Source organism: Prinia subflava, chromosome 4 (genome assembly GCF_021018805.1).
Source record: "Prinia subflava isolate CZ2003 ecotype Zambia chromosome 4, Cam_Psub_1.2, whole genome shotgun sequence".
Lineage (NCBI taxonomy): Eukaryota > Metazoa > Chordata > Aves > Passeriformes > Cisticolidae > Prinia > Prinia subflava.
In genome coordinates this window covers 58,602,724-58,724,619 of record NC_086250.1, presented here as the reverse complement: position 1 = coordinate 58,724,619, position 121,896 = coordinate 58,602,724, and the positions used below count along the sequence as shown (strand labels likewise).

The window sequence follows — 121,896 nt, the reverse complement described above, 5'->3', positions numbered from 1 at the left end:
TCACAGCTCCCCAGTGTCCTCTGTGAGGTGTTTGCACCAGGGATGTACTGTGCTGAAACTTTCTCATGATCCAAAAGCTGCACAACAAAAGCAGAAACTTCTTTTTGTCTGATTCCTTAGTGGGAACAGACCAGAGAAGGGGAGGATGATCCAGCACTTACAGGCTTTGGCAAAAGAAGATACAAGCTATATCTGTCTTTACAGATGAAGGAGAGGGCAGAACACATGATGTTGAGGAGGAGGACAAGGAGGAGAAGAGCTGCTGGGGAGTAGGAGCCATTTTTGGGACAGCCTGGGAGGCAGAGGAGAGTGCTCAAGGTCCTTGACAGCTGAGGAGAGAGGTGAAGCAGTGGGAGCCTGTGAGGCTGGTCCTGGCTTCCAGGGAATTTGAGCAATGACACTTGTGAGGGGTGGGGTCCTGGGGGAAAGATGGTAGAATAACAGCAGTGTACACGAAAGGCAGCCTGGAGGAAAGACTTAATTTTTTTTTTTCAGGTTTTCTGAAACGTTGAAATCTTAGCTAAGTGATTAAAAGGATTGATTGTACATGTAAAATCCTTTACATGCTTTACATATAAATCACTGACCAATTTTGGGACTAAGTCTGGATCCAGCCATCTCTAAACTCCCCTTGACATGGGAGTTTAGAAAGCAAGAGGATCCTTTCTGAACCTCAGGATTCAATGGGAGAGTCTCGCTGACAGTTTTGTCTCACTCTGTCCTCTATGCAGCAAATAACCAAGTGTTTCTTGCCACCAAATTTGTTAAATCACTGTTGCATTTACTATCAAACTTTTTAAATTGATGTTTTATATCAATAGGGATATTGCTATCAAGAAAACTGCATCACTCCTTTTGCAACAAGGTGTGCCCGAGTTCTTCACTGTACTTAAAAATAAAGGGCATGTTCTCACCTTACAAGCCAGTGTTGCCTGCCTGTCCAAAAATCAGCATGGTTTTTATTTCTGTGCCCACTTTGCTCTAAGAGCAGGTGGTGTTGAAGCTGTCAGAGAGATGGAGGAGGAAAGCTGAAAGGAGTTGGGCTCTCCTCCCTTGGTACACACATTAAAGAGAACAAATATTTGTCATTAACTTGTGACTCTTCCAGCCTGAGTATGAGGAAGATTTATACTACTCAAAGAACTGTGTCATTAAGTGCTTCTAATCCCCCAAACTTCCACTGTAGTAGGATCATGTTAGTTTTAGGGAGAGATGCGTCATGTCAGAACAGAATCATTCTGTTCCCACAGGTACCTCATGAAGTAAATTGCAAAGCATTTGATTTGACTTGCAAGAATCGAAGGAACTCAGATATCTGAGCAAACACAGCTTGCTGTGCTGCATGAGGAAAGCACTGTGCTCTGCTAGCTAGATCCTGGCTCCTTCAGCATCAGAAGAATGGACACAGGCTTCAAAAATCTGTCCCTAATCCCCCTGCTGCCTCCGTGTGGGTGTATAGGTTTGTCTGCCTCAGGGCATCTCCAAACAGGATAGAGGAGGGAACCTGCAGTCCCACCTTCAAAATTAGGGCATGGGTGAAGCTAACACCCACTTCATGGAATCAAAATCCTGCTGCAGAATATGGCCATGGGAGATATGAGCACCATGGATTTGACTGTGATCTGCTGTTAGGCAGAAGAAACACTGGAGGGAGAGCAGGGATGGCTGCATACAATGCTTGGTCAGTCTGTGACAGTATTTAATCAGCTCTCCATAAACTTCCCGAATCTGTGCTCTCCTTACTCCTCTTCTTATGGGAGGCAGGGTAAGAGGAAGGATAATTTTCCTGTTTTGTTTCTAACTAGAAGATGAAGGGATATATGTAGGCCATGTAATGACCACTGGCAGTAGATCTGAGCTGAGTCCCTGAGAAGCTGCTGGTTGAATTTGCCCAGCTTTGTGCTGCTCATGAGACTCAGGGCAGGGGAATCCCAGCCAGGTGGCTCCTTATGGTGACAGCCCTGTGCAGTAAGCAGGTACAGCTGAAGCTCCTGAAGTGCAAGGCTGTTCCCAAGCTGCTGCCTGTGCCCACAATCTCCAAACAGCAGAGAGACAACTTCTTTCAGAACAGACATGGGAGTGGCAAAAAACTTCTGGCAGCAGCTGCAGGCAGTACAGAAATGTGCAACTGACGTCAGGTGTCTGCAAAAGCTGTCTGCAAAACTTGCACACTGTATTTCTTCTCTTTTTTTTCCCCCTGCAGATGGATTTATCTTGCATTCTGTGGGATTCAGAAAGCAGTACTGAGTTTTCTCTTTCAGTGGAAAGGTTTCCAGTGGGGAAACCAGCTGTGCCAGCTGAGCAGGTGAGTGAGAACAGGATAATCTTCTCAAGGGGCTCTCCACTTTTCCAAGGGGGCATGACCCAAGTCCCTGACATCCTGCTTTCAGATAAACCCTGCTGAGAGGTGACTCAGGCAGAGTTTCTGCCTTAAAATACACAAAGATGGTAAATGGAAGCCTGGAAGGGCTTTTGGCTGTCCCTGAGTGTCAGGTCTGTGGAGAGAACATGTCTATGCCAGCCTGAGCTGAATGATCTTCCTAGTGAGCTGAATCAGATGCTGTTCAGCATCTCTCAGCCCAGCAGCTTACAAACAGTTAATATCTCACACACAACTGCTGCTGGGAAGGTCAGGAATGTGACATCCTGGGGGATACACGGCCACCAGACACTGCTGGATGGACTCTTCGTGGATCTGTGTTCCCCCTCAGCCATGTCTTACCTATTATAGCCTTGCCTAATTCCAGATATTGTTCTTCAAGGAAAAATAAGGTTTTTAGGTTCCTTCCACTGTAAAATGAGAGAAGTGTGCACTCCCAGGGCGTAGGTCACCTCCTCCTAGTGCATGTCAGTCGGCTCACAGAGTGGGAATTGCTCTTAACTCCAGTGGTGAGAGATACCAGCACATCAGATACCTGTCATCCAGGCAAAGAGGAGCAAAGCAAAATGATGTTCCTTCATCCATGGCGGCTTTGGCAGCTGACAGCATGGGTGGGGACTAAACTGCTCCCTCAACAGTGCTGTACAAACTTACCTCCTCCATCTGTGGCATGGTGGGCAATCCTTTGAGGCCTTTTCACCTGTAGATGGTGGTTAGGGGCCTTTGAAATGGATAACCCCTTCATTTCTTCAAGTTCAGTCTTCTTCTGGAGACAGGAGCTGGGAGGGAGAGGAGCTGGTACCTCCTTGCCTGCTAGGGAAGAGCTAGCCAGAGCCACGAGCAGCAAGGAGCAGAAGAAAGAGGGGGACACTTGAGCCAAGTGCTGGAGAGGGGAGGGCAGCAGAGGCCCCTGCCTGCAGCACCCTGGCACCTGGCAGCAGCCCTTGGCTCTCCTCCTTGCTGTGTCTTGCCATCCTGCCATCCTGTCCTGTGCCTGAGCAGTCTCTCTTGAAGAGAAACTGTCTTATTCAATGTTGAGACATGCCCTCCTTTTAATTATTTTAGCATTGCTAAAATAAAAATAAAATATTTGTGAAGAAACCTTTCAGGTTTATTTCAGCCTTGACACAAGTTGGCTGAGTTTCAGTTAACTGATTTATACCAAATACTGCTCTGCCATACCCACAGCTTACATTTATCTATGAGGATGAACATAACTGTCAGCAGCAGGTTTAAGCCAGCTTATACAGGACTGCTGGAAGGAGCTGTGTGTGTGTTGCCTTTCAGGCTCAAGGCTGTGGACTGGATTGCTGGAGAGTTGCTTGCTGTGGCCAAGGCCTCTTCCCCTCTGGCTTTCAGTGACTCAGTTGTCAGTATGTCACAGGTGCTGCTTCAGTTCAGGGCTCACAACCCAGATGGTATCACACTCACTCCTGCAAGAACAAGGTGGTACCATCTTCAGCTGTGTGACTCAGCACCCTGGTGGAGCTATCTTGGCTGGCTGACTTGAAGGAGAGAACTAAATCTTAGATGATGAAGAAGGACTTTTCCCACCTCACTAAAAATAATTCTTAATGAAATCTCAATTATAGCCTGAGAATCCTACTAGGATCTTTCACTGGAGCTAACTGAGCACAGCAACTGAGCCTCTAGCAAGACACACAGGATATAACACATGATATGGTTTAGATTGTGCATGTCCACAGCTGAAATCTCGACTGTGAGGGCTCACTGACAAAGCCAGGGAGATATCAGCACAGGAGAAGAGCAGCACCACACAGTGAAATGCAACCTGACGTGCTGTGCCATGAAATCCCACAAGTGACCAGAGATGTCAGCTTAACCACATGTCTTCCAATGAATTTTTTATAGCACCCAGTCAAACCTTATCCCTGCCTGGCTGCAGGGGACAGAGAAGACTGTCTGATATGGCTGCTACCTCTTCTGGGTCACCCTCTGACAAGTGCAGGAATGTGACATAACCACGAAATGGAGAGGACACCATTTTCAGTGCTGGAAACTCTTTCACTGTCAAACTGCCCTCAAGGATGACAAAAGACCTTTTATGAAGGTAGATAACAGCCAAACAAATGCTAATACTAATACTAGCACTTGGATCATCAGACCCAACTAGCATACCTGTTTTGAAACTAGGATGAGAGGCAGAGGTTGGATTTTCATCCATTGCAGGCACTTAGCTGTGGTAAAGAGATATATGAGAGATTTAAATAACAGCACTACCGTGTCTAATTTCCAAGGAGTTCTCACCCTTGGCTGTGTCCTTCACTGATCTCTTGTCCAAAGCTATTAGAAAGCAAAAGTGCACTTAATGGGGAGCCTGGAAGAGATGGCATCCACGGGGGAATAGATTTCTGCTCCAAGTCACACAACTTCTTTACTGATCATTCATATTAAAGAAACAGTTTCTAGGGTACTGATCTGTTATCCTTTGCTTCACAAATGCTTGCTTCTTCCTACACGTATTTTACTTGATTCCTTTTTTCCAAATAGCTGCCCAGCCCTCGGCAGTAGAGTAGAAAGGCGTGTCCCAGGCTAGGAATAGGAGTCATAGCAGGGCTAGAGATTGTGTTGGGAAGCAGTTGGGAAAAGCAGCAGGAAGAAAACATGAATAATTTTACTGAAATGGTAAATCATAAACAAAACAAACAAGCAAACCCAAAAGCAACAGCAAAGAAACAGAAAAACCAAAACCGAAACAAAACAAAACAAAAAAAAAAGGAAAATTTTTTAAAATTTGAGTATGTTTTTCTGAACAGTCTGAACTGACCATTCACATGAATGGGGCAGCTACAGTATGACTCTCTGTTCTACCTTTACCTAGGGAAGGCTCCTTTCCTGGACCAGCAGGCATGGGCTGGTTCTGAGGATGCTGCAAGCACCACAGCAGCAGGCAGGGTGGGATAAGACTTCCTCCTGCAGTTTCTTTCTATCAAGTGTAACTTTCCCATAAAGCAGAAAGCTACTTTTGCTTGCAAACTTGCATCTACTTAGCCTTTTGTTATGAAAATCCTTCTTGCCATCTCTGCACTTCTAATCCCTTTAAGGTATGGCTGAGCGTTTGGTTGCTGCGATACCCTGCCTTTGGCATGGCTCACCTCCTGCTCACCCCTCGTGGCACGGAGCTCTCTGCTGACCTCAGGGGTGTTCAGTGTCCGGCCCTGCAGCCCTAAGGTATCACAAGAGGTGATGCATCAGCCAGGCTGGGGAGGACGCTGGCTCTGGAAGGGAGATGGTGCCCGCAACCCTGAGCTCTATCTCTTCCATTTAAAGACACTTAAATGCCAGAAAGAGCTTTTCAGGCGTCTGTTGAGGGAATTGACAGAATCAAGGGTTTGTAAGAACTTTTGTCCCCTCGTATTTAAAACCTGAGAAGAGGCGTGATGCGAAGAGGCTCGGGATGCCTGCTGCTGGGCTACAAAGGCTTCTTTGTGCTGAATCATCGGGCTAAAAAGAGCCCGGGCTCTCCCCTGCTAAGTGCCCAGTGACTGCTGGCGGACCCCACTGAGCCGCTTTTGTTAGCCAAGATCAGCTGCAGCGTGAGGTGTCTCGGTCCTTTCACTACAAAACAAGCTGCAAAAGGCCCTGGGCGATGAATCCCGATTCTCTTCTTTTGCTCTACCCGTGGAGTTTTCCACTTAAAGCTGTGTGGCTCTGACCCAGGGCCAGAGTGCAAGTCAGTATGGGAGCAGCCTGGACTTAGTGTGAGTAAACGTGGATGATCTGTGGGGTGTTTGTGGAAGAGATGGGAGGATCCTGCATCTCTGAAGTCAATACTCAGATGTGACTTTTTATTACCTTGATGACAGGAGAAATCAGCTGCGAGATACGTGTTCGTCTCAAAAAGGTCACCTCCCAACAAAGCAACCACTTTCCTCTCAGCATTCTCAGGCAGCCCTTACTGTCCTAGGCTTCCCCCTTGGCTAGAACTGGTGCCTCACACAGCTTTGTGCAAGGGACACGGGGCGCTCGTATCAGCTGCACTCGTAGCTCTCCTGTGCAGACGGAGTTTTGCAGAGGCAGGCATTGCATTCATCAGAGTGTGTTGATCCATGGGGCAGATTAGGTCAGAAACATCTCCTGATTATTTGAAAAGTTGTGCTGGACATTTTTGTGAGTCTTGGCAAATACGGATGTACTTTGTATAAAGAATGCTCTTCACACCTGATTAGGAGGAGGTTTAATGGCCCAGAAATGGAAGCAGTGCCCAGAAGATGAGATAGTTTTTCTGCCCCTAGGCTGGATGTACCCAAATGATTGATGAGCAGCCACAGTGTAGCAAACTGAACGCAAATCCCTGTAGGAGAGTGACTTTGTCTCTTTATTGGCAGATGAAGGTATTTTAAAGCAGCACCCTCATGAGGTGGCTGTATCCAAGCTGCCTGACCAGCATGCAGGATATGTGTGTCCAAATCTGCAATTACTCTGAGCATGAGGTATGCCCTCAGGTCTGCATCACATTTCCTGTGTTGCTCTTGAGTTGGTGACATGTGCTGGCTCTGGATGTGCCTTTTGTACTTTTTCTGGTAGCAACTACACTGTCCATCCTGCTCCACCCCTGGGAGTAACCAGGATTCACTCCCTGCCCTTCGTTTCCTGTCTCCGAAACAGCAGCACACTGTGTGAGCTGGAGTCTTGGTGAGCTCCTCAGCGAGTTCACCAGCATCTGTCACTCCTGCAGCATTCACTCACAGTCTCCTGCCTTTGGCCCCTCCTGCTGCCTCACACCCACCCATTGCCATTCCTCTCTCATTCCTACCAATCTTCCCATTTCTATTACTATTAGAATATTCTTCTTTTATTAGAAGACAGTTAAATCTGTAAGGATTTTTTTTTTCTGAATGAATTTCTGAAAGAGATTTTTTTTTTCTTTTTGCCAGGGGATAGAATTAGCATTATGGACATGAAAAGGTAGGAAATGGTGTATTTTTTTTTTAACCAACTGCTTCAAGGGAGAAAATGAGAAACGTTTTTGAGAACAGCTTTCCATTATTTGAGAAAGCAGAAGCTCCATTCCTCATTCTCACACCATCTGTGTTTATTAACCCTGTTTTAGAAACAAAACATCTTTCATGTAAGCCAGGGTAGCAGAATCCAAATAACCATCAAAACAAGTCCAGGATGTGGGAAATCACGGCACAGAAAATTCTTGGGACCTCATGCATGCAGGCCCAAATGCAGCAGAGAATACAGGGTTGGACCCAAGACCTTGGAAAAGGCTTCCGAATTTAGAGACCATAAGTAAGAATGTGAGTTTGTAGTTTAAACAGAGACACATTAAGCTAAGTAGTGGAAAGGTTTAAAGTTTAAGATGTAGAAGTAGTTATAAAGGTAATAAGAAGTTTTAAGGTGTAGGAAGTAGTTTGTGTGTCACTATATGATTATTGGATAGAAATAGTCTACATTGCAGCAGGACATGTGATACAGTTTAATTAGCCATTGGTGTGAAAGTTAAAACAATATGTGTGGGCAGCTAATAAACCTTTAAAACCCCCTTTATCCTGTGGTCTTGTGACCACTGATGACCACTGACCACAAACTCCTGGCATATGCAGTGAAGACGTTCTCACTCCTTGAGGCTGAGGCAATAAATCCTGTTGTAAGATGTCTTCCACTGATCCTATCTCTCTTAAAATTCCAACAGCAGGAGCCACATAGAAAAGTGAACTAAAAAACTTTTATGGTTAGTTCTAAGCTCCATAGGCCTAAGAAAACTGCCTGAAACTCTTTACAGTTCATGTGTGTATGGAGACAACCTGGATCAGCTCTTTGGTGCATCCAACCCAAAATCTTTCCAGCTGTGGCTGTGACAGAATAGGCAAACAAGACTGTAGGGATAGTACAGACACATACAGTTGCTTCCCTTCTGTACTCTCTCAGCCTGTAATATTTTTTAGCATAGTTTGTAAGTGTTTAGCAAGACTTAAAGAATTTTTTTCCCAGTAGTTTGTCCTCGAGCATGAATTCTAGCATTTTCAACAGCCAATGGCAAAGGCCCTATAGGTGGACTACTCATTGCATGAAGGGCTGCTCCTCTTAATTCAAACATCATCCTCTCAAAATTTCTTTTGATGTTCCTGAGTTCTTTACTTGGTTCTGCTGACAGCCATATTCATCTGGCACCTGAGTCCAATTAATTGTCTTTAAATAACCAGTCAGTAATTATTAGATAATAACTGGATAATTAAAAGTTATCTCCCAGCATCCTGGAGAAGCATGACCATAGGGTTATGCTCTACCTTTTATAACTTGGTTTGGGTCTTCCTGATACCTTGGTGTCAGCCCTGTTTTGAAAGTGTACTGTGGGTGTGTAGTTAAAAGTTGGGATTTTTTTAATCTAAATACTGATTTTCCCAATTATGTTAATCTTGTATTTCTTTCGAGACACTAGATACATTTTTAGCTCTGATTTCTGTTATATGCCATAGCTGAAGTCTTAACTTGTTTCTGCAGCAGTGTCCAGCATGCCTTTCCCACTCCAGTGAATGCATTATGATGCCGATGTCCAGCAGATAAGTGCTTTACTGGAGTGTATTTACCAATCATTCTTTAAAGGGAAGATCTTTTTCTTTCTGGGATTTTCAGATGTTGTATCTCATTCCATGTTTGTTGCCTATAAACTCAGAGTCTAAGAAAAGATGTTTCTAGCATTAGCAATTCAGATCAACAGAAATTCTGAATGTGCATAAAACACTTCCTCAGCCACAGAATCTCACATTGTTCAGTCCAAACTGCTCCTGTTTGGGGGTAAATGATGGGTGCCAGGCAGAGCACACCCCAAGCTGGAATGGCAAGGACAGGTTGCAGGCTCAGCTCTGCCTGAGACAAGATCATTGGAAGGGCTTGAGAAAAACAGATGTTTATGTTGCACGCATGTTTGGGCTGAGTGGCTTCCCATGAGGACTCACAGAGCCAGCCTGTGATATCCCTTCAGTGTGAGGCTCCTCTGGTTTTTGACTGACCCTCTGTCAGGATCAGCTGTGCTCCATCTCTGCTGGAAGGGTGGCTGGTGTCTCCCCAGGTCTGGAGGAAGCATCATGGAGAAGGAGAAATGCAGGTCTTAGGGAACACTAGTGATAAAGCAGAAGCAAAGACACCCCGACAGCTGGGTACCATTGACTTCCAACAGGCTGGAAGTTACATTTTATTTAGACATTTAACAGAAAGCAGGTAATTAGCACTAAGGTCATAACCCAGCAGAAATACAACATGGATCATACTTGATGTAACACTTATTGTCAGAAAAACTCTTTGTACATAAGCCCACAAGATATCATGCATGGAGTAAGCATGAAAGATTGCTCCCCAGGTGGTGGTCCCAGGAAACTCGCCAAATTCTGTCAGTACGTGATTTTTACTATTCAGTTCCCATTCTTCCTTTCCCTGTAAACAACTTGATCTGGATGTAAACCGTCAGGAAATGCTACAATGGAACAAATGCTCAGGGCTGTGCAGAGGCCACACAACTCCACTGGGCAGGACTCTTTAGTGTCCCTTTGAGGGACCCACAGTTGTGTCTGTCCAGGACAGGCACTTGTCCTCCAGTTTGTTTCTGCTCGTTTTCCCCATGCTTGACTAAAAACCTGTCTGTCCTGAGCAGGAGCAAGCCTCCCTGCAGGTGGCCACTCAGTTCTTCCATAGGCTGAACTCTGTTGTGAGAGGCAGATGGACTTTAGGCCCTTCCAGGGAAGTAGGGTGGAAAATCAGAAGATCTAGAATAGCTTGTTTTCTCTTTTAATTTGTACATGAAAATAAATAACTCAGTGCAGTGATATCCTTGGGGTTAATAAGAGGTTAATATCAAGGCTGTATTACCTTTTTCATCTTTCTTTCCAACTTTCAATCTGTAGTTAATTTTTTTAAATTTGCCTGGCAAAACACAGGCATGGACCACAGATGCTTCTGGGACTGCAGCAGGAATGAGGTAGGGACAGTGGGGCTTGGTATATTATTTTCAGTTTCAAAACATTTTCTCTATTCCAGAGCTGGAAATATGTATTCTTTAAAAGCACAGATCCTGCAGTGCAGAATCTTCTGCAGCAAGCCTCCTTACCAGGAAACTGTGAAGTATGTCACACCTCAGATTACTTAGTGGACACTCAATCCTTAAACTTTTAGACCACCTTCTATTGCTTCCAATATTAAGGCTTAGCCCAAGCTCAACATTCAAACTAATTCCCATTTAACTGCTGTGGACGGTGTCCTGTATATTAACTTCTCAAATGCTTTCTGTGTCAGTCCTAGTTCATTACCAGCCTTATCTTTCCTGGATCATCCCTTCCCTTTGCTGGCACAAATGTCTGTACAACAGTGACAAAACAGAGGAGCCACCAGAACAGGATTAAAACAAAGCTTGAAAGAAAGGAAAAAAAAAAAAAAGGTTTGTTTTAATATGGATCAGTTCCTCAATCCTGTGCTTCATATCATCAGGAGGAAGTGAAAAAAACCAAAAAACAAATGGACAGTGAGGAGCAAATAGTGCATAAAAGGACAGCCTAAACTATAAATGCATGGACAAGATCAGTCTCAGTCACTTGGCTTTAGACAATATAAAAATCTTCTTTAAGATTTCAAGTATATTTTTAGCTTTAAATCAGTGGTTCTCCTCTTTCTGAAACAATCTCCAAAAATGGAGAATGACAACAATGGAAGAAAAAATGGGATCAATACTCTGAGTATGAGTATGGAGTGAGCAGCTCTTGTCTAAGTGTCCAGCCTCGTTCTTGGCTCCCTGAGCTCCCCAGGAGACCCTGGAGGGTCAATACTTAATTTTATTTTCTTGATTTCTTGCAGTCTTGGAGACTAAAGTGGGACTCTGCTCTGTGCAAAAGAGGGAGAGTTTAGAGGCTGTGCCAGGTAATCCTGGGAGATGTGTCCTGGCTCAAACACACTGCTTGGACTGGAGTGGGTTCATTCCAATCTGAATTTCTGCCTTCAAGAGGACTCCCCGAGGGGATGAATTCTGACCTGCAGCTCACAGAGACAGAAGAAGAAAGCTCCAGCACTGCCATTCAGCCCTTCATTCCCAACAGTCCCCCAGTGTGCATCATCCACCGCCTCCATTCCTTGTGGCAGAGGCATCAAGGATGGTGGCTCTAGGCCCTCTGCAGGTACAGGTTAATCTTTGGTGTCTGATTTTGATTATTTGATTGGAAACAAAAGGAAATACTAAGCTGTCATGGCAAAGTGTCCTGGCCAAGAGGCCCAGGTTACCCATGCTACTGATACTGAATACATGTGCTGCTGCTGGGAGCTGCTTCTTGTGGGTGCTGGGGTTTGTTCTTTCTGAGAGCTTTGAGCAGAGATTCCTGCTGGCATTAGGCTATGAAACACAGCTCTGTGGTACTGCTGTGCAGAGCGTGGGAGGAAAGCCCCTTTTCAAGTGTGTGGTGATCACGCCCAAAGCAGGGCTGTGGGAGCAGCCCATAAACAAATTGACCTTCACTCTTGCACAGAGACCACAGGAGACCCCAGGCTGCTCTCAGGTTTCTGAGCAGGGCTATGCAGTCCTTCCCTCAGACCAACTGGAAAAATGATTGCAATGCGAATCTTCTGGAACTGCAGAGTCCTACAGCTCCAAAAGCAACATAAATTTGTCAAAGGTCCCAATCACTCTAAAAGTGTGAAGAAACAGGACAGAGGTAAACACAGGGGAAAGATAGAAATGTACTGCATGGCTGCTATTTTGGGATATGAGTTTACCTTTTAATTAAAAACAAGGTCTTGAAGCTTAGGGAGAATCTCCACTTAGGTCTGGATCCTATTTCTTTGCTGCTCCTTTTATTTACAGAGTAAGTTGCAGAAAGCTGTTGTTATTTTAGACATGAATATTTTTATTTGAGTGTTACTGCCTACCAGAGACTTTGATTTTTTTTAAATGTTGGATAATTTTGTGTTTTGAGTAGGAAGCTTCAACTTCACAGCAGTTCTACACAGGCCCTTCTGCTATCCACCAGTCTGGGCAAGATAAACCTGTAACCAAGACATTCCTCCCTTAACCTCTATGGCTTTATCATGATTTTATTATTGCTCACCTTACTGTGGACTCTGAAAAGATATGGGGAGTATCTGAAGTAGTTTAAAACTATTTAATCTTTCAAATACCTGGAATGCAGGCAAGTATCCCTATATATCCACCCAGCCTCCAATTTTGTCTTTGCTTTCTAACTGCTGAATGATTTAGGGGTGGCAGGGCCAGGTGAGCTGCTAGCACCGATCTCTGCGGGGAGCCAGCTTCCTCCCACCCCTCAAAATGCACTAACCACCTCTGCTCCCACATCAGATGCCTTCCCAAATCCTCAGTCCATGCCCAAAACGTCTGTGCTGTTTGTCCTGCACCACCCTATTGCTCACAGGAGAGGGGACCCCCATGGGCACCACCCCAGTGTGCCCACACTTACAGTGGAAGGGAGCAGCCAGGCAGCATCAAGGCAAGAAAAGTCTCTGAAAAGCAGCAGAATTAGCAATGTCTTGCATGCCAAAGCAAGTCCTAAGGCAGGCAAAGCAGCAGCCAGGAAAGATAGAGACCCATTCCCAACATCCCACTTTGTCCATCCCTCCACCTCAGCACAAGGTGGGAGGCAGTGGGCAGCTCCAGTGCCGGCACCCTCATCCTGCTCCATGGCTCATCCATCAGGAGAAAGGAGGAGGATTAGTGCTTGCCATCAACGTGGGCAACTGCCTGCCTGCCAGGCTTGCTCTTTAAAACAGGCTGTCAAGCACAGATAGCTGTTGAATCAATATGTGCCTGGTAGCTGTTGATGCCACTTCTGCCAGCACAGGGTGGGCTGAGCCACTGCACACCAGGAGGGACTGAGGCTCTGAGAGACAGGATGCAGCGCTGACTCCTCAGTACCCATATCAGATGACTGTGAGAAAGCAGTCAAACAGGAAGACTTCAGTGATGGTGTCTCTGTGCTGCTGCTGCCAGCGCCCCCTCCCCGTGCCCACCATGAATGTTTGCCAAGCACAGAGGAGACTGGATATACTATGGTTGGTCAGTTCTTTGAATGAGATGTGAAAGCAGGGGCCTCCACTACCAGCCTCGACAAATCCTTTCCACATCCTGAACAGATCATGCAAATCAGCTGACATCCAGCCTGCTGTCTCCTCTTCCTTTGGGCAGCTTCTCACGCCCATCCCCAGGCTGCGGATTGCTGTGGGTAATAGTTGTGACCGTTCATCCAGACCATGGCTGCCTACCTGTGCTTGTGTGGAGGCCCCGCTGCTCGATGGTCCCATGGCAGAGGGGCTGTCTGGCTACTTGGAGCTGGTGTACTTGGTGACAGCCTTGGTGCCCTCGGAGACGGCGTGCTTGGCCAGCTCCCCCGGGAGCAGCAGGCGCACGGCCGTCTGGATCTCCCGGGACGTGATGGTGGAGCGCTTGTTGTAGTGCGCCAGGCGGGAGGCCTCTCCAGCAATGCGCTCAAAGATGTCATTGACGAAGGAGTTCATGATGCCCATGGCCTTGGAGGAGATGCCCGTGTCAGGATGGACCTGCTTCAGCACCTTGTAGACATAGATGGAGTAGCTCTCTTTCCTGCTTTTGTGACGCTTTTTATCACCCTTCTTCTGGGTCTTCGTCACGGCTTTCTTGGAGCCCTTTTTGGGGGCTGAGGTTGATTTTGCTGGTTCTGGCATCCTGAGAGCTCTTTTGCTGCGTCTTGGAGCTGCTCAGAGAGAACATAAAAAAAAAAATCTAATTCTTTTTTGACCTTCTACAGAATAATTGTACTGCAAGATGAGAGAGTCTGAGTTGAAGGCAAGCAACAGCTCAGAATCTGAGACAAATACCCCATGACCCTGGGCAAGCATTTCTGAACTGCCAGCAAGAATTTCTCTGGTTTGTGTATGGCTTTTTGTTGTTTTCTGTTTAAATACCTGCAACACTGGCCTTGTCAATATATCTGAACACAAGCCTAATTGGTGTCTACCTTGTAAATATGAGATGAAGCCTGAACATCTGAGAACACTGCAGTTCCAAAGAAAACACTAACTGCAGCATGGATTAAATCAAATCTTGCTGGAATGGGCCCAAGACTGTTGCAAGGTATCACTGCAGCCACCTTTACATGAGACTGGTCAAAATTATTCTATGTGGTTTAAAATCTCCAATAAACCCTTTTTTATTTGCATGTAGATAGAAGTTTATTTCTGTGGCTATTGTCTGACACCATGTTTTTCCAGTGAAATATAAAAAATAATATCGTTTTAAGCTAGCTAGCTGAGCTACAGGAATATATCAGTATTCACATTTGCTATCAAAAAATACCAGAAAATACAAAAGCTTAGAGGAGGTGGCAGGAATCACCTGGGTGAGAAACAGAAATGTAGATAGGAGTCAAAAAGCAAAGTGCTTTTGGGCTACATGTTGATAGAAAAAAAATGTTTCCTGCTATTTGATGCTTTTTTGCTTTTGAGAGCAAGCCTTTGCTGGACAGTTTATACCAAGATGCCGGATCCTCCCTCTGAGTTTTCCTCATTAGATCACAACATGCAGAGCCGTGACCTGCAGCTGACTGCTTGTTGGGGGTTAGATTTGTTTCTTTTTTACCTATAAAATTTTTTCCCCTAAGTTGCTAAGAAACTAATTACTGGGTTACTGGTACTTAAGCAAAAAACAAAAGAAGTGGCCAGAGGAGAGGAGTGCAGCACCTGGCTACCTCTGGGAGTCTCTCTCAGGGGGAGCTACCGAGAGTTCGGGGGCAGGTAAGGGACGGGGCTGGGGCAGCTGCCCTCTCTCGCTCTCGGCTTCGGAACGAGGACGGCCAAGCTGTTGCTTACTGCCGGTGGAATCCGCTATCATCACAGGAGCCCAGTCCTAGGGATCGACCACCATCTGCTCGTGTGACCAGGAATTCCGAGCTCGCTTCTTCCTGCCCTGCGGGAGCCGCTGTCCCGCCCCGCCGCTGCTCTGGATTTCTGTACGCGGGCCCCGCGGCCCCTGCCCTGCCAGGACATCCCGCAGTGCCAGCTACACCGCGGAGCTCCTGGTACATCCCACCCACCAGCCCGGGATTCCTGCTCATTCCTGCCCCTCCAGCTACACCGCGGAGCTCCTGGTACATCTCATCCACCAGCCCGGGATTCCTGCTCATTCCTGCCCCTCCAGCTACACCGCAGAGCTCCTGGTACATCCCACCCACCAGCCCGGGATTCCTGCTCATTCCTGCCCCTGCAGCTGGGTGCTCCTCAGAGTCCTGCAAGGGAGCACTGGGATCAGACTGCCCCAGGGTTTTGTGAGGCAAAGCCTCTCCTCCATCCCTTCCTGTCCCGGCCAAGAAGGCTGTCACGAGGTTCCTGGCTGTTTTGTTGTTAATGCCATAGTTATTGTTTGCTTTTTATAAATACCAGTCAAGAACTGTTATTCCTATCCCCATACCTTTGCCTGAGAGCCCCTTCATTTTAAAACTATAGTCACTCAGAGGAAGGGGGTTTGCATTCTCTGTTCCAAGGGAGGCTCCGGCTTTCCCTGGCAGACACCTCTCTCTCAAACTAAGACACTGCTCTCATCCAGAAGTGCAGTAACAAAAACCAGTATGTAAACCCATCCAAAAACTGTGTGCCTCCCCTACACTACAAATTTACATGTGCTTTACTTCATGGGCCAAGGGGAATAACTGTGTTGCAACCTGGTAAATGATTTTGTGTTTCAGACAACACTTTGAACACTCCTTTAAAAGACAAGGCTCCTCCAGCTTTTGCTGAAGGATAAGCTTACAGCATCACCCCAGGGCTTGGGTTTTGCTGCTCTGCATCTCCTTTGAAGATGACCTAGGAATTACAGTCTGCTGGCCAAGAGGGACTAGTAGAGAAAAAAGAGCTTCAGGGCTGATGGCACATGGGAAAATGGGTAGAAGTAAACAGAAGAGAGAAAGCTGGAATGTAACATATGGTCTGCACACTCTGAGTATCAGAGAAGGACCTAAACAGTGCCTGTGCCAAGGCAATGGCTGCACGCTCAGCCCTGCCTCTCCTCCTTGGGAATGAGGGAGTGAGATGTCCGATTTCTCCATCCACATCAGAGCCAGATGCAGCAGCACTGCTGCAACCAAGTCTACACAAAGTTCCCGGTTGCTCCCTGTGGGATGTCTCCACATCTTTGATCCTGAGGCTGGATTTACGTGCCCACCCACACCTCAGTGGATACCAGCTCCTGCTTCTGAATCATATGAAAAACCTCCAAGGCTCCAAATCAGGCTACCAGAAACCTCCCTGGCTCCAAATCAGGCCATGAGAAACCTCCCTGGCTCCAAATCAGGCTACCAGAAACCTCCCTGGCTCCAAATCAGGCCATGAGAAACCTCCCTGGCTCCAAATCAGGCTACCAGAAACCTCCATGGCTCCAAATCAGGCCATGAGAAACCTCCATGGCTCCAAACCAGCCCAGCTGCAGGGGCAGGTCAGCATTGCTTGGGATGCTCTGGAGTGGGGAGGAAAGGTCACCACAACACCCTCCTCCAAAACACCCTCCTGTCTAGACGCCAAAGTCAGCACCAGTGTCCTTAGAGCTGGGTTTATGCTTCAGAAAAGCAGTTTCTTCTCCAAAGACATGATTTTCATGGACTAAGTTTTTGACTCTGCCACTTCATGTCCTTTCTTGATTCTTTCTGGCATTCTTCCCAGTGGATGCATTTGGAAGGGCAAGTGCTGGACTGCCTCAGAAGTTCTGGACACCTTTCAAAACTGACACCTGCCCCCTTAAACACTACATTTTTTTTCCTCTGAGGAAATCACAGTTTTTCTTCCTTTTTTTCTCTACTTGGGAAGCAGTACTGGGAAAAGAAATCCCCTACTGCTCTGTTTGTAGACTTGAAAATATGTCTTTTCAATGGAAAATTATTTTTGTACAAGGAGAAATAACTATGCACTTGCTCCCTTTTCTTTGGAGCTCATTTCCTGACTGGAAAACACCACAGCAGAAAAATGCAAATGAATATTTCTTAAGCTTTTTGAAAAGTACATCCTTCTAAAATATGTATTAATTCTTAAGTGCATTTCTGCTGCGGCTTTTTAAACATGAATAGAGCTCAACAGACACCAGAGTGATTTCACAGGGCTCCAGAACGGGTCACATCTACAGGACATCTCTGTCCATTTGATCAGCAAACACCCTTGGGTAGCACAGCCAGGCTCTCACTCCTCTCCCATGCATGGCTGCAAAGGGGGAAGCAGCGATGCTGAAGTTCAGAGATCAGCACAAAAGCTTGTGCTTCTCTCCAGCCACTTTTTTGCAGCTGACTGTTTAACAGGTAAATAACACCTTCTTTGAAAACAGGTTGTGTTCTTTGAGGTTTATTCTGGCAGTGCCTAGCACACAGAGCCTGAGTGCATTTGCCAGGTGCTAAATAAATAATGTTAATAATGGTCAACAGTATCAACAATCCTTCTATCAACAGTGCAGTGCAACCCACAGCAGGTGCTGCTCTGGTATAAAGACAGAAGTAGTGGGATTATTCCCAAAGTGTGGAGAACGTGTTGAGGAAAACGAAAAAGTGAGCTTTAAAAGAATGTGGGGTTTTTTAATAAAAATAGTTGCATATCTTTGTTTCCTCAAGAGAAAAAAAAAAAAAGAGTTGGAGAGAGAATCTGAAGAGGTTAACAATTATTGGTTTTTATTTTTGAAGTGTTGCCATCATGATTGACTTCTCTACTGTGAGGTAGACCATTGGGTACAGGTTGCTCAGAGAGGTTGCAGGATCTCCATACTTGGGGATACTCAAAACCTAACTGGACATGGCTCTGAGAAACCCACAGTGGCTGGTCCTGCTCTGGGCATGGACTAGACTCAATGTTTGCCAGAGGCACCTCCAGCCTCATCCATTTGTGACTTTTGGAGACTGAAACTGGGTAGAACACACTTTACGAGCTGTTCCCTGGACTGACATTTCCCATGGGATGCTGCAGCCCATTAAGATTCCCACATGGACCCCTATGAAGAGATGGTGTTCATCTCCAGGTCCAGCCACTGAGGTTCCTGGGACACAGGGTATGGCCATGCAAGAAAAGGCACTTTCAAGCAGCTCATTTGGAAAGTTTCAGATTTTTGAGCAAAATCTCTGGGAACATTTTATTTCTTTATGGCTTTGTATGCTCTGAGTTAAATCAGTTATCAGTGCTAGCAGTTTTTCCTTCCTCAGAAAACCAACAACAAAACCAACCACAGTAATTTTTCCAGCCAGTTCCAAGCAGCAGCCTGACTGCTGCCAGAAACCAGAGCGCTGTGGAGTGACAGATACATCTTCCTTTGTGTTGACACTCCTTTCCTCAGCATCATTAAAAGGAAAGTGAACGGAAAAACATATTCAAAGATACAAATCACCACAGGCTCTCAGATCTGAAATGGGAGAAGAGCCCTGCTGAGAAATCCCACGTGGAACCTGATGCTGTCTCTTTTCCCCAGGCTTGATATATCAATGGAGAGAAACAGGCAGGGAAGCTCCTGCAAGATTTTTGTTCATTTTTTGCCTTGCTGCTGAATCTGTAGAACCAGTGCCAAGCTGCTGCCATCAGTGTGCATGGGTGGCAGTGGGTGGACTATGAGCTGGCCTTTTGGACCTCTCCTAATGCAGAGCTGAAAACAGCACTTGGATTTTTTTTACTTTCTTTTTTCTTTTGAAAGCTGTCCTTGTTATGATAAGCTCTGGGGAATCCACTGTAAATTCTCATGCCCTTTCTGTAATTTCTTAGTCAACCATAAAAGCTACATTTCTAGAATCAGCGTTTTGTTCTTAGCAGGTTTTGGTGACAAATTAAACATTTGTAGGAAAACCTCAAACTCTCATTTTTTGGACATCTGAAATTCTGATTATTTGTTAATCTTCTGATGTTCTACTTTAATCCTTGCTAGAGCAAATGAGAGCTAATGGGCACCTGCTGATAATTCTGCCCTTTACATAGGAATGTTTTGTCCATTCTGTCCAATTATTGCCTCTTTCCTCATTTTCTCCTACTATATAAAAGAAAGAATGCTTGGCTTTATTCCTGCATGCCAAGAAATACTGAATGAAATTTGCTGGTGCTTTTTGTTTTATTTTCTTTGAAACACAAAGGGCAAGAAATTAGGGAATGTTTCCACCACAAGGAAAAGCCTTTCTAATGGATTCACCTGCTCTGAAGTGCTTGTAGGATCTGGTAAATATAGTTTACAAATTACCAGGTGTCAACAAATGACTGTTATTGGAAAAGAGAATTTCTGCAAACTGCAAATCCCCTTCCTTTTATTATGTATGGCCATCTACTATTATACAAGAATTTGTTCATCTGTCAGGTGTCATTATATAGCAATAGCTGAGAAAACAAACAATATTTGCAATTATTTGGTAGCAAGCTCTGCCTCAGGTATAAAGCAGATCAGAAGCATGATGAGTCATTGTGAGACATTGGTGATGTTGCCTCGTGCAAAAACTGATAGTCATATTTTGGTCTGGAAAGAATTTTTCCCTTGGTATGTTGTCTAGCATGTGATGATGAGGTAATATTTGCTTTGAAGGAGGAGGAGAATTTCCTAGAATAAGGTAAACTAATCTGAAATGCCTGATTTTTTTCCAATGGTGGAGGGGTGCAGAAAACCATTTTGAGATCCTACGTTTCCTCCCAAGTAATCCAGTACCAGCACTAAGACCCCATCCTCAGTTCCACATGCTCTGCTGCACTTAGTATCTCTGCTCCTGTAAGGTTTTCATTCAAATGGCCACCTTTCAAAGTTGGATATACACATGCAGTTTTAGAGTGAACAGAAGACTGACTATAGTCAGTCTATAGGACTGACTGACTTAAAACTGAAGATGAACCTTACTCATTGACAAAGAAAGAAATGCTACAAACTCAGTCCCTGACACAGACACACAATGCTCACATAGATCTTCAGATTTCTTTAGAACAAATACAAGCAGAACAGAGCACTGTGTCCGAGCTCTTTGACTGATACTTATCTTGCTTGTGTTAACCCATTGCTTGGGAGTTCTGTACAGAATACTACAGGAATCTTTTCTGTTCTTTCCTATAATTTCAATTTATGAATTTTAGAAAGCACATTTTTAATCACTGGTAACAGCTGTAATTTCTTGTGCTACTTCTGCCCAAGTTGCAAGTACTTCTCAGGGATGTAGGGGTATCAGTGAGAGATTATCTGTTATTACCTACAAAGTAAGGAGCAGGACGCTACATCAGAGCTCTCTGCAGAGAAGATACATAGAAATTTTAAAGAAAATAAAATCTTATATATGAGTCAAGTAGAGCAACAGAGAGACAATGCTGCAAGAAGAATGACTGTCAGAAGTACTGCAGTCCTTATGCTGATTTAAAAGAGTGTCTGAAGTCAAGGGGGATTTAACACAGGTCTGAAAGCACAAGTACAATGTTTAGAGGTGCTTAGCACCAACAGCTGACATTGCTTTCCACTGGAATCCAAAAGGCTCAGTACTTTACAAAAATCAGACTTCATATTTTATCAAGATTTTGTTACCGTTAATAAACAAGTACTTAAAAAAGCTTTATTACCTGCTCTTTGTAAGAGAACTTATTGTATACTTGCTTAGGGATAGCTCCAGTCTACATGCTTGAGCAAGTACCCAATAAATACAAAAAGGAGAATGATGTTTTCTATGGATCAATACCTGTTAAATGTATGTGTGGTACACCCAGTACCAGCATCTGCTATAATTACACTCCAGTCAGCTTTCTCACATTGCCAGGGTTTCAGAGAAACCTGAAGGAGTTAGATTTGATGACCCTTGTGGGTCCCTTCCAACTTGGAATATTCCATGATTCTGTATTATCACAACCATCCTCAGGAAGCCCAACAGAGTCCAACAGAGAACACAAGCAAGCTCACTTCCTTCCTGCGGTTTTATCAATAACTCAAAACCTCACACATAAAATGCAGCATGAGCTTCCTCTCTAAGTTCTAGAATCATGAGGATTTTCTGCTTCTGCCACGATTCCTTTCCCCAAGCAACAGCCTTCTTTTCCCTTCATATCCCACTCCAACTCAGCTGGACCCACTGGGAGCCAACCTGTCAGCAGCAACCCCATGTCCAATTGCAGGGTTTAGTTCCCAGCCTTAGACTGACCCAGCAACATTGCTCTGGAGGTGGGGAGAGGCCAGAGCCTGCCAACCATGTAAGCACAGTCCAGCTGACCTGGGACAATCCTGCTGGGCAGAAGCAGTAAGACATCACAGCAGCTCCACTGCTCAGAAGTGCCTGCTCACAAGCTCTACACATCTTTTTGGTGGTTTGCAAACTATAGACTATTTGAGATGGGTGTGAGAACCAAAATCATAGATGACTGGGGTCTGTAATACCAATGGAAGAAAGGTGCTTTACTTATTCCATAACACCCTATGCCATTGAAAATAAAAAGTGCAGATTTGAAATAAACTGCTCTGTGCTGTATCAAAAATTAAAATCCCTTGCTCTTTATCCACATAATTTCAATTTCTCTAGAAAAGGAGAAGAGCAAAAACTCATTAAGGCTGATATATCTAAATAACTCCTTCTACGGTGGAGCAATCGTTTCAAAACTAGTAATGACACTAAGCCTAAAGAACAGCTATCACTTTTAAGCAAACTATTTTTATACATTTTATGGAGCAATGGAGAATTATCAAAATTCTAGACTATTTTACCAAGTGCTGGAAAAGGCATCCATTAAAAATGTGCTCATTCAGCCATTCAGCCAAAAATAGGAGAGAAGCTACAGCCCAACACCTGCAGGCCGTAGGGAGAGAGTGGGTGGGAGAGGGAGAGGCAGCCTCCCCAGGAGATGAGAGCTGCTCTGAGTTAAGGTAGGAGTTCTGTGGGAACCAGTGCAGACACATGCAGCACCTCTTCCTCCTACAGACCCCACACCCAGGCTTTAGTAGGTTCCTGTAACCCTTTTCTGGCAGCACAGATAATTTATGTAGCAAAAAGAAGCAAAACCTGAGATTGTACCTCAAAATGTGTGCTTTGGCCAAACCACACTGACAGGGAATAGTAATTTGGACATAAACCCATGCTGAAGTGGAAAGCTATGTGCCCATATTAGGCTGAAGACCAGACCAAGGTCATTAAGGCTTTTATTAGTGATGTGATAGGTACATCACAATGTAGGTGTTACCTCATATTCTCAATGCCATGAAAAAATAAACCCAGCAAAACCTTTTAAAACCTTCAAGGTATGTATATGGGTCCAAGGTATGTATGCCCAACAGACCTGGATGTTACCACCATCATCTCTTCCCCTCCACGAGAAGAAAGTGTCAGGCAAGGGCATGATGTATGCAGCCACAATCAATCATGACCAACATTCCTTCCAAATGAGAGTCTCTCACTTCAACCAACTTCCCAGTCACATTACTCACATTTCAGCAAGCCCTGAAAATGGTTTTAGAAAAAATAGCAGAAAGCATGCAATCAAAAAAGTCAGGGATATGTGAAAGTTGCTTTATCATGGTGGTAAAGCCTGGGTGCCTGGGACCACAGAGTGTAAACATGGGAGGTGGGGGTTCCAGATAGGTATACTCTAAAGGACTGCACTCCATGCCACAAACTAAAGGACAGCAAGTAGCACAGCATCTGATTTCGTTGCTACAGGATACTGAAAATACTGTAATGTGTGTATTAATAATTCATTTGGCATGGTAAAAGCAATTTTACTGTAAAACAGGGATGTGTGACTATTACTGGGGCCTGCAGGGAAACAAAGATAAATGTCCTTCCCCAGATCTCGCATCATTCAATAACCTGATTGGGAACACGATCCAAGACTGCTGATGCTTTTTTCTGCTGCTGCCACCAGAGATCACATTACCACAGGCAGAGAGTCCTCTGAGCATTAAAGGTCATCTTCTGTAGGAAACAGGAAAATGGAGAGTCTGTTAGATGGCAGGAGAGGAGAGAAGCAGGTCTGGGACAGGCAGCTCTGGCCAAGCTCCTCTGAAGAGACAAGCTGGCTTTTCTCCAGAAACAGATAGGGGGAGCACTAAAGACACAAGAGTTACTGAAGGTAAAAGTAAACTCTGAAACAAGAACTGACAATAAACTGTTTTAAAATGTTCATGAATAAATTCACACTGGAGATGAGAGGGAACCTCACTTACATCCTTACTTGGAAGTGGGAAGATAAAGGCAAGGGAGGAGGGGAGAAAGACAAAGAAACCCATTCCTTCCATATTTCAAAGACAAAACTTGCTATTATGAAATTCTAGGAAATAGCTCCAGCATAGCAAGTAACTGTTCTATATTAACCAGGCAACATTTTTCTATGTTGCTGTGCTACTGAAGAATTGTTATCAAAATGCACAGATGTCCTTCACTTTGTACTTCTCCTTCCTTTATTCTTTTATTTATTGTTCCTTCCTTCTTTTTCTCACATCCATTGCAAGTGCCAGGAGGTTCAAAGCCCCAGCAGGTTTGCTGCCGCTTGGTCCTGTCTCACATGTGGTATTTGTACAGAGACTAACACAGCACTTTGAACAGCCACAGTGTTGAAAAACTGGCAGGTCTCCAGAAACTTTAAAGGAAATGGCTGTCAAGTTAGCCCATGCCCAAATTCCACATTGTACAAATTGCTTGTGAATACTGTTTTTATTTACCTCTAATTTGTGATAGCATCATTATTGCATGGATTTAGCGTGCTCATCACTATGCTGATGCAAGCTATAAAACACCATCTCCCTTCCAGAGAAATCAAGGCATAATTGGGGATACATCAATATTTAAATCAGGCAAGGGTGCAAAGAGCAATATGCTGAAGACTTGGTTGCAACCACCAGACCAAGTGAAGAAAATGGGGGCTGCTGGACAGAATGACGGTGGTCCTGGATGGTCAGTAGCAATTAGAACAATTAAATGTAAAGCTTGCTTTTCAAAACTCAGAAGGGTTTTCAAAGACAGCAGGTTTAAAATGCCAGTGGAGTGCCATATTAGCTGTACAATACTGTTATTTTTAACCATCCTTGGCTCCATCCTCCCACACTCACTTTCCTCCTGAGCTTTCCACGCCCTTAGTTTCCCCACCGCTTTAGTCCGACAGTCTCCCAAGCTGTTTCTTCCTTGGATGAAGTGCTCACCCTTTGCTCTTCTCTCTCCCTGCTAGTGCCTCTCCCAGCACACTCCCTCCACAGAGCTCATTAGTGCCTCTGCTTGCAGAAGCACATCTTTGCAGGTGACTGCTAAGTCCTTTTCTTGAGTTGTGTCCCAGTTATCAGGCAGCTGCAGTCGATAAGGAGGATGGCTGGAGCTGGGCTGGGGATGCAGAGTGCAGGAGAGGAGATAATATGGGGTTAATTCTGGCATGTCAGAAAGAGGAGGGTGGTACAGGACAGACAAGATAGCTGCAGCCACTGTATCTTCAGGACAGAGCTGCTGCACCTGCAGTGCATTTTAAGACACACACCTCAAGAATGAAAACAGCCTAAAAATATTTATATTAGGTATCGTCAGACAGCTCCTTCCTGACAAGATGTTCTCTGTCTCCTGTCTCATAGCACCCCATTTGTTATTCAGTCAATTTCCAGGTCCCCCAGAGGACCCAAAGAGGACTTCTGCCTTTCTGTCACTGGAAGCAGCTTCCCTTCCCTATGCTTCCTTCACTGATATTTACCAATGGTTCACTTCAGTCCTTTCCATTTTCCCCTTTCCTTCCTCTTGCTTGATTCTACCTGCCTTTGTGATAGAGAAATGAGAAGACTCAATGCTTGTCAATACCAAATGCTTTCCCTGACCTCCCTTCACACTAGGTTTTATCTTTATGTGCTGAGCTCTAGAATACTTTCTTTTCTGCCCTTCCCCTACATCATTTCAAGAAGTTCTTCAGAAAAATGTCACATTCTTTTCTGCTCCAGCTTTCTAGTGTAACTCATGTCCTCTTTGCAACTCCCAACAACCTGGGGTGGTTCTGTTCTCCCACCCTTTCTTCCATTGCCTCCTGTACACACTACCTATTGCATTGCCACCTCTGTGTTTTGTTTTCATTTCTACTTTGCAGTCTTCTTTCATGCAGTATTTTCTGTTTGACAAATATCAGTCTACTTCATATGATCTCTCTCCCTACAAGAGACACTCACACAGGTTATACAAACAGGTTATAAGGAGAGATCTGATGTGCCCAAAAACATGCATGTCTTTCCTGACTCCATCTAGTGCAGGCACTGCCTCTGACAAACTTTGCCCACTTAGATCCTTGATCATTGTCGCTAAAAGCTCAATTTCCCCCTCAGCACACATCACCTGCAGTGATTACCTAGAGGATGGTCCTCTACCTTCAGCTGATGGATTTCAACTCTCCAGATGACACATATTGTATTAGAGATGTGTTCTTTGCAAATGGAAACTCTCTTTTCCATGGTCCTCAGGTAAAGGCTATTTTTTAAAAAATAACACAGAAAACCCCACTGCATTGGGCCACCCATGTACTTTCACCAAATTCAGGAAAAATCCCTCACCCTATTTTATAATAAGTTTTAAGGCTGATTTGAAAGGTAAAATATTCCTGCTCCAAGAGGGTCGATGAAATAATATGACAAGGTTGGTGATTAAGTCTCACCACAAAGGAAAATGTTGAGTTGATGTAGGTGGCATATAAAACCCCCCACTCTCTTTATGAGTCAGGTAAGCTGCCAGAAACCGGAGGTGGAATCTGTGGGATGGAGCTGTTTTCATTCCAGCCAGTTAGTAGTAAGCTCTTTGAACAACAACAAAAAAATAGTTTAAATAATAAAATATATATTTTTAAGCTAAGACTTTTATCTAAATAGCAAAATCTAACAATTGCCCTTGATCCCCAGTGATGGTGTTTGTAGTCAGTGATAGTCAAGGGAAAAAAATATTAACTCTTCCCCCCACCCTCTGAGGTTAATATAGCATTTTTGGATTATGCATCTATTCTTTCATCTCCCACCCAATGCATATGATCCTGCAGTCACAGCTCTCTCCTCTCCCTCTGGCTCCAGAAAAAAGGGAAGCTGACAAGCTGAAATCCCAGTCTCACCCCACACAGAACCCTTTTCAGAGGAAGAGCTTAGCTCTGCTGAGAGGAAAGCATTTCTCTTCTAATAGCTGCACAAAAGTGGCTTAACAAATGCATGAAACAAAATTGGGGGGAAAAAAGAAAAATGTTTTGTGAGGTCTTATTTTGGGTCAGTCCAGCATCCAAGAGATATTCCAAAGATATGGCAGTGTCCCTAATTTAAAATTAAAGTTTTTCATTTACAAAAAAACCTGAAATTGAGAAATGTAAAAAGAATGTCATTAGGTCTTTGAGTTCAAGGAGCTTCAAGTCCTCTGGTACTGTCAGTGGGAATACAACATCTGCTCTGTTCACAGTGCAGCCTGAGCAAGATGCTTGCTTAACTACACATCTGAATTTAGGAACATTTCCCACATACTTAATTCTTCAGTCTACCCAATACATATGTCTGAGGATGGGCAGCAGCAGTGTATTTCAGGTGCTAAGAAAGGAATGAAATAGGATCAGACCATCAGCAAGAGTAATTTCTTGTTTCCAGCTGGAGAGAGAAAAATGTGGAGTGGAGATATATGTATACATAAATATATTTCATATTTAAGTAAAATATATGTAAATGTAAGGGAGGAAAAGAACAATGACCAAAGAACAGCTTGGAGAAGAAATGTCAAGAGGAAGGTAGAGTTAGGCAATGCAAGTGAGATGTCAGAAAGGAGAGAGCAGGACAGGGTATAAAAAGAATGACACAGAGGGGAAAAAAAAGAGATGTAAGAAGAAGATATATGAAAGGAAAAAAATGAGATAAAATACATGAGTGGACAAAAAACAGAGAGGACGAAGGTAAAGTAATGAGTACAATGTTTGGTAAGGCAGAAATACTGAAGTACAAACATGACAGAGAAAAGAGAGACTCGTAAGAAGGGTCACAAGAAGAAAAAAAAGACCTTATGCAGCAGAGAAGATGTGAAATAAGCAGTGGAAAAAAATCATCTGCTAGTACAGCACTTCTCAGAGTCACGGGTGAGAGATGCTGCTGTCCCAACAAGGGACAGAGGCAAACCCCTAGGAAGTGACAGGCTAAACCCAAGGAGAACAAAGGACGCCGCTGGGAGAAGATAACGATACCCTTGTACTAGGTTGTTGCCTTTTGTCTGAAACAGAAATCACCAAGGTCATTGAAATTGCTGTTTAAATCTTACACGTGATACTTGAAAAAACCCTCTTCCCCAATACAATCATTCCTCCTTCTCTCTCAATGCTGGATTAAACTAATTACTGTACACTCAAGAGTTGTACCTCCCTGCTGGGGAAGAAAACCCCAGACACCATTCTGCTCAAAGTAGACCTTTGTCTCTGGCTCCCTTTGCCTTTAGAGGCTTCTGTGAAATCTTTCAGTAGACAAAGGTAAAATTCCTGCAGCTCCAAAATCATCATGATGGATTTGGCTATCATTAGTAAAATGAGGAAAGAAACAGGAAGGAAAGAGGGCTAAGCACTCGGGGGGGGGGGGGGGGGGGGGAGGGGAGGGAGGGAAGCTTTTTTTTTGTTATTATAATTAGGAAAATTAACCAGTACAAAGGGAAAGAAATTGCTGTCTGTAAATAAACTGCCACCCCTTTGCACATCAAATAATAGGAACAAGAGGGAGTGTGTGGGAAGTACATTCCTATTATCAAATTCTTTGATATTAACGTGTTCAATATAATGAAAACATAATCAGGAAAATAACATATTGTAACACGAATACTATGGAGGCTATAGAGAAAAAACCCCAGGAAGATCAGTGTTCCCAGTGTAGTGCCAATCTGAGAAACCAGAGCTTTATTAGTAGTAACAGGAGCAACATATGGAGATGAATGAAACCATGTTTGTAAATGTGATATGCAATTGCACACTCTCACTTGGCTTTCCTTTTTCACGATCTGACTCAGCCTCCACACTCCCCCATCTTTTGATTCATAAATTCTTGATATCAAAAAATAAAAGAGTTACAAAGCCAGCATGCAAAGGGCACGAGATGACGTGAAATACAAGGATGCTGGTGAGCACAGAACGTGCCATCAATCACCACCCTACAAATGGCCAAATCCGCTGGAGATAAGCAGTGGAGACAGGGCCACCCTCTCCAAGGGGCTCGCTGGAGGACGCCGAGCAGCAAAGCACAGCTCATCTCCATTGCGGTAGAGGCGCATGCTGAGGTCGACAAATCTATCACAAAATTGTATAATATTGCTTACGCTGCACAGCAGCCACTCGGTTGGGCAGCCCCTGCATCACCAAACCCGTGAGACTGGAGGTGAATGAGAAATAAAAGGGTTTCTTATGGCATATACGCCTTGGATTTTTAAAGCTATGGAAAAAAGATCAGGGTTAACCACAAGCAACAAAAACCACAACAGGGCATGAGCAATGGTTTACAGCCCTATACACGTACTAAATAATTAACAACCTCACAGAATGCTGGCACAGTGGGGGTCTGTATACAAGATAATCCCTCCTTTCCCTGAGGGCCCGGGCTGCTCAGCATGTGTGCGGCCGGGCTGCAGAGGGCCAGCCCGGCCCGCTGCAGGCACCGCCGGCCCGCGGCCCCCGGCCCTGCCACGGCCGTGCCCCGGCCCAGGCTTCGCCTTCAGCCCCCGGTTAACCGGAGCTCACTGAGCTCCGGCCATACCATCGCTACGAGCGAAGCAAAGCACTAGCAAGGCTGACACCGTTTGGGCGCATTCGCCAAGCCCGGAGAACGACGAAGCCCCGATTGTGCGGGGCTCAGGGTCCAGCAGCAGGCAGAGCAGAGCAGGGCAGGGCAGGGCAGGGCTGCCCGCACCCCGCATCGCGGTACAGCGGTGCGGCAGCTCGCATGCTCGGGCAGCGCGGGCCCGCTGCGGACACTGCGGCGTGCGGTGCCCGCCGCTGCCGCGCCGCAGGCAGCCAGCGCAGGGGAGGGTCTTGCCTGCTGGGCGTCTGGACTCCTCCGCGGGCGAGCTCCAGGCGCCGGCGTGGCCGCGGGGCAGGTGCGCCCGGCGGGGCCGGGGGACCGCTCGCTGCCGCTCCGCGCGGGTCCGGCGGGCGCCGCGCCGGGTGGGCCGCGGGACCGGGACCCGCCTCCGGTCCCGACCAGGCTGCGACCGGCGGGGCGCCTCGCTGTGCGCCGCCGCCGCTGCGGCCCGGGCCGTGCCGCACCGCCCATAGCCCGCCCGCCGGCTCCGCCCGCCCCCGCCTCTGCGGGCTCCCGCCGCGGGGCCGCCGGGGGCGGGGCGGGCGCGCAGCGCGGCCCCGGCGAGCGGCTCGGGCGCTGCGGCGGCGGCGGCTGCGCGGGGCGCTCGGCACGGCCGCGGCGGCGGACGGGCACCTGCTGCCGCCTCGCCCGCAGCGGCGCCGCGCTTTGTCCGGGCTGAGCGGGCGCGCCCGGCCCTGGCGGCGCCCGGCCCGGCTCAGCACAGCGGCCGGCGGCTCTCGGGGCGTCGCCTGGCTCCGGCGGCCTGGGCACGGCGGGGAGCGTGAATGAGAGTTTGCTCCGATTTCCGAGCAGGGTGAGTGCCGCGCCGCCGTCTCGGGGGAATAACAATAATAACAATCATAACAATAATAATAATAATAACAATTTTTTTTCGGTGTCTGTATCTTTACATACTAGCCCCGCGCCACCTCCCTGGGGCAGGGTTGCGTGCGGGGCGCGGTGTCTCTGGCCACCCTCGGACGGGGACCCTCGGGAGGCGGTGACTGTCTTTTGGTGCCTCCGTTCCCTTTTGTTCGGCTCTCCCGGGGCTGCGGGGAAGGGCGGCCCGGGAGGTTGCGCGGGAGCCAACGGCGCTCTGGGCCGGTGGCCCGGCTGTCCGGGCGGTTGCGGCAGGCGGGACGCTGTCCCCGTGCGCGCAGGGGCTGTCCCGCTGTCCCCTACCCGCTTCCCGGGCCGAGCAGTGGCCCTCTTCTCCTACCCGCGTCCCTCCGGCCCGGAGGAGCCGCCCTGGGCTGCGGGCACAGGCGGTGGCATCGCCGCCACCGGCCAGAAGGCAGCGGCTGTAGTAAACACGGCGCATGGGGCGGCGGTGAACCCGGTAAAGGTCACATCCTTGTGTGCACACGCGGCCCGACCTGCGCTGGCTCCCCAGCTGTTGTCGTGGGGCCGTTGTGGTGGCTGCCGGTGCCTGTCGCTGCCAGAGCCGCGCTCCCGGCCCTTGGCTCCCTCGGCGGTGTTCCCCGGCTGCGTGCGGGGATCTCCCTTGGCCGGGGAGAGCAGCGCCGGCTGCGTCACTGCCTCCTCTGCCTCCGCCCGCCCCCGGCCGGGGCGGCAGCTGGGTGGCATCCGATTAGGCAATGAGAGCTGGGAATGCAGGTTCTGTGTGAGGTTTGATTCCTGAGCGGTGGCTGTGCCTAGCCGAGTCCGGGGCTAGCCACGCGTTCATGTTAAATAGCAGCCAGCAATGTACTGATTTCTCAGAGCATGCAGTGTCTGGATGCATCTTGGTGTGGAGCAATGAGGCACGGGAGTGTTGGAGCAGTAGAAGCAGAGGAATGCTGCTGGAGAGCTTACTCGCAAGGAGACAGAGAGGATGGCATGGTAAATGGCTGTTTTGCAATCCAGGCTGTCAGCCTGGACTCCTTCAGACAGGTCAATAGGTATGCGTAGATTTTTGTGGCCGTCTGCGTGCTCCTGTGGGTCACTGCTGAGCTTGTGTGCACAGATGGGGCAAATGGGAAATGACAGCTTTTTGTCATGTTTTTGTGTCTTGCCTTGTTGATGCAGCTCGGGAACTTTAGATGAGTAGATGTGGTACTGTTAAGCTTGTGTGATTATGGAATGAATGATGGACAAGGTCTTGGTACCACATTTCCAGTGGTAGTTGAGATGTGGGTAGGGAGAGGAACTATTTAATAAAGTAGGGCTCTCAGGTCCCTGTGCTTTGCATTATCTGGCAGTATCCTGCCTTTGCTTTTAACATGTGATAAATAGTTCCATTCCACAGAATTAGAAGTGTTAGCTTAACTACTTTTCTTAATGCCATATTTAGATATCAAATATCACATCTAGTTATTCAGAAAGGGAGAGGCTTTTTTTAGTCCTGGTCTGTCTTCTTTGGAAGCTGACAGTTGAGCTACTAGCTCTGAAACTGGTGAAATAAAAAACTGGTGTTGTTATGGCACTGAATTGTGCAAAATTCCATGAAAGCTTGAGTTATGTTTCAGTATTTTTCATATGGTGGCCACAAGAATGTTTGGCTCATCCCTATGCCCTACTAAAGGTGGTTGTGGGCTGAGATGCCAGACTGAACTGAACTGAGCCATGTCGTGCATCCTGCTCTGCAGGTAAGCTCTTGGAGCTGGTTTCAGACGGTGGTAGGTGGGACTAACCTGAGTTCAAGTATCAGACTGATGGGTTTGGTTCTGGTTTTTTTGCCTTGTTTAACTGTGGCACTATTGAGATGTGATCTGCTCAGCATGTCCTTGGTCAGGGGGTGGCTCTCAAGCAGTCTGGGGTTGGCTGCTGGTGTTTGGATGTATGTGTGCCACTCCTTGGCATGGCAGAGTTTCTGCTCTGGGTGAAGGCATCACCCAGGCTTTGTCCTCCTGCCTGATGCCTTGCCAGCATTGCTGTGTCCTGGTGACCTGACATCAGTACCTGTGTGGGGTGAGGAATTAAGAGCAGCAGCTGGGAGAAGCCTGTCCTGGCTCTGCTCTTTCATGGGACCCGGTTTCAAAGAAATTGGAAGAAGGGAGATCCCAGGAGGCAAAATCAAGGGGCTGACTGGCAGCCCTGCTGTCTTTCCAGTTGGAAACTACTTCCCAGTGATTTACAGCAGAAACTGTTCCCTGCCCCTGCCCCTTCTCTTCCCGTGAGCGATACTGAAAGGTTATAGGAATAGAAGTTCATTATAAGAATGAATAGCTGGAGCAGTATTATGTGCTAAAGAGATTCAGTGTTGTTTGAGACCTGGGGAAAAAAACCCCAACCAGCTGTAATACTTTATTTTGGCGAGGGAACCCTTGCAGTGTCTGAGAAGTGATTAGTGCTGCTGTTAAAGGTCAGGTATGGGTCCTGGGTATGAAACATTGTCTGTGGATACATAGGAAGTGCATATATGTGGTACTACCTGTGTGTGGTGTGTCTTCAGCATCATTCTGGTGCTTGAGTATTCAATGCTTAATACAGAGACTTCAAAGCTAGGGAGAAGCATCAACTGTTTAACTCCCAAAGTGATGACAGATCACTTGGGAGAATAACAAAGATCTCATTTCTCCTTATTTTGTCTGCTGAAAATTCACATTTTATTTTTTGACTGTGTCACCACCAAATCTATAGGGACTCTTGAACACCAGTCTTTGTTTTGCATAACATATGGTCCCATTAACAGTTTTACAGTGAATAATTTTTTATTTAAGGGGTAATAGATCACATTTCCTGATGTTTTGTTTTTTATAAGTCTGGATAATAAATACTGTTCAGGAAGGCTGGAGTCAAGGGCAACACATACCTCACTGATTTTTCGGGGTTACAGTTATGTAGCTATTTAATGGTTTGTTGTGGTCTTTTCCTCCCTCTTGTTATCCCCAGTGTTTATCAGGCCTAGCAGCAATACTCTCTGACTTCAAAGTCCTGAAAACCCCAGCTATAACCAAAATACTCCAGGATTATGTTGAGAGAATTCTGTCATCTTGAATTGGAGGCTCTCTTGTCCAAACCTGCGTCGGGCCCAAATAAAGCACGCAATTTTCTAGCTTTATCCTATAACACTGGTTCTGTTTCTTTCCTACACAGATTTTTGCAGCTAAAGAATATCTGCATGGCAGCATCCATGCTAGGAGGAGAGATCAGTTTCTCTAATGTGTTATTTTTATGACACAGAGTTTGATCAGAGGGAAAGCTTTGGACAGTAAGTGCTTAATCAGGGTTTTTCAAAACAGATTTTCTCTCTGCCCACTGCCCTTAACCCGGCAGGTTAATCCATGAAATAATCTGTGCACAGAAATACAAAAATGTAGTGCTTCAGTTGTTGGATATTTTGGGGGTTTTATGGATTTTGATCTTTGAAGTTTCTGAACATGCAAGTTTTGTCTTTGCACCTTGTATTCATTCATTGCCATTGCTGTAGGACACACACCTACAAACCAAAGAAATTAGGCCTTTTCCTAGAGGGCAGAATTTACCAAAAAAGTTACAGTTTAGTTGTGAACTCCCCTTAAAATTTAATGACTTAGTGCTGCTTTTTGTTATGACATAAGAAAATGAAGTAAAGAGTCTTTGAAGCTACTTCAGGCTTCATAAATATTAACAGGCTCTGCAATCTTCAGAGAGAGTAGGTTCTGGATGTTTTTCTTCACCTTAATAGTACGGTTTCATTTGCACAGTAAATCTTCTTGTCTTGACTAAACTGAAAGAGCAGTTATCAGATGCAAATCAGAAGGACTGTATTTGTGGGTGGGAGCACTCCTGCTGTGTTTCCCTTTCTCTCTTGAACACCCTATCCTTTCTTCTGGTGCATGCTCTGGGAGCTGTAAATTTAATTCCATGGCTTACAAGACCAGATCTTCAGCCCTGAAAATGCAGGGTTTTTTGCTTCTGAGGATAATGGAAGGTAAAGATTCACAACTTGTTCACTTGCATTGAAAAATCCTTTTTATCTGCATCTTGGATCACTATATGTTTTTAATATTTGCATGTGTTAATGAGGAAAAATACCCTGTAAGTAGTGTTCTCTAAACATACCTTGAGAATACTTAAAATTGTCTCTAAGGTTAAAAACTAATTTGCATTTTAATAAAAGCTGAAATTTTGTTTAGTTGCGGCTTCCTGTAAATCCCAGGTTAATGCAGAAAGTTTTCTATGATGGCCCATAAAGAGCACTTCACCTGTAGATACGTTAGATGAAGTTTGATGTGTTCTTTTAGAACTTGTTCTGGGTGTCTCATCAGTAATTGAAGAGAACTCGTCTTTTTATTTCACGTAATCATGAAATGACTGAGGTTAGAAGGGACCTCTGGAGATACCTGATCCAACCCTTTGGTCAGATACAGCAGGTTGTTCAGGGACAAGTCCAGATGGCTTCTGAGTATCTCCAGGGATGGAGCCTACAACCTTCCTGGGCAGCCTGTGCAAATTCTCAGTCACACCCATGGTAAAAAAGTGTTTCCTGACGTTCAGAAAGAGCTTCCTGTGTTTCAGTTTGTGCCCATTACCTCTGCTTCTGTCTCTGGGCACTCCTGAGCAGAGCCCAGCTCTGTGCTCTCTAAACCCTCCCTTCAGCCTTCTATATACACGTATAAAATCCTCCCCTTGAGCCTTCTCTTCTCCAAGCTGAACAGTCCCAGCTCTCCCAGCCTCTCCTCACAGGAGAGATGCTCCAATGCCTTTGCTTGACTATCTCCAGTATGTCCATGGATTTCCTGTGCTGGGGCCCTCAGAACTGGGCACAATGCTACACTTGAGGCCTCTTGTTTCCCAGTGTGCTTTAAAAATAAGAAACTTCTAAAGTAAATTGTGCATATGGTTGGTCTGTTTTTTTTTTTTTTTTTTGATGCAGGTCTAAAGATCACTTTGGTGCTCTAAAACACTGATTCAGCTTCTGAGTACTTTTGCCCTTCCATAGGAGTTAATGTTCCTTGTTTCAAACACTTCAGCATTTTCCTGATCCCATCAGTGCAGGCTTTGACAAATCTTTTGACCTGTGATTAAGGGATTTATGGCTAGGTTTACTGGCTACACATGCCTAATAAGCGTAACACTGGATGCTGAGTCACATGGGGACATGTGTTTTTGGGGTGTGTTGATACAGACTGTCTGAAACAGAGCTCATTGCAGCTTGTAATGAGTGTGTGCTTACATTTGTGAGGGCACATTCCTGCTGTGGGCTGGTTTGGTTTTCAGCAGCCACCCTTGTAAGCTTTGGGGCTGACCTGCCTGCCCCATGGGCACCTTCTGCATAACTGCATTTCCCCAGAGATGAGCCTGGAGGTGAGCAGCTGTCTGAGACTAAACTGAAGGAAGTTTGGATGCCGTGTGCGTATACGGGTAATTCTGTAGTTTATGTTAAATACAGAATTTGTAAACAGGGGCTTTATTTTTAGGTCAACAGGGTTTCTATTTTTAGGTGAACACTTCTAGGTGAAGAATAAAGATGTTGGTGTAATGCTGCTAACACTGGTCATGACAGGAGGCAGAGAGAAGAAAAAGAAAAAGGCATAAAGTACAAAATACCACTTTATGCTCGGGTTTTACATCAGACTCCTTGAGAGGGGATGCTCATTTCTTTAGCATTAAGTGTCCACTCCTGTTAATGTAGGTATGTGTGGTTGATTAAGATAGGATTTTTTGAAGGTTCTTAAAGAATATAGCAAAATCATGTCAAAAAAGCAGTTGGCAGTTGCTTGCCTTCTCTATGTCCAAATACAATAGTTAATAGGCACCTTTCAAATTTTCTCAATATTCCCCCAAAAGTAACTTTACGATACCAGTGGTCTGTACTTACCTTAATTGGAAAGAACAAAACCATACTCTTCATGCTTACCTGATGCATGCAATTAATGACTGAGTGCAATTAGTTTCCAGCTGCTAAAACTCTTACCAGATTTCTTGACAGGAGTATCAGCAGTTTGTATTTGTATCTGGCATTACTAATGCTTGGCATTTTACCATGTTGAAAAAGCCATTTGTTCCTTCAATATTCATGTCAGGTATCAGGGCTACTGACATACAGAACACATCAAATTCACTGGTTTGGAAGCCGACCAATTTTCAGAGATCGAAAATTGGTACCAGGTTTTTCAGTGAAGGATACACAAGCATCTTTAGATGCTCTCAAGGCAAGGTTTAATTCATAAACTAAAATTTATCCTTAGCTTAAATTTTGAAAACTGACTTAAGTAGAAATGTGTATGAAAAAGCTGACAAGATTCTTAAGAGAATTTTAGCTTTAGAGATACCTTCAGAAAAAAGTCCTCCAGCCTCTCACTATGTATTATAGTACCTGAGGCTTCGCATTCCTTCACATTTGGAGAATGGCTTGCATGTTTTTCCTTCTTTCTGTCTGGATCTCTTCTCTGCATTCCCAGGTGTGCACAATAACTGCTTTAAAATACCTTGCTGCACTTCTCAAGGTTAAAAGCATGTTGTAATTCCTGGGGAAGTGTCACAGGGCTACAGAGAGGTGTGCACATTTCTGACTGTCAGCAGTTTTTCAGCAGTGTCATAGCCATAGGGGTGGGAAAACATGAGGTATCTGGAGAAGCCATTTTTTGGACTTCACCTTGAGTAGTCCCTGCTGCTGTGTTACAACCTGGTGAGGATATCTGTTTTTTTCCATGTTGTTTTTTAGAGCCAGATGATGTCTGTAGCTGTGCAGCTTCAGGAACCCACCTAGTTATATTAGGACTGATGAAGGTGTCTAAACCCTGTTATTTGCTCCAGATCAGAATCCAGGGAACTGTATGGTTGTGTGCTTTAGGTAAAGCTGCTCCCCATGACATTTCTGTAGTAGTGGGACCACTACCAGTGTCAGATTTTGTTTCAGGGATTACCCAGAAAATGGATGAGTTTCTGCTTTCTGCATTGTCTGGAGAGAATGGGATGTCCAATTTGAGCCTTACAGATCTTAGCAGTAGAGACTAGTCTGAATATACCTGTAAGCCCATTCTGGTAGTGCAGGGAACAATAGTCTGGGCTCCTGAGCGTTTTGGGAAATGCACAACTATTGCAACGAGATACCAGGTTGGAACAGGAAAAAAAAGCATTTTAAGCACCCAAGATGAAATGCTATGTACCTTCAATGTGATATTCCTTGCAGTTACATGGCCCCTGATGAGCACAACCTTTACCTGATTCAAATCAAGTGCAAAATGATCTGTAATCCACAGTCCTATCTCTGAACTCATTTTTGTGTTAGGGGCTTTCTTCATCTTCTGTTTCCTCATCTCTTCCCTTGTAAGACAGGGAGTAGTGGCAAAGGAGTTGCCTGCTTGTACCTTGCTGTCTTTAGCTGAGATGTTTGATTCCAAGCAGCTGCCATCCTGTTTGTGTGGAGCAAAGACAGCTGTGAAGTGTGGAACTTGGGAACAGCAAAACATCCAAAGCATCCTCATGGGACTTACACTAGGCTGTCTTTGGACTGATAATAGTAAAAACCATCTCTGTTGACTGCTAAGTCTTGTGTCACCCTGCAAGGATCATGTCATTGGAAGGAGCCGGAAAAAAGGGCAATCTGTCTGAATATATTGTTTATGTAGTCTGATTTTTCAAAGCATTAAACCACTTGCAAGTATTATTTGTTACAGTTAGATTGTGTATAATTCTTTGCACTTCTGCAGTGTTTTTATCCTATATCTCACCCCTTTAAAGGCTGATTGACAAAGTAACCCAGAAGATAGCTCCGAGTGTCCGAGATTACTTTTTGTACCAAAATGTAGTGTGAATGCAGTGTGACTCGGTTTTGTGTAAAACCCTGCATGGTCTGAGCAGTGCTGTGGGACCACCTGTGCTTGTGCAGTGGGGAATGCCCTTCCCAAGAAGCTGTGAGCAGTGTGCTTGGACACGCTGGTCCTTGAGGAGAGCTGCCAGCTGCTGCAAGGTGCTGTGCTTGCAAGATTTTCTTCAGATGTAAGAGCTTCCTGGAAACTTGCATTAAATAAAACTAATGTCAAGAGTTTTCAAAACACTGCAGAAATGCAAACTCTGTTCTCTTCCAGATTATCTGGAGCAAGCCCTTTTCTATTTGGAAGAAATGTTCTGAGTACAAAAGCTTTTGATATTTAAGAAGGGTCTGGGCCTATTTCGAAAATCTTTGTCTTCTTCCCTCCCTGACAGTGTTGCTTATGGAACTGATGATTGTACATGCATTCAACAGCTCTTTTTACTTTCAGTCATGGAAATAACCAGCCAAAGTGGGATAGTTACAACTTCCTCAGAAAACTATACTGGGAAATATTTTCACAGCAAATAACACTTTTTGTAAAGCTGTTTCTCCTTCTTTACTGTTTCTTCCAGTAGCAATCTTTCCCCAGTTTGAGGGCTCTGCCAACAAAGATTCTGTTTAATGCTGGATCACTTACCCTCTTGAAAATAAATGAAGCACAAATACTATTTCTTGGTATATTTTACATGAGGAATGTGGAGCTTACTTTGTTTAGCAGTTTGAATTTGCCTAGTGAAGCTCTCTGGCCCTTGCAGTCCTCTGTTAAAGGAGAGCAGGGACAGTATATGCTTTTTGAGCACGAAACAATGGCTGACATTTTCAGTCTGGTTTTCGTGGTGCAGTGCAAGCCTGGCTGTGTTCAGTGTCCACTTTGAGTTTCACTTGAATGCCTACAGCTAACCTGGTTTAAGACACTACAAGGATCTATTCAAAACTCATTTTGTGTTTTGTTGTTGATACTTTGAAATTGCATAATTTTTTTTTCTTTAGCAATAAGCTCGAAGTATTAAGCTGTTGTCTGTGACTCATTAGTCTGTTGTTGGTGAGAGTTAATTCACGGAAAATCCTTCCATGCAGTTTGTATTCCTTATTGTCTGAAGCAAACGACTGCTGTTTGTTTTACCCTGAAGGAGGCTTTCTTCTCATCTGGCTGAAAATTCATAATAACATCCGAGAGCTAATAGGAAAGTACAGCAGACCTCACTTATTGAAAATATTTTGTGTGCATATTTAACTGTTGAACAGTTGTGTTAGATGAGTTTTGAAAACACTACATAGACTGACACAAAAACCAGTGTCTGTTTCCTTGGTTTTTTTACTTCCTCTTCTCATTTCAAAAGCTCCGGAAGAACTAAGTGTTGGTAATTACACAGAATGATGTTTTCTAGAACTTTTTTAGTCAATGGTTAAGTTGCTACGGGTTAGCACTGCAGTCTTGTAAAAGTCAGAAGAGAAGTTGGTTAAAGACACGTACACTTACTGGAAACACCGTGAGGGCTTTGACCTTGAAGATGGCTGAACGACCACAGATTGATTGCTCGTTATCTGCAATGGGACACGGGAAGCTGTGTTTAGGAAACAGATGCATTGCTGATGTTTCTGAACCACGGAGGAAGCACCAGACACGAGCTCTTGAGGTAGATTAGCTACGAGCGTGCAGGTTTTTTGTCTTAAAAGTTGTTAATTAGAACAGTTTTGTATTTTTAAATAAGGACTTACTAGTAGATTCAACTTGTAAAGTAAAAGTTGTTTTGAAAAATGCAGCCATAACTAGCAATGTGATTATAGTCCAGTGTGCACTCTTGTATAAGAATGCCAGTGTGAAGTGGTCTGACCTATTCTGTAGGCTTGTTAACTGTATACCAAATCCAAAGACTTTTTTTTTTTCTGTCCATATGTGAGCTCTTGGTCAAAGTTTTTAGTGCTGGTTATATACAAATCAAATCCCGCTTTCTGATCCCAATGTCAGTTGTGATTCCTGGGCTTTCACAAACCTTCACGCTTACTAGAAAACAGTCTTCTAATTCAGAAAAACTTGCTTTCATGTCTCTGGATTGTGTGCCTGCCTCTTCTGAAGGATGGGTTTTAGTAAGGAGAGGGTTTTTTTGCTTATTGGAATAGGTCTTTTGAAAAGCCTGATGCCCCTGCTATGCTGTGGGGCATCGAAGTTGAGTGCAGCAATTAAAAGCTAGAACAGTCCCAGACTAAATCTGCTGCTTAGTTTCTGAAGCTTTTGTACTGTCCAATAAATGGAATGGTTTGGCAGGGGTATCTGTAGGAGATGAACTATCCTTTCATTGTGTATTTACAGCTTTTCTGTTCACCCTAAAGACAGCCGGTCCCTGTTACTTGTCAATTCTTCTTCCAAGACTAAGGTGTTGTTTAGAGCAGACTCCCATTTCCAGCCATCCAAGTCCCTGCTCAAGATTAGTCCACCTGCCTAGATCCTGCAGCTGGATGGAGGCTCCAGTTGTCTGCAACAACAACAAAAAAAAAAAAAAAAAAAAAAAAAAAAAAAAAAAAAAAAAAAAAAAAAAATCCAGATATCATCTTTGTTTTCCTTTTTCTTTCCCTTCTCCAAATTTGATGTTTTGTAATTTGATTTTGGACATATTTTGCTATGGAGATCTCTAAAATGTTCAAGAGTAACGTGGTGTAACTTTTTCTGTTTTCTTTTTTTTAAAACTTTTATGCCAATCATGTAAGCAAATCATAGGTTAGTGGGAGTTCAGTGCTTGCTGGTGGTTCCATAATATTCTGCGATCTTGAGTATACTTCTGACATTAATGCAAAAAGTCTCAGAATTCCAATTTTCCATGACTTTGAGAGACTGTATCTGTTAAAACATTTGTGTCGTATAAACAAAAGGCTTGGTATCCCTATACTGGAATTTGAGCCTGACTTGTAATTCAACTTTTAGGATCCTTCTTGAAAAGTGAAATCTGTAGTTTAGGTTTTAAAATTCCAAGATTTAAATATGTGACTTATTTAAGTAATTGGGAATGAGTTAGAGCTGGAAGGAATCCCAGTTAAGAAACTGACAGAAGTGCCAAGAATGTTGCTCTTTGCCTTCCTCCATCCTCACATTCTTTAGGGTATTTTCCTGAGGTCTTTGGAGGTCTGTGGGTGGTCTCTGGGCTTCAGCTGGTGGGGTGGCCTCTCCATTTTAACATGAGGCACCACTGGCTTCTCTCTGGCTTTGACTTGGAAAAACACACTGTTTTGTAGGAGTGGTTGCATGAAGAAGGATGGGATCTGCAGAAATCTCCTTTGTGCACTGAGGAAGCTCTGAAATGGGCACAGCTGAAGTGGTTTTATGGTGGCAGGTGGGTGGATGGGTGCAGAGGCTGTGGCTCCCTGCTCCTTGCCTCCCCACCCCGGACGTGGCTGCTTGCAAAGATACACTGTGTGTGCATGGCTCTCTGCCTCAGTACTTGGACCTTTGGACTTTTATCATTGCCAGCTGAAGTGTCAGCATGGCATAAAAAGTCAGATCAAGAAGTGTAATTCTGGCCCTCGTCCCAGCCTTAGAGACAGATGTAAATGCCATCCTCTAGCTGGCTTTTAACTTGTTTGGTCTGATTGAAATGATGACTGATATAATATTATTTCTTTTCCCTTGGTTTCTTCACTGTGTTACTAAACTCTCCCCTGCTATCTTTGTGTTAATTTAAATCTATTTTGAGTCTGAAGCCTGACAGGCTTCGCGTTGTATCTGTGACATTTTGAGACAAGAAAGTACTGGGGTTTTTTTGTAATAGAGCATGGAAAAATATGCTAATTTGGAGTGCTTTTACAGGCTTGGTTACTAAACCAAAAAGGTGATCCATGAAGTGCAGCCACCATTGGATTCATGTGTTACTCTGTGTTTGGGATCAAATGTACCAGTCTGGCAGAGATTTTTTTTTTCCTTTTCCATGTGTTCAGTACATCTCACACTGAAACCTGGTGGAAAACTTGCTAGTACAACTGTTTCAAGAGAGGAGCTGGCTTCTCTTGGGAGAAATGCCACTTAGCAAATGTGTGTACTTTGGTGGTGATGCCAACAGCAGGTTTCCCCTTTGCAGAGAAGTGCAGCTGGGTTTGTTGATATGCCCTGCTTTATTTAAAGACTTGCTCTAAGATAATCTTGTTCCAGTTGTTTCAAGCAGCTTCAGAAATGTAGTTGTTAACTTGTGTGCATAACTTTTTGTCATCTGCAGTTATGAGGCAATAGAATATAAAAAGCACCATAAAAATGTTAATTTTTTACAAATATGACCAAATTAGTACGAGCTGGGTAAGCTTATGGCAATAAAATCAGCTGTTTGGTTTACTGTTAGGAAGGGGCTTTGTGTGTGGGGGTTGTGATTGCTGGCTGAGCTCATTTCCAGCAGTGCTGAGTGACTTGAGTGATGAGTTATTTGGATTTTGTTTGCAAAATGAAATAGGTTTTGTCAACTAATAGGATTTGGGAGAAAATACAAGAATGCATGGGAAACTTGAGTAAAGTAGGGTTGGTTTTTTTTTTCTTCTCTCCCTTCTCTATCATTCTTTCTGAGATTATTCTACTTCCTCATAGGCTTTGGTCCCCATCTGTAACTGTTGGTAGGGTGAGGGGATGGACTTTGCTCAGCCTCACCTTCATAATTCTCCATCAGTTGCCTGTTTAACTCTCACTACTTCTAAACATGTGGCAGCCTTTTCCTGGGCTGGACTGGTGCCCATCTTCAGTCCTCTTCTCAGACCAGTTAGCGGTATCACCCAAACTGGCTTTTTTGACAGCAGTTTGTACTACAGGGAGAGGTTGTTGGGAAAGAGCGTGGAGGAGATACCCAGAGAGCAGCTGCTTCCTGGAAGAATCCAATTTAATAGCAAAGATTTCTACTGAGATTTGCTGTCCAAAGCATGTTAAAATCAACATGTGAAATGAAAGATGCACAGTTATGGCAGAAGACCCAAGCATTTTACTGAACAAAAGAGTTAACTTGCAGGATTGTGGTTCTATTCCTTAGGGATCTAGTTTCTCCCAGGACTATACCCTCTGCTCCCTGGTATGGCTATACTAGCTGGGAGTTTGGTTTGGGTTTTGTTTTTTTAAAAAATTACGATTTCTATTGTAAGCATGGGGACAAAGAGGAGCTATTCTGGCTACTGTGGGAATGATGCAGTTTGAAATGTGAGAGAATAGAGATTTGCTCCTGCAAGGAAGATTAGCTTGAGCAGCAGGGCCTTTCAATCTGGAGCCTGCCATTTTCCTAGATTAGTTATTTAAACATGTAATTGCAGTTCAGATATCAAAACCATATTTTGGGTGCAGTGATTTCTGTCTTTTTACAGCCATTGTAACAGCAGTGCAGTTTGACTTAGATAAAGGGTTGCAGTCAGAAGCAATGCAGGAGGGGTCTGTGGTAACTAGAGACCAAGTTCGGTGCTTTCCTGTGTCACACAACTTCCTCTGCTGTTTCCTAACTCTTCTACGTGGAGTAAAATATCTCTCTCATCTTTTGACAAGCTGTGTGGGTGGAATGAAGGAGGCTCTTTTCCAGAGTGCTGCTTTCCAGCAGAGCTGCTGTCAGTCAGGTGGGAACTTGACCTTGACTTTTTTACTCTCTGGTAAGATTTCAAAGAATGGTTTAGGTGGCTTGTACAAGTGGCTGTGTAGTACAGACAGTGCCAGAAATTAAGCTGATGCCTGAGGCCAGACTTACCGTATAAGAGTTGATCTTTGTGTTACTCCTTCATTTAACTTAGTCTGATAAACCGTGTCTTTGTGTGTTGTGCTTATCCTTTTACACATTATTTATGTAAGTTTTTACACAATAGGTTATGGCCCTTCATTTAGAGGTTGACATGATGAGTAATTATAACACTGCAAACTTGTGTAATCCATGATGTGTTTTAACTTTTTTCCCCCCTTCCCTCTCTTGTGTAGTTGTAGCACCAGCTTCAGAAGCATTTTCAGGTTTTTGTTGGGAGAAGGGGACAAGGAATAGAATGAGCAGCAGCTCTGCTTCTTGCATGGAAATGTCTGTGATTTGGGGATTATACACATTCTTTGTAAGCTCAGGGCCAGGATATAGGACGGAAATAAAAGATTCTGAATTATTGTGGTGGTTGTAATTGGCATGTCTTTGTGATTCTTCATGGAACATGTTGTATTTAACTACAAGGGGAGAAATTAAAAATCTTTAATGCATTAACATTATTTTTATAACTGCATGCCAGTTGGAGAGCTATTGGTGTTTGGTAAAATGCTCAGTTGTTTTCTTCAACCATGTCTGTCTTTTGATTTTTGTAGTCAGCATAACTGAAACACTTGACTTTTTTGCAACATTCACATTTCAGAAGGTTAATAAATTGTCAGATCAGCAGTAGGGTAGTTAAAACTTGGAGGAACAAGTTACGAAGTGTTGTACAAAAAATTACTGCATCTAGAGAATCTTTCACTGTTTGCTTGCATCTGGATGGTTTCATGCTAACTGGATACTCACAAGTTCTAGTGTCAGCTTCTACTGAATTGTCTCTCTAAATTGAGGGAAGACCCTCAGAATAGACCATCTTGCTGTACTCTGGCCTTAGTCTTGTTCTCAGTGAGGTACCCTGATGGGCTTGTGATTTGGGAAGTATGAACCTGGCCCAGTGGTTTCTTAGTGTCAGAAAGGTAGGGGGGTTCATCACTGCATATTTAACACGGCAGTTGTAGGTCTGATCTTTTGCCTGTTAGCTTGAGTAATTCCTTCTGTGTGGCCCTGCCATAAAGGAGATGGTGATGCACAGGAGGCTGGGCACTGTGGCTCAGGGGAGGTGTTGCTCACCTGTGCGAGGTGCAGAGGTGGGTGAGTCAGGGCAGGCTTCTCTCCAGCACTGGGCTGTGCTCTCAGCTGTGCTCCTGGGAGTACCTGCACAGCGGACATTGGGCAGGCTGCGGTCCTTAGCTGTGAGCTGTGTCCTCTTCACGTGGGTACATCTTTGTTTATAGACAAAACAAACAAAAAGGAATGCACAGATGTTCTTCAGAACTAGACAAAGCTGTGGACCTTTGCTCTGTTTTCGTAGGTTGCTGGGTGAGCTATGATCAGACATGCTGAGCTGATGAGGTTCTTGCTTCCAAGAGTCCTCTCAAAGAAACACCTGCTAGGACCAAGCCAATCTGTGTAGACCTTGGAAGGCTGTTCTCAAAGAATCTTTTTAAAAGCTTGAATTGCAGCTCATTTCTAGTGTCTTTTTTTCTTAGCAGTACTTTCATTCTCTGATTTATCTGTAGTTACCCCTCTGAAGATGACGAATATGTAGTTGAGATGATGAAAAACTTGGCATCAAAGAGGTCTCAATAACTTGCCCTTTTTTAACTTGAAGGGATAGAATCAAAATTCTTCAGGGCTGGCAGAGCTCACACTTTTTCTAAACAGTCAGTGATTACCTTCTTAATAAACTTATTAGTCTGCATAAGATGCTCCTGCCAGTATATGTACTTCTGACTTTAAATATTTATTTTCAAGTAGATTGTAAAAGACCAGCATTATTCTGAGTGTTGTGTCAAGTTAGACTTCTCACAGTTTCCATTTGAACAGTGGAAGAGGAGATAAATGCAGTGACAGCTTAATCTTACCCTGTGTTAGTTGTGTCCTGTCCTTCTCCCCCATTTGTCACCCCCATGTCTCTGTTTTTATAGGCAGAAGTTGTGCTTGCTTAGAGCAGCACTTGTTGTGTGCCCCAGCTCCTTACCTGTTGGAAGTCCATCCAGGTCTGAGCTGCCTGAACCTTCTTGTATGCAGAGGCTTTTGCTAAGCTAGATGCTCATCTTCCTGTCTTCACTCTCAGCTCTGGCCTGACTAATAGACAGGATTCAGAGCAAGGAAGCAGAGAAAAGCCTTTTGTCAATGCCAAGCTGTGACAAACTCTCCCGTGTCCTTCAGAGCAGGGACTGAGGCTCTGGCGTCCAATTTCTGAAATGTGCCTTGTGACAGTTTCATAAACACTGTCCTTCAGGGTGAAGCTTTGCAGTTGTTTAACCTCATTTAAGTGCAGGTGGCTGCTGTAAAAGGATGCTTTCTCCCTCTGCCCACCACCACAAACATTTTCTGTGTGGGAGTAGCAAAATCTCCCAATAGTCTGTGCTTCCCTGACTGAGCCTGCATCCCTGTCTGCTCTGATTAGACTGACCTTGCCAGAAAACAAACACAAAAATTAGTTGCTCAGCAATGAGCTGATAAACTGCATGAGTGATGAAATGCCATAAAGGCTGTGGCAGAAATGAACGGGGTTGCTCCCTTTGGTGTCAGTCTGTGATCTAGTGGGTCTCAGGCTTGGCTGGGCTCCTCTGGGATTGGGATGGGAACACAGCAAGGGAGAAAGGAGGACCCAGTGGGTCACCAGGAAGGGAGAAGTTCCTGTCAGCAATAGCCTTTATCACATTGTGCTAATCACACAGATATCACAGGATATCTGCCATGGCTTGGCCTGGTAGCTCCTCCAGTCCATGCATGCTGCTAGAGATCCTCTCTGCAGGCAAAGTCTTCATGCAAGGGTTTTTGTGCAGCTCTGCTGGTGGCATAATCAGTGTCTCACTTTTATTTTCTCCCACATAGGTGTCCTGAGGAAAAATGAGTTTTATCTTCCTGTTCAGGAGTTAAAATTCTCGATTTACAGACAATTTAACAAAGCTTGCTAATTTTAGGTTTCACAATGAGAGACAGAGGTTTCACGATGCCAGACAGAAGTGTGTATGGTGGCTCTATGTTAGCAGAAGAGGTGTTAGGGTAAGTGGAGAGTCAAGGACAAAGTACAACTCCCACAGATACTCAGCGGAAATAATTACTGCCTTTTGTTCCTTGACACAATGGGGTGTGACCTGGATAGGTACATGTGTGTGGTTTGGCATTTTTTTTTTCTTTGTGAACCAGTCCACCCACAATTTTCCAGTGGTGGTCAAGTCAAGAGCCCCGGTTTCAGCTGTCTCGGACACTGAGCAGCAGCTCCCCCTTCTCCATCCTTCTGTGGAGGTCACTGGTGCTGCTGCCTCTGGCTCACTGAAGGGCCAGTCCCCGGGGGCTCGAGGGATTAAGGTCTGCAGCTCTACAGGAACTGAGCAGCTCATTTTGGGAATGTCTGCCTTAACATTTTTGCCAAATATATGTGAAGTACTGTCTGAAGAAGGTACAGAAGACCCAAGCCATGGTGTTCTGTGTCTCCTCTCTTCTCCCAACCCTTTTGTTTGCAGCAGCCAAGCTGAAGGTTTTGAAGGGCAAGTCACTTTTGCTGTGCAGTCCTGATTTGTTTCCCTGGGAGCTTAATGTGAGCTGAATGACACGTTACTCTCTTTTGGGGGAAAAAAGATAGATTTTAGCGTAATGCATATTCATGAAGCTGTATTATGGTTGCTGTGACAACCTCACCAGTGGCAGTCAAGGTCTGTATGTTGAACTTCTGTCTCCACTCCCCATATTGAGCCACAGAACGTGTTACATAGATTTCCACTTTTTTCTTCCTCCCCTCCTCCTCCCAGTCAGTAGACAATTTAAATTGTTTGAGTTGATGCTTAATTAATAGCTGCATCTGTTTGAGTCTGCAACACCAAAGCACAACTTCCTGATGGTTTCCAAACTGTGTTAACTGAGTGTTTCTTCTGCTGGGATTCTGTAACTCAGAGGAAGTGATTCTGGTGGGATTTTTTTGTTCGTCTCCCTTTAAACTTAAATGCAAAATAATCATAAGTTACTAAGCATGATGTTTCGTCAAAGGCAGCCTGATAACTTAATCTATCATGAAAGAACAACTCACCAGAGTCATCCCCCTGGTCTATCCCTGCATAGTCTAGTCTGTTCCTAGGGTTTTAAGGACTCCTGACCCTGGAAGGAGCTTTTAGTAGATGTTACTCAAAACCAGAAAGGAGTTTGTTCTGGGTGTGTTATGACCCTGAAGCCAAGGGCGATGTAATTGGAAGAAGATTTGACCAGACTGTGACACTGAGGCAGTGAATATTATTTCAGGATGAACCTGTTGTCATGAGTGTGGAGAGGGCTCAGTTTGAAGATTTGCTTGCATATTTGTTGGTGTCAGAAATTGAGGGCACTTGTGCAACTTAATGTAAAGTTTCCTTGAAAGGCACCAGCTTCACCTTTACAAAACCACTCCTGTTGTTCAAGAAGAGGTGCTGTGGGTAAAGTTTGGCTTTCTTCACAGATGTGAGCCTTCTGGAGAGTAGTTTGGGATCCTGTGCTCTAGGATGACCCTGCTTGAGTAGGGAAGTTGGACCAGATGACCCACTGTGGTCCCTTCCACCCTGACCCATTCTGTGATTCTGTGAAAAGCTGGGCAGACTAGAAGCTCTCTAGTTGATCTTCCTCTAGTTAGTTTCTTAAATATTAATAAGTACAAAGTGTTCAGAAAGTAACTTGAAATGAGATTCCATTCATTAAAATGAGAAATTGAGAGGAAAAATCATGTAGCAAGAGGGAACTTTTTGCACAGAACATTATACAGAGGACTCTAAATCTGTATTAGGCTTAGATATACCCACTGTTAATTCCAGTTTTAGCTACACATGTCTAGAAAAGAATACACTAAGCTTAATTTTCAGTGTATGTGGATGGATTGAGTTTGTCTTGTGTTAACTGTTCTCATGTCAACTCTCAGGATATTATTCAGGAGCATTTCAGTGCAGAAGTAATGAATACCAAACACAATCCTGATATTTTCCACTCCTTCGGTTTGCACATCCCTTCCTCATGATAAGACCAAAATGCCAGCACCAGAAAAACTGGTGTTGACAGCAATGTCTGTATTTGTTCATCCACACACAGCCTGGCTTTTCTTGAATACCAGGACTCTTATGCTGGACTTCTGCAGAAATGTATTTTGAGAATGAAAGGAGAATATGAAGGAGATGGAATGTAAAGATGAGAACTAGAGGTATCCTCGATTTGCAGGTCATCTTCAGCTTTCTGAAAAACTGTTTTTCTAGCAAAAGGAACATGGATGCTTTGAAGGTTACTCAACTGTGCATAGTCTTGTAGGGCCTTTTTGACCTGGGATGAAATTCATCCGTGATGTTTTAAGTGGTTTCTTTGTTTGTTTTCCCTCAGGCTCAAGACTAACACTTGCTGAGGCAATGCTGTTTGACTTTGTGTAGCAGGTTTGTGTTTTGTTAGCAGCTAAGGAAAACTGACTGAACCCTCTGTTGCAAAGCAGAGCCCTTTCTCTGAAAAGTGCACATGAAGATTCAGCTGTTCAGTCTCTGCCGGGTCCACCAGGCCACAGATTGTGCTCGTGTAAAAACGAAATGCAACAATGGAAAACCAAAACCTATAAACTGCTTGTAGGAGATTCTGGGGTGAGTTAAGACAGGTTTCAGACAGCAGTGGTACATTGGGTCCTGTGCTTCCCTGAGTTCCCTCTGCATCCCAAACTCTTCCACGTTCATGCGGGAGTAGAAATGAGGTAGCAGTGGCATAAAGGGGTGGGAAGGTTGACTATAGGAACATGTCTCATAAGTCCCTCCAGATGGCAGGGTGGCTGTCAGTATTCCCTGGAAGCTGCTTGTCTGCTTACTGAAGGCTCTCTATAAACGTAGGCTGAAAAATTCCTTGTAGATCTCTTTATATTTTTTATGTGAAAATTTGAGAAAACTTGATTTTTCTGTTCTTGGTATAAATTTGGAATGTATGTTGGTTTTGGTTGTTGGGTCTTGATATAGTCATGTAAAATAAAGGTCTGACTGTTTTTGGAGGGGTTTAGATATTAGGTCAAAATAAAAGCATCTCTTCCTTGGCTTCAGACTTGAACAATTTGTGTTAGCTGGTAGGTATTAGTGGTAATTAAAAAGAAAATATTTCAAAATTATTTTAGCTCAGAGGTTTTTTAAGCATGGAAAAATCAGACCTTTCTTACTTGATTATTGTATGACAGTGTTGGGAAATGGCAGTGTTTAAAATGCAAAGAGTTAAAATACTTGTATTTTTATTAGAGTGTTATAGTATTTGGCAATGGTTAGTTTGAAAGCAGAATGAGATGTGGGTCTGCCTTTGCACTCCGAGCTCCTCATGTGCAGAGTCACATGGTGGTTTTGATGTAGTGGCTATGGGGAGTTACTAGAAACAGCCTGAAAGTCACAGCTGAACCAGCTGAGCTCAGAATGGGTGTTTGGGTTGGGATGGGTCCAGGATAGGTATTTGGGAGAAGGTGAGGGATGAATAGCTATGATGGTGAAGCAAGTGGTTTGATATTTAGTTATTTAGGTACTGCATTTTACAATAAATCTAATTCTAGATCAGCTGTTCTGGTTCGATTCTGGTCTTTCATTTCACAAAAGCTTCCTCAAGTTTATCTAAATTTGACTCAAGTCAGTTGGAATACAGAATCTCCAAGAATCTTTTTTCCTAGTGAAACTGCTGAAATGCCACCATAAAAAAAGTTGCTGGTTGCAGGAACAGGCTGCTGACATAAAAAGCCTGTCTTGGATCCAGCATTTGGCTGGAGGCCAGATAATGAGTTTTCATAGGAGCTTGTTGGCAAGCTTACATTTCTGCTTAGGTTAATGTAATGTAACTGTAAGTAATTTGGGAACCTGGTACATGCAAAACAATTTTTAGACAAAATGATCTTATTATTTTTTAATTTTAACTGAGAAGATATTTTTATGAACTAGCTTCTTGTACTTCAAGCATTTTAGAAATGCCTTGGAGTGTGGTTCTTTTCTATGTCCTCTTTTAATGGTTAACCTAGTGAATAGTCCTTTAAAAATATTAACCCTCATGACATATCTGTCAAACCCGAATTTATGCTGACTTCATTTAGTGGAGTGATTTAAAGAAAGGTTTGCATTTTTAAAAGGCTAGGTGGTAACATACATAGGGGTATCTCATCAGTTTTGTGAGTAAAAAAATACTGTAAATGTGTTCATGGGTAATTTGTTGTCCAGGTTATTCTAAGACCAGGTTATTCAGACCTAAGGCTGAAATGCATGAACCATCCTAGGATGAGAATGGAGCTCAGTTTCCCAGCATGGTGCCCATCCCTGGCAGTTCTGCCAATGGGCTTTTTCACTGTCCTTGTGACTTTTTCTTGGTAAGGGTTGGAGATGGCTTTGTCTCAAGATGTTTTTGATGCTTCTCATTTCTTATGTGTGATAAGTGAACGTGAATTTATGCTAAGGGGAAAGAAAGCTGAATTCTGATCTTGAGCCATCTTTGGAAGTGCTGTGTATACCAGGCTATAAAAGATGTCCAGATCCAGCCCTGGCCTTTGAGGAGCAGTGGTGGATAAAGGTGGTTTTAACAACAGAATGCTGAGGTCTCCTGTTCCTGTCCAGGACAGCAATGCTCATCTGCAGTAACTGCTCCATCTCCAAGAGGGATAGAGAAGGCATGGGGTGCATGCTTGTCCTCCATCGTTGTGGGCTGATGGCTGCCAACCACTCGAGAAGAGGAATAGCACTCTACTGTGCTTTATTATTGCTGTGTCATTAGCAGTGACGGTGTGGAAGATGAACAGACAGGATTGGGTTTACAGCTGCTTTGCTGGAGGTCTCACATGGTGTGTAGATCTGGTTGAACATAGATGGAGATCATTGTGATGGGATCGAGAGTGATACAATTGTACTGGTGCTGATCAGAGGTTTAAACTTCCCTCATACCATTTGTTCCCTATAAGCTATTAATAGTAGGCCTAGAGATATTTCTGGATGTGATAGCTGACAAGTTTCTTCATCAAATAGTCAATGAATGAGCAAGAAGTGTTTCTATTTTAAGCATAGCTCTGACAAGTAAAAGAACTTCAAAGAAAAGCTGTTCTTAGAAAATAACCTTGGTGTGAGTTACCCCAAGTGTTTCTCTTTAAGTGATAGATTAAATACAGGGTTGCAACTTTAAGCATCTCTGATAAAGGAAGAATTTTGTGGGTGTTTTTTGCCAGCTGTACTGTAAGGGGGTTGTATTAGTTTAAAACTTCTGTGTTTAGTTGAAAGGTGCTAATAAAACCTTGGAAGAGGTGCAAATCAAGACGTTTTTGAAGGGAATGAACTGGTTTGAATTTGGTGTGAATAGTCATTGCCAAAGTGTTAGGGTAAGTGCAGAATCCATAGGGAAAACTGAAGAGCTCTGCTGAAAAGAGGCTTGTCCTAGGAGGTGAGAATTGCCTGAGGTGCAGAGGATGTGGTAGCAAAAGGTTTTCCTATTTTGCTCTCTGTTTTTACTCCTGAAGTATCATGTGCCTGAATTTACCTTTGCACTTTCATCTCGCACCAGTGTCTGGGATGATGTGCTAAACAAGCTAAACATGACTTCTAATGAAGAGGATGGTAGTGCTGACCACAGAGGGCCAAAGGGTAGTACCAGGAACAACTGCCTCAAAATAAGTCTTTAAAAATCCATTTTCCCAGAGTATGTCATCATCCTCTAGATGAATTTCTGTGTGCTGATATAATTGTGGCTGTTTTGTTATAAACTGACAGACCAGGAGCTTGCTGGAGTGACAGGACTGAGGAAATAACTGTTGGGTTTGGCCTTTTTTTTTGAAGATGGAGCTTAGGACGTTTGGTACAGAGTGTGATTCACTGAATGGGACCAGTTTGACAAGTCTGGTTTAATTGAGAAATTACACAGTGCAGTGTCTTGAAAAGCTGCCATTACAGTGAGTTTACACAGACAAATTAGGCTCTCTTCTGTTGTCTTTTAAAAAGCAAATGCTCCTCCTAGTATAATTTCAGGGGTATACAAGATTGTCAGTTGTGATAATTTTAAAGATTTTGGCAGTGTGTTTGAACATGATTTATGCTCTGTTTCACCTGTCTTAATTTTTTGTGAAACCTTCTGCATAGATCTGTCTTTGGCTTTTCTCAGTAAACCCTTGGTACTTTCTGTTTTGTTAGCCTGAGGTCACAGTGAGATATGATAGCATCCTTACTCTTTTGCTCTAGTTTGTCTGGGAATTTAAAAGTTGGTTGTGAAGCTTGGTGGATTTTCTTGTCTTTGATTAGAAGCATCACAAATTGAAGATTGTTGACTTATCAGCTAAACTATTTTGTTTCAAGTAACCTGTTAGGAACTGACTTCCTAATCTTTCTTTGGAGTGCAGGTTGTTACTTGCTGCCTATTCTGACTTGGTTTAAACACTGTAAGGAGAGAGAGGCTGTGATAGTTTGAGAAGAAGGTAAATGATCAACTCCTGCCAACTGAACCATGCACCTGTTACACTGGAAAAAATGCCTGTTAAAAAGCTAAGTGTGTTTTTCCTCCAGTGGCAGAAAGGCGCTTGAAGGATGGTTGGGAGTAGTTAGTGGTAAGAATGTGTGTATTTAGATTTATTGCAAGCTTTCTAAAATACTCTTGATTTCTTGATCTTGCAGAGACTCCAACCGTCATGTTAAGGTGAAGCAGAAAAGTGCAGTGCTGAACATGCTAAAGAAGTTGGACAAAATAAGGTTCAGAGGTCACAAGAGAGATGAGTTCCTTGATTTAGCAGAGTCTCCAAATGCTTCAGACACTGAATGTGGAGATGAAATCCCGGTGAAGATACCTCGAACGTCAGCTCGAGACAATGAAGACTTGAGAGACCCTGTAAGTACTCAATTCAGGTGTTGTTATACTACACTGTATAGTTTTCTGGCAGAAAAATAACAGAAGTTACTAATTCTTTATCCTTACATTCTGGGTGTAACACTTGAAGAGTTGTGGGCTAGGAAGTAACTTTCCAGTAATAAGCCTATATATTGTGGAAAAATCAATGAATTTCTCAGTATTAGAGTTCTAATTTTAGGTATTGTGAGTTGACAGGTTTGTTAACTTTGGATGTGCTCCTGAATGCACACTTTGTTTTGTTGAGTTACTAATGAATATGTGAAAAAGAAAAGTCAGCTTCTCATTTTGAGGACCTCAGATCTGCTCAAATGACCTGTTCAGGACTTTAAGGATAAGACTTCTAGTTGCTTCATTAGTGCTAGAGGGTCACAGCATCTCCTTCTGCACTGCAGTGTTGTAATCAGTAATGCTTCCATGCAATTAGAGCTGGTTTAAACCTGTGAAGGCAGTGCTAAAATGTTTTGGTGCTTGTAAGCAGAAGTACCAAAGCAGACCTACCCTTTTGAAAGAGAGTGCTTCAGGAAAAGTTAAATATTGGTTAAAAAATAAAATCAAATCCTTATTTAACTGTTAAAAATGGCTGTGGATCCATGAGCTTGGAGTGCTACAGTATTAATTTAGATTTGTCTGTATAATTGTATTGTAGAAGTGACTTGGAATTCAGAATTTCTATCACTCTATGAAAACTTACTGCGCAGTTTTTGTCCCCAAAATGTGATCAGACTATTGTCTGAAGGCTCATCTCTAGGAGTGTGGGGCTTGCTCACAGGAAGCTGTAAACAAAAAGATTTTAAACTGTATCTGCTTATGCATCTTCTTTGGGGTTGGCAGCTTGTATCCAGTTCTGTAGCTATTAGCTTTTTTAAATTTAAGTGGGCTTTCATGGTACTACATACAGTCCTGCTTACAGAGAGCTTTTTTGCCAGAATGTTTTTCCTATGATCATGGAACAAACAGGTGGCAATGACAGAGCATGTTTTGGTCAAAAAAGTCTGTTGTATGTAAATCCTCAAGCTTGTCAGACAAGGAAGTCTGTTAAATGCTATTCCTTTGCTCTTATGCTGCTGAAGACATCTGTCATTTGTTAAGATGTAAGTATTGTGTATACTGGGACTGATCTCTGCTGCTGCCCTTCCAGCCTGGCATTTTGTGAGTTTTTTATAGGTAAATAGTGGCTTATTTTCATGAAACCTAAGGCTTTGTATTTTGTGTGGGTATATATTAGATGCCTTTGGTATTTTATCAGAGGTATCTGGATGGCAGAGCTAGAGGCTACAGAAAGATCTGCCTTAAACTCCAGGTAATATTGTCTGTATTTCTTCAGGGGAATAGTAGCCCCTGGATGATAGGGAGGGTAGCTGAGGGCACAGCAAGGCAAACTTGTAGTTTTGAATAGTTGTAAAGCCTTAACCAGCTGCACATCTACGGCGATGGTCTCTGTTTTCTCAAAATGTTGAGTTCTGTGTGCTGAGAAGGGAACTTGGTGAAACACTTCCTGACTGATTACATACCACCCTAGGCTGCTGTAGTGTAAGTCCTGGGTATACTGTTGAGGGCAGTTCTTTAAAATCAGGGAGAAGGAGAAAGAGGAAAGGAGAAATGGCATCAAAATTGTTTTGCCCCACTCCTGATGTTTGGGAGCTCCAAACCCAGTGTGTGCTGGAAAAGCCTAAAAGCAGCAGCTGTGTTACAGATATGAGGAAAATAAGCAAATTGGTATGAGGAAAAAGGTCTGACATATAAGGGATAAATTTCAGATGGGAATTTTGAGGGATTAACAGTTGGCCCTCACAGGCATCTGCTCACTAAGCACTGCTGCCCATCCCTAAAATGAAGGGAGGAGAAATAATCCCCTGTGCTGCAGAGGTGCCAAGAGTAAAGAAAGTAATGCTTATGTATTTAAATCAATATTAAAGTAGTGGTGTCTGAGGTTGGGAGAACAGTGCAATTCTGAAGGTATTTGTCTTTCTCATTGAGATTATATAGTTGAGTTGTGCCTGAATTAGTTTTAATTCAGTGTCTAAAACTCGTAACTTTAATTGCTTGTACAGGGTGTTTTTCTTTTATAGGCTCTGTAAGCAACTTAGTATTTACACTTGTATTACACTGATCATGAGAAGACCAAGTCTTACTAGTTTTTTCCTGTTTAATACCTTTGGGAAACTGTTGAAATCACACAAAAAACAGTTCAAGTCTTCTGTGCAAATGGAAGTTAGGCTACATGTCTTTTCAGATAGATGTGAGCTGTACTGTGCTTCCACTTCTGTTCCTTCATTGTTTCTGTTAAAATCTGGCTACAGAACTCATGGTCTTGAAAGAGCAAGATTGGTGGCTTGGAACTGAACATAGGCACACAAAATTAGAGTCCTAGTCTAGTCTCCTTATCTGCATCTTCACTGTCAGCCATTCCCTAGACAAGGACTTCATCTTTGCCCCTCTCCCTTCCTTTTCCCTGGTGTATTAATCATTATGGAGGCTTTAAGGAAAAATCTCTGTCTCTTAGAACAGCACAGTGCAGTCATATGAATGAAGGATGCTTCTGTGCACTTAAAAATGTGCCTCTTCTTTAGGTATGTATCTGAACTTGACAGGCGTGTGCAAAAACTTGATGCAAATGGAGGCTGCAGAGTAAAAAGCCTTGTCATAAGAGCTTGTGATTGCAGAGCCCTGACCATCTGCCAGGAAGAGCATCATCCTCTGTTGCACTTCCAGCAAATGAAGTGAATGCTCAGTCCCAGGCCACAGACTGTGCAGTGACACTTAGTCCCAACACTTCACATGCCTTACCGAAGTCGTACACGTAAAAAGACAGAAAGGATGGCCAGATTAGGTCATTTAGTATTCTTTGTCTTTAAACTGAGCTTTACCTATATGGTTCAATAATAAACATTCCAGCCTGTGTTCAGGTAAAGCTCCTGGTTGGAAGACTCTGGAGATGGAAGGATTTATATTTTTCTTTGAATTCTCAGTTGTTTCTGAGAGTTTTTGTTAAAAAGGTGTCTTAATTTGAACTTGTTCAGATTCAGCTTACAGGCTGACTGCTTGTGTGGGTTTCCCCCTCTCATTTAAGTGCCTCAGCTACCAGATATGCCTTGAATAGGAGATACTTTCTTAGGTCCCTGTGGGTGTTTGGGCACTGTAATCAGATCATTGCCAAGACAGCAGTGCTGGTTAACAAATTTAGCTCTCTGCTAAACATCTCTTTCAATTCCTGAACGGATTCCTGTATTTCTTCTGTTGTTCTCCCTTTACTGTAGCTGGTTGCTTGTTTTGTTTTTTTTTTTAAGGCAAAGGACATTAGACACTGCATGCAGCACTGCTATTTCTGCATTGTTGTGAGAAAACACCACAATTGCAAAATAGAAGAGGGAGGAACCTGGTCGTTCCAAATCAATTAGCATTTGATTTGTTGTGACATTAGAAATTGAGGTAATGTTGCTTGCGTAGTAATTAACGTCCCCTTTATTAGTGCTGCCCTTCCTATTTGTACAGAAGGGGGAACAAGATCCAGTTCTGCCTGCAGATATATGAATGAATGTAGTGCAGAGAGATCACATCCCCTTCAGAGTGGAGAAAGAACAAACTGTGTTTAAACTGTAGAGGCTGGCACTAACCTGGCAGTGAGAGTTACTAGTAAAGCTCTCTTGTATCTGGCATATTGTACTGAAAGCAGCCTAATCTACTTATGCAAGTTCCCTGCCAGTGTGCTAGGATTAAATCTGAGTTATTGTGGTACAGAAAACATTACTTTAATTGCTTTTGCAGTACAGCTTGGTTTTTCCTGACACATGTCAATTACAACCTTAAATACTGTTCTATTGGTCATCTCATTTACAGTGATTGGAAGGTATAAAGCATGATGCAAACATTACAGTGAAGAAGTTAAAAGTCTCTAAAGCTGGCTAGCACTAGGTTTTTAAAAATTTATGTAGAATATAGCTGTGTTTTAGGAGCATGCCAGTATGGGTGTGCTTCCAAGAATAGCTACAAAGGATTAACTATTCATGCAGATGCTTTCATTCTTAAGCAGTGTTGTTGAGTTTTTCCTTTTCTTACAGTAGGTAATTGCAGCATTCACGAGGATCTCTTTAATAATTTGAAGTAAGGAAATGCACATGAAGTGTCAGATGAAAAACTCAGGAGGCTAGAACTTTGTGAGACAAGCCGTATAGTTTGTTGTGTTGCTGAAGACTTCCCCCCTCCTCTTTTTTCCTCAAATGAATGCAAGTTAAAATTTTCTATGTTAAATTACCTCTTCCCAGTGTTGTGTCCCAGGCACTTCCTGGGCTCTGAGGAGTGACTGGAGTGGATGGTTGTGCCCCTGGGGGTTGGCATGTTGTGTTCTCACTGCTCACCATCCTTCGTGTTTGAGAACTGTTCCTTTCCAAGTTCATGACAAACTTGGAAATCAGACCACCATTTTTTTAGATATTCCTAGAGAAAAATCATCCACATACCTCTGATGTTGTGGAAGGAAATGAGAAGCATTGAGTTGGTTGGGCAGTTGTGTTTCTGTGTGATACTGAAGATGTGCTGTGCTGCAGATGGAGAGGACAGATCCACACTGGTTAGTTGGGAAGTGACTTGGACCCTTTCTGTGGCTGTACAGTGGCAGTGGCAGCACACAGAACAAAATCTCAGGGCTCACAGGATGAGGGGTTTTGGAGAGGGAGAGCAGAGACCTCTCGGGCTGGGACGTGCTGTTATGAAAAGCCTGAAGTGTAGATGAAAAACACTTTTGTGGGGAGATGTGGGTTTTAGATCTGAAGCTGAACGTGGCTTGGACAAGCAACCCTGAACTCTGCTAATGGGTTACAGGGAGTCTGTCATCATCAGGAGTGTTCCTTTAACCCCTCTGTCTCTATGTTCACCCCGGGCATTTCTCTGTCTTCCTCAGCACTCCCAGGCCTTGCTCATGGTCCTGGCTAAGTAATAACGATTGCCAGCATTTTAAGAGGGCTCCTGTGTCAAATACTGTCGAAGCTAGAGAGGCAGAAGGAAAAGCAGAAATCTGTGGAAGCCTTCAAGGCTTTTACTGTGAGTCAGAAACTAGAAAGGACATCTGTACAGTGCTGTGTAGTTAACCCAGCCTGGGTCCCAGTGCTGTCCTACAGAGGCAGCAGAGAGGAGAAACCTTAACCAGATAAAACTGGAATTCATACAAGGATTTTGTTAACTTGTGAATTTAGCCAGATATCCTAGCTTCAGACAGAGGGATGTTTTTGAATTCAGAGGCAGGCAGTTGACCTTCAGCAAATGTAGAGACCTTATTTCTTGTTTTCTTACATGTGTTGCTGTGGGGAAAAAACTTCTGTGGCAGAGACATTTGCTTAAATGTTTTCCCCACCTCTGTCCCGGGTGTCCTCAGTTTTTCTGAATGTTTCTAAATGGTAGTCATAAAATGTTGTGGTGATGCTAATTTTAGAAATTGGATGCACCACCAAACTTGTGTCACTGTGTATCTCAATCAACCATTTTATTATTACATGTTAATTACATGATTTTTCTCCTAGTATTCTAGTGAGCAGCCTTATGTTTTAACCCACTGGATTTTTTTTCTCTTTTTTCTCCTCTCTAAGTTAGAAGTTCATTGTAACCTTTTGTAGCTAGTTTAAAGATGTGTACCTTCTGATTTTTTACCCCTCAGTGGGTGTCAGTGCTAGGATCCATTGCTTTAGCTGATAAATGTATTTGGAAACTCCAGTAATGAGTCATGTTACACTGGTATCACTCTCCCTGGTGCTACGCACCTCTTGCTCTTCCCTTCTTCCTTAGAGGCACAGCTAAGGTACCTTGGCCTTTAGTTATTGACTCAACATCTCTGAGAAGCAAAAGCAGAGCCGGTTCTCTAGATGGATTTCTGAAATGCAGCACATCTTTGGGTAAAATATCTTCGATGAAGAGGAAAACTTGAATTTGCTTAGTTGTTTGCTAGCCCCTTTATTTCTCCTGTCCTCTCTCACATGGGGTGGGAACCAGCTGCTGTCTAAGCACAGGGCTGATGCCCAGAGTCCAGGCACATTCCTTTTGAGTACAGCACCTTGCTCTTTGTCCTGTATGTGGTTTTATTTATTTATCAATAAAATATTTAAGCAGTGGCGCTGTTTCTTTAGACATCTCCCTGTGATCTCCTGCACGCTGGGAGCAGAGATTGTCCCTAGAGGCTAGATGTGGGTATACAATACAGAAAAGTGCATTAACACCTGGGCAGCAGTCTGTATTTTAATAACACTTCCCTTGTGGCTGCCCATGGAGTGTGTTGTAAGGATGCTGTGTTTTGGCTTCAGCCACACCATCCTCCTTGGGGCTCTCCAAGCGTCTGGCAAGTGATAGCACTAAATCTTGCAGCGTGAATAAACACAACCCAGCTCTGTAGATAAGAGATCAGCACAGAGGTTAATTCACATCCTGTGCTCATCTGAAAACAGTCCCTGATAATCTTGTGCAGTGGCTGGAGCAGTTGTGATGGCATCTCTCAGTGCTCCTCCCTGGCTAAAGGCAGGAGTGGAGGGGAAATGTGGGGCATGGTGAGGATGCTGTGCTGCAGCTCCCCGTGTCAGGGCTGCCCTGGGCTCTGTCCCTCTCTGCTGTGGCACGATTTGTGCTGGCTCCAAAATGGGAAGTAGCCCAAGGCTGCTGCTGAGCTAACAGCTTCTGCTGCTCATCAGGCCAGCAGTGCTGACAGAGGGCTGTGTGGGTGGGTGCAGCTCAGGGACTGGAAATAGCATCTCTGCTTGGCACTGCATTGAGCAAGGCCAGGTGGGGAGTTGGTGCTAGGTAAATGCTGGGCAGTAACTGAAACAGAGTGCTGACAGACAAATTCTGAGACTGAAACTCAGCATCTGTTCAGTTCAAACAAGAAAACAGATGTTTAATAGGTATTTCCACACTGTTTTATCTTGAAAGTGCAAATCAATCCCAACTGTGAAAATACTGAGCTATCAGTAAGCTTTCTGCACATCTTTCCTAAAACATAGGAAATGTCTCAATTTAATGTATCCTGTAGATTGCTTGAATTTATAGTAAGATAAGTAATGAAATTCGTTTTTGTCTTGAGATAATTTCTGAGGTGTAGGCCTCTGTAATCTACCACTTTGGTTTTGAGTATAAGATGCTAGAGAAGCTCCTGTAATTCTCATTGACAGATTTTTCATACCTAGTGGGGACTGTACACAAGTGCTGAGCAACCATTACCCAGGAGATGCCCTCACCCACCCTTTTCCCTGCTGTCTGAAAATGCCCACTTTGTGAGAGAAAGAAGGCATCACCTGCCTCCTGCTGGGGGGGCTTGGGGTTTTTCTGTGTTTACTTCATGGAGGTGTTGGTTGTCAGTGGTCTCCCTGATTAATCAAATTGCCTTTTAATTCCTGCTTTCTGCAGTATTTTCAATATTCTGCTGAGTTCATTCAAGGGGTGCTGGTGAATCTGTTGAGGCATGCAATCTTCTGATTTCCCGCTCTCCTAGCCTGCCAGTGTGAGCTCCTGGGCACCAACAACATCCTTCTGCAGTAACTGGGTTGTGGGGGAGTGGGGAACCCTTTCCTTGCTGAGAGCAATTACCTAGAAAAGTTCTACTTCTGCTGGGTTCACAATTTGATGTTTAAAGTGTGCAGCATTGACTGTTCATTCGATGGGAAGAGGAAAAGGGTAGTATAAATATGGCTTTTTAGTCAGCAGAAGGGCTTAAAGAATATGCAGTAGAACTGGTAAGGGTGGTGGTGGGAAATATTTGTTTTCTGTAGCTTCCCAAGGTGTGTCGAAGTGTGTTCTGTAAACTCACATTTGATTAGCTTCCATTCACTTATTTTGGTAATCTGATGCTGAAAGAGGCATGTAGAGTTGTTGATACTTGCATGTTTCTCACATGCTTGTTTCTTTACTGCCCTAGAAGTCAGTTGTTGTATTTAAATGACACCAAAAAAAATATCCTTCTGAACTTTCAGTAATGTTCTGGCTTTCTTATAGGCTGGTCCAGGGACCATCACCATGGCTTCAGGAGTCCAGGATTTTAACAGAGCTGAGTCTGACAGGCTGAATGAGATCAAAGGTCACCTGGAAATAGCCTTACTGGAAAAACACTTCTTACGTAAGTATAAAGTGCTCTGTAGAGAGGAGTGGTTTAGGCCTTCTGAAGCAATGTTTCTCTAACTGTAGAAATTAGCATCAGAATTTTGAGGTGTGCTGATGTGCAGATAGTAGGTGGGTTTATGCTTCCCAGGAAGAACATAAAGGCATTCCCAGGGTTTCTGGGTCACTTGTGTATTTTTTCCTCTTTGCATTCCTCACAACATACTCACTATGTGACAAAAGCTGCGTAGTTGAAGTCTTGATGTTGACGTCTGCAGGTTGTCTTAGAGCTAAGTCAACCTTCATGTGCCTGCAATAGGTGTTTTTCTTTCTAGTAGTAATTGCTAAGAAGAGATTTATGAATTCATTTTATGAGTTCTTTCGTGGCAGCTCTTTCAACAGATAATACATCTTAAAACACGTCTCTTAACATTATGTGTATTATTGGTATGTGGTGTAAGAAATACAGAGAAGAGTGTAGATTTCAAGTGTTAGTTGTTTGGGTTTATGCTTATATATATGTACATATGTGTGTATAATGAGAAAAAGTTTTCTTTCGTGCCTAGAGGCAACTGCAAGATTTTGGGGATTTTATCTCATCAGGTCTGAACAGGTTGATTTTTAAGACAGGATAGTTAAAAACAGAAAAATGGAAAACAAAGTAAGTTGATAGAAGTAGAGATCTCTGTAATAAACCAGTAAGAATTGTTGCACAGTTGCTTCCCAGAATGGCCATTTTAATATTTTGGTTTTGAACTTCAGAGTATGAGGGTTGTTTTTATGTGTTCAAAGCTTGTCAGATATTTTCTAAGGGTTAGAAATAACAAGACTATAGATTCTGTTCAATTTCTAGACTATAATCTAATGACAAGACTTAGGTTTTTATCTGTAGTATGTTGTCAAGGATTTGTCATTAATTTTCTGACTTGTTTTTCACTTGGCAATATTTCTTTGATGTTTCCCCCCCCTTGATATGTATTAGAGGGAGACCTGATAAAGGAGACTGGGCAGGAATTTATAACAAGCTGCTGTCAACTTCCACCGATACCTGGAAGAGGTATCATGGTTGGAATGTCAGGCAAAAACTGAAAGATCTGTTTGACTTGCCTTGTTAGCTTCAGTTATTTACTTGATTTTTATTTAACTATTCAGTACAGAGTTACCATGTACTCATTCCATCCTCAAAGATACATTGCTTAAGCTCCTGTTGTACAATTGTTCTTTAAACTAGATGGGACACATGTGATTTCTCAATGCAATCTAATGTGCAACAGAAACAGTAGGATTTAGCAGAACTGATTTCTGATTTGAAGTAGGATATGCTTTTTGATGTAAAAACATGATAGGGCTCCCAGGCACTTCCATGGCTGGTCAATTCATTCTCCTTCCTAGTGTGTTCTTACAGTAACTAAATCGGGCACACAGGTTTGTGAATATTGGTGGTCTTCAGGTTCCTGCTGCAATTTGAAAAACTTCTGATCAACTGTTACTTGTAGCTGAATCATTTTTCCTTTGCACAGAGCTTTGTAGTAAACTCCACGGTGAAGGATAAAGAAGTTCTCCCTTTTGTATAAACTTTGAGCAGATGGTTGGAGTTCAGGTCAGTGGGGTGGTTCAGCAGGGTGGCTGGAGTCAGCCAGGGGTGTCTCCAGCCCTCACCTCTTCACCAAAGCCTGATGTTCGCTGTAGCTGAAATTACAGAGTTGTCCTGACAAATTGGTTGTAACTGTACATAAAAACAAGAGTAAGAATCCTAAAGTGGTTGAGAAATAAGTAAGATAAAGCTTATCCCTTAATTGGCCACTTTCCATTCAAAATTTTGGGATGAAATAGATCATCATATTTGTCAGCTGTAGTGTAGTAGGAGTTCAGCTTTTGCATATGGCTCCTGAGTTCTTACTTTTCCTTTTTCCTTTTCTTTTGAGTTATTTTGGGATTTTTTGATACTAAAAATGCTTCATTATTGTTTTTTTTCCCAAAAGTGAACTAACTAATGGTGTGCAGAAAAACATTCTTGAAATGTGAGGTGGTTCACTTCAGTTTGCCCTTGGAAGAAAGCCTGGTCATTATTTTTTTTAAATCCTGTCACTGCAGTAGGTGTTTTTTAGGAAGACTAGTTGCTCTGCAGTATTTCCATACTATTTTTAGCTATGTAATTCCTTAAGGACACCTTGCTATGATTGTGGTTTTGCATAATCTGTTTGCCACGTCCATGTACTCCATTTCCTCCAGCTGGGCATGCAAAAATCAAAGCAATTGCTAGTTAGTGAGGGAAATATCAAAAGTTTCATGCATTTGCTTTTTAATTTTGCTGTGGTTCATTGTTATCAGCTTGATTCTGACTTTTTTTTTTTTTTTTTTTGCCTCTTCTATATTTCTACTTGTATTGGTGTCATTAGCCAGGACATTTAAGGAGGAGAGATTTCCTCTCAGCTGTATGTCATCTGTAATGTACGCATACATTGCAAGTCAGCGTGGGTCTGTAATTTGAGGTGCCTGGCTGAAGTTTTTCTCTAAACTCCATTCAGCTGTTAGTAGGCACAAGCATGGGTGCAGTTTGGCTGAGTAGTACATTCAGTGAAACACATCCAAACCTAACTGTAGCCTCTACAAACTGCAGGGGAAATCTGGAGCAAGTAGGTATGGAGGCAATCTGTTGTCTCGAAGGAGAAAATATCTGCATCTGAGATGCCTGTCTTCTTTAGCAAAGAGGTAATCTAACCTGGAGATGTGAAGATGGAGAGGAATTGCTTGTGCAGCGTGTGCGGAGCTGTAAATGCAAATAAAACTCGCCTGGAAATGCAAGGGATTTAAGCTGCAGACTGACGGGAGGATGAGGCACACAGAGAAAGGGATCCTGGATAATGTCTTAAGCAAGGGGGAGGGATCATCTGATTCTCCCAGCCAAAGGGGCTAAAGTTGCTTTTCCTGTCTGTGTGGGAATGGTCTTAATCTCTTTGATCTAATGGCTCATTCTGAGCCTTATTACAGGAATGCTGAAAATATGCCTGTTGGGTTTGTGGTACTGATGTGGGTTCCTTCAGAAAAAGGAACACGAGCTGAATGAAAAGTGCAAAGGGCTTAGTCTGCTGGAGTTTCCAGTGCTTGTGGTTGGAAAAAGCTTTGTCTTGGAGCTGGGACAATCAGAATCATTTATTTTTAAAGGGCTTTTTGTTGTTATAACCTAGTTTTTAATACAAGTGAACACTGCCTTGGGCTAGTTGAGGGCTCAGTTTGGGAAGGCAACTAGTGTCCCAGGGCAGTTAGAGCGATACGCTAAGATTAGTAGTTATTTTGGTGTTTCCATTTCAAAACCTAGTTGTATCTTCACAAAAAAGAAAATTGTGCTTGCTGCTCTTGCATTTGAAAGACAAAACAACCAACAAAATCATCTTTCTGCTTTTGCACCTTTTTTGTTTGAGGTGAACACCTTGCTTGATGTCACTTCCTGTGCCTGCTTCAGAGGACAGTTTTGGAGATGTCAATGCTTTTGTCCTGGTGTCACAAGGTGCTGTGTAAGCACACGTGCATGCTGTGGTTTACATGAAATATTAGCTAATCCTAATTCAAAGGTGTTCAAACCTTGTGCAATGCGGAATTCAGCAGCTCAGGAAAGAGGAGCCGGTAGCACGAGCTGAGAGTTAATAAACCAGGTGACTGTTAAAGAAGGGGTTAGTCATGAACTGGTAAATCAAAGCAACCTCACATGAGGATGAGGAGTACTAGAAGGAAGTATAATCCTCTCCCACAAGGGTTTTTGCATTCCACTCCATACATCAGTCTGTGGCAGGAGTCTTTAAGGTCTTACCAAATCAGTAGTTTCAGTCATGATGTTTATACCACATGACAAAAGAAGTTGGGATTCTGCTGCTTTCCCATTGAAATTTCTGCTCTGGCACACTGTTCATCCTTGTGCCTTTTTGAACCGTTTATGTGACTAATTCCACAGTACTTTCTCTGGCTCCTTTCTGATATAACTGACCTGATGATTCTTTTTAAGAACAGCCTAGCAGAATATGAAGGTAGAGCTGTAGAAAACCATACATGATTCTCAGGTAGAACTGGCATGTTAGAAAGTGTTAAACCTCAGAGGCCAAGCATGTGCTGAGCAGCAAAAGACCTATGCTGAGAAGTCCTGTTCTGTACAGAAATGCTAATATCTTCTCAACTAATCCCAGTAATTGTAAGCAACAAACTGACAGTGAAGCTACGCCAGAGTCCAATTACCAGCTGTGGCAGAATAGCTTTAGTTTAGTTTCTCCTGATGTGAGGGTCACACCAGCTGCAGTAGCAGAGCTAGGGAAGAGCAGAAGAACAGATTCACTGCATTGGTTCTGCTGTTTTCTTACTGACCTAGCAGCCTGTAATCTGAACCTTAGGTTCAGAAATGCTGAAGTGGAATCTAGAGCTGATTTGAGCTGATTTACATAGCAGATGAAGACCCTGGCAAGAGAGTAAGGAGCTGCTGTGTTTATCTGAGATACCCAAATACCAGCTGTGGGCCATAATAGCCATTCCTTGTTACGTGGTCAACCCTTGGCCAAGGGATCCCAGCGCTGCACCATGTGCTCTGAAATAAAGTGTGCTGATGCTGGTGAGTGCTGAGGGTGCTGTGCACTGGAGCTTACCCTGGGTTTCTCACATCCTCTCCTCCTTCCTCTAAACTTCCTTTCTCTCAGTTTAAAATACTGAACTCCTTACCACTAAAAATGTGTCCCTGGGAGATTTACATGTCTCTTTTTCTGGGAGATTGTGGAGTTCCTGTGATGAGGACTGGTTTGCCTATGGTGACTGGTGGGAAATTTTGAATGTTTATCCTGGGCACCCAGAGATGATGCAATAAAAGTATGTGAGTCCAAGCTTTGCTATAGAGCTGTCTCTTCACCAGAGCTGCTCTCATTTGCTTAGTGACAAATTTTAAAATTTTTCTAGGTTTGACTTCTGACTGGGAGGCTTCTCAAAAACACAGAAAGTTTCTTAAGAGGGGTAGGAAAGGTTTTGCTTATACCCGAAGATACTTATATTATATACTAACAATATTGAGTTCATTTATAGCTTTCCTGGGCAAAAACCCCTCTTCCAAAACTCTAGCTTAATTTTCCTGGAAACACTGTTGGAAGGGGCCATCATGAGCAGTATAGAGCATTTGTTTGGGGGTCAAGAGGCCTCCATACAGACTCATGAGCATTCAGATCTCCATTTCTCATCTTCAAGGACTCTGCTCTGACTGGTGGAGGAGATAGGTTGGGCTTTTGCTTACTCTCAACTTGGCTTCCAATAGCATGAGGTTCCTGAGATGAGGGGAAGGGAGAGGGTGTGACTCCATCCCAGTACAGCAGCAGGCTGGAGTCCTGGGCTGATCCCTGGCCTGAGCCTGGCTTGTGCAATCTGTCCTTGTCATTGGACAAAGCATGTACTTGATGATGTAGGTGATGATGGTGTACATGAAGATGCCCAAGTGCTGGAGGATGTTGCATTGTCACACTGCTTTTTCATGAGACTGATGAACCAAAAGGCAGCGCAGTGCCCAGAGGGATGTATTGTTTGAGCTCCTCCAGAGCCTTGAACAGATACCACCTACACACTGTGTTATGTACGTGGGTTGTGCTTGTTTCTGCCTTTTTTGTGTGCCCAGCTTAGCTTTATGAATTGCAGAGAGGGTGTGAAAACCCAGGCAGGGCAATGGTCAGCACTGTTGTGCCTCTCCCTTTTGTATAATTGGGATGGTGATTTTGGGAGCCCCATGTGGAACCTGCATTTCCCTGCTCAGCTTAGTAACACAAAAGCCTTGGAAGAGCCTGCTGCTATTCCTAAGCCAGACGTTATTTCAGCATTTATAGACTGTTTCACTTCTGCCAAAACCAGAGTGAAAACCATTCCTGCTATAATGACAACATTTTTGCAGCTCTGTTTATTTTAGGTGGCTTTTGCAACACTTCTGGCATTTTTATTCTCTGAAATTTCTGAAAATTCATAGAGCAGCAGTATTTTTCATCACTTTTAAGCTGACCTTTTAAGTGTATCTACCAATACCAAACTTTCCACTTGATGTTTTGAGAAGGGGGTCTGTCTCAGTAAGCAGTATTTTCAGGAAGTGTAATTTAAAATCCTTCCCTAAGGAAGGGGAAATGATCCAGATCTGTGTCTATTTCAACATGATAAAGCTCCCCTGAAAGCTGAATGTAAATGTAGTTACTAATTGGTAGTTAGCATACCTATTTTGCACGAACCTCAGCAATGCCATCTTGGCTCTTTCTAACCTCACCCACTCCAAGTAGGACATAACAGGAATGGTGAGTGAGGAGGCTGGAACAGTTTGCACAGAGAAAGAGGACTTTGTCAAATAAGATGTGTTTTGTAAATCAGTCTTCCTCATCATATGAAAGAGAACACTTTATATGAAACTCTTGCTGTTCAGGTGAGGAGACTACTACCAGTGAATATTAAGTGGCAGAAAGGATGGTGGTTCAGACTCAGCCTTTCCTCCACTCTCTGGGTTGGAGTTGGCTTATTTCCTATCAGCAGAGCAGCAGCCCACGCTGCTCCCTGCCCTGTAGGCGTATGCAGAGAGGCTCAAAAACTGGTCCTCTAAAGCTCTGCTTAGTGTAAGTGCTGGGGCAGGAGCTCTGTCTTTGGAAGACCAAAGAGAAGCACAAAGGAATAATGGAAACAAAACAAAGCAAAAAGTGATTATTTAAACTGCCAAACCTATGTTAAAGTTTTTAAAGGAAAATTGGCATGACTGGTTCTGAATATGTCAGGTCACTTCTTTGTTTTGATATGTGTGGACTTAGCTGGAGAAAGGTGGTACTGAAAATGTGGGGTTTATATTTATTTGTTTCACTTCTCCCCTCTACCAAAATGCCTATATAAAACAGGGCAGAGAGGAGGAAAGGATATGCATTCAATAAAGATACTTTAATGATTCTGTCTACCTTTTGGCTTTTTATGACACCAATATTCCTATTAGAAAATCCTTTTTGTTATGTTTTCTGTATGAAACATTCATGCAAACAAGCAAGAGGCCTGACCACAAGGGAAAGCCATTAAATTGACAAATCAAGTTGTTCACAAGCGCAAAAGAAAAAGAAAAAGAATTCTTCTAGACCAGTTGTTGTCCAGTTCTGGAAGAACTGTGGAGAACAAGAATGCTGTATCCATTTTGACAAAGGACATTTTTAGGTTCTTCCTTCATAAAATCCTAAGAGTAATCCTCATAAGCAGTGACCTTTGGGATTCCCAAGTGAAGTATGGAAGTCCAAGCATGAAAGATGACATGACCTTAAAAGGTGACTTAAAGAAGAAAGGACAATTAATGAAGTAGAGCTGCTAGAGTGATGGCTTAAATAAACATTTTGCCAAGCATCTGGCATGCTAAGAAGTAGAATATCTCACAATGTCTGAGATCAAAAGTTAATGTTTTATCTCAAATCTTTTGGGTAGATTTATGATAAGTTCTTTGGCAGTCTATGTGGTTCTGACATCACTGATGGAAAAAATATTTGCCCTGGAGAAAGAGAATCATAGATTAGAAGTAGAACAGGTAACAAATAATGCACAATTAAGATGTATCTAGTTATAGCTATGAATTGTGAACATGTCTTCAGAGGAGTATGTAAATTGCAGAGTAACTGTAAGCAGGAAAAAACCAGGGAATTCCAATGAGGGTTTTTCCTCCATCACTGCTTGTTGGTCAAACAATGTTGTTTGTCTTTGCTTTATCATAAGTGATGGAGCTGTTCCATGTCCTTCACAGCACTGCCATTTGCTGCTGGTTTTTGAGGCGAAGACTAAAAGCTCTTCAGTGTCTGTGATGATAAAAATAGATCTGTTTTCAGACTCCTGACATTTTGTTAGTAGAGTTGTATAATCGGTTTACTTGGGACCAAGTTAACATGCAAGCTTTCTGTAGGAATTGGGAGTCTGGTAAGGGTGGGAACTGCCTGCCCTAGAGACATCTCCCAGTGTCTGGCTCCATCAGAACAACTGGTGAGATCCAGACTGGAAGTGTTGGGTTTTAGCGTATTTAGTAACAATTAAATAACATACTTGAACTCCAGTAATGTTCAGAGGGTTCTAAGGAGATTTACCATGATTAACGTAGATGTTGAAGGGTTATTTTTGTCCTGTTAAGTACTGGTGTTTCCCCATGTAAATATGACAGGGTTGCACACATGCTTTTTGCCATTTCTAGTTTTTAACTCAGTTTCCTTAGATTTAATTAAACTTAATTCAGAAAGCTAGAAACAGTGACTGTTGGTCTCTAGCACTACTCTGAAAGAAGTTTTTGGTCACTTTGTCCCAGAGCGGGATTTTGCAACATACCTGTAGGTCTAGGGAGAAATGGTATTATATAAACAGCTATGAGGAGGCTCCTTAATCTACCTCCAATCCTGGGATTAAGGGAAACATCCGCTTTACTGCACAAGCAGTTTTGAATTAGAAATCCAACATTGTGCCACGCCTTTCCAGCCTGGTGTATCATCCTTCTTTTCTAAACATTATTTACGATCTGTTTAGTCTCACCAGAACTAAATTCTTGGGGGTTTAAGTGCTTTTTATCAGAACATTTCTTACAGGGGAGTATTTTGAGGAGTAAACTGAAATTTTTCATTTGCTGTAGTGGCTAATGCTGTAAGATGATGCAACAAAACACTGGCTGCTGCTGTCTTTTAGCAGTTCTATAGTATCAGATAAGCTTTTTGAAATGTTAAGTCTTTCAGTTTCAGTTGTCAAATCCGTAGAGTTCGGGTGTGACAGTTGCTTTACACGCTTCAGAGAGGATAAAATGCTGTAGAAAAACTGCAATGGTTAAGGTTTTTGGTAACATCAGAGATACATCACTGATGATGTTCTTTACTATAGGATCAATTCTCCTAGGGTTTACAGGGCAATAATAAGTGTAATAATTACTGTTATTGAAACACCACTGTTGCCTTGTCTTATAGACTTTTATAGCTCTTTCTAAAAGAGCAGTAGCATCCAGATATTGTCCTGCTTTTCTACACAAGTTGACTTTGCTAGAGAGCTAAAGCATTTTTTCAGGGTCACACCTGCTGTCACAACCTGAAGGGTTACCCAGTGTGTAGGTATTTAGAGGTTGTGACTGAGTTCATAGGCTTCTGTAAGACTCAAGGGCATGGAATTTTTTTCTCTAGATTCTCTACCTTATTACAGATTGCAACAAAAATCACAGCTAGCAACTATGCCTTTGATTTATAACTCAAATGTATATATATGTGTATACATAAAAATACATATTGAACTGTTACAAATTCATGGGAGCAATCAGTAGTATGGCAGCAACCAAGTAGGTGTATACTGTTACAGGCTACTACAAACTTTTCATTAATGAAGCAAACTTTCCAGTAAATCCACAAAAAATGTAAATATGATGGATTATTTATATGCACATATACAAATGTTTACATTAATACCAGTATCAAGCTTATTGGACAGATGTTAGATTGCGCCAGACCATCCCAGATGTGGGAGGACAAACGAAACTCTGCTGGGTGAGGGTCCAAGATCTTTTAGAAAGTTTGTGTGAAGAGTTCATCCTGTTTAGGAGAAGGATGTACAGCAGACGAAGTTCTTGGAGTGAGAGGTTTTGTTTTGGATAAAAATTAGGTCATATCAGAGAGAAATAAGAAAGTGTAGGACTACTGCTTCAGCAGCCAATAGATGCTGTCAATTTCTGTATTTCACCCAGCACAGCCAGCAGATGTTGTTTTCTGTTCTCAGGCCAATTATTATTTTTCTAGACTATTTTCTTTTTTGTGCAGATGTAACAGCCAATGGCAGTTATCAAGTCTTACTTTCTCAGGATGTGTTCCCTGTTTTCAGACTATTTTTCACCTTTTCAGATGATAAGTGGCTGTTGTGGTTCCTTGTTTTTGTGCTTATCAATGGTGTCTCAGGTTTCTACGTACCAGGCTATGCATTTCAGAGAGGCCAGCTGCACTTCTCCACAATGCTTCTGGTTCCCAGGCCTAGTTCCCAAGCTTGCCACTATTTTCTCTGTCAGTATTTCAGCAGACACTTTCTTCTTTTAGTAATTTCTCCCCTCTAACCAGGTCACCTTTATGGCTGCTCACTTCACCTGAATGTCCAGCTAAGACATGCACTGAGCCTCCAGCAATATTTTAATGTGGAAGATAGTGAGCCATGATGGATATGCCTGGGAAGGAAATTATAGAAACTGATTAATCTGGAAGTTTGAAGCTTGACCTTTTATGTTTTACCCTTTTGTGTGTGTACAGAGTGGGGAGGATGTTTGAATTTTGACTGACTGAAGATGAAATCTGAGGAGGAGCCCTCCATTCTCATCATCAAGGAGGGTACTGATCTGTAAAGCTCAGTAGATGGATACCATGGTGAAATGTTCTTATGGATTCTTCTCAGGGGTCCGTGACCTCTGCTCTTTGAAGCCAGCTTCACTCATTCTGCAGGGAATTTGCTTTACAAGTATAGTTCAGCTTGGCCAAATGGTAGATTATTTCAGGGGAGACAGCAAGGAAGAACTTCCCCGCCTTCCCCTCTCTGTGGCTTTTGTTGCTTAGCAGACTTAAGTGTATTTAACTAACTGAACACGAAGGTTTTGTAGTGCCAGACCACACTGCTGCCAAAGTAGCAACAAATACTGCTTTAAGGACTTGATGGGGTGGATTTGAATTGCAGTCATATATGGAAAAGTGAAATGTGAAGCTATGACAGTCCTTAAGGATTGGATGTTGTATTTTTTTGGCTTGTTTTATAGGAGTTCTGCCTCTTTCACTCTGCACCCTTTAATTCTGCGTCTTTCCATGAAGAATATTTGGCACTGCTTGTCCTCTTTGGAGGACAAGAGGTAAAATTTTTGTTTTGGTTTTAGTAGTACAAGATGTAGCACAATCAGAACTGGAATTAAGGAAGCTGGAAGATCTGACTTTCAAGGACATTGAGGTTAATTTATAATGTGTGTGGTTTTCTTATGTACACAAAATGCACAGTCACTTCCTCTTTAATAAAACAAAAAACGCACAATGAAGAATTTTTTCCCTTTAATGGTCATGAAAAGATAACATCTCTATCAAGCTTTGGAACTTTCTGTGATATCTTCATGATGTTGCACAAGCTCCAGTGCATTTGAAGTGCAACAGATGTTTCCCCTCAGCTGTGTGCAGGCTCTTGTTCTGGAACAAGGCAAGCCCTTGAAAGTAGGGTAAGCTAATTATAAATGTAGTTTTCTTGTTGGATTTAAAATTCTTTGTGGATATGTAATTAGGAACAGCTCCATATGAAAGTCTGCCCTTATATCCATATCTTTTGATTTATTTACAGGAGAGACAGTACCTGCTGCAACAGGGGCATTTCCCTACCCTTGGGGATTCTCAGTTTTAGTTGCTGGAGGATAACGTGGTTTCTGTGCTCCACTCTTCTTCCCAGGATCACTAACTATCTCTCAGTGGGGAGATGGATATAACAGCACTCCTTTCTCTTTGGTGGAGTTCAGTCTGTAGCCTCACAGTGGAAGCCATCGTGTTGTCCCCTTCATTCACGTATCTTCTTCCCATCTCTCCTAATTCTGCTCTAAAGCTCTTGCTGCTGCAGGAGTACAGCCAATCTCCCACCAGCAGATGAAGGGACTGGACACACTGCGCCAGGGCTTCCTGCAGGGCAGGGAGAGTGCATCAGTTCTCTGGACATTTGCACTACTACTTCAGACCTCCTCAAAAAGTCAGTGACTTCAGCCTTCTCTGGAGTCAGAGAAGCTCAGATATCAAAATTCTCTGATTATCAAAGATTTAGAAGACAGTATGTGAAAAGAAACAAAAGAGATTGTGTAACAACCCTCTGGAGTGTATAACATAGTATACCACTCTTGTAAAACAAAAAGCCTGAATCCCCTGTGTTTGTGATGATAGTGGAAATAGCAAGTAGTTTCTGTTTGGGTTTATTGTGAACTTGAAATACACCCGCTGTTCTACTATTGATTGTTGTGATTGAGTTTAAAAACCATCCCAGAGAACAAAATGTGGAGTAAATTTTAGTTAAAAAAAAAAAAAAAAAATCCTAATCTTATTTTTCCATGTCATGTATGCCTGTCTGGGAAAAGTTGTCAGTACTAGTGACCCCATTTTAGCTCTAGAGTAAAATAAGGTCATGAGCAAGGACACTGCCAGTGACAAAAGCAAAGCTAATTAGCCACAAAAAAGCCTTATGCATATTTGATTCTAACTTCTTGTGAAAAACATTGTGAGAGTGTGTATGTGTTTGTGTAAGTAAACATCTGAGTGTATTTGTGAATATAATTATTACATGGAAGTTACTAGGGCTCACAATAACCTTGTGTAAAAGGTAAAAGGAAAAGTGTAAAAATTTTAACATAGTTTCTTGTTTCACAACCCTTTCTTAAAATTGTAAGATGCTGAGGCTCATAGGGGGACCATCTGACTTCGTGCCAGCAATTGATGGGCATGGGTTTATATGGCTTCATATAAGTTCTTTTCATTCATGGTTTCATGTTTCCCACGCACAGACATGAGGAAAGAAAACATATACTTTTTTGTTATGATCACTGGATTTAGCAATAGACAGCCTTTCCTGCTGATTATTTCTTTGGGGAATGAAGAGTATGTTGTGTTTAAGTAAAGATAGCTTGTACCAAGGGCTTATTAAAAAAAAAAACTTTAGAATTGTTTTCCTCCTTGCTTAACAATTGTAATGGTACATGTTGTACTTGATACAGTTGTGTGCTTTTTATGAAGTCTGTCTAGCCCTTGAATACTTGTTTTTTTTCTGGTGAATTTGGTTTTTTTCTGGTGTTTTTTTTCTGCTTAGGTATAGCACACCTAAGAAAATCCCCCACACCTGATGTCATAATTAGATTTTAAATTTCTTATAGAAATACTTCAGGGTAACTAAATCTTTATCTTCTCTAATTAACAGAGGAGGAGCTCAGGAAGCTGAGAGAAGAAACAAACGCTGAAACGTTAAGGCAGGAGCTAGAAAAGGAACGGCAGAGGAGATTAGAACTAGAACAAAGAGTCAATGAAGTACTTAAAGCAAGGTAAGAGAAACATCCTCACTGTAAAGCTGAAAGCCACTTGAGATCTCTGACTGTCTATGGGAAGTGCTGCTAAAAGCATATGTTTCCAACCTAGGTGCTCTTAAAGTAAATTAGTAGTTCACAGAGAGAGCAACTGTCTATGTTATCCTGTAAAACTACATAATTAACATCCATGTAGGTATAACTCACTTGGCCATACATAATGCTGTAGCTACAGAAGCACCATGACACTTCCTAGTTGGGATATTACTCATTTCACCTCCTCTGATGCCCTCTGTCTGCGATCTTGCCTGCCTGGAGCTACTGAATGCCAGAGCCTTTGCCAGAGCCTTTGCCATGCCATCGCATATGCTTACCCTTCTCAAGACTCGTATCTTCTCCAGACTGCCCAATCATTGTTATTCTTACTCTAGCAGCAGCAAGGATGTCCCAGTTCACAGCAAAGGCCTAAATTCATGTGAGTAACTGGAATTTGAACCTTCCTTGCCACTGCAATGACAGATGGAAACACCTCCCCGTGTCCATAGGTCCTTTCAGCCTCAAGGACACCCATCTTGATGATGCAAACATTACATTTGATGTTGTCTCTCCTTACTCTGCTTAGCTACATAGATCTTAAGACCGTGGCAGTTGCTTGGGGGCCTAGTTGTTCTAGACCACTTGTGTATGTAGCTGCCTGTTCTACCTTCCTCAGCAGCAGCTGAGATTACTGGGCTGAGCAGCAGGATCTGTGGCTCACCACCAAGTGCTGTCATCAGGAGATAGTGCAGGCTGAGTTGGTGATCACATGCTGAGCACTGCCACTTACTTAGAGGTGACAAGCAAGAGCAAACAGGCAAAACGTTTATTTGGATAAGTGTTTTCCCAATGCATGTGAACTCTCCCAGCCTCCTGCTTCCTTCTGTTCTCAGGTGTAGAAATACCTTCCTGCTCAGGCCACTCCATGTCCACGGTGGCAATGGAAGTAGGAGCTATTTATAGGAAACATGTGGGCCTAGTTGCTTTGGATGGATCTGTCTACCTCCTGCTCCTATGAAATCATAGAATTATTTATGGAAATAAAGTTTGGAAAAGACCTTCAAGATCATCGAGTCTGACCGTTAACCCAGCACTGCCAAGGCCACCACTAAACCATGCAGTCCAGAGCCACATCTACAGGTCTCTTAAATACCTCCAGGGATGGTGACTCAGTTACTTCCCTTGGTAGCCTGTTCCAGTGATTGAGAACCCTTTTGGTGAATGAATTTTTCCTAAATATAAAACTCCCCAGTGCAACTTGAGGTCATTTCTTGTTGTCCTATAGCTCATTACTTGGGAGGAGAGGCCGACCTCACCTGTCTGCAGCCTCCTTTCAGGCAGTTGTAGAGAGCAATGAGATCTCCCCTGAGCCTCCTTTTTACCAGCCTAAACAACCCCTGTTCCCTCAACCACTTGTTGTAAGCATCCACAAACACTTTATTTAGTGGTGTCAGGAGGTACATTGCTGTCTTCCACTTCAGTCTGTTTGCAGACCTGGTGTCTGTGAATTTATTGAAACGGTATTAAGTGCTGGAGCGATCTTCCACTGGGAACTATGGAGACAATACATTACAGAAGTCCCCTCTTAGCTCTAAAAAAGCATTTTATTTGCCTTCCTTTTTAGTAGATTTTATAGTGGTTTGAAGAGGTGCCCCATAGTTACAGAATTGTAAGATTTAGTGAACAGCTGTTCAGCATTCAGTTTTTTTGCCATCCTTAACGAGTCCTTTCTTCTCTTACATTTTCGCCAGACTAAAGAGTTCCAGCTTTTCCACTGTATTTTTAAGAGTACTCCATCCCTTTCATCAATTCAGTTACCATTCAACTGTTTTAAGAGTTTCAACAGTATTCAGAGAGTTGGTGCACCAATGCTTTAAATAAAAGATAGATTAGGCCTTCCCTCTTATTCTCAGTACAAATCCCACCACAGTGGGATTTGTTTAGGTGATATTTCACAGTGATGGTTTTCCAAGGTCACTGGTTCTGTGCAAGGTTGGTCTGTGTGGAGTCTTGACCTGTGCTGCCAAGTCAGCGTAGAAGGGGCCCTCGAAGGTCCTCGTGGAAGAGTCTGGTTCCCAAGCCAGCACCACAGCTCTGCAGTGGGAACATAGCCCAGACTGCTCTGATCTGGACTTTTTTTCAGTGACATCTTAAAGTTGCTCTTACAGCTGGGATATGAGAGTGCATTTTTATTGCCTGTGTTGGTTGGTCTGGCTGTGTATCTAGAGTGGTATTGCCTGTTAGAATGGAGAATTGAAGAGGAGAAACCTGGGTGTGTTGCATGCTGAGTTTTAGTTGTTAGCACAGTAACAGCTGTAGAAAGCAGTGAGCCTTGATTCCTGCTGTTGGTAGATGAAACTGATGCTTAAGGAAGGGATACATTCTCTCCTGTGAGCTGCTGCCTTGAAGAAGTTGCTGGAGATGCAAATTCCACGTGCTTGTTGTTAGTGCTGGCACAGCCCTTTGGCTTTGTCCCGAGGGCAGCTGTGCCTGGGCTCCAGGTCATGCACAGAGAAAGGGAAAGAGATCTCCTCATTACTGTGAGTCCTGGAGGAGGATGAGGAGCTGTCTTCTCTGCAGGAAGGTACTCATCATCCTGCTCTGTTTCAGAATAATAAGGCTGACTCAGAGTCTGATCTGGCCTACTGCAGCTTATGAGTGCAGGTTTTACAGAGAAAAATAGATGGAATGCCTTTGTTTATCATTATTTGTGTCAACATCTGTGCCTTGTTGGATTGTGGACAGCAGCAAATCTCTACCAGGAGTGACATTGCTAAATTAAGGTAGGATGACATGGCTCCCTGAATGCCATTTAGATATCCTAAGGATTACATGAGTCCTGTCAGCTTGGGTATTGCACTTGGGGATTACATTCAGCCAATTATCCTCTCTACTAAAGTGTTTCTCTAACTAGTCTTACTACTATTTCAACCTTTTTGTGACAGGATGTGTAAGGTGCCAACAAAACAAGACCGAAACTTTTTCAGTTTCCACCCTGGAGGAGAAAAATTTGTTTGTCCATGATTTTTTCTTAACTTGTGCTTCATTGTGTGAAATTCTTCACTGCTTACTATATTTTGCACTTCGTTGTGGACATTTAAAAATACTTTTATTAGGACTATAGGTGAAATGTTTGCTTACATAGTCAAATATGTAATAGGCCATATTTATGCCTGATGGAAATTTAATTTTATTAAGCCGAGTAACTGCCGAAAGTTCTGTCTGCTTATGTCAAATTCACCCTGCATCTAAGGTAGTTGTTGTCAGTTTTAAAATAGATATTCATATGTCCCCTGGTAGGGGGAGGGACAGCTTTGTGGTACTTACTGAAGGCTGAGGTTCTTTTTGCTTGCAAAATTAAACTGCTAATGAAACCCACACTATGTTGTGGTATAAGAAAGAAATTATTTTCAAAGTTGCAGTATTCAAAAGTATTTGTGAGGCAGATAAATACATATAACAATATAAAACATCTTGGAAAATGTTTGGCAAGGAGAAAACAAGGTCACAATCTAATTTTTCTTTCCTAGTGAAGAACATGGGCTTTCTTCATTGAGGTCACAGTTGCGCACAGGGAAGAGGGTGGAGTGAAAGAAGAGGATTTTTGGTGCTTTTGTTTGCCATGGTGTTTATTGTTTGTGTATCTGATTATTCAGAAATATAGTGGCCTCAGCTGAAGTTTTCCACAGATAATGTTCACAACTTCCCAGCATTTGGAATGGTATCTGAAGCTTATGACATTTTGCAAGCAGAATGACACATAAATAATCTGGAATAGTTTGTGTGAGCTGTTAGTACCATATTTTGCAAATTGTGAGCTAGAATCATGCAGAAAAGAAAAATAACAAAAAGTTTTGCAACAGCACTTACCAGCAGCCCATGATTTATGCAGCACACTTTGTTATTAGTATCATTGTGACCTATTTTTACAAGGACCAAATACAGTGCTTCTGCATAAGTCACTAGTCATTCACTGTGGATGAGAATATCAAGGGCTTTTGAAATGTTTGGTGTATTTTAATGGGAAGGAAATGGAAAATGTGAAAATTATTTAACTTGTTTTTTTTAACAGCTCTTCAGGGTAAGAAGCCATGTGTTACCTGAAAGATATGTTTTTAAGCTAGGCTAAGAAAATACCTGCTTATTTTTGCGTGTATGAGGTTGGAATGTGCTTTTGATGGAAATATACACATATTCAGGTTGCTTTGAACAGTAGGAAAGGTGTTAACAGCCTTGAATGTCTTCTACAACGGTGGTTGAAAAACTGGTAGTGGGTTGCTTGTGAACTTGGAATTAGGCTGTGGGAAAATTGTTTTGACTATGTCTGAGAACATCATGGCAGTGACTGCACCTGTTGTGTCCAGCAACTCTGGTCTGCATCCAGTGTTTTGGGGGAGTCTGTTGATTCCCACACATCTCAACCTGCAGCTTTATTCAGGGCCTAATATGCACAAACAAGAAATGTTTATGTAAGGGAAATGGCCTTCAGTGTCAAGGTTCCCTTAACTTTTGTATTATACTTGCAACTAAATAAATAACACTGGGGTACTCTTCCGTGGAGTGGCACTGAATGGACACTGCATCAGTGTTCTAGTTGCTTTTGAGTGGTACACGTGTCCTGGTCATGAACAGCTCTAATATTCATTAATATTGATGTTTCCCTGACCTCAGTATATTTAGAAAAAAGGGAGAGAAACAAAAAAAGGCAGTTTGTGTTTGTGTCCTCCACTGTCTGAGGTTGCTCTTATCTGTTTCAAACAGCCTGTGCTTTAAATGGCTCCAATCTCTAGTTGCATAAAGATGACCTAGCTTCATGTTTGGGATGTGTTGATGTTATCAGTTACACCCTTTTTCTGTGTGATCCAAGGGAATTAGTGCAGCTTGTTTTCACAGGTTCAGGCTGTGGTTAGGAAGCCCACATAGGAACACATGTTGTTGTGGGGACTGTTTATGTTTTTTAGCCTTTTAAATCATCTCTGGCATGAAGAGTGGTTCAAAACTTGGAAAGATAATTTCTTCCCTCTGTCAGTGGTCTTGATGAACTGAATGGTTCAACATGACCTGGTTTTGGAATTGAACTTCCCAGTAGGTGTGCAAGCCCAAACAATGAATTCTGAGCTTCCTGTCCTGGATCTGTCTGAAGTGGCTAATTATAACCTGATTCACAGGTGCAGTAATGAGCTGTCATTAACCTGATGATTCGTAAAGGTCAGGTTCTTCATGGGGAAGAAGAAACAGGCAGATGGCAGTGAGACATTGCCAAAAAAATGAAACAAAAGCACCAAGAAGGGCCAAAGCCAACTGCCATGTGCTCCTGATGGAGCCCAGTAAGACTGCTGTACAGAACTTCTTGATGAGATTTTCTTGATTTTTTGCCTAAGAAGCATGGGGAGTGATGATGCTGTGCTGCTTCTGAAAATACATCCCAGCATGCCAAAGGAAAACCCAGCCTGAAGACTCTGACAGCTGACGGTGGTGGGATCTTTCCTTGGCTCTGTCACAGGAGTTGTTCTGGTGTGACACCACCACAGTCAGTGCCCCCACACAGCTGGAATGGGTTGAGTAACTGGATCCTGCCTGCTTGTGGATGACCACCTCCTTTCCACCTAAATATGTCTTCAGCTTCAGTGAAACACAGTTCCGATGACAGATTTCAAATGAAAATGCCTAACTATATGTAACCATCTGATGTGTGGCTGATAGAGGAAAACAAGACACCACTGTGTAATAGTTGGTGCAAATTTGATCATGTTTATTGCTGTCTGTCTTTTGAGAGCTGGAAGTGGAGGAGATGCAAGGGTGGGGGAGAAGAAGCAAAGATAGGAGGAGTTTTTAGGTGAGGAACCCATGGCTTATATAGAAACTGGGAGAAAATAGCACAGGAACCAAAGTTAAAGTCTGGCTAAAGAAAATAAACTGATGGCATTTCAGGTGGCTTTTGAAAGGAAGAATTGGTGCAAATACAGGAGCCATGGGGAAAAGTCCTGACGAGTCATGAAAGCGTCTTTCAAAGCAAAAAACATTGAATTCAGCTCATCAACACCAAAAAATGTTGAGCTGTAATTCATAAATCAGCGAATTACTTCTACATGTTCTTTTTAGAAATGAACAAGGATGTGGAAAGCTCATTAAGGATGGAGAATGCTTAGGAAAGAAGGAAGGGTGGCAACAAGTTCTGCAGTTTCTCCATCATATTCATTGGTGTATGGTAATGCTGAGACAGCACACGTTAGTAATGACCTTATCCATGTGCAGGTGGTACAGTGACATCTTTTCCTCAAGTCCTTTCTAGAGGAACAGCAGAAGAGGACTGTATGTCTGTCTGTATTGCTTCAGTCTGCTCAGTGCAGTGGGATCCCTCTTCTTGCTCTTCATTGGCTGACCATGTTTCACTTGATTCACTTCCTGAGGAGCAAAAGATGAACATTTGAAAGTACTTACGTTGCCTGATAAATGAGCGATCATGAAACTGCACAGCTGACACTTTTTTGTTTCAAGAAGTAATCTTTTCAATCATACATCTCCCTGTCAAGTAAAGCTTGCTGTGGCTGGTGTTACGTTGTCAAAGCTCCTGCTTCATTAGAAGAATCTTTCTGTATATCTGTATGGATGACTGAAGACTTTGGGACTGAAGCCTGAAATATCCTCAAGGCAGGTTGGCAGTTGGAGGCTGTGTACAAATGTAATTTGAAGCCTTGCACATGTACAGAATGCCAAAAGCATTTGTGTTTAAAAAAATCTGTTCACATTTAATGGATGATTATATTCTTGACTCATTTTGAAAGGTAAGACCAATGATGCCTGCTACTTGACATATATTTTTAGAACATTTTTATTGCAGTTTTTCAGGCTATTTCGAATTTTCGAGATATTTTTCAAATTGGTTGTGACCTGTGTATTTTGAGGGCTTGCAACATAACATTTTAAATCATTCTTAACACCTGTTCCTCTTGTGAAGCTGAGTGGTGTTTGACCCTAGTAATGATGGCAGAGTTCAAGATTTGTGTGTTAAATTGTGGTTTTGCTCTGCTGTGGTGGTGATCAGCTTGTGCTACGGAATCCCTTTTAATTTATTGCTGTGGGAAAAGTTTTGGCTCTGAAGAGTTTTCCTGGCAGGCATTGCAATGAATATACCACACAAAGGCATGAATAATGCAAGAAATTTGATCCTACATTGTTGAGCAGTTGTAGGATGAAATTGAGCTGTTGGTGACAGGGATGGCTAAACCCCACCTCTCCTCTCTGGGGATGGTATTTCCTGGGATCCTAAGTGCAATGAATATTTTGAGTCTTGTGAAAGGGCGTAATCTGGGTTTTTTCTTGTCATGAATGTATAATCTCAGCTATGGAAACCGTGGAAGTTCTGATGCTTCCTTTACCTAAAAGGGAATAAGTTCTTCCTCTGTAACATTTCACATTGTTTCTGTTTTCTTTGTAGGGCAGAAGAGGTGCCTGCAGCTCAGCAACCTGCAAAGCCACAGGCACAAGCCAATGGAACAGGTGAGCTTGGTCAGATCTCTAACAGCACTTCAGCTCAGCTGGGTTTCTTTTCTTTTTTTTTTTTTTTTATCCTTAGAAGATCAAATCTTGCTTCTGAAGAAGCTGAATATGAATGACAATTCAAGTGACTTCTCTCTACATGATTCTGCATTTACTTTTTGTAGTTGACTTTGTATACCTGAGCAAGGAATTTATTGTGTATTGTAAGGCCTTTAGGTATGTAATGAAACCTGTTGTCTCACTTCACCATTCTTGCATGCCTTGCTGATCCTTGACTTACTGGAAAATAGGTAGATAGATACATAGAAAAAATGCTCTGGTTTTTTTCTCAGTTGCAGAAGTTCTGTTATACCACTAACCATATTTACTACTTCCTTCCTCTAAAAGAAGAGACATTCTGGAGAAGGAGTAAGCTTCAGAGTTATTAATTTTTTGAACACCTACGCTGTCATCTACATTTCTCAAGCTGATGCTTATTATTGATATCAGTAATGTACTGATGTCTGCAAGAACTAAGGCAACAGTCAAATTCTCAGTCTTTCAGTACACTTTTACTTTTCTTCCTGCAGTCTGTGATTGAGACTTAGGCTTTTAAATCTGTGGACTAAATCTGAAATTCCTCCTCCTGTACTTCCATAGTGTCAGTGCTTTCTGTTATGTGAACTACAACCTAACATTTTTATCTCTTGTCAAAATTTCTTTCTCAGTACTTTCTGAAGTATTAGCATGTGGGAAGCTACTTCATATTTTTATTCTCAAATGGAAGTGTTGTCTCAGCTGTAAACAGTCACTAGATTCTTCGTTTTTCTAGATTTCATTGTAAATCATTAATAGTTTGATTCTATTTTCTGAGCCCCAGTGGCTTTTTTCACATGAGCTTAAATGCATCATTTTGGCTGTTGTAATTGGCTGATTAATCTTCCATGCTTCTGTTTAGTCATGTTTTAATTTCATGGAGTTCTGTACTCAATTTGGTCCTGGAGTAATTATGACCAGTATCCTCTTTGTGACATTGCTATGTTGAGCTATGTTTCCAAATAGTCTGTCTGTTCCTTCTAGACCACACTACTGTGAGTTACAGGTGATTGGTTTACCCTGCCATACCTTAAGGCTTTTACCCTGATATTATTTCTATGTGTCCCTATATTATATTTTTCCACTGAAACTGACATTCAGAAAGTGAAAACACTTCATTATTTTGCTGTATAAGACTTTCCAGGTAGTGTTATGACTGTATATTCCATATATAGAAAGTGGCTTATGCAGCATAATTTGTGAAGGCCGACTTTTGAAAAAAATAAACTGCATGGGGTTTTTTTTGTATAGCTCTATAAAGAACACACACACAGAGTCTTTATAAACTATCAGTGGTTAGAAAGTGGAAGTAAAAGTGCCTCCAGCAGAATCTTGCTTATGTTTCCACATCCCTTTCCTGTCAAGCCCCTGTGGCTGCAAGGTGATTTTCCAGCTTTCTGTTCAGGAGTATTTTGGTTTGCATTTGCTTTTCTCAAGGTGACCCTTCAGCACAACAGGGATCATTGAGAGTTACATCAGTCTTTTGTTTACAGAAGTCTCTTAACCAGAAAATGTTTTTACTCTTGTTTGTTAAAAATTACTGTTTGTTAGGATGTTTTACTCTTTGTACTTTGGGTGATAAGATGCTTCCATGTACTGTTGTAAGAGCAATGCAGGAGCCACCTTTAGTCTTATTTTACCAATTTAATGCAGTTGGGGGTCCTGTGCAGCAGCAGAAGTAAATTACGGGTTTCCACAAAGAAAGTTGGTGAGGGATGGGGAAGCTGTACAAAGTGTGCTTCCCCATGAAGCATGGTGTGTGGGAACAGGGGCTGCCATTGCATAAAGATGTCTTCTAGCATTATCCTGATACTTAGTGCTTCTCTTTTATAGATAAGAGTAGTCACACAGTCTCTTCGAGACTCCAAAAGTGGTTTCTTGACAAATTTGGGGAGTATGTTGAGGACTTCAGATTTCAGCCAGAAGAGAATACAGTGGAAGCAGAAGAGCCACTTAGTGCTAGAAGGTAAATCCCTAATGTCATTGTGAGAAATTGTTGATGCCTTTACAAGTTGCTTTTTTCCTCACATTTTTTTTTCTTTTTAACCAACCTTTTGTATGGTTCGAGTAACTGTTTCAATAACAAATAAGAACACCAAAAGTACAGAACTACCTCAAAAGTTTTGTGACTGCTTTGGACAAAACACGAGATTTTAAGTTTATCTGCTGTCTGAAATAAAATAAGATTTGTATTGTTTACCAGATTTTGTCATATTTTTCCCAGAAACTGTGAACAAAGTCTTAGTTAGGCTGGAGAGCTTTTGAACTTCAGTTTTCAGTGTGATGCAAGGTACACTGTATTAATTACTAGAAACACATTTTGTAAGAGGCATGAGTGAAGCTTTATGCACATACAGTTTATAACTGTGAAGAGTATTTCAGGGATCAAATGTACACAAGTGTGCATTAGTTGTCTTTTTAACAAGCTGCTTTTATGTATTTTTTTTCAGGTTGACTGAAAATATGAGAAGATTAAGTAAGTACTTAGCAATATTTTATTTGTTGTATTTGATCTGGTTTCATTTGGGGGAATGCTTGTGACTTCTTGTCAGTGATGTACACACATTGCCTTCAGAATACCTTTTAAAGAACTGTATTAAACTTAAGCTTTGGGTGTTTCTTAACATCCACTAGGTTAGCCACAAAATCCATAGATCCCTGTTGTCTGAGGAGCCTGACTCAGCTCTCCAGAACGTTGCTGTCACCAGTGATTTCCAAATTTTGACCTTCTCTGTGGGTTTGGTGTAGGCTGCTGGAGCAGAGCAGATGGAAGCAGCACTTGAGTCCATGAGCTCTTCCAGTGCCTTGGGTGTGCCCTTCCAGTTACTTCATCTGCTGCTTTGGAAGTGCTGCTGATGCTTGAGGAAATCCAGTGCTAGTTGCTTAATTACTTCACATAGGAAGCGTGTTTAGGACAGCTAAGTCCCAAGCTAAACCAATTAGGACAGCAAGTCAGAGGCTCTCTCGAAGAAAGACTTGAAAAGTTGTGAGTTCTACTGCAAAAGAGAGTGAGAGCTTCTGAGACTGTCTGTGCAGGAGTATCATCATTGTCATCAGGAAAGGCAAAACTGATGTGGTCCAACAGAGGAAGCCAAGGTGGTCTTGCAGCAGCCCTCTCGTGTTTCCTTGTGTTCCTTAGCTAGGTTGCCCAAATAGTGGAACAGTGTAGAGGAAGAGGGTAAAGGATAAGAGGGGTTTGGCTTGCTGGCTGGGTATGGGCCTCTCCCAGCACAGCACAGTGTCCCATGCAGTGACAGCAAGACCAAAGGTCTGCAGAGCTGGGACAAGACTTCTTCAGGGAGTCTGCTGGGTTGCGTGGCTTAGGAAGAGTTAGCAGCAAAGTGTGGGTAGAGTCTTGCAGAGATACAGCCAAGTGATCTAGCCTGGCTTTAATCTAGCTGGTGAAGGAGTGTTGATCTGATGGTGGGTGGGAAGGCTCTGCAGAGAAATTCATTTAGGGATGTGGTTTGGCAGTGCTGGGTTAATGGTTGAACGCAATGATGTCCTAAAGGTCTTTTCCCACCTAAATGATTCTGTGATTCTAAGTTGTTCCTTGGTGGCTTGTAATTCAGTCAGGTTAATGTACATTGTTTTACAGTGAGACAAACTGACCTGTACCATGAGTGGTCTTTGGGGTAATGTGAACATGGCTGAGAACAAGCTGTGTTTAGTATCCAGGGTACCTATAGAAAGGATGTTCATTTTTTTTCCTTTGTCTGTACTGAAGAGTTTAGACATAATCTTTGTCTTGGGTAACACTTGAGGTTTTGGAAATGCATTCTTTAATTATTCCTTAATTGTTCTGTTACATTGGTGGGTTCAATTTTTTTTTTTTAATTTGGATAAACCTTTTCATTACGTGTTGTGAATATTCCTATAGTTTTCTAATTTACAAGTGATTACAAGTGATTTAACCACTACCAGCTAATTCTAACATTGTGTTTCTTCTCAACTTCCATTTAGAGAGAGGTGCCAAACCTGTTACTAATTTTGTGAAGAATCTTTCTGCCTTATTAGACTGGTATTCTATCTACACTTCTGCTATTGCCTTTATTGTAAGTTATCCTACTCTTCTGGGACTAGTAAGTAATATAGTAATAGTAAATAGAAATAGTAAATAGTAAATAGTAATTTCACTATTTGCTGAAATTTGTTGAAACTGCTGTATCTGAGGAGAGGTTGTGCTACAGTTCAGGTGAAATCAAATAGTGTAATTTCATTTGACACAGAATACCAGTAGTGGTCACTTCCATTATATATAAAAGCATTTAAATTGTGTTTCCTGGGTGTCTTGGAGCATAGTTTTGTAATTGTTAAAATAACTTAGAACTATCTGGATATTGTCCACTCCTCTCTTTTTCTCATCTCCCAGTCCTGGCAATTCAATGGTTACTTCAGCCTCGGCCAGGTTTCTTCTTGTCTAGGGCTGGAATGCTGGTAATGGTTACATTTGATGAGAAGCTATTGTCCCTGTCAGGGCTCTTTGCCATTTGTTAGGATCATACTGATGAGAGGCAAAATACCTTGATTTCAGTAGGATTCAATGTGCAAACATCAGGTCTGTGAGCTAAGTTCAAGCTGTTCTGTGCTATCTTAATGAGGTTTGGATGCTGCAAAGAGACATTAGTATCTAGTGGAGTTTTGTTTTGTTTTCCTTCCTCCTATTGTTAATTAAAGTGTTTAAATTCTTTTGGTCATAGTGTATATGAAATGAATCTCTGTCAAAGAATTACCAATAGCTGTGTGGTGAAAATGTCACACACCTTTTTGTTCAATAATACCTCCCTCTAAGTTATAGACCTTATGCTATTTAGCATGGCACAATTGAAGGAATATTGAGGAGGAGACTTCCCTCCCAGTGCCCTCTGTTTGTCCCTTCTCCATATCTGCTGATTTTTCTCTTGCCTCACCTGCTAAGCCCATTTTTCAGATAAAAGCTGAAATAAGAAACTTGAGCTGGTTTTTTTTGAAAGTTCTGGGACCTGGGAGCCAGAGCAATGTTTCACTTCAGGGTTATCTGTAAAAACCCCAGTGTCTCTCACAGAGAGACTACAGTGTCTGTTTTCAGAAGCTGGGAACAGAATACCTTTTGAAGCTCTTTGTGTTTGTACTTTTTACATAAAATAAAACCTGTTTTCCTGCAATCCTTTTAGTCTTGGTAAAGACTTGGGATTTAAATGACCTGAAATAATAGAATGAGATTTTATCCTGTTGCCCAGCATGGGACTAATTGCTGTAATTCTTCTCTGCATTGCTGACCATGTCACGGTCATGTAGCAGATTCACAGACTTGAGGGTTTACCTCCCTTTTTTTTCCTCCTACCTCTTCAAGTAATTGTAGTGTTGAAAATACTCTACTCTCTCTGAGGCAGCTTAGAACTGGTTAAGTGTCATCTCTGGAGATTTGGGTCATTCTTAGTTTTGATTTTGCATTCCTGAGTGCAGGGCCATTGTCAGTCATGGAGTGGCTAGAATTTATTTTTTTTAAATATGAATTGCATGATTCTGAGCCCTTCTGAGTGGGAAGTGGTATTTCATATAACTCACTGTACCCCAGTTTGTAATCCGCATCTCTGTTTGTTTTTTCTTCTTAATCTGCAGATTTACATGAATGCTGTATGGCATGGCTGGGCCATTCCTATGTTCTTATTTTTAGCAATTTTGAGGTTATCCCTAAATTACCTCATAGCCAGGTATTTGCATAAATACTAGATTACTCTCTTAAGTAATGTTTTGTTTGAAAGATGTTTTGTTATTCTTGCACTGAGTTGTAAATTGCTGCCTTTTCTAATATTGTGAGTTACATTTAACACAGTCAAATTCAAACTCAAATATTCTTAGAGTCATTGCTCAGTTTCTGTAAACTTCTAGCCTTATTGGGAATTATCTTTGTATCCTGTGGCTTGGGTTATCCTGAACAATGTTGCATGCTCTCAGACAAATCCCTCAGTACACTAAAGATCTAATATTTCTAATACTGCAATATTTAGAGTGCTTGAAGAACATCACCTTCAGTATTGAAGGTTGCTGATTTCCTAGCAGAGAATCTTCACCTAGGCCTAAAATGACATTTTTGCCTTTTTGCATAACTCTTGACATACTTTATCCAAAGTATCTTCCATTTGTAAATTCAGTCTCCTAAAAAAATCTGAGGTTTTTTTTTTTTTTTTAATGCATCTTAAAATGGTGTACAGGACCTTAATGTGCATGTTGTAAAATAATGTTCTGACTACTTAATTGATACTTTTTGCTTGAATTGTATTCCCTGGAAATTGCTGGTAGCAAATAGTCTTCTGAATAAGTTGACATAATTTTCTTCACATGAAAAAATAAGAGAAAAATATTCCTAATCCTTTACTACATGCACACCATTAACTTTCTTTGTAAAACCCACAAGCAGTGATTCTGTTTTGTATCTTCCTAACTAATATTTTTAGTGCTGGCTGTTGTTGGCCACTTGTGCTTCTGTTATGTTGTGGGTTCTTTGTTAATTTGGGGATTATATTATTTACTTCTAAGCCATAAGTACTTATTGCAGAAAACTGCTTTTTAACCTTTCACAAATAAGACCTGTTGGTGGATGGAGTTCTTTCTCTCTTTAACTTTATTTCCATCATTTCTAGGGGTTGGAGAATACAGTGGAGCATTGTGCCTGAAGTTTCTGAACAGATGGTAGGTCTTTGATCAGCTTCACTGTATACCTGCAAAAAAAATTGCACCTTTAGACCTTCCTCTGTATTTGTGTGAGTAGTTGGAAAGGAAGAAATAGTAAGCTGCAAGTGAAGACACTACATGTTTTTTATTGCTCTTTAATTAATTTAAAAGTAATTTAAAAGTCTTTACTAACAGCATTCTTAGGTTCAGATGCTTCACTCTAAAATATTCCAAACTTCAAACACATTTCTGAAATGAATTTTAATGTATCAACCTGGGACAAATTAGGTCCTGTGGGATCTTCAAGAAGTCTTGCATCCTGTTTTCTTTAAGAACACCAAGTCCATCTGTTAGTTTAGCATTTCCAGCCCCATCGCTGGGTCTGGGTACATGTCCCTAAGCGACAGATCGAAGTGTCATTTAAATACTTCTGGGGATAGTGGCTCCACTTCTCTGGGCAGCCTGTTTCAAGGCTTGACAACTCTTTTAATGAACAAATTTTCTGAATAACCAATCTACGTCTCCCCTAGCAAAGTCTGAGGCCATTTCCTCTTGATCTGTCACTTGTTACCTGGGAGAGGAGACTGACCCCCACCTCATTGCAGCCTCCTTTCAGATAGTTATAGAGAATGATAGTCTCCCCAGAGCCCCCCAAAGCACTGAAAACTAAAAATAACCAGCAATGAAAGACATAAAAAGTAGATCTGAAACCAGGGAGGAAAATGGTAAATGTAGAGACTATCAAAAGTGAGATGAGTGTTGCCAAGGATGCTGAGAGGTCACCTTGTTCTGACAAGTTTTGTAAAATACATTTTGTCTGAGCTGCGCATCAATGGATTGTCTCTTTCTTGCCTAAGGAGCCCCCAAAAGAGGACCTGACTGTGTCTGAGAAGTTTCAGCTGGTTCTAGACGTGGCTCAGAAGGCGCAGGTACGGTGCTGCTCTCGGCTGCTTCCTTAGCAGCAAGGGGTTCATAGCCCAAGTGGGCAAAGGCTGTTGTGCAGCATGCAAAAACAAATGCCTAAAGAAAAAATACTTTTCTTGAAAAGGAAACTTCACCTATGAGCAGTGGAGATCTCAGTAAGATTCCTGAAAATGGCATTATGCTTCAGAGAATGGGTTGAGGTTCTCTGACTGCAGTTCGGAGCAAGCTCTGGAGGGGAACAGAAGCAACTTCTCACAGTTTTCTACCTTATATATACATATAACCTTCTGATAATGTAGATTGGGGGTGAATCTTAAAAACTTACTGGAGTGGGGATCCATATCCCAAATCTGCTAGTCATAAAACTGATGTAGGAGATTCTGTTCCTTTAAGATTTAGCTGAAGGCTGTGGTCTGTTTAGCTGTGTTAATTCAACAGATTGCACTGCATCTCTAAAATAACGTGTTTTAAAAAACTCCACCCCCTCCAAGCCTTGAAATCTGCTGGTGCTGAAGAGGCTGAAGGAAGATTTTCTCCCAGCTCCATGAGCTGGATGAGGTAGCAGCTGAGTGACTGCACCATCCAGTTGAACTGCAGCCTTGTGCCATGCCTGATGATGTGCTGCTGTCAAAAGGGGTTTAACCTTCCCTTGCTAACTGTGAATGCTCAGCCCCTGCCTTCTGCTGGAGGTGGTGCATATGTTTATAAACACCTTTGGAAATTTATTAGGAAGGTGAAATTTTCAGGTGCTCTGATATTAAGGATTGGTCAGAGAATGTGGCCTGAGTCCTGAGCAGGGGTCAGTTGAATCATCATTTGTGGGAATTGCTTGAAATCTGCTGTCTCCAATGGTTTATTATAAAACCTGCTAATGGTCTGTTTTCAAGAAGCTAACAGTCCTTTGGATGAACTCAGTTATCTCTTCCATTTTATTACCTTCTAACAGAAGCTCTTTACTCTTGGATTGACAGCTTAATTTAAAATATTTGCAGTAATGTAAATGCTTTCCAGTCATGACAGTGAGATCAAATAGTTTCTTGATCAATCACAAGTTACAGAGCAAGGTTAAATGAGATGGAAGTCATCAAGTTTGTCTGTTCTGTATTTACTCTGTTATGAAGTATATTAATGGCCAAAAATTAGGTTTTTTTAAAAAAACGCTTCTGGGAATTGCTTACCAACAAAGCCAGAAAGCTATTTGTTTTCATAATGTGGACAAAAAACTCCAGAACAATGCAGGACTTGGTTTTAATTCTCTTGCTTCTTTATGTAGAACCTTTTTGGCAAGATGGCAGACATACTGGAAAAATTCAAAAAGTAAGTTATCTGATGTGAGATTTTCTTCCTTTTAAAACAAGATCTGACCAATATCTGTAACACTGGTAATAAAATTTCGTTTCTTTTTTATTTTCAGCTTATTCATGTGGGTCCAGCCAGAAATAACACAGAAGCTCTACATTGCTCTATGGGCAGCTTTTATTGCATCCTGCTTTTTGCCCTACAGGATTCTTGGGCTTGCATTGGGTAAACACAATAAATAATTCACCTGTTACAGTCTAGACTTAATGGGTAAAACTTACATGATCTTTAGAGGGAGAATTTTAGAGTTTAAGAGAGAAAACCTGCATTAATAAATCATGCAGTGTTTTAACTATTTTCATTGTGCTTGACATCATTTGTCATGACCATTTTGAAAACCATCTCAGTGGATAATAGAAGAAGACTGGGTAATGCTTTTGCTTCTTGAAGAGGAGAAGTCTATGATGAGCTGTTAGCAGAACTTCTCAGACTGTCAGCTGTAAGGCTTCCAGAAAATCCTATATATTGAGGGGTTTTTGCTCATACATCCTTGTAAATGAAATATGTGGCATGACACAGGAGGCATGAAAATGACCATGTAGGAAAAAAATAAAAAGTTAGTGGGATTCCTGGTAAAACTTGGAGGATGGGCTGGACAAAGCAAACAGACTACTGTGGGTCTGTTACAGATGCTCAGTCTCAGCTGGGAATTGAGAAAAGGGTTCTCACTGCATCGTGAGACTCTCCTTGCCAAGGTATGAAGCCCAGTACTTTGAACCAAGAATTCTGTTTTTTTTTTTTTCATTAAAGTAATATATAAATATATTAAATATAATATATTAAATATATAAAGTGATATAATCAAATGAGTATTACTTTTAGTGGCACTGAACTTCAAATTTTGTTAGCTTGAACATTAATGTAGGTTTGCTTGACACAGCAATTGAATTTAGATGTGTGAGGAATAATTGTTTGACTCTTAGGAGATCTGAATTGCACTCAGTAAAGTTTTGAGAGAGTATTTTGAATGGCAGAATGCAAGGAAATAACTTGTATAAGATAAGAGTTGGGACTGGAAGGTAGAGTTTTATGTAGTGCATGAGAGCCCTCTGTTGCCATTAAAATTCTTGCAGGAGCTGCATAGCTGAGCACCAGAGGTGCATTTTTTGTTTTGATAGTATAGCATGTTTTCAGAATGCTTCTGGTAATAAGGAATGTATGTTCGAATTATTCAAATGTTCTTCTGCATGGTAGTGGCTATGTAATTGTTTAAAAGAACTGGGGAAGGAAAGAAAAAAATTTTCTGGTGTTGGGAGAAGAATCAAACTAGTAAATGCAGGAGAATGGTTTTAACATTGTGATTGAATATACAGAATTTGGTTTCATTTGTGAACTTTAGAAAATATGATCAAAACAGTGCTGTTCTTAATGCCTCTTCAGCATTCAAACTGAAGTGACCTTTTTTTTCAGGACTCTATGCTGGAATCAAGTTTTTCCTTATTGATTTTATCTTCAAACGATGCCCCAGACTAAGAGCTAAGTATGATACTCCTTATATCATCTGGATAAGTCTCCTGACAGATCCTCAGCTCAAAGAAAGATCTAATGCTACAGTGTCGAGACGGGTAAGGGTAATGAATCCATTTGTCCCTATGTTCTCAGCCTCTGAAAATCAGATCCCTTTCTCCCTTTTCTTTTTCTCCAGTGACTAGAGCACATTAAAGAGAAGGTTAATTAAATCCTTACAATCAATGTTAGTTGATTGTAATACCTATTTTTTTATTATTTTCAAGATTCACGGTTCTTTTATGGATTCTGTTTCTTTTATGACAGGAATCAGTTATCAAAAATCTGTAAGAAATGTATAGAAATACTGTGACTCATGAAGCTAAACACACAAATATAACACCATATTTATACCAATTTCTTTAACATACATTATGTGTAATTCTGCTGTCAAATACAGTCTTTTTGTATCCACTTTCTGTATTGTTCTCTAGATGTTCTTTCACAGTGGCAATTCACATACTTAGGAAAATAAAATACAGCTAGTTAAAAAAATAGATAAAGGCTTGAGTATAATATGCAGCTTACTAATGAGATAATCATTAACAAATGTAGTAAGGTAGTTTACATATTTAGACGTGTCTCATGGTTATTTGTATTAGGTGACCTTTTAGCATAGTGGTGATAAATTACTTCACCATGTTCATACTCTTAACAGTACATTTTCTTTTTGTTAAAATGTCATAGTTAAATCACTAAGTATTGTGTTTTGTGCCTGCCAAAAGGCCTTGGAGCCTGACAGGTACCTGAGTCAGGGTTTTCCATATCCCTGGATTTGTCAATGTTTGTTAGTTTAAAAATTAAAACAGTTGTAGTAAATCTTGAGTCTAATCTCATTTTAGCATTTGTGTAATGCCTCTTAGCACATTATTTAATGGAGTTTCTGAGTACTATGTGAAATGCACAGTACTGAGTAGTAATTCAGCCTGGGTATACAACTGGAGAGCAAAGGGGATAAGCACATGGAAGAAGTTAAGAAGAAGTTAAGAAGAAGTCAGGGGCTTGGGGGGTGATGGAGCAGGGGGTGGTAAAATAACTGCAGCACAATTGAGTATTTCAGAAGGAAGTGGACAAGGACAGTCTCTTACAGAAAGTGAGTCTTGTGTTCCTGTTTTCCAAGGAATAAATAAGCACTTGGAGGGAGCCATCTGTGGCCTGTATTTCTCTTGCTTGCAGAAGATGATCTTAAAAGCTTCTGTGCTTCTCACACTTACAGGTTGTCTTTCACATACTGTGGTAGTTGTGACATCATCTTGCTAGGTCTCTCTAATCTGTCTTAGAGGTGGAAAGATTCTGAATTGCTGAACTCAAGTCCATAAACTTAGAGTGTAATTATTCCTTTTGGCTTTTCTTCCTGGCTTAGTTTTGCAAGTAGAGACAGGGTTTTTGTACTAGCAGGTTTGGCTCAGATTAACTTGATCTCAGTAATTTGAGAGAAACTTTCTTACCCCTTGAGAGATTTCTGCAAGCCTCATATTATGAAAAATAGATTTTTTTACTAAAAGGTAAAAACCAAAGAGGGTTTTTCATTGTTTTCATAGAAAAGGCAGAGCCCAAAAGCATGTAGTGCCAGCACGTGTGCAGTGCTTCAGCTTCTTATCATTAAACAGCATACAAGACAGAGTAAACTGAGACACAATGCAATATTAATTGCCTTATCACCACTCTGACCTTGTGTCCTTAGAGAACAGTCCTGACCACAGTATCTGATGGGTAAAGGTTGTGTGTCAAAAGCTGATGACAGATCAAGTGAAAAGGAATACCTCCAGGTTGTTGGTGACATTTTTAGACAATCAGGACTCTCCCAGCATTACAAAACCAATCACTTCCACTTAGATTTAAGGCTTATCAAAATGCTTTTCTCTTGGTAATTGACCATTGGTTGTCTCAAGCCTGAGTGGTAAGAGGAAACATTTGCATGTGTTAGGCAGGACTAGATGTAAGGGCAGAACTACTCGCATTTTCAGCCACCAGAGGGGTAATGGTACTGAAGTTTAAACTCCATTTTTTAATCTCTTTCTATAACAGGTAGGTATGGAGCAGTGTAGCAGAGAGCAGAAATAGTCCTTATTCCAGCACAAAAAGCATTAGACTTCTTGCTCTGATCATTTTTGTGTTTTGGGCCATGGGGCTTTACCTGGTTGTGTGCACATCCAGCATGTCCAAATAGCTTGTCTGTGAAGGCCTTCAGAAAATTCTTTTCATCTTTAGTTGCACACAGATTGTTGAATAAGCTGTTATTTTCCTTGGTTCCAGGGACTCAGCACTGGAGAATGAGGCAATGTTAGTTACCATCAGCCATTTGCTTTCCCTGTTAACTTATTTTTTCCCCTGAGGCATCGTTGTCCTACAGGCACCCTAAAAAGGCGGGTGGCAAATGCCCTCTGCTGTGCCTGTTTTGTCAGTCTGGTTAGCTATTGCAGTTCACATGTTTTCATTTGCTTTGGATTTCTTTTCTTAGTGTGTAAATCCTGTGAAGTGTTGAATACTACCAGGTTAGTGCAAAGTAACAAAAAAAAACCAAGCTGAAGGCTGGTTGGCCTTCAGCAGCATTGGGCCTTTACAGAGGAAGAGTTTAGTCCTGAACTTCCATACTGTGAGTTTGCCAGTTGTTTAACTGCATGTGCATGGTAGGGCTAAGAACAGAGCTGCTGGTGCCAGCTTTTGCAATCAGGTGGTGCCCCACCAAGATGAAATAAAGTGCAGCAAGCTTTCCAAAAGGAACTGCCTGCTCTCCTTCCAGAAGCAAGGCTTGTTGCCAGGGCAGCCTCCAGTGGTTAAGGAGCTCTGTTTAAAAGTAGATTTTACTCAAGTACTTGAGTTTCAGGAACTCCATACTACCTTTTTCGTCTCCCAAGGATGCTGACAACCATTCAGATTTTGTTTTATGTGTCAACACTCTCAAAATTCAGTGCAACTTCAAAGCGCACAGGAAAGATCAATGGTTCTAATGCAACCTGAATAAATTAAACTGGTGTGCTCTAACCACTCATAACTCTTTTTAATTGCATTCATTGTGTGTAGTTTCTTAGTTTGTGAACAAGATCTTGCAGTGCCATTCAGTTCATGTTTTATTCTGTGTATTATACTGTTAAATAGATTTCACTTTTTTTCTTTTGTCACTGTCACATTTGTGTTGTTTGTTTCTTTTCCTGCTAGCTGTCAGGGCATGAAAAGGTATGGATCAGTGTGGAAAACTTCTTTTCATTTTCAGCATTTGTATTCATAATGAGCTTATGCAGTTCTGTGTGGCTTTTTTCCCCCTCTTTTTTCTTTCTAAACTTCTTTTGTGCAGTAATACTTTGTTTATCTCTTGAAGACAAACCAAGTGCTGATAATACATTGTCTGTTAGTGGTCCCACTAGTTACAGTCGTTGGAGCTGTTTGCAGTGACTTAGCTGTATCTAATGAGACATAGCCTTTACTGTAGAAAAATGATATTTTAAGGTAGGTGCATTTAGCACCATGTGCTTCACCCCAGCAAAGTGTGTCCATCAAAGGGCAGCACTTTGAAAGGTTATGTTTAGGTACCATATTAGAGGCTTGTGCTCTAGCAGCAGCCTAGTGCAGTAGTCCAAAGTTAATTTATGGAAGTAGTTAATGAAAATTGTTGCATTATAGTGTTGTATTTTTTTTTTTTTTTAGAAAGAGTAGTTAGCTAAATTATTTTTGAGAGTGTAGCTTAAATGTTGCTGCTCAGATTTTGGAATTGTGTTTCTTTTTCTGCAGCTTCAAACAGCAGCCTCCAGGAGTTACGTGGGCTCAAGTGCCCCAACTGGAATAAGCAAAGATGAAGACACAAGTCGTTTTCATTCCACCAAGAGAGGAAATTTCCATGAAGTTTTTAACCTGTCAGAGAGTGAACGTCCTTTGCCAGGTATGATGCCACAGGAAGCTACATTAGTAGAATATTTTGAAAAAAGCCAAGAACAGATTAAAATTTAATTCCTTTTCTGTGCATCGTGTAGGTGTACGGTTTTGATTTAAAAGTTTTGCTTTAAATTAGGGAGAATGGAGATAGTCTCTTTCATTCTATATCCTTGCAGCTCTTTGAAAGAGTGTGCAGCCTGGTGTGCCTTTTATGGTTATGCAAATCCAATAGTCAAGTTACAGGGAATAATTGTGTGGGTGATTATTATTTTGGGGTTTTTTTTCCAAATGAGTGTTAAAACAGATGTTATGATGTCTAGAACATCTGATCTAAGCTTTTCTTTCTAAGCACTTTCAGTCTTAGGTATCTAAAGTTTAATATTCAGTGTTTTCTATTGTATAAGGAGACTGTTGGGGATAGTGCCAGTCTCTCTCTCCTTTTCTTAAAGTAAGATTTCTTGTTCTGACTTTTTCAGTGTGTGAAAACGGCTGGCGCTGTTGCTTGATTAACAGAGATCGGAAGATGCCTACAGACTACATCAGGAATGGAGTTCTTTATGTCACAGAAAAGTGAGTCATTCCCTTAGGAGGGAAATTCAAGACATTAAAGCATTTGAATCCAAAAAGGATCCTTTAATAGTGTTTGGAAACAAAGATGCCATTTCAAGGTGCTTTGCTACCTCAAGGAGGCATCATAGGAGAGGGAGAGCTGAACCTGGTGTGTGACTGCATTTAACAGATGAGATTTGCTTTGGAAAGGCTTGCATAGGAATGCAAAGTAGCTCTGTATAGACAGTTGTTAGCAGCTGCCGTTCTTGGTGTGGATAACATACTAACTGTATAGATACTAGAAAAGAAACCTGAAACTTAAGTGTACTTTGAAAATTGTGGTCAACAGCTATTTGACAAATATTCTTAGTTTGGGGTTTTTTTAAGCAAGCTGAGTGTATAGCTTCCTTGAAATGATAGCAACAAAAAGAAAATTGAAAATTAAGCCTTAGTTTCAAATTTTTATGGGTGAGTGGTTGTTTTTTTTAATTTCCTTACTTACCTCCTAGCCTCCCAGGACTGAATAACTGTGGTCATTACTGTTTGGGTCGTGCACTGAAGTTCCTTTGGAGTGTAATGAAAGGAAGTAAAGCTCATCTGTATGCAGTGTCACCTAGTGATAGAGGCCACTCTCCAGTGTTTAGAAATCTGAGCTTTTGTCTGCAGCACAATGGCATGAAACTAACACAGTGTTTTTCATTAATCTTCTTTTAGGATGTTGAAAGATGTATAAGCCTTTTGAGATTTGGTATTTCAACTGTTTAAGGATATGTGTCCCTTGTGTGTCTTTAAAATGCTTGTCAGGTTTAAGCATTCAGTGCAGTAATATAAATACAAGATTTTTTGTGTGTGGATGCGTACTGTATGTTCTGGGCTTTCAGACAGCAGCCAGTTGCTAGAATTTATAAGCAATAAATTAGAAGCCATAACTGAACTGAATGTCTTTCTTTTATTTTGAAAGTTATTTTAACCTGTAAGATTTCAAACTTCAGAAGAGACCAGAGGATATTGGAGAAATTTGTTTTAAAACACTGTATCAAAATGAGCATTTTCTTTTCTTGTTTTCAGTTACCTGTGCTTTGAAAGCTCAAAATCTGGCTCATCAAAAAGAAATAAAGTTATAAAGCTGTCAGATATAACAGATATCCAGAAGGTATGTCTGGTTGGTGTTGTAAATAGGGGAGAAAACTGGTTTTCTGTTCAGCTAGTCATGTTTTGCATTTGTGCTTTTGTTATTTTGAAAAAGCATACCATTGATAATTTGCGTATGTGAAATGTAATTCTTTGATTATGAATATTTCCCAGAACTGCTTTTTTGGGCTCAGCACAAGCAAACTTGTTCTGAGTGTGAAGACAAACTAGTTTACTAAACCCTTATACTCCTGCATTTTCTTCTAAATTAAAATCATGTTGTTTACTAACTCCAGTGTTGACCAGAGCTATATAGGCCTTAAGAAGACCTATTGGTAGCAGGAATTGTGTGTTACTAACTTCAGTTTGGGTGTGGATATTGATAGATGCACCATCTTAAAAGTAGGTGCCTCAGAGGGAGGCAGGATTGTTGTCAGTGGGGAAAGGTACATCATTGGAATAGCCAGACTGGGATGGGCTGGAGTTTCATCTCGTTGTGACCTGTCAGTAACAGAGGCAGTGGAAGGTTGGAGACAGAAAGGGCAATGTTGTCCTTCCTCTGGCTGAGGTTTATCAGCCTGTGGTTACTAATGGCTTTACTGGTGCCGTGCATCATCTCTATGGCCTTTAACATCACTTTCTGTTATCCTTTCTGAACTTGTCCTCATCTTGAACACAGACACCCCTGCTTTCTGCTGCATCCTATACACAGATTAAATCATGTTGAGCAAAGAAACAGCTGCGTGTCTACTCCTGCATAAGTACCTCTAGATTTTCAAATTCTTTCCTTCTATTTTTCTGACATGTGTATAAAGCAGACAGCTTATGCTCAAATTGAACATTCCTACTGGAATTAATAATTCATATTAATGGATTTCAAACATCATGCTTCAAGTAATGCTGTTTTGTTGTTCAGTAGACCTTTACTGCAAAAGTTTCTTTTGCATCTGTGTAGTGTTTTTAATGAAGATGAGACAGGGATCATGCAGTCAACCATAAAAATGTACTGTGCCTGGTTTTATTTGGAGGTGGGAAGCCCAGGTCTGACTTGAATGTCTTTCTCCCTGTGAATAGTCCCAAGCTCAGCCAACTGTTCTTTCTTATCCTTATGGACTTTATTTCTAAAAAAGCAATCCATGCCTGGCACTGGGTGCTGTGGTTTAGTTGACGTGGTGGTGTTCGGTCAAAGGCGGGAGCTCTTTTTCAACCTTAATGATGCTATGACTGTGATACCTTGTTTTCTATCTAATTTTGAAATACAATCCTTTTCTGATCTGCTTGCTGTTCCTCTAAAGAGTGCGTGGATGTCACCTGTAGGGGAAGCTGTGGGTGGTGCACACAGACCCATCTCACATATGCACAGAGCTGGGCTGTGCCCACCCCGCCCCTGCGGTTCCCTGTGCCATGCCTGGGCCAGCTCCTTCTGCTGGAGCAGAGCTGATGCTCCCTTTGGGACTGGGGCTGGTTCCAGCACGTTGGGTGTTGCTGCAGCTCGTGGGAGGAGGTGGAGAGAGGGGTCCTGGCTGTCTGGGTGAGGCTGTACTGAGCGAGTCCAGGAGAATGAGACTCCAGAGAATGGCAGCTGGCTTCATCCTGGTTTTAGTAGAGGTCTCTTAGTTGTGGCTGGGAGGACAGGCCAGTGATGAATTGTGTATCCTCTGCAGTATCTTTTGCAGTTGTTCAGTACAGAAGATATCTTATGTCTTTGTGTGTGTTTTTTTTTAGTACAAAGTGCTCTCTGTTCTCCCGGGATCAGGGATGGGTATTGCTGTATCAACACCATCTACACAGAAAGTAAGTAGCTGTCTGTATCTGGATTGCCGTGTTGGATTTCTTACCCTTCTTTTCCTCCTCTGGTTAGCACCAGCATAAAGGCTTTTTTTTCCCCCTTATGTCAGTGGCTGTTTTTTTTTTTTTTTCTTCTTAAAAAAATTCACTTGTCTATTATTCAGTATGTTTGTCTTCAGAATTTCAATGAATTAAATATTCAGCTTGTTCTACTGCATCTGGAGTGTTTTACTCTTAACACTTCAGGAAGATTTTCCCCAACATCCTACGTCAGGAGCATGCAGTCTGCTATGCAGTCTGAAATAAAAAGCTGTTGGCTTGAGAGTATCCATGGGGAGGAGGCTTTGAGGTGGGAGGGCCTGACCTTCAGGTGAAGTTTCTAAGGAAGTGAAAAGTATTAGAAAATATACCACACAGTCGAGGATTTAATAGAGAAAAGGATTATTTTGTCTTTATCAATGCATTTCTAGTACAATTAATCTGTTCCTAGTGACTTGACAAAAATATACCTAGAGGAAATTGTTTTTCTTTGTGGACTGACATGATTTTTTTTTCTATCCTTTAGCCTTTGGTGTTTGGTGCCATGGTACATAGAGATGAAGCTTTTGAGACAATTTTCAACCAATACGTGAAAATAACATCTGCATCATCCAGCAGTGAAAGCTAGTGTCTTATCTTGGAAGAGCTAAAGGAAACTTTCTTATTGTATGACTTGGTAGTGAAAAAAATGAACATCCTCATCTATTTTGCAATAATTTTTCTTGTCTGGTGGTTTATATTCTATCTGTTACATAAACCAAGTGTATTTTATATATGCCTTCATGTTTGTTTTTAAGGTTTTTGTAAAAAAGAAAGACAAAAAAAAAACCAAATGAAAACAGTGAAAGTGCTATCATCACTATTAGCCTTGCACATTAAGCACTTTTAATGTTTATTTACTGACATTAAAAGCTGGGAAGATGCTCGGAGATTGATCCCTTTATCTCCACTGATGTCACTAGGGATACATTTGTCCCTTTATCTTAGTTGTTTTTCCCTGAGGTGCGAGAATGATGACTGCAGCAGCCTGAAGTCTCCTTCTTCAGCTTGGAGTTTTTAACTGAGTCCTTTACTGAAACTGATGGCAACACGAAGGAAGTATTAGCTTCTTAGTATTTCCATATGTACAACTGCATTTAAAATAACTCCTCTTTGCTAATTACTGCATTGCAGAAGAATGTTTTACTGGTTTGGTTAACTTTGCTTTTTCCTGCATAGAGGTGTTTAAATTACTTGTACAGTGAATTGGAGGAGAAAGTTTATAACTATCTTCCTTAACTCATTAACCAAAGTAAGAGGAAGGAAGGCAGGCAGATACTTTTTATAAAAGAGGGCACCAAAATGTTATTCCTAAAATGTTAGGCATCTTATAATTATATTTCTATAGGTACTTGTCCTAGAAGGGCTCAGCTCTTGTACATGTTGCATGTACAAGGTGTTTGTACGTTTAATGCATTAAAGACTTGAAGGCTTTTTGTGTTGGGGAGGTGGGAATAATTAAACTAAACTCAGATACGACCTTTTTTCATTTGGCTCTTCTCTTGAGTTACCTTGTGATAAAGAAAAATATGCTATAATATAGCAACTGAAAGCACTGGTTCCTCTCAAAGCATAATTTGTGGAGCGTTGGTGTGCTTCTGTCTTCCCCCTTGCAGAATTAAATTTTAGTTACAATTAAACCCAACTGCCAGGTAAAACAGGAAGGCTGCACTCCTCTAAACTCTCTCAGGCCTGTCTAGCAGCAAAGCACATATTGACCTTTGTCTTTAATATTAGAAAGCTTTTATACTCTGTTTAATAGCACCCATCTGAGAGGTTTAGAATTTTATTTGCATCTTCATGAAAGCACAATAGGAGTTACGCCAAGCCTTCCAGAGTCTCTTTTCCTTTGCTATGTCTTTTGAGTTCAGTAGTATGGATGTCTCCCGACATTATATGAACAGCCTAAAAAAAGCAATGGAGATGCAAATTCTTTTGTAAAAATGGGACTTAATTTCATGGAGTTTTTTCCTCTGTTTTTTTAAACAGGAATTTCCTTTCTTTGTGAGGAAAGGGGTAAAATGAAGGAGGGAGAGGGGTAGCAAACACCAAAAGGTGTTTAACTCTTAGCACAGGTTTAAATTGAAGTGTGTCAGTAAATGCACGAGTAGTGAAGAAGGTGGAAGTCAAGCTGTACAAACCTTATTTTAGTCTGTCTACGAAGAGGTAGGATATGAGAACTTAATACAAATTTTATATGAAAAAGTACTGTTGAATACCATAATTTGGTTGAGTAATGTAAAGCAAAACACTGATGGGGTGTGCCCTGGGTGGAAATGTAAGGAAGAATAGGGTAGAAACCACTGTAATGGCCAAAATGCAATTTTCAAGTTCTCTCTTCAGAGTAGCACTTGAGCATGTCTCTACATGACCTGAAAAATGGGTGCATTTCTAACACCACTGTTGGTATGCTGTAACTCAGGGTCTGGAAACTTCAAATACAAGTGAAGCCGGTGGGAAATCCATTTTGCCACCATTTAAAGTGGATGTAGCTTGACAGTTTATGGTTTCATAATTATACACATTCAGATTATATGTTTAAGTAAAAAATCTTAATCTTAAATCTTTCTCATCAAAACTACTTTAAAATCAGTTAATATCTTTTTTCTAATTGCTACATATTATAATTTGGCTTTTCTTTCTAGAATCTTCCTTGAATAGCAAGTGTGGCTAAGAAATAGGCATTAAAATGGCTTAATGTTATATAAATCTTAATCAGATTCATTCATTTTGTCTTAAGAAAAATCCCTTGGGTGTGTTTTAAGGTTATCCTTTTTTTTTTTTTTTGAGAAACAGAAAACTATATTTTTTACAGAGAGCATGCTCTTTTTCTTATTTTTGTATCATTTTTCAAGTGTAATTTCTACCTTCACTCTGATCATAACAGCAGTTTCAGTAGGAAATCAGTTGACTTGCACTTATTACCTCCTCCCCCTCCCACCCTTCACTGGTTGACCCTCGTGTCCAGGGTTGTCCTAGATTCTGGTTCCTGGAGGAGCTATAGGATCTATACTGATGGTGCCAGGACAATTAACCATACCTAGGCTTTGGTGAGGGAGAAGAGATACCATTATCCTTTTCCCAGACTGAAATGCCTCATGTGTACAATATACTCTTAAAATTTATTTTCTGAATGAAGAAATTAGAAATGTCTTACAAAATCTAATGTGCTGATGTTTGAAATGAATCCACACTTTAACAGTGTGAACTTAAAAGTTAGCGATCCTTACAGCAGCAAACGTAGTGCAAACTGCAATGCAACATTGGTTCTAATATAGAGAAAACAGACTGGATTTCTTTCTTTTTTTTTTAATAGAGTTGTAATATAATTGACAGACGTGTGTACATATTTTGCAAATTTCACTTTACATGGGGTTATCTGGTTTCCCTGCTGCTCCCGTGGTGTCTGTGACTTCAGGGACTGAAGTTCACCTTGGTGTGTTTGCTCACGCTCTTCTCCTGCTGCACCTCTCAGGGCACGAGGGGATGGGCAGTGAGTGAATGTATACTTGACTTGTGTAATCACACTGAAGCTCTCACCTTAAATTCCAATCTTCCTATTTAGTTTTGTAGTACAGCCTGGTGCACTTCAGAGATAGGCTGGGACAGAACACTTAATGTAAAGTGCTTCTAAATAGCCAAAAGTGATGTTCTCGTCATTCTGTCTGTCTGATTGCTGTTTATATTTGCAGTTCTGTTCATGTCTGTGGATGTCTGGATCATTCACGTGTAATTGGATTTAACTTCTTTAGAAGTTCGTTGGTTAGTTTGAGTCCCTTTTAAAGACAATAAAAAAGGGAGATGAAAACTGACTAATTCTTTATCACTGACCATTTAAATTCAAAAGCGAAACAAGCTGAAGTATGAAATCATGCCTTTCTGTGCACTGTAGATTTTGTGAGGCAAGATTGAATGAAACAAGCTCTTTATTAGTAGCAACATCACACAGGATGCCAGCAGCAAAACTCTACCCTCGTTCTGCAAAGAGAAAAGGAATTTTACCCGGCCGTGAAGAGATGAAAGGATGTACCTGTTTTTTGGCTACTTTAACCTGTTTGAAAACATTGGTAGTTTTTATTGAACTCTGTACATTTTGGCAGATGTTTAATTTCTACTAATCATTGAAATATATTGGATGTTAAAATTTTTATGTCTGAAGTTTGAGTCTATATTTTGAAATTGTAAATAATTCATTATCAGTGTAACTTTTGTTTGACAGAAGACTTATACTGTATGAATAATTGAAATAATGAAATTATTTGCCCTGTACGTTTTTTAAGAAAATCTTGTTTGTTTAAAAAGTCTTGTATAAATTATAATTTTTATTTAAATAAACCTAAAAATGCTTTGTGCTAATGCTTCTTGCAAACTTCAATTATCTGTCTGTCAAAACTACACCTGATTTCTTGTGACAAAGTGAGTTTGTGCTTTTTGTCAGATTCGCAGCCATGGGTCCATCTCTGGGGAGAGATGGGTGGGTATTACTGCTTTTGAAGCCCAAGGAACATTATTTTTATTTTAAATAATTCATTACTTTCTTGGAGAGTGTATGCATGTTTTTGGTTAGGTCTTTTCTGTGAGTACATCGGTCACTTTATGGTTACATGGTTAATTTAATGAATGAAAAAGAAAGCCATGGTTCCTAAGATGGAACTGCAGGAGGGCATGGATGACACAAGACTGCTGGGAGGAGTACAAGCTCCAGCCAGAGCTGCACACCACTGTGCTGCAGGTGGAGGGAGGGATGAGCCCTTTCCCATCTCGAGGGTATGCAGGAGCTGTGCTCAGCAGCAGCATTCCCCAAACAGGAGCAACCCTTCTGCAGCCTCTGTGTCACCTCAGCTCTCTGCTCACACCAGCGCACCCTGCAGTGCCGTGCCTGTGTGTCACCTGTACCCTGCTGGGGGTGGCTGGCCAGGCTCCCTCATCGCTGCTGTGTCCCAGGGAAGCTGTCCCACTGTCCTGCTGTCCCGCTGCCCCGCGCTCGCTTCTGTAGCATTCTGTAATCCCGGGACTGAGCTGCCTGCTCATCCCATCCACACACCTTGGTTTGTCTCTGCCGTGCTCCTTTCTGTGTTTGACTCAGCTCAAGCAGATCAGCCTGGGACGGATCCTCCACACGTGAATGCGTGCTGCTCTCCTATCTCAAGATTTAATTTTCTCCTGGTGGCAGCAATGCAGCTGGTGATTTAATGCTGATTTACGCTGGTATTTTAAGTGTTCTGACAATACTTAACTTGTTCAGAGAATACTTTCCTCTTGTACAGCTTTAATGTGTTTTTTGTTAAATATTTGTACAAGATGAGTTGCACCTGCAGCAGTACTCACAGAGGCTGGATTCAATCCCACCTGCCTGAAGCCTTGTGGAAGGAAAACGTGGAGCCTGGCAGTCTGGTTTTGGCTATAGACTCCATGGTATGTGTGGGGGGCATGGTCTTCCTGCAAACAGGGCTTGCTGTGTGAAGGTCACTTCAGCAGCCCATGAAACATGGATTTGTGTGGAATGTGCTGTTCACCTGTCTCCCTGTAACTCCAATTCCTGCTGCAGAAAGGAGGCTTTCCTGCCAGTCTGCGCTGTCACCCACACACGGGGGCTTAGTGCAAGGCATGACCTGGTGCAGTCCTGGATTAATGGTAAAGGGCAATTACAGCATTCAGCTTGGAGAAGCTGAGGGGTTTTTTGCTGTTACTTTTAAGTAATTTTCAAGTTAAGTCTGAGTTCTACTGAATCCTGGATTCACTAAATTGCTCTCCTTAATTTTAGGTTAGGCTAAATGTTTTGTACATTAATTATTGGCTCATCTTAGACTTTTGAATATTTTTTATTTCAAAAGTAAGAAATACTGAAGATGTGAGAAGTTAATTTTCTGTCTTAGAGAGGTTGAGATATTGCAAAGGGATCAGTCTCTTGCAGCAAGTGTCTTCACTGGGCTGTGGATGCTCCAGAAGTTGGGTGGGTGTAATGCAGTGCATGAATAATGTAATTAACAACATGTCTTTAATACTACTAGATTTAGCCGGAACTGATGCTGTATTTGGTCAGGTTGGCTTTGACTGGGAAGCAGAAAGATGAGGGGTAGATAAATACCTTTTTCTGGTTTTAAATAGCTGGCACTTTTCTGTACCTTGAAAGCTGCACAGCCTAGTTGAGATGTGCATTAGGCATAATTTTTGCTTTTGCATTCTCTACAGAAGTTCCTTCTATCTTTGTCGATTTCTGTGACATATATTTGCATGTGGGTAATGATCTCCTTCAGCTTTCCTTTTTCACTATGCTTCCCGATTAAATACCAAATATTGATAAAAGTTGCCCTTTTTTCATTCCTAAATTTCCCAGATTTCTTCTTTGCTGTCTCTGACAGTTTTGAATTGAGAACTTCTCCACTGGTTCCTCTGCCCTTTGTTTTTCTCCTTCAGCATTGTTCCAGTTTTCTTCCTCTCACAAAAATAACACTGTGATTTCAGTCCTGATTATTTGGAGATACTGATGGACCATGTCCTGATGAACATGTTACAAGTTCAGTAAAGCTGCCTTCACCTCTTACATCTTCCATTTTGTATAAATTGGAGCTAAATTGCTGTATCTGCTGGTTTGGATTACTCAGTGGCTTCCATTATCTCAAGCTAATTGTCATGTCTTGGCTCATGATTATCTACGTAACTGGGAAAGAAGATCCTTGAACCTGTTGAGTGAGCTCTAAAGTGAACAAGCTCTTCTTGACAAAGCCAGTTTTACTGGTGCAAGCCTTTTGCCTTGAGCAAAATATGTATCTTCAGAGGAGCAAATGTAGATATAGATGATTTTGCCTGCTTCAAAATGGGAAGGAATGTTTGAGCCTAAGCTATTTGCTGAGGCATCTCCATGCCAGTCTCTTGAGCACAGGGTGTGAGGTTTTAACCTGTCATGGCTAAGTCAGTAAGAACTTCTGAAAATCCTCTCCCTAGGTTGTTGATGTGAGACTAGTATTTGGGAAGGACTCCTAGTATAAAGTCTGTAAACAAAGCAACTGCATTCAGTGTTGGTTTTGCTTAGTGAAAAAATGTCACCCTTGACCAGAAATGTCATTTGCCAGTCACAAATATTAACCAGCCACACCAACAGGAATGAGAGTCATGAGTTGATTCTAAACCAAACAATCCTTTAAAATACCAAGTATTTGGGGCCAAAAGAAGCTCTTTGCCAAAAAAAAAAAAAATTAAATCATCTAGATATTATTTGGGAAAAAACTACTGATGGGTCCTGGAGCATGAGCTAACAGCAACCTCCATTAGACATTTCTTGTGAAGTGTGTATACATATATACACCTTTCTTTACTTTCATAAAGCAGGGCTTTCCTGTGTTTCAGATGTGTTTTTCTTGCATTTTGGATGCTTGCAGGAAGTGTGTTATTGGTGTTGGTCAGTGGACGTGCTCCAGGAGGTTTCCAAAGCTTCACAGGATGTCACTGTTACTCCCAGCACTTGCCTGGCAGGGGAGATGCCTGCACAGCTCATGGGGTGGTGGCAGTGTCTGCGCTCTGGGCACAGATGAGTGGCTCTGGGCACTTTCCAAGCAAAGCAAAGCACAGCCAAGCCCTGAACTTTACCTGTGTGATGCTGGAAGAGAATGGTGAAGGGAAGACAGATGGGATATGAGGGAGAGGCAGCTTGGAGTCCAAAACTGGACTTGTGATGACTGTGGGTGCTCCTCACACCATCTGTGGCTGAGCAGGGTTCAGGAGGGCTTTTGGAAAAAGGGAAGATGCTATCTTCAAAGCTGCATAAATATGTTGAGACTCTTCATTTAAATATGCCAAAAAGTGTGTAAAGAATGTCTATATGAAAAATGTAGATTTACAGTATTGCTCTAATACAGCCATTTTAAAATATGACCACTATGGTCATCATGCAAGATCACTGTGTGGCAAATACCAGTTGTATTGGTTACTTCTCAGGAAAATAAACACAAAATAAAATCATCTAAACCTCAGCAAATATCTTGAACTTGCTGCTCTACTAACTCCTGCTTAAGATTTATTTCTACTTTTTGAGAAATTTTAATGTTTTCTATTCCTGACAATGTGGACAGCTTAGTGAAAACTTACTGTGCATCTCCTGACTTGGACATGACAGGAGCCTGTTAACACCTGCCTCTACAGGTGTGCCAGGCTCCGTGTCCAGCTGAGTAAACCTTGAGAAACCTGAGCTCTCATCTCTGCTCAAGCAAACACTTTGAGGTGGCTGTGGTTTCATGCCAAACTAAGAGATCCCTGCCTTCTGCTTCCTATCTTATTCCAATGCTGGGGCTCACCAAACCTTCCTGAAATGGCAGGAGCCCAGGACAGGATGTGAGAGCAGTGAGAAGAGCAATGCATTAATCCACCTTTCCAGAAAGCACAGGAAGCTGTTACAGGCTACCTTGGCTGCCCCTGGATCTGCAGCCCAGGTTTTGGTGGCCATAAGGGATCTGACATACGATTACCCCTGTGTTCCCCATTTCAGGTTTGCAATGTCTGCCAGATTTCAGAGGTAACTTTTGCATATAACTTGGATAAACATTAAAGGCTTATCCTGAGCATATAGTATTAAAGAATAATGCAGAGAAACGGAGCTAAGATGTCTGTGTGTGCACGTTAACTCTACACAAAACCCAATTGTGCAAATATTTGAAGAGCTGGAATGCTGTTGTTAGAGGTATGTTTAATCTGCTAAATCCACTTCCTTCAAGCACCAACTTTTGCCCAGCTCCTTCCCTCAAAACTTCAACTAGAGCTAGCAAAAAAAAAAGAAAAAAAAAAAAAGGGAGTGGCCATTTCTCATCAAATTTTGGGGACCATTGCAATAAGACCAGGGATGATTAGAAAGGAGGCAGGAAACACAGCCAGGAGAGGTTATGGGCCTTTTGTCTGAGTGTATTGTCTCAAGGGCTGTGATAAGTTAGACTCATCCCTCTTGGAAGCAGGAGCTAACCGGGGATGGTTGTTTCACAGCCTCTGTGCAGAAGAAGCAGAAGGCATTTTATCTGATGTGTGGTATGCTTTCATCCTAAAAACCATGAATAAGGATTTTGGATGATGTTAAATTTAATTTTTAAAAGGTTTTAGTTTAATTTGCATTTTTAGCTCAGGTTACTCTTCGGTTCTACCTTCTTTCTGCATGTGTGCCTGCGGACGTGATCATGGTGAAGAGAGAGGGCCACCATTGTGAGGAGGGGCTCACCTGTCCCATGTCTTTTATCCTCTTCTATCAGGTTCACTTTCTGTCTGGTTTCGTACTGGTTTGTATAGTTCCTGGAGTGAAGGAGCTACCTAGGCTCTCCTTTTGGAGCCTAAGCCTGTAGATCAGAAATATGGCTGTCAGAGCCAGGGGGACTGTGCTATGCCAAGCCAGTCTGGGCTCTGGGAACCCATGGTCTCCATTTCCTCTTGCTGTTCATGTGGTTGAGGTAATTTAAATGCCGTTTCTCTTTGCTAGTTTTTTTTTCTGAAATACAGCTGTTAACTGAGGTTCCTAACCAATTTAAAGGGAAGCCCCTGCGGGAAATGAAGTACATTTCTCAGATGTTGGTTTTGATGCTCTCTTTAGGAGAAGCAATGTTGTGGTCTGTCTAATTTCATATGCTTTTAATAAGCAGAGGCACTATTGTCTGTGGTGGGTAACATGCAGGAGCCTGCTGAGCTGGGGGGTGACGTGCTCTGGGCATAGGATGGGGAATGGGCTCATCCCCATGGGGTACAAGGATGGCACTGTGCTGAAGCTGGACATCTCCATCACCCACAGTATTGCTCACCTGGGCACCTCTGGGACCTCTGGGGTGGGTTTCTTAGCAATGTGTTTTCCTGTGAGCTGTCTCCTGGTGGGCTGTGCTGCGTTCAGCTCATAATTGAAGACAACCTGCATCCTCCCTGAGCCCTGGGCTGGTTCCATCTGCTAGTATTTAAAAATGAAGGGAAGGAACTTGGAGTAAGTGTGCTGCTTTAGATCTCACTGGCAGTTTTTACTTGCTCATCAGCAATGAGGTGAAAATAGCATCTGGCTACAGATCAGTGTGCAGGTCTTGGAAAAAGCCCCTGTGCCTGGTGATTGCAGTGGCATGGAGATGCAAGTTTTGGCATGTACCGAAGTCCTTTACAAGAAGAAAACCCTGCACATTCCAAGAGGAGAAGCAATGTTGTTAATCCAAGTGCTCTGTAATACTGGCATGCTTTAGTGCCAAGGTGGAGGCTAAAGGCAGAACTAAACTGCTATTCCCTACTCCCCAACACAGCAGTCCGGCAGATGTAGGCAGGGAAGGGATGGAGAGGCCTTAGCTCCAGCAGGATGTGTGCTGGCTCCTTGGGCTGCAACAAGGAATAGCTTGGAAAAGGTCTTTGCCCTCAAGAGTGCAATACCTATTGTCTTTAATATGGAACTTGATCAGGGGCTGCCCAGCATGGCTGGGCTACCTACTGCTTCCACAGCCACCCTCCACCCACAGCTCCATCCTGGGCTCTGAGCCACACAGGGGTTGCCCTGTGCTCTGGCTGTCAGGACATGGTTTCTGAGCTGAGTGGCACTGTGGCATACCAAGGGGCAGCCCTCCTGAGCAGAAAACACTGTGTTTTATAGGGCTGGAAGGAGCTGTGCCCTCTAAACCCTGTCCCCTAAGGCTGCTAAATGATGCCTGCATGAAAGCAGATGTATTGCCTGTACCTGCTGTCTATATTGCCTGTTTACATGTCAGGCATTTTGGGGAGCAAGAGCAAAATAAGGTAAGTAAGGGTAAATATCTGACCAAGCAGAAACTGGCCTCTGGCTTCCCTCCTTCTTCCCAGTCCTGCTGCCATGCACTGGTGAAGGGTTCATGGAATATCCCAGCACTCCAGCCTCAGCTGCAGGTGGGTTGATTTCCACAGAAAGAGTTTTTATTGAGAGGGTTTGTCAGACATATATGCAGATCTGATTCAATATTAAGGAAAAAATACAGTAACAATTTTGTTATATCTCTGATTAAATTTGCCTTTTCCTGAGACACATCAAGCCTTCCAAAAAACAGGCAAAGATAGGAAAGAGACAACAGACAATGTCATTATTGATCTAAAAATTTCTAGCCAGGCAGTAGCAAACATTTTTAAAAAAAGTATATGTCGTCTCTAACATAATTAGCTGTGGCTGTCAGTATCTAAGGAACAACAAAAATAACCATGTTAGTCTGTGCTGTATACTGTGACAAGTAATTTTAAGAGTCTCTGAATGTTTAGCAATAGAAGGAGGAGGTAGAAGCAGGAAAGGTTATTATAAAAAAATCCCTGAAGGCTGAGGCACAGTAAGACACTGGTTTTGCAGATCTCAGTTATTTGCTTTCCCAGGTACAGCACTGTCTCTTTGCAACTGGAATGCATTTTTTACCCCAACACATAGTTAAATCCTTCCTGGGGGACTAATTCCTACTTGCTTCCCTATTCATGCCTCCCAAACTTTGCATCAATAAATAAGAAGTGCAGATTTGGGGATATTCAGCGCTATTATTAGAATGTGCCTATTTTCTTCCTGGTTGTTTCAGGTCTGTTATCTGGTTCAAAGTTATAAAAAAAAAAAAAAAAAATCCAGATTTCATTGAAAATATGTAAAAAACCACATATACCCTTTTAAGACATTGAATTCTCTTGATAGTATTCCCCCTGAGTGCTGCTTTGTTGCTATAGTGATTACTAGTCCATTTAAGCCACTTTAAAATGGTAATGACGAGCAAGAAAACCAAATTCATAACAATGTCATTAGCATAGCTATTTTCGTGTGTTCCATGAGATTAGGAAATGACCAAAGTCTGGGGAATAGTAGCCTGATTTATTTTCAATTTTTATGGGCTGCTAATGATTTAATGGCAAACAGATCTGATGCAAGCTGCTATCAGAGACATCAGCTTAGAGCTTTGAGATGATAAACCCATGATCCACTGTGGTGGAATAAGCCAGCCTGAACTAATTAAAATACCTTCAGGGGCGTCCTCTGCCACTGGTGCGACATCAGCCTTGTGCTCTGTGAGGAGTCTGGTCCTGCTGAGGCTGTACCAGGGAAGGGAAACCCGATGTTAACTTGATTCCCAAACCTTTTGGGCTCTCAAGTCCTCAGAGGAGCCAACTGAGTGTGGGATCCCATGGGCCACCACCGTGGCACCGCAGCTGGAGAACCCCAGCAGTGACACCGGCCTGTGGGCCAGCACCTTTGAACTGGAACTGAACTGGAACCGGCCGATCTGCAGGGCTGAGGAGGAGCTCAGCTGCAGGGGAGCACACAGGGAGAAACCCCCAGCATTCACCTGTCAGCACACAGGCTTTAGCTGGAGGACTTTGGTGGATGAGGGCACCCCACTCGCTGGCCTGTGAGGTGCCTGTGAGCCTCACTGGCTGTGGAGGGACAGGGCCCACTGCGCTGGGGCAGGGGCAGCAGCACGAGAGCAGCCTGCAGGCAGCACTGGTGAGGCTGTCTGGGCACAGCTGCACTTGCTTTAGTCTTCTGGAGACTGTTTCAAATCATGATTCACTGAAGGGTATTTAACCCTACAGTGAATAAAATAAATGTGTTCTTTATCTGTAAGTATCATTGCAGAGGGTGGGTTTGGGTTTTGGTGCCAGCAGGAGTTGTGATGCCCTCCAGCTCTACAAAGGATGCTCCCACCTGGCTGACAGGCCTTGTGTGAGGACAAAGGACTGGATGCCATACCAGAGAGGCACAGCTGACACAGGCAGGTGACAGACATCACCCCATGGCCAGCAGCAAGGTCTGATCCAGGGATGGGGGCACCCTGCAGTGCCATCCCCTGCAAACTGGGTCAGTGAAATATTTGTCCTTGCTAAGTTTATACATCAAGGATGTGACTCCAAAATCTCTTGTTTAATGAAATATGCTCTAAAAGATATTTTAGTGACTGAAAATCTTAAAAATATTGATCAGCTGGCAGGAGCAGGGGAAGAGTTAAGATAAAATAATAAAATAGATGAAGTGGCAAACTCTATGCTGCTGGTGTCGCTGGTGCTGCTTTGGTTTAAGGCTTGTGTGAGGCAAAAGGAGTCTGAAGTCCCAGATATGACAGACAGGAGTTATCAAAGTAAAGTTACTGTGACTATTTTTATAAGGCTCCCAGAAAATTAAAAGCCTCTCCTTTCCCTGTTAAGAAAAAAAGTTTGAGCTGAAATACAAAACTATCACTTGCTGTTCAAGGCCAAATGCTTTTTCACTTCTGAAAATGTGGAAAGTGTTATATCCTGAGTCACCCAACAAATGACTAATTTCAGAGGCAAGAGACTGCTGCTTTCCATGGCAATAGGCACAACAGGCACAACTGGAAATACTCTTGTCTAAACACTTGGCTTTAGAGTCTGTCTGCCACTGGTTCTAGCTACAATGAGTTGTAAAAACAACAACAGCAAAAAATTTAGAAAAAGCAAAGTACTGATTTTCTCATATCTTTGCCTGACCTTCTTCCCTTTACCTAGAGGTAAATGTGTTACTTGTTGATGCACATGCAGTGCTGACAGCCTGTGTCAGCATGTGATGTGTAGTGAGAAGTCTTTCCCCAGAAAACAGGCTCTGAAAAGCTGGGAGTTGGGCAGCTTGTTCCTGAAAAACTCTCTGATGTCCTCATGGCCCAGCCCTGCCTTGCTAATGCAACATTTACTCCTTGGACCACCTTCTGTAGGAGAGATACTTGAAGTAAATCCAAAATTTTAGTAAATCCAAAACTGAGACTGCCACCCTTTCCTTATTTTGTACATATACACACGTATATAGCTATATATATATATATATATGTGGTTTGAAGAAGGTAAGCCAAGGTACACTAAAAATGCTGAACCTAATATATCTTTATAATTTAATACCAGTACCTGCCCACCCCAGCAGGCTGCTGCTGACCCTGATGAACCAGAGATATTGGTGTTTTGGCACTTGTCAGTGCCATGGAGATGCCCACTGCTGTGGTTCAGGCACCACAGAGGATCTGGAGCTCCATTTGGAAATTGCCATTACCAGGGTCACGGTGGCAGGCTCAGGAGGAGGGGGTATGTTTAGATAAGAAGTTTACTTTGTAGACAAGAGATACTAAAATTGTTGAACCTGTTCCACTCCAAAATTGTTTCTGTTTTCATTGGCAAAGGTGAACTCACTGAATAATCCCTCTTAGATTAGTGGAAGAAATGGAGGATCTTTGAAGGGTTTTGCTCCATAAAAATTACTGTGATGCAAGAACTTAATTTTAATTCAAAACCTGCACAATGTGACATTTTCCTTTATCTCCTCCATCCATATGTGCCTTCTATGTGAATAGCAATGCAAGAAAAACAACATCAAAATTAAAAAGAAAACCATAATATTTTTGGCTTGCAGAAATTTCATCAAACAATTCATCACAGAAGGGACAGAGAAGGCAGACTCAGCCTGTCATTTTGGATGGAGGCAAATGGAAAGGTAAATGAAAGGCAAAAAATGAAGGTGTTGGGTCCCTATCTCTAATAACACATCTAATTCTGTTGTTATTCCATCTCCAGGTTGATCTGGGGAATTTGTTGGACTATGAATTTCTGTACACATATAGGGTTCATGCTTCAGTGCACAGTGCTGATTGCTCATCAGAGGCCTGTGAGCAAAGGCAGCCACTGCAGAAATTCAGTTCTCTTTCTGTAATGAGCTTGTCCAAAAGAAAGAAGAAAAAGGATTAAAGTCAGTTATTAATTTTGTGTTTTATTTTCCATTATGACCTTTCTTTGCAAACATCTTAGATTTCCCCCATATGACTTCTATATAAATGGATATACATGTTTTTCTTCATTTAAATGTAATACCAGATGTATTATCTTTTGTCAGAGCCATAGAGCAATGAAGAGAACAAACAAAAGCCCACTGAGTGGTTATTTATTGCCTGTGATGTTTCAATGAGGAAAGACTTCCTGTTACCAAATTAACCAGCTTCCCTCTCTGTTTATTTGATAACAGATGAACAAGACTGAAAGGATTTGCTACTGCATCTTCTCCCTGGTCCTACGTCAGTGTGGAATGAACTTCATGGCAAGCCAGAATGCAGCAGGAAGGAGCTGTGTGCTTGCAGGGGGTCTCTGGCTGCAGCCCTACTGTAAATGTCACTCTGGCTCTAATTCTAGGAGGGAAATTCAGTGCAGCAAAAACGGACTTTTAAATAAGTGGGCTATTTAGAAACCATTCACACAAATGGAATGAGCCTCAGAGTGTGTTTTAGAGCAGCAGCAAGGATGAGAATTTGACAGAAGCTGTTTCCTGTCATCTGCTGTCCTGTTGGAGGCTATTCATTCCTTCTTATTGGAATGTGTATTGAGGACAGCCGAATACCACAGCGCTCTGCAAGGACCGCTTTCATTTCACTTGTGAGCCAGACGTGGAGCAAGTAAGGGTCTTTCGTGGAAGGCTCACAGGAAATGTTCCTTTAAAAGAAACTTAAACTCTGCAGGTTTTAGTGTATTTCTTTAAAATCCTGCCCCTGTGATCTCTGCTGAGCTTTGCTGCATTTCCTACAAGGTGCACAGCAGCTCCAAGGCTGCACAGCAAGTCTTTGGAACTGCCTCAGATCCCTTGGCTCTTCAACCAGTGGTGGCAACACATTTTGTTTCCACCATTTCAGAAGCACTTCTATTTATCTTTTTCACGAGTTCTTAGCTGCAAACTGGTAGTAAAAACACATGGCTCTATAAAATACATCTTGTTAAGGTAACTTTTTCTATCCTCTGCACCACTTAAGTGCTTGTCTAAGTCGTGTTTATCTCCAAGGGTTCCATCAGCAAAGGTTGTGTTCCCAAAGCACAGCTGCTCTTCAGAAATGCTTTTCTCTTTACACTGTCAAGTCATGTAGGTTTGAATTTTGGTTGTTTTTTTTTTTCTTTTTTCTTTGAATTGCTCACAGAAGCCATTGAAAAGTCAGTGTTTGCCAGTTTTTACCACAGGTATAGCTGACTTTTAATTAAGCCTCTAAGCTACTGCAGACCGTTTATTTTCTACTGCCAAGTACATATTAGCTTTTATATCCCAGGGGGGAAAATCAGTTCTTCAACATTTGTTTTTTGGCCTGATGCAAGTTGGAATATTCATGTGAGCACACATAAAAATCTGAACAAATTGTTCAAAAAACACCATCTAATTTGAAAACCTCTAGATGTTTTTGTTTCAAGCTGCAATCTGCAGCACATACCTATTCCTGAAGCTGCAGTCCTTGAGGCCATGAGTTTAGATTCCTTTCATGCCCATTTTCTCCTGTAGCATTAATCTTCAGCCTTAGCTAACTCATAGACAAAAATCCTGGGAAGAAATGCCAATTAGAGAGCAACCCACTTTGCTTTCTCTCAACCCAGCTTCTTATGGATTCTCATCAGCCTCCTGGGAACACATGAAGGTCTGGGAGCCTGAGGATCCTCTCTTTGGTGTAAATACTTCTATCATTTACCCACAGTAATGGTGAACCAAACCCTTCTTTTGATAGAAAGCTCCAGCTGGAGCATTGCAAACTTTTTTGGTAATGGCACCAAACTCTCATCTTGAAAAATGAGGCTCAAACCACCCACCACGTTTCTGTGTGGGGAATTTACCTGTGCTATGTTACCTTCAGAACTGTCTTGACTCCCAGATTACTCTCACATTAGACAGGGACCTATTGATATCTTAGCTTTGGTGGGACTTCTGCCAAATCAGGCATCTTGAAATGACTAAAGAGATTTCTGGTTGCAATCACACAGGAAGAAAGCAAATGTTCTTTATGGCTAAACTCAAAGCAAGCTTTCTTTCCCTTTCCTTCATTTGTTTCAGTGCCCAGGTCTGCCAAGGCTCTGGAGCATCCATCACATATTTATGCTCATTTCAGATCCAGAAACAAAATTAAAAATGCAGGGGGAGGCATTAACATGATTCACAGAGTTTCTAAAGGCACAAGGGAACATAAACCAAAGTGAATTGAAAATCTGGGTGACATGAGGAGCTCCTGAAGAAACTGAGTCTGATGCAGTACAGAAAGGACATTGATGGGATGGCCTTGTAGCCTTTAAGTATTTATTTTCATGTCAGCAGATTTAGAAGGTCAAGAGTTCTTCAGAGGTGGTAAAGCATAAAAACAGGTAGGTTACACACTGTGACAAACCTCAGAGTAAGAATAACTGACTAAGGCATGGTGAAATAGGGAGCTGAGACACTGAAAATGCAGACACCTAGTTAGATAAAGCTTTGAAGAAATGGTGGATGAAATGATGTAAAATTATCACTGACTAGAAGGGCAAAGTAATCTCTTTTACTTATTTTAAAACCCTTGTTGGAGAAAACAAACCCATTCCTTTGATGCTTCCAAAACAAACCTATTTTTTCTGTTTTGTTACGGTTTCATCATTCAGTGTGTTACAGATTTTAAAATAAATATTTAAAAATAAATGAAGATTTTAAAATAAATTTTCAAATGATCAGTTTTTCCATTTAGAGACATGGGTAAAGCTCATTTGGATCTCAGTGCTCCCATTTTGGACAAGCTGGGGCCAGGCTAAAATGAAGAGTATCATTGTGATGTACATGGGCTCACATGAGAGGTAAAGCTGCTGGTGGATCCAGCTATAGGATCAGACTCTAACTTTCCTTTAAAAAAGTGAGACCAACAAACAAGCTCCCTCCTATACCTGTAAATCACAAAACTGAAGCAAATTCTTGGTGTCTGAGATTTTTTTAAGGCATAGAGAGATAATTTAAAAAATCCAATTAGTTGTTTTGTTTCCCATTAAAGATCAAAAAACACAGTTTGCTACCCGAGGGTTCAGGTCTCCTATACAGATTTTCAGCAAAATCGTGGCTGAATTTGTTACTATTTTTGGTGTTTGGTTTTAGATGAGAGTGGAAGTCTTTGGGATAGATTTAGTTTTGTTATTAGAATGAATCAGCTTTTCCATGCCATCACTGTTTGAGGCATCTGAAAAAATTATTTTAATTTGTAATCTATTATAAAACCATGCGAATCCCATTAAACCTCTTTGAATCTCAACTATGTAGGAAATGCAGAATTAAAAACAACGATAAAGAGGAAAACAATTTTTTTAAAGTTCAGTTGAAATTCTCTAAGTCATGGAGATAAATTGAGACAAAGATTTTTAGTTACTAATATCTTAAAATAAAATATAACACTGCAGCACAAAATCTAATACTGAAACATTTGCATTCAGCAGTTCCTTGTAGCCTCCTGCTGCAGTGGGACAGCAGCTAAGGAAAGAGGATTCAGGTGCAGTTTGGCATCTCTGCTCAGGTGTGTGTGGTGATGTGAGTGTTCACATCAGAGAATCACAGATTCATGGAATAATTTGGACTGGAAGGGACCTGACCTTTCAAGGCCACCTAGTCCATCCCTGCTGCAATGACACCTTCAACTAGATCAAGCTGCTCAGAGCCCCATCCAACACGACCTAGGATAGCTCCAGGGATGGGGCACCCACCAGCCCTCTGGGAAACCTGTACCAGTGTTTCACCACTCTCATCATAAAACATTTCTCCATTTCATATAGTTTAAATCTCCCCTCCTTTAGTTTAAAACCACCAGCTCTTTCTGCTTATTGTGCAGTTGAGCTTTTGAAGACTTTTTGATTCTGTTCAAGGAGGAAGGGAGAGCTGGGGGAGGTGTACATATAGGAGGGATTTATGGTAAGGGGAGAGGAAGGCTTTGGTGCTCAGGGAGAGCTGTGCCTGGTGGGACCTGTGCTCCTGGGCATGGGGTGACCACTGGGGTGGTCAAGGAAAGACCACCTTGCTGTGCTGGGCAAGGAAAGATGATCAGGAAAACTGGATCAGGATATGAGCAGAGGCTCCACATATGCCAACTTTCCTGGTTAATCACAACTGTAGAAGAAAAAAAATCCCTGTGTTTCCATTCTGAGGCCAGACTCGGCTGGGATATGTGGAGCAGCTCAGCTATAGGTGCTAGAAGTTTTACATGGGGAATTTATGATTGTACGAGAAAATATTTTCTGGGTCAGCTTTTCCCTTTTTTGGGCTCTCATTTTCCCAGTTCTGTCTCACCTGGACACACACCAAGTTCTAGTATACATAACATTCCTTTTGCCCTTTACTACCCAGCTCTGTGGTCTGAAATACAGATGCCAGAGCAATGAATGTGTTAAAAGAGGTAAAGTTTATGTGTTCATCTAACACATGCTTAGTCTAAATCTGAGTATTGATCACAGTAGGCTTATTCTGATACTTAAGCATGTGCTTGAACATTTTTATATGTAGGAAATATAATTATGTGATATTTATGAATACTATTATAAGTTTCTGTGTCATTAGAGATTCATTATCTTAATGGAAAGTGAAAGGTGGTTAGCTCATGACTGTAATTAAAGTGTTTGGCTATAATTATATTGTTGGTGTACAACTTTTTCCTGTGTCTATCTAACATTTTGTTTCAGGAGAAAGCTATGTATGTATTGTACCACACAAAACCAAATTGCTGAAGTTGGAAGCATCTCAGAAGCCTGTCTGAGATCCCCTGCTCTAAACAGGGTCACTCACAGCAGGGTGCTCAGGACCATGTCCTGTCAGCCAAGGGTGGACACCCTACAACCTCTCAGGGCAGCCTTTCCAGTGTTTGATCTCTCACAATAAAAATAGTGGTTAAGTGCTGTATACTACAAATTCTGGCTTCCTTAAATCTCCATACAAAGCAAAACAGAAATCAGTTTAATAAACAAACACACATTTCATCCTAAGTACTTTTTTACCACAATGTGTTATCTTACTGCAGCAAGGAAAATGCCACTAGCTGGTACAAATACAATGGCAGGATACATAAAGGTATTTAGGTACCTCATAACCAACCAAAACAAGGAGTGTGTACAAAGCTTCCAAAACATGGTCTGAATAGCTTGGCAGGATCAAGCTTGAGCCTGACTTTTCATTTTACTTGGTCTGTCTTCTCTCTCTCTCCCCATGAGATCTGAAGTAATAGTTTTGGCCTTTCCAAAGACTGACACAGTTTATTCCTTGCAGAATTGAGACATTCTGTCTTATTAAAAGGAGTATCATATTGGAGTATAATTAGGGTTTTTTGCTACATGGGTTGTTCATTAATATCACTCAACACTTCATGAAAAGATGAAGAAAATGGATATTGTATAATTAAAATAATTTCTATTTTAACCTTCTTATACATTGCATAAACATAAGCAGGTCTTATGAAGTGTGAGTTTGGTACCAAAAAAAACAACAACAAAAAAAACCCAACAAAACAAACAAACAAACAAAAAAATCCCACTAAGATGAATGCTTTTCAAGTATGGAGCTTTATCTTTCAAGCAAGCAGTACCAGTGAACACTAAATACTTGCAGGCTACAAAATGGAAAAGCAAATTGTATGCAGTGAGTTACAAAAAAAAAAAAATCCCAGAAGATGAATATCTTAAAACCAAAGCAAACCATTGTTTAAATTTCTTATCAAGAAACATTTTCTCTTTGACACCTGCAAAACAGCAGCTGAGATCAGCCCCCTGAATTGCAGGCAGGCAGGGTCTGCCTGTGGGGTTGGACAGCCCGGTCCCCCCAGGATGAAGCTGCCAGCACGCTCAGGTACCGCAGCGTTTCAGGCACTGCCGCAGCACAGCCGTGGCTTATTGCTGTAAAATACCTGTAGCACTTCTCCAAATGAGGTCAGCCACTTCGTTAAGAGCCAAATGTTCTTGCTTTGTGCTAGTTCTTAATAGAGGATGGTGGAGTCATATCTCAGAGAAGCACTGGATGGCAGTAAATGCCCAGCAAACCCAGGCAGACAAAGGCAATTAAATAAAGCAAGGCAGAGAGAGACTGAAAACTTCAGCTGCTTCAATGATCAGTTCTTTACAAATGGCTATTATATAATATAATAAGTAACTGTAGTTTTACTTATTCATTAGAGAGTTTTGTGCATGGCTACAATCCATCTGCTTTAAATGGCTTGAGAGTGAAATTGGCTGTCTCAGACTTTATAGGAGTCGCTGAATATCAGGAAGGAGAAAAAACCTTTCTGTTTTCAAGTACATTGCAAACTGGATGAACAAAAGATTTTTCTTTGAAAATTTAAATAACTGAATGTATTTTCTTATTTGCCAAGGTTTTGCAGATTGATTGCTTTTTTGTATGTATAGGCAAATGAACACAGAGCAGAATTTCTGTAGCACTTGATATTGCTTTTTCTTTGAGATGCAGTTTGACTGATAAAAGCAATGGCATTGCTAAGCTTGACACTGCAAGGCATTTCATTTGATAATGGATAACTTTCTGCTGAAAAAACCCCAGCATTTCTGTACACAAAGCATTACAAATGCCCATCAAAAGGTTCAGAAATCAGCTGATGGACAGATCTCAGGAAGTAATTATATCTAAGAAACCAGTCTCCCAGTGGAGTGTGCTCACTGGGATTTCACAAGGTGCTGGCTCGTGGTCCTGCTCTCATCAACATTCTCTGCAGCCAGGGTGCAAATACACCCCAGTGGACTTGACTGCAGGAAGTTTGTGTGGGGGAGAGTGATAAAGGGCAGCCCTTCAGAGCTATCCATTGGCACAACAGCTTGGGCTCCCCTGAGTAAAGAGCATTTTAAGAGGGGCTGAATTGCTGGAGATGGAACTGCAGAGCTGGAATATTCTTATGCAGGTACCAGTGACAGGACTTACCTCTGTATTTCAGCAAGCAGTAGCCAAGAAATGGTTTCAGGGTGGAGAGCTGGTGGGCTCCCAGACCAGCCAAGTGGTTAAAGTGCTAAAGTAATCCACGGCTGCATGGGAAGGAAATACTGATTGGAAGTGGGAAGGGAAATTATCACTCTATGAGGCATTAGCAAGAGCTTTACTGGAACAAACTGACAACTTCTAGGATCCCCAGTTTAAAAAATATGCTGAAAAATTGGAGAGGATACACCAAAATACTGCAAGAATGTCTTGAAATCTGGAAAAGCTTAGAGCATGCCAAGAGCTCAATATAATTTATCCAGAACAGCTTAAGTGCCTTGGTCATGGCCTGTAAGCCCCTACCCAGGGAAAAGGTTTCTGAA

The 121,896-nt window shown here is 42.0% G+C and overlaps 2 protein-coding genes across 4 annotated transcripts; one reads left to right on the top strand and one right to left on the bottom strand.

Moving 5' to 3' along the window:
* Nucleotides 1–4,559: 4,559 nt before the first annotated feature.
* Nucleotides 4,560–30,604, bottom strand: LOC134550289 (histone H2B 5-like). Of its 3 annotated transcripts, none has more exons than XM_063396832.1 (2): nucleotides 30,443–30,604; nucleotides 4,560–14,067 (listed from the first exon to the last, which is right to left on the bottom strand). In XM_063396832.1, the coding sequence occupies exon 2, from the start codon at nucleotides 14,036–14,038 to the stop codon at nucleotides 13,658–13,660; it is 381 nt and encodes a 126-aa protein (XP_063252902.1). In that variant the 5' UTR covers nucleotides 14,039–14,067; nucleotides 30,443–30,604; the 3' UTR covers nucleotides 4,560–13,657. The 3 variants fall into 3 exon arrangements, with proteins under 3 accessions (XP_063252902.1, XP_063252901.1, XP_063252903.1); XM_063396831.1 differs by lacking the exon at nucleotides 30,443–30,604 and adding an exon at nucleotides 23,128–23,265; XM_063396833.1 differs by lacking the exon at nucleotides 30,443–30,604 and adding an exon at nucleotides 29,301–29,544 and having other exon boundaries at nucleotides 4,561–14,067.
* GRAMD4 (GRAM domain containing 4) lies at nucleotides 29,612–104,232 on the top strand. The gene is made up of 19 exons (XM_063396830.1): nucleotides 29,612–29,880; nucleotides 53,075–53,285; nucleotides 61,272–61,392; nucleotides 74,304–74,424; nucleotides 81,881–81,942; nucleotides 83,851–83,983; nucleotides 84,468–84,493; nucleotides 85,981–86,072; nucleotides 87,619–87,710; nucleotides 88,641–88,689; nucleotides 89,529–89,600; nucleotides 90,869–90,912; nucleotides 91,010–91,119; nucleotides 92,365–92,519; nucleotides 96,190–96,337; nucleotides 96,807–96,900; nucleotides 97,948–98,032; nucleotides 99,736–99,804; nucleotides 100,364–104,232. The coding sequence occupies exons 1-19, from the start codon at nucleotides 29,852–29,854 to the stop codon at nucleotides 100,463–100,465; spliced, it is 1,815 nt and encodes a 604-aa protein (XP_063252900.1). The 5' UTR covers nucleotides 29,612–29,851; the 3' UTR covers nucleotides 100,466–104,232.
* Nucleotides 104,233–121,896: the final 17,664 nt, after the last annotated feature.

Excerpts from the sequence above, each read along its gene's own strand:
- LOC134550289 (XM_063396832.1), bottom strand. The coding sequence starts at position 14,038 with ATGCCAGAACCAGCAAAATCAACCTCAGCCCCCAAAAAGGGCTCCAAG.
- GRAMD4 (XM_063396830.1), top strand. The coding sequence starts at position 29,852 with ATGAGAGTTTGCTCCGATTTCCGAGCAGG. Across the intron at positions 87,711-88,640 it reads CTAAATTACCTCATAGCCAG|GGGTTGGAGAATACAGTGGA; the intron begins GTATTTGCATAA and ends CATCATTTCTAG. Across the intron at positions 88,690-89,528 it reads CTGAAGTTTCTGAACAGATG|GAGCCCCCAAAAGAGGACCT; the intron begins GTAGGTCTTTGA and ends TTCTTGCCTAAG.